Source organism: Phodopus roborovskii, unplaced genomic scaffold (genome assembly GCF_943737965.1).
Source record: "Phodopus roborovskii unplaced genomic scaffold, PHOROB, whole genome shotgun sequence".
Taxonomy (NCBI): Eukaryota; Metazoa; Chordata; class Mammalia; order Rodentia; family Cricetidae; genus Phodopus; species Phodopus roborovskii.
The window spans coordinates 20,927,412-21,057,464 of NW_026126448.1; the positions used below are offsets into that span (position 1 = coordinate 20,927,412).

At 47.7% G+C, this 130,053-nt stretch overlaps 4 protein-coding genes across 12 annotated transcripts; 1 reads left to right on the forward strand and 3 right to left on the reverse strand.

The window, feature by feature from the left end:
* Positions 1-530: 530 nt before the first annotated feature.
* On the forward strand, positions 531-12,442 carry Map3k6 (mitogen-activated protein kinase kinase kinase 6). 5 transcript variants are annotated; one of them, XM_051189023.1, is made up of 29 exons: positions 532-1,286; positions 2,635-2,774; positions 2,863-2,886; positions 3,120-3,310; positions 3,428-3,596; positions 4,731-4,837; positions 5,272-5,442; positions 5,544-5,656; positions 6,056-6,215; positions 6,374-6,536; positions 6,611-6,712; positions 6,828-6,877; positions 6,951-7,046; positions 7,176-7,263; positions 7,344-7,477; positions 7,789-7,916; positions 8,159-8,295; positions 8,592-8,697; positions 9,159-9,316; positions 9,417-9,609; positions 9,687-9,825; positions 10,158-10,314; positions 10,437-10,613; positions 10,871-10,976; positions 11,193-11,355; positions 11,458-11,570; positions 11,651-11,724; positions 12,007-12,083; positions 12,292-12,442. In XM_051189023.1, the coding sequence occupies exons 1-29, from the start codon at positions 944-946 to the stop codon at positions 12,380-12,382; spliced, it is 3,870 nt and encodes a 1,289-aa protein (XP_051044980.1). In that variant the 5' UTR covers positions 532-943; the 3' UTR covers positions 12,383-12,442. The 5 variants fall into 5 exon arrangements, with proteins under 5 accessions (XP_051044981.1, XP_051044980.1, XP_051044983.1 ...); XM_051189025.1 differs by lacking the exon at positions 532-1,286 and adding an exon at positions 1,428-1,504; XM_051189024.1 differs by lacking the exon at positions 2,863-2,886 and having other exon boundaries at positions 531-1,286.
* A 280-nt stretch (positions 12,443-12,722) lies between these two features.
* On the reverse strand, positions 12,723-22,933 carry Sytl1 (synaptotagmin like 1). 2 transcript variants are annotated; one of them, XM_051189033.1, is made up of 15 exons: positions 22,794-22,933; positions 20,671-20,899; positions 19,367-19,515; positions 19,064-19,136; positions 18,945-18,990; positions 17,584-17,656; positions 17,259-17,401; positions 16,983-17,096; positions 16,719-16,885; positions 16,365-16,461; positions 15,901-16,059; positions 15,569-15,647; positions 15,372-15,471; positions 13,333-13,538; positions 12,723-12,935 (listed from the first exon to the last, which is right to left on the reverse strand). In XM_051189033.1, exons 2-15 carry the CDS (start codon positions 20,859-20,861, stop codon positions 12,796-12,798), a joined length of 1,737 nt encoding a protein of 578 aa, XP_051044990.1. In that variant the 5' UTR covers positions 20,862-20,899; positions 22,794-22,933; the 3' UTR covers positions 12,723-12,795. The 2 variants fall into 2 exon arrangements, with proteins under 2 accessions (XP_051044990.1, XP_051044991.1); XM_051189034.1 differs by lacking the exon at positions 15,372-15,471.
* Positions 22,934-25,505: 2,572 nt separating this feature from the next.
* Tmem222 (transmembrane protein 222) lies at positions 25,506-38,903 on the reverse strand. Its single transcript, XM_051189044.1, has 6 exons — positions 38,555-38,903; positions 30,911-30,995; positions 29,637-29,668; positions 27,522-27,618; positions 27,314-27,444; positions 25,506-26,363 (listed from the first exon to the last, which is right to left on the reverse strand). Exons 1-6 carry the CDS (start codon positions 38,755-38,757, stop codon positions 26,276-26,278), a joined length of 636 nt encoding a protein of 211 aa, XP_051045001.1. The 5' UTR covers positions 38,758-38,903; the 3' UTR covers positions 25,506-26,275.
* A 13,048-nt stretch (positions 38,904-51,951) lies between these two features.
* Wdtc1 (WD and tetratricopeptide repeats 1) lies at positions 51,952-113,596 on the reverse strand. Of its 4 annotated transcripts, none has more exons than XM_051189032.1 (16): positions 113,549-113,596; positions 80,988-81,134; positions 79,196-79,279; positions 73,824-73,870; positions 73,319-73,430; positions 68,852-69,039; positions 66,198-66,380; positions 64,762-64,856; positions 64,210-64,325; positions 61,942-62,014; positions 61,268-61,376; positions 60,146-60,319; positions 56,970-57,205; positions 56,028-56,199; positions 54,719-54,911; positions 51,952-53,776 (listed from the first exon to the last, which is right to left on the reverse strand). In XM_051189032.1, the coding sequence occupies exons 2-16, from the start codon at positions 81,033-81,035 to the stop codon at positions 53,579-53,581; spliced, it is 2,028 nt and encodes a 675-aa protein (XP_051044989.1). In that variant the 5' UTR covers positions 81,036-81,134; positions 113,549-113,596; the 3' UTR covers positions 51,952-53,578. The 4 variants fall into 4 exon arrangements, with proteins under 4 accessions (XP_051044989.1, XP_051044987.1, XP_051044986.1 ...); XM_051189030.1 differs by lacking the exon at positions 113,549-113,596 and adding an exon at positions 99,102-99,211; XM_051189029.1 differs by lacking the exon at positions 113,549-113,596 and adding an exon at positions 98,611-98,993.
* Between the last annotated feature and the right edge of the window lie 16,457 nt (positions 113,597-130,053).

Consider the following 130,053-nt stretch of genomic DNA (forward strand, 5'->3'; position numbering starts at 1 on the left):
TTAGTCCTAAATTTAGATCCAACCTCAGATTCCCAAAGTCCCCAGTTCCCAAGTTCAGGGTCCAGTAAGTAAGGTTTATACCAATTCATTCCTTAGTCACTAATTCATATTAGAAAGTTAAAGGTTTTCGGTGAATTTGAAGCTGGGATGCTCTTGTAACCCCCAAAGATGGAGCTTCTGGAGTTTCCTACAAAGAGTAGCTAGGACGTTTACAGTTTGGGTTAGAAGTCTAAAGTCAGCATGGCTTCTCAGCAAGTGAGGCTATGGGGAAAGCAGCCTGTCAAAGTTCAAGACGTCAACCCCTTACCTACCAGCATGGACATTACATGGGACACCTATTAGTTGCAGTGTCCGTGCCCCCCCCCCCGCCCCGCCCCGTGTGCTGAGATCCATTCCTTCACCAGATCGCTGCAGGCCAGGGGACCTCTTGTTCCCTCTCGCTGGCCGGGTCATACATCTTATGAGAGCCTGCAGGGAGCACTCCACAGTGTTGGCCCGAATAGGGGCACAGGCTGTTCCGGAAGTGGACAGTGTCAGAGGTTCTAGCGGGAGAGGAGGGAGGGAGAGTCGCTGGGGAGCCGCATTGCCCCAGGGCCGAGGGTGGAGCTTTCCCAGTCGGGAAAGGGCTGGGCCCAGCCTACATGTGAGGGCAGAACAGTGACTGCCAGAACTCCCTTGAGAAGTCGGGGTGTCGCACACTGCCGGTTGAATTTCCAGGATCCTTCTGTGACCTGTGAGACGAGGATTATTGGGTACCCGAGATTCCCAGAACCCAGTCCTGTATTGCAGATCTGAAAGAGCCGTGAAAGTTTGAGCGAAGATTTCTCTCTGAACTTCAGATTTCCGGAACAAGACGTCCAGCTCATCGCTGGATCCACATCCCCAGCCTCGTGCCCTGTCCCGGGTCCCTCGCGCCCGGCGCCTGGCGCCCGAGCGCCCCCGCATGGCGGGGCCGTGTCCCGGGACCGGGGTTCTAGAACGCGCGGGCAGCTGCTGGCAGGACCCTTTGGCGGAGGCGCTCAGCCGGGGCCGCTCGTCCCCCGCGGTCGCGGGTCGGGGCTGCGCGCGGAGCCGACCGCTCAGTGTGGTCTACGTGCTGACCCGGGAGCCCGGGCCCGGGGTGGAGCCCGGCGCGGGAACCGAGGCAGAGCCGCTGCCGCTGCGATGCCTGCGCGAGGCCTGCGCTCAGCTCCAGGGCACGCGGCCACCCCCGCAGCTGCGCAGCCTGCCTTTCGCGACGCTGGCTCTAGGTGACACCGCGGCGCTCGACTCCTTCTACAACGCCGGTGAGCCCTGGGGGCGGGGCTTCGCTTGGGCGGGACAAGAGGCGGGGCCCAGCGGCTCCTGATTGGGTGGGCGTTGGTATCAGATCTATGGCGTCTAGGGTAAGCTAAAGCAGGATTTGAGACAGGGCTGTGACAACAAGCGAATTTGATGGATTATGGATGTGGCGGGGCTCGAGAGTCCAGGCCAGGCTCCTGGGCGGGAGTTTAAGTATTCTAAGGTGAACGTGGTGCCTAGCAGGTGGGGCGGTGCAGGCGAGCTCTAGGGGCGGGGCTGAGGGAGGGGCAGAGCTGTGGTTCTCTGCGTAGGCCGGAGAACGCGTTTTCAGGATGATCTCACTTGGTACTCCTAAGTGAATCTGGGGAGGGTGCTTGGTCTTTGACAAAGGGCCATCTCTACAAGGTTGAGGTTGAGCAGTCCTAGCACTACTCTACCCAAGAATCGGGCTAAAGAGGAGGGAAAGGAAGCTCTTAGACAACCCATCCGGACTGGATTCTAGGAGAGTGATTGTCTTTGGAGACTTGGGAGTCAAGGAGAAAGGGTGGGACAGCGGTGGTTGTGGGGGAAGGACAGGGCAGCTAGAGGTGAGGTCAAAAGAAGGCTATCCCTCTTTCCCACCTACCCGATGCTTCATCCCATCCCTATTTGTTCATCCCAGATTCAGGGAACCGTGTTTCCTGGACATCTGTGAGATTGCAGGTTTAAAATGAAGCGTGACCTGAGCAGACCACAGATACAGTCATGGGCTCATCCGTGTTGACTCATACAGTCCCTCCCTTGCAAACATTGTCACTTAAAGATGGCTGGATTCAGAAAGCTACACAAACACACGTAAAAGCACAGTATTGTCTTCACACACCCTGGCTTCCAGACTGGAGAGATGGCTCTGCAATTAAGAGTGCATGCTTTTCCAGAGGACATGGGGTCCCTAGTGGGCAGGTGGGGTAGCTCACAACCACCTGTAACTTCATCTCTAGGGGATCCAATGCCCTCTTCTATCATACACTCACACTGACTCACATGTAAATGAAATAAACCAGAGACAGACAGACAGAGAGAAAGACTAGTTGAGGAGCCAGAATATGGGACTTGTGCTTGCAAAATTCCTGTCTCCTACATTATCTGGAACTGCCCACCTGAAGCACCCTCAGATGTCCCCCGGGGCTTCCAGGCTCTCAGTGGGATCAGAGTCTTTGGGCATCTTCTGAAACACCAGTATTGTGAAAGCATTGGGAAGCTTCCTACAGCAGAACCGAACCCGGCAGGAGGTGCAGGCAAGGCAGTTGAAGCAGCATACATCTCTGGGCTGCTTCCCCATCAATACTCAGATCTGCACCTCTGTGTCCACAGATGTGGTGGTGTTGGAGGTGAGCAACTCCCTGGCACAACCCTCTTTGTTCTACCACCTTGGAGTGCGGGAGAGCTTCAGCATGACCAACAATGTGCTCCTCTGTTCCCAAGCAGAGCTCCCTGATCTGCAAGCCTTGCGTGTAAGTGGCCAGATGAGTGGTCGAGACAGGTGTGGGTTGGGGTACAGCCTTCCTAGAATGCCAGTATCTGATTGTCTGCCTCCTGCAGGAGGATGTTTTCCAGAAGAACTCGGTGAGCAGAATTTACCATTCCTGCTTTGTTGTGACCTCTGACCTCCACTAACCTTCCCGCCTCTTCATTTATCTCTGACACCAGTGTGACCCTGTATTCCATGTCACCTCCTCTTGTAAAGTATGGCCCTTTTCTGCTATTCCTATCTTCACTGGTACTAATCTCTGGTCATTCTCTAACCCTCTGCTGACCTGTGTGTGATCTCCACTGATTGCTTGCCTTCTTCCCACCAGGATTGCGTTGGCAGCTACACACTGATCCCTTATGTGGTGACAGCCTCTGGCCGGGTGTTATGTGGTGATGCAGGCCTCCTGAGGGGCATAGCTGATGGGCTAGTACAGGCTGGGGCGGGCACTGAGGCCCTGCTTACTCCCCTGGTGGGCCGGCTTGCCCGCCTGCTGGAGGCCACACCCACAGACTCTTGGTAATGGGGCTCACAAGGAGGGGGCACCAGGAAGAGGCTGATAAGGGTAAAGTGGGCTAGGGCTGAGGGACAGGCTTATCATTCTCTCACCCTTCCTTCCCTGGCCTTGGGCATCAGCGGCTATTTCCGGGAGACCATTCGGCAGGATATCCGCCAGGCTCGAGAGCGGTTCAGTGGGCAGCAGCTGAGTCAGGAGCTGGCTCGCCTGCAGAGGAGGCTGGACAGTGTAGAGCTGTTGACCCCTGATATCATCATGAATCTGTTGCTGTCATACCGAGATGTACAGGTGTGTGGCAACCTGAAAGACCATGGCATAGGATATAACCCCAGCACTCAAATGGTAGAGTCAGGAAGAGTAGTAGTTCGTGGTCATCCTATTTACAAGAAAATTTGAGGCCACCCTGAGCTACAAGGGATCCTGTGCCAAAACCTGAATAAGAAAGAGAGAGATCATGTATAACAGGCATTTATTGCCTGACAAATCCAAGTTCAGCTTCTGGCTGAGCCTTGATGATGACTTTAAGTAAATTGCCAAAGTTCCCTGAATCTCCATTTCCTTATTTGTTTTAGTTAATACTATTCATTTTTTAAACATAGTATCACTGTGTATCCCTGGCTGGCATGGAACTTGATATGTAGATCAGGCTGGCCTACATATCCACCTTCTTTTACCTCCTGGGTCCTAGAATAAATGTATGTACTACCATAGCTGGCTTTATTAATTTGTTAAAGATGTGTTTTATTTTTTATTTTTTTGAGGCAGGGTTTCTCTGTGTAGCTTTAGAGCCTATCCTGGAACTCGCTCTGTAGATCAGGCTGGCCTTGAACTCACGGTGATCCGATTGTCTCTGCCTCTGAGTGCTGAGACTAAAGGCGTGCGTCACCATCACCAGAGCCATCAGGCTGTATTTTATTTTTTAATGGTGTGTATGTGTGAACCGAATCCTGGTCCTCTGGAAGAGCAGCAGGCACTCTTAACTGCTGCTGAGCCATCTCTCCAGCAAACATTTCCTTATTTTTGAGGGATGGTGATGTCACTGCCTTACAGGGCATTGGTGAGGTTAGAAATGCCCGACACAGGGTTCTGCATGGGAAGTATGGTCTGTGAGTTTTCCTGGCCTGAGAGAGGTCTGCACATTCTTCAGGGTATGGGAGGAGAGTATCAGGAATGGGACAGGCTCAGACTCAAGATTTTCCTCTGCCAGGAGTAGTTAGTTACACACACTATTAGTCCCAGCACTTGGGGAAGCAGAAGCAGACAGATCTCTGTGAGTTCAAGGCCAGCCTGGTCTATGGAGCAAGTTCCAGGACAGCCAGGGGCTACACAGAGAAACCCTGTCTTGAGAAACAAAACTAACAACAAAAAAGATTCTCCTCGTTGTCAAGGACTCATCATGGTGATGCCTGTCCCCTCCCACAGGATTACTCTGCCATCATTGAGCTGGTGGAGACCCTGCAGGCCTTACCCACCTATGATGTGACTGAGCAGCACAATGTCTGCTTCCATTACACATTTGCCCTCAACAGGTGAGAGGAGGGGCATGGTTCAAGGTGGAGTCACTGGTGTGTGTGTGTGTGTGTGTGTGTGTGTGTGTGTGGCCTGTTTTCTGCAAGAGTAGTAGTATCTGGAATCACTGTTCCTCAGGGATTTGATGACCTGGGCACTAACGTCAAGAGACTCCTGTTGGTCTAGGGGAATGCTGCATGGTGGGGACAGAAAAGGTGGCATCCCCTTGATAGGGCCATAGCTGCTCAAGGTCCTACTCCTTACAGTTGTTTGCAACTAGAAATCACTTCCACCGGGAGTCACTAACTCTGGAGATCAGTGCTGGCCAGTACCATTTGAGGCTTATGAATACCAAGCCCCCAGAAGGGTCCCTTCTGTTAATGGTCTTACGAAGTCCCAGAACTGGGTGGGCCAGAGTCATCAGACATCCTCAGCCCGTTTTCCTCTGCCTTAGGAGGAACAGGCCTGGGGACCGGGAGAAAGCGCTGGCTGTGCTGTTACCATTGGTGCAGCATGAAGGTCCTGTGGCACCGGATCTGTACTGCATGTGCGGTCGTGTCTACAAGGACATGTTCTTCAGCTCTGGCTTCCAAAATGCTAGGCACCTGGAGCAGGCCTATTACTGGTAATACACACGGAGAGTGGGTAAGGGCCTAGCTAGGGGGTTGAGGGATGTGGCCGTGGGCATCCAGCCAGCTCTGCATCCCCTGCCCAACCTGACTCCAGGTACCGCAAGGCTTTTGACGTGGAACCCAGCCTGCATTCTGGCATCAATGCAGCAGTACTCCTCATTGCAGCTGGGCAGCATTTTGAAGACTCCGAGGAGCTCCAGTTGATCGGTAAACCCTGCTGCTAGCCCACCATATCCAGAACAGCCCACATATCCAGAGTGGCTTATGGAGAAGGCAAGGAAAGGACCGTGGGCAGCAAGAAGCACTGACTCACAGGCTTTGTGGTTGTTTTGTGCTCAGAACCACACTGGGGCCTCAGGAGCCTTTGAATCCCACATTCTCCCCAAACCCACCCTTGTGTTTGTCATACTGAATCCCACGTCTCCTTGTGCCCAAGCCCTCACCTGTGCTGGAACCTTCCTACCCAAGATCTTGCCACACCTACCTTGTGGTCCATGTCTACGTTTATGTCCACACTCGGTGATTGTAGGCTACAGTGTGGCCCTCACCTGAGCCTTACCCACTCCTGCACTTACACTCACTGGAGCCCATGCCCCCCTTCCCCAGGCATGAAGCTGGGCTGCCTGCTAGCCCGCAAAGGCTGTGTGGAGAAGATGCAGTATTACTGGGATGTGGGATTCTACCTGGGAGCCCAGATCCTTGCCAATGACCCCATCCAGGTGGTACTGGCTGCGGAGCAGCTGTACAAGCTCAATGCTCCCATATGGTATGTGGCCTTCTTCATTGCTCACCTTTGTCCAGTCAGGACCCCAATGTGTCGATACCACTGCCCATGGTACCCTCTGCTCACGCTCTGACCACATGCAGAGGGGAGGCACCAGCCGGTGCCTGGGCTGAGTTGAGGCCGAGGCTGTGTGCTTTCAGGTACTTGGTGTCAGTGATGGAGACCTTCCTGCTGTATCAGCACTTCAGACCCACAGCGGAGCCCTCGGGAGGACCCCTGCTGCGAGCTCACTTCTGGCTTCACTTCCTGTTACAGTCCTGTCAGCCTTTCAAGACAGCCTCGCCTCAGGCGGACCAGTGCCTGGTGAGGCCAGTGGAAGCCAGGGACCCAGGGAAGGACCATGGGAGTTCTGACAAGCCCTTCCCGATTACCTAAAGGTGCTGGTGCTGGAGATAAACAAAGTGCTGCTGCCCGCCAGGCTCGCCATTCAGGGGACAGACCCAGTGAGCGCAGTGACCCTAAGCTTGCTGGAGCCTCAGGTGAGCTCCCTTTGATCCCCCTCACTCAAGGCTATGCATTCCTTTCTCCTACCCTCTCTAGAGCCTGCACCTCCACAACAGCCCCCCCCCCAACACACACCTTTTCTTCTTACAGGAGGATTCTTCCAGCTGGACCCTCCCGGTCCCCTCCATCTGTGGGATCAGGTGAGAAGCAGAACCTTCCCACAAGCCCCTGCATTGCCAAGCCTGGCTTTCACTGGCCTCTCTCCTTCCCTAGTTCCTCCAAGTTGGACCAGCGCTGCTGCTTCCTGTATGCACTTCCTCCGGCCCAGGATGTCCAGTTGTGCTTCCCCAGTGTAGAGCGATGCCAGTGGTGCGCTCAGCCTTTTGGAGTTAGGGCTGGGATGCCCAGGGGACTGAGGGAAAGGAAGGGAGGAGGTCAGCCTGGGGCTCTGGGGGGGATGGTTCCAGATTGCCCCTTCCACCTGTTTGCCTTCTTCAGGTTCTGTGGCCTAATTCAGGTCTTGGTGATGAATCCAGATTCCTCAGCACCCACGGAGGAGACAGAGGGCGCAAGGGAGGTGCTGGAGGTGAGGCTGTGGAACTGGGGGCTGGAGGACAGTGAAGAGCAACGGCACCAGCTGACCCGGGTACTTACTCTATTCCTCAGTTTGATTATGAATACTTGGAAACCGGTGAGCGGCTCGTGCTAGGCAAAGGCACGTATGGAGTGGTGTACGCCGGCCGTGATAGGCACACGAGGGTGCGAATAGCCATCAAGGAGATTCCAGAGCGGGATAGCAGGTGGGGTGCATCGTTCACTCAGGTCCCAGGGCTCCGGAGGATGGGCATGAGCAAGTCAGGCGTGTGGAGGGGATGGGGTGGAGTGGGGGGGATGAACATGAGAACTGAGTGGCTGTAGGCATGGAAAGATGACTGGTTAGTGTTTGGACTGGGGATGGTGGCTTTTACATTAGGGCAGATGAAAGAGGCCTGTGGGCGGGGTGATAGTAAGGGTACAAAGTTGATTCTGGGAGCATGGTCTCATGGTACAGGACTGTGGGGGGTTATTTCTGCTCACATCCTGCTCATTGCTCTCTCCTCTACACTCCCAGGTTTTCTCAGCCCCTGCATGAAGAGATCGCTCTTCATAAACGACTACGCCACAAGAATATAGTGCGCTATCTGGGCTCTGCTAGCCAGGGTGGCTACCTCAAGATCTTCATGGAGGAAGTGCCTGGAGGTACCAGCCCTGCGTGGGAGGGAGTGAAACCTAAGGTGTGGGGCATGGGGATGGAGCCAGACAGGGGTGGCAAACCCTAAGGGGAAATGAATTCTAGCGTGGGTGTGTGTCAGCTAGAATTAGCAGACAGTGGGTTTGGTGATGGGAGCCTGGGTCATGGGAATGGGTGTGCCTGACCCTTCAGCAGAGCTATGTGAGCAGAGTAAGTAGGTATCAATTTAACTTGGATTGTCTCTGCCCAGGCAGTCTGTCCTCCTTGCTTAGGTCAGTGTGGGGACCCCTAAAGGACAACGAAAGTACTATTAGTTACTACACACGTCAGATCCTACAGGGACTCAGCTATCTCCATGAGAATCGCATTGTGCACCGAGACATCAAGGTTAGCCCTGTGGCTGGTCCACTTGGCCTGCTGGGTGTGGGGAGATACTGTGCCGGATTGCAGCTGGCAATGTGGAGTGGAAGAACACACTTCTTCAAAGGGTGGGGATCTAACAGAGAGGTCCCTTAAAGGAGGGAAAGTCATGTCTGAAGCCAGAGCAGACACCAGCTCCAAGAAGGGGGGGGGGGGACACAATAGAGCATGACTCAGGATGTAATGCCCAGGAAATTTGGGTCTCAGGATGATGGGGAGCCTAGTTCATCTCAGAGGCCAATCCCAGTGCCCATTTCAATCAGGGGGACAATGTATTGATCAACACCTTCAGTGGGTTGCTTAAGATTTCTGACTTTGGCACCTCCAAGCGGCTGGCAGGCATCACACCTTGCACAGAGACTTTCACAGGTAACAGGGTGGGAGTGTGGGGATGTGGGTGGGTGTCGAACTCTTGGAGACTTCTGGGGAATGGAGTTTCTCCTGGGCATGGAGTTACAGACCTAATAGTGAATGGAATCTGGGGACAGGTGACTAGATCCAGGGAGAGGTGATAAAATCTAGACTTTGAGGTTGGAAATTGATAAAAATGCATTTGGCATTTGGCATGGATGTAAGGCAGTGTGTGTTGGGGGAGTGCAATATCATGTGCAACCCAGAACTGTCCTGTGGCTGATGGAGTCTTTGGATGCCATACAGCCTAGCTTAAAGAATGGAGGATAAAGGCAGGTGATGAAGCCTAGGTGGATGATGAAACTCAAGACAGGATCTGACGCCCACTACCTGAGATGATGGGTTCACCATGGGTGTGGGTGGCCAAAGGATGGTGGAGACATTGAGACCTGGGTTGCCTTTCCCTATTCATGCTCTAGGGACTCTGCAGTATATGGCTCCTGAAATCATTGACCAGGGCCCACGAGGCTATGGGAAAGCTGCTGACATCTGGTCTCTGGGCTGCACTGTGATTGAGATGGCCACAGGCCGACCACCCTTCCATGAACTAGGGAGCCCGCAGGCTGCTATGTTTCAGGTGAGTCCTTCTGGGGTGTGGCCTGCGGAGGGAAGGTGGAGCCAGATAGGGCCTTGAACATGTCTAATCTTGGGTTTACCCTGCTGCCCCACCTCCATAGGTGGGCATGTACAAGGTGCATCCACCAGTACCCAGTTCCCTGTCAGCTGAGGCCCAAGCCTTCCTCCTCCGGACTTTTGAACCAGATCCCCACCTCCGAGCCAGTGCCCAAGAGCTGCTGGGCGACCCCTTCCTGCAGCCAGGGAAGAGGAGCCGGAGCCCCAGCTCTCCTCGACATACACCCCAGCCCCCAGGTGCCATGCAGGTGGAGGGGGAGAACACGGTGGAGGGCTGAGGTGCTGAGGAGGCTGATAGCTGCTCTCTCCCTCAGGCACCTCTTCCACTGGTCCCAGTCCTTCAGCTGACTCAGCCACCCAGTCTCAGACATTCCCAAGACCCCAGGCACCCTCTCAGCACCAACCCAACTCCCCAAAGCGCTGCCTTAGTTATGGGGACACCAGCCAGCTCCGGTGAGCGCCTAGAGTCCTGGAGTAGGTTCCCTTCATCTGGTTTTGCCTTCCTATTATTCATTTCCTCCAGAAAAGGCCTCCCAGGGTCCCGAACACTGACCACTTACAAGGACAACATCTATTGCCTCCTACCCTCTCCCAGATGCATGTTGCATTTACTCTGCCCAACTCCAGCCGGAGTTAATTTCTATTATCCCCATGAAGTAGGCATAAAAGTAAAAAAGAAAAAGAAAGAAGGAAAGAAAAAAAAAAAGGCCAGGATTGAAACCCTGCAGCAGGGGTGGCTGCATGGTGTTGCCCACCCTCCATTTGATGCTCTCCATTTTGCGCAGTGTGCCTGAGGAGCCCGCAGCCGAGGAACCCGCATCCCCTGAAGAGAGTTCGGGGTTGAGTCTGCTGCATCAGGAGAGCAAGCGCCGGGCCATGCTGGCCTCGGTGCTGGAACAGGAATTGCCCACACTGGCAGAGAATCTACTGGAGCAGGAACAGGTGGGCGGCCCGCCCCAGCGCCCCCTGGTGGTCAGGCTGCGGGATAAGGACTGATGGCCCACCAGCGAACATCTAGGTTGACTGCGGATAGAAACACCCACGGACGCTCCCTCTCTCCCTAGGATTCTCGGCTCAACAGGAATCATGTGGAACAGCTGCTTCACTGTCTCGGGACACAAATCCACACTCCTAACCGCAGGCAGCTGGCCCAAGAGCTGAGAGTCCTGCAAGCTCAGCTGCGGGCCCAGGGCCTGGGGCCTGCACTTTTGAATGGGCCGCTCTTCGCATTTCCAGAAGCGGTGAGGAAGCTTCCTAGCAGTTTGGGCTGTGCAATAACAGGACGTGAGTTTCCTGCCAAGACTTGATGTTCCAGGATTCTATGGCTTCCGGGAAAAAGCACGTCTGTCCAGTCCTGGTTCCCAGTCCAGCCCTTGATCCCAAGTCCCCCCCCCCCCCACACACCTTTCTGCAGTAGACTTTCTAAGGCTTTGCAACTCAAGCCCCACCTCTGTTTGAGGTTCAAACTGTCTCAGCCGCGCCCTTCCTCCCTCCCCAGGTGAAGCGGATCCTCCGCAGACGCCAGATCCGCCCACACTGGATGTTCGTGTTGGACTCGCTGCTCAGCCGCGCAGTACGGGCGGCGTTGGCTGTGCTGGATGCGGGTAGGCGGGGTTGAAACCCCCAAGCCGACCTGGGGGTGTGGCCATGGTGGGTGTGGCCCTCGGGGCGTGGCGGACATAAAATTGGGTGGTTGGAGGCGAGTTCTGTGAGTCTGGAAGGACTCTGATTTGCATTGTTTGGTCACTACCCCCCCCCCTTCCAATTCCCGGGGCCGTCTGGGGTCCTAAACCTTGAACTCAACCCACTCGAATTGGCAGAGATGGAAAAGAAAGCGGTCTCAACGAAGTCAGAGGAGTGGAGTAAAGCGGAGTCCCAGCAGAAACCGCTGGAGAGCCAGCAGCTACAGAGCCAGCTCCCACCAGAACAGGGGCCTCCACCACTGACCGTGCAGCTGGGTCTCTTGCGAGCCGAAACTGATAGGTTAACCCTCTTAGAATCACCCGAACAAGCTGTACAGGCTTCAACCCTCAGATCATTCCATTCTTGCCCCCCCCACACACACACCTCTTTGCCTCCCCACAGGCTTCGAGATATCCTGGCTGAGAAGGAACGGGAGTGCCAGACCCTGATGCACCAGGCCCTACATCGGCTGCATGCAGAGACCAAGTCGTATGCCCGGGCTTCAGAGACCCCAGGTGAGCTGACCTGACTGGGTTAGTGTAAGGCCACTTCTAGCAGGGAACACCTTTGGACTCATGACCTGACTTTTTGACAGCCACTCTCTCAAAGGACCAGAATCTGGTACAATGGCTACAGGAACTGAGTGTAGACCCAGCCACTATCCAAACGGTGAGCAAGTGTGTGCTGGCCGTCCCTGACCCCCACCAACCAAAGGTGGCACCTCAGTTTGTCTTCCAGCTCTTCGAAGATTTTTCCCCCCCTGCTGCAAAGGCATTCAATTCTGGAAGGGCTCTTAGTATGCTCCTCTCATTATACAGATGGGAAAATTGAGGCCATCGAGGGGAAATAACCTGCCTGAGAATTTTCGTAGGAAGAAGCAGGAACCTGAGTTTCTGGCTCTATCTTTTTGTAACTTTATCTTTGTTTCTGTGGTTCTTGGTTTACAACCAGCTCCTGAGCCATAGCTTCACCCTTCAGACCTTGCTCACCTGTGCCACCCAAGATGACCTCATCTACACCAAAATCAGGTACATCTTGGCCCTTCTAGGGATGAACCATGTACACCTGGTAGCAATATCTTGACTTGCGCTCCCACACCCACACACAGCTGTGAGCCTGCCTTGATTGCTCCCTGCAGACCACAGGGGAACCAAGGTCCCCTGTGCATAGTGGTTCCTAAAGAGAGAGCACAGGCCTTCTTCAGGATGAATTACATTGACCCCCTGATGTCCCCAGGGGAGGGATGGTATGCCGAATTTGGAGAGCCATCTTGGCACAGCGAGCAGGAGCCACACCAGTTACCTCTGGCCCCCGAGAGGCTGAATGATGCCATCAAAGGACACAGCCATGGATGGATGAACAGAGAAGACACAAACAGCTTCTGACACACTTGTCCCAGCACCTACGAGCAACTGCAGGACCCGGGCCCAACCGAAGTGGGTGGAGCTAATGAGGGCGACATCCAGGGACGCTGCATACAATTACAGACTATTAAACAGAATGCTCACTACCATGTTTGTCTTAGCAACTTCAGAAGTGGGGAGGGGCGTGTCCAAGGAGCAGCCCCTCGAGGTCTGCGTGTCTGAGTGACTTCCTCTCACTCCCTGGGCTCTTTCATGATTGTGCCTTGCTGCTCAGACCTCATCCCCTGCTGAATGGGCAGTAGCTCTGTAAACAGACTTTATTTACTCCAGCCATAGCTGTGCTTTGTGTGGGGGTACACAGAGGGGTTTGACAGGGCTATGCCCTGGGGACCAGGTTGGTTCTGAGAGGCAGAAGGCCATCCACCCACTCACATGGCCGCTCCAGGAGTGTCTGCCACAGCTGCTTCTCCTCAGGTGTGGAATCCATCCAGGGCACTTGGAGGCCATAGCTGCTGCCTACATGTGAGTGAGCCGAACTGTCACCTTGGATATCAGGTCCCTAAAAAAGACACTCTGGCCCCAGATTATGCACTGTACCCAGTCACCCCCGGCTCTTTGAAGGCAGTTTAAGGGAAACGAAGCCAGGCGTGGTGGTGCACGCCTTTAATCTCAGTATTTGAGAGTCAGAGGCAGGCAGATCTGAGTCTGAAGCCAACCTGGCCTACAAACTTTCAGGACAGCCAGGCCTGGTGAGCTTGAGCGTGTGCACGCTCTCTCCCTCCCTCCCTCCCTCTCTCCCTCCCTCTCTCCCTGTCTCTCTCTCACATACACACAGAGGAAATGAAGTGCTCAAGGCCACTCATGGAGCCCATACCTCCAAGCTTGGCTTCCCTCTGGGTCCTGCTCTGCTCACCTGTACCAAGGCTGAGGCGTGTGCCCCCCAGCTGGCGACTGGCCAGGGTCCCATGGTCCCACAGGGAGAGCTCAGCACAGGCTTGGCGTAGGTCGGCAGGCCCAAAGCCATCATAAACCATGGTATGGTTGAACACAGGGCTGAGGCTTCTTCGAACCACTCTTGTACGTTGGCGGCTGGCTCGACTGTCGTCAGGTAGCACTGAGCTGTGACAGGTAAGAAATGAGGGCTTGTATTAAGTGACCCACCCCTTGACACTCACCAGCCAAGCCAACCAGTCACCATGCCCCACCCTTTTACACCAATTTTTCTTAGTCATCTCTCTTGAAACTGGTAACTGTTTATGGGATCCCAGAGAAGTGGCTGAAATGCAATTCTGCTGCATCCTGGTCCGATGACCTTCAGTATTCCCTGCCCAGCTTTCCATGGTTTCCAAAGCCACTGAACCATTCTGCAGATGTTAACTCTGATGTACAGTAACAGAAAGACAGAACGGGAACCCCAAATCAGAGTGGCCTACCTCCGTCCTCCTCGGGGTGAGGGAACACCCAGAAATGCTTAGTTTCTCCAAAGCTTACTTTGAAAACCATAGGACAGAGGGTGCAGCTCGGTGGTAGAGCACTTGCTCAGTGTACCTCTGGAGTTCAGTCCCCAGCATGTTGAAAGACTATAATCACCAGCTACTGAATCACAAGTTCAGGGCCAAGCTACACAGCTTGTCCTTCCAAGATTTCCGAGAAGGGGCCTTGTGGCTTTTCCATCGTAGTAAGTGCTATGGGGTACAGTCTCCACAGAATGAAGGCTGTACTGGCTGACTTTAAGTCAGCTTGACACAGACTAGAACATGGTTCTCAACCTTCCTAATGCTGTGACCTAATACAGTTCTTCATGTTGTGGTGACCCCAACCACAAAATTATTTTACTGCTACTTCATAGCTGTAATTCTGCTAATGTTATGAATCGTAATGTAAATAGCTGATATTTTGACCCCCCAAGGGGTTGTGACCCACAGGTTGAGAACCACTGGGCTGGAGTCATCAGAGTAGGGAAATTCCAATTAAGAAAGTGCTTCCATGCCAGGTGGTGCTGAGCACACATCTTAATCCCAGCACTTGGGAGGCAGAGGCAGGTAGATCTCTGTGTTCGAGGCCAGACTGGTCTACAAATTGAGTTCCAGGACAGCCAGAGCTGTTATACAGAGAAACCCTGTTTCAAAAAAACAAAACAAAACGGAAAAGGAAGAGGAAAGGAAGAAAATGTCTCTGTAAGATCAGGCTATGGGCAAGCCTGCAGGGTACTTCCTTAAATACTGATTGATGAGAAAGGGCCCATTCTATTGTGGGCGGAGCCACCCGCATACAGGTGGTCCTGGGTTCTATGAGAAAGCAGAGGGAGTAAGCACCCTCCATGGCCTCTGTGTCAGCTCCTGCCTCCAGGTTCCTGCTGTTTGAGTTCCTGTTCTAGCTTTCTTCAGTGATGGACTACAACGTGGAAGTGTAAGCCAAACAAACCTTTTCTTCCCCAACTTGCTTTTTGCTCACGGTGTTATGTCACAGCAGTAGAAACCCTAAGACACAGCTCCTCAGTTCCCCTGACCTCCAACATTTTTGTAAGACAGGGTCTTATTCTGTGGTCTTTGCTGACAGGGAATTGGCTCTGTAGACCAGGCTGGCCTGGAACTCACAGAGATCCGCCTGTGTCTGGTTCCCAAGTGCTGGGATTAAAAAACCCATGTCGCTATGCTTAGCCTAAACTTTTATTTTAAGACAAGCTCTTATATATCCTGTGTAGTCATGGATGACCTTGAACTGATTCGTGTGTACTTCTAGCTATGCGGTTTGTGGGGTTCCACCCCAGGACCCCATGCATGCATGCTAAGCAAGCACCCCTCCAACTGTGCACACCCCCATTCCCTAACTCCAACGCTTTGCCCAAATGATCACTTTCCACCCCTGCTCAGGGTGACCGATCTTGGGTGGAGGGACAGGTTGGTCAGAGGTTGGGAGCAGAAGGAAGAGTGACATCTCACTGCCTCTCACCATTGTACGTAAGTGTCCAGCGATCCTGGCCGCAGTGGCACAAGGCCCTGAGCCTCCTTTACCCAGAAGTGAAGCTCCCCACTCAGAGGCTGTCCTCCTCCTGTGGGGACACCCCAGTTTAGACCACCACCTCATGGGACAGGTCTCCCACCTCCCAGGGGCCTATCCAGGTTGGCTCTCACAGGGCAGTCACTTACCCTCTGAGCTGGCAGGGATGTACTTGAGGGACAGAGAGAGGAGTCCACGGCTGGGAAGCTCATCTGGAGATGGGGGAACCTGAAAAAGCGAGAGTGGACCTGTCGGCGATGTAACAGGCCACAGGGTAGCATCTGCAGAGGCAGTTGGGATAAGGTGGTTGAGGGAAAGGTGTTGGGGACAGGGCCTCCATTGAGGAGCCCGATGGGCAATGTTCCCCAAGAACGGGCTCCCTGGCTGGCAAGCCTTGCCTAATGGTAACAGCCAGTATGAGGCTGAGTGAGGTTCTGTGGAATGGTCTGCAGGTGCTTGGCGGCCTGTAGACAGTCCTTACCCGGGGCTGCAGGGGGAGCCAGGCAGCCTCAGAGTCCCAGTTCCACGTGTCTAGGGGCACTTCGACTTCTCCCAGAAAGATGTTGCGACCCAGACTTTCCCGGTGCCACACGGACAGGTTCAGCACCCGGCCTGGGAGATCAGCCTGCTGGACAGAGTGCTGGGCACAGGAGGTGAGTTTCAGTGGCGGGCCCTGCCTGCTGACTAGCGCTGGTCTCGCCAAGTTCCTTTCCAGGGTGGAATCCTGATTCTGGGTTAACTGGGGTCTTACTATCACTGCCCAAACAGATTGCCAGGATTTGGACTGCACTAACCAGCGCGGCCCTGTCATTCCACTCAGAACAAGGCCCAGAGCCACCAGCAAGATTAATGGGGCAGACCCTGCCACTCACTCCGCTGCAAAGGGCACCCTGCTCTTTTGCCGGGGGTGGGGGTGAAGGGGGGGGGACACCCTTGCTGCCTCACCCGCAGAGTCTCGTTGAAGATCGGGTTCAGATTCCGCTTCTTCACGGATGTCTTGCGCTTGTTCTGCTTGTCAGGGAGGAGGTAGGTTTTCACGTAGCTGGGCGAGAGAGGTGAAGGCTGGAGTAAGATGGGGGCCCTTCCAGAGCCTTCGTCCAGCTTTGGACTTCACACCCGGAGTGGTGGCCTGATGCTAATCAATTAACCGGCATCCAATTTAGCATGCCTCCCACTAACACCATTCCCGTTTTTTTAAGAGGAGGAAACTGAGTCCAGGTCAAGGCAAGGACCCCATCCCACCCCCACCCCCTGCATCCCCCCCCCCCCCCGCAGCCCACCTGTAGGGTAGGCACTCACGGGTCAGAGCGGCGACGCCTGGCGGCAGCCAGCCCCTGACACTGGATCACCTGTACTCTCAGCTCTGCAGCGCCGGGCTCATAACGCAGCGCGAAGTGCACGGAGCCTCGCACCTGTACCGTGCCAGCCTCAGTTTCCCCAGACAGGCTCATCAGGCTGCCACTCAGCTGCGGGCGGGGTGGGGTGGGAGGTCAGGGTCCCAGGCAGGCTTCCCACTGCGGGACTTGCCTGGGCACCCTGCCCAGCCCCTCCCTAGTCCTTCACCGTGGAGGAATTGAGGCTGGACACGGAGGAGCTGCTGCTGAGCATGCGGTCTAGGGAAGGGCCGAGCCCCGGGGCCTCTTCCCCATTCTCCTGGATCTCGGAGGTCGCCTGGATCTGGAGAGGGAGAAGTGACAGGGGCACCCTCTGCTTCTCTGGACCTCCCTGGACCGTGCAGGTGTCACCCACGGTTCCCATCCCTGGGGCAGTCACGTTCTCGATCTGGAATCCGCTCCTGGTGTTGAGAACAGCCACTGGCTACTCCCGCCTACCGCCTACCTGTGCAGCCGAGGGCCAGGTCTCCTGCTCCGCCCTCTGCTCAGGATCCACCGCTGGATCGGTCTCTGCTACCTGCGTACCCCCTTTGCCAGGGTCTGGAGTAGGGACAGGCTGCTGAGAGAGCCCCTCACCTGTGTGTGTCCCTAAGCAAATATGGAGGGACGCGTTCACACCTCTAGTCACAGGTTAGCTTCAGACCCCAGTGGTGACCTGGGGTGGCCCATTGCGGTGGGGGTAGGGCGGGAGGAAGGTAAACGTGGGGGGGTCTCCTGCCTCTGATCATTGCCTCAACATCTGTTGCTCCTCAGCACACCCTCCTACTCACCTTCCCCGGCCTGGGGCTCATCCTCGTGACCTGAAGCGGTTGAGGCTACATATGGTGAGGGGAAATCGGGTCCCTGAAGAAAGCAAAGGGTAGAGGTCATGATGGGGTTAATGAGGAAGGGGTCAAGGGTTATGCCAGGGTCAGAGGTCAGAGACTCCAGGCTGCTTACCTCACTGTTGGAGTTGGGCTGCCCTCAGGGCAGGGCTGGCTACCAGCTGCAGGACCAGTCAGGCCTGTACTTCACACCCTGGCATCCCAAGGCCTGTCTCTCCTGATGTGGCAGCCTGACTCGTAGGTTCATGTAGTAGGGGCCATAACATCTGAGTCCCTGGCCTCAGCCTCACCCTCCTCAGCCCAACCCCTATCTTTTTGTAGTAGACTGGCTTCATGTCTCATGTGTAGTTGAGGAGGGCCTTGAACTCCTGTTTCTACCTCCTGAGTGCCAGGGTCACAGGTGTTCGCCAGCATGCCTGGATTATGTGGTATGGTGTGTGTGTGTATGTGTGTGTGTGTGTGTGTGTGTGTGTGTGTGTGTGTGTGTGTGTGCACGCATGAAACCCAGGTCTTCAAGCATGCTAGGCAAGCACTCTACCAGCTGAGCTACAGCCTTATTCTTCTTTTCTGGGGAGGCAGGGGGTGGGGAGAGGGATTCGAGACAAGTTTCTCTGTAGCTTTGCAGCCTATCCTGGAATTCTATAGACTAGGCTGGCCTTGAACTCACAGAGATCCACCTGTCTCTACCTGGAATTATAGGTAATTACAGGTATGTGCCACCCCCCACCTAGTCCCCAGCTTCAGCCTTTTTTTTTAATTATTATTTTTATGTATACGAGTGCTCTATCTGCATGTGTGACTTTATATGACAGAAGAGGGCATCAGATCTGGTTGTGTACCATGTGGTTGCTGGGAACTGAACTCAGGACCTCTGGAAGAGCAAGAGCAAGCAGTGTTCTTAACCACTGAGCCATCTCTCCAGCCCCAAGCCTTATTCTTTTTTATTTTTATTTATTTATTTATTTTATTTTGGTCTTTCAAAACAGGGTTTCTCTGTGTAATTCTGTAGACCAAGCTGGCCTCTGGCTTCAAACTCAAGAGATCTACCTGCCTCTGTCTCCCGAGTGCTGTGATTAAAGGTGTGTGACACTCCCGCCTGACCCAGCCTTTTTCTTAATAGCTGGATTCACAACTGCCTTAAAAGTTGGTTAAAGCCACAGTTGATCAAGGTGGTGAAGCCCTGAGAACAGAAGGGACTTGTCTAAGTCCCCTGATTCCCGGTAATGGAGGTTCCTTCCCTAGCACACTGACCCCAATTTGGAACCACGGTGCGCTTGCCATGAGCTCGCCCAGTCACTGGTACTCACTTGGGTCCCACTGTGCCTCTCTGGAACAGCCACCTCTATGGAGACCCTAGAAGGAGGGAGTCGGAATTTTTAGGGCTGAGCAACCGGCAGCTCCCTCTCCTCTCACGCTGCCTTCTCACCTGGGCTCCGGCTCTTCAGTGGTCTCTTTCCCAGCAGCCTCTGCCTCGCCATCACTTCCCAGAGCCTGGTCCCCTGGGCTCAGGTGAGAAATTCTGTGAGCCTCCATCCTCCAAAAGCCCCATATTGGCATAGCCCATGGGAGATGCCCATCCACTTCTATGGCCCGCAGAGGGGCAGGGCTACTCAGACACTCAGTATGGGGGCAGCTGGGACTAGAACCCAAAGCCTAGTCCTGACTATTTACAGCCTCTATTCCCGGCTTTCCCAAAGCTTCCCCTCCCTGCCTTGGGGTCTCCCCTCACCCCTGGAGCTCTTCTTCCTTCGGATAGAGGCTCTGACAAGGTCTGACCCAAAGTGGGCGTGGTGATGCCGCTGGGAGCGTGCTTCCTGGAACCAATCCCCTGTCAGGGTCTTCAGCAGCCCGGGGTCTGCCAGTGAGGCTCGGAGCTTGCTAGAGGATAGTGGAGGACACGGCTGTCACTACTCAACACCCACTCTGGACCAGGGACTCAACAGCAAATCACACTTGCCCCTTGCCCTGGAGTCACTCAGGCTACTAAGAAGACAGAATCAGAATAGATCAGTATAGTGATAGAGGTAAGAAGGCCTTCTGTGGGAATCATTTCTTAAAGAACAAATTGGAACTTTCCAGGTTGAAAAGCATAATAATCACTATTCAGGAAGTGGTTATTGTGGGCCATGCTTGATCCTTTATTTATTGCACATGTATGTGTGGTGTGAGTGCATGTGTGTGTTCCCATGTTTGTGGTCACACGCATATATGTGCATGTGGAGATCAGAAACTGAAGTTGGCCCATCCTTGTCTAGCTGAGAAAGTCTCTCACTTGAATCCAGAGCTCACTGATTTGGTGAGCCTAGCTTGCTCCAGAAGTTTCCTATCACTATTGCCCAAGTACTGGGTCTATGGGTGGCCACCATACCACCCTGGCATTTCTGTGGGTGCTGGAGAACTGAATTCTTCCTCAAGCCCATGCAGACAGTGCTTTACCTGCAGAGCTGTCTCCCAGCCCCTTAGCTGAGTTTTAGTTTTAGCTGAGGAAGGTAAGGTTCAAGATAAGGCAGCTGCTGAAGTTTATACAGCTGTCCACAGACAGTGCTTGTCACTCTTGAGGGCCTCTGCCTCTGCTGCTCTTCCTGGGAGAAGGAGCATCTTAGGCTTGGAAGGGAAGAGCATTCAGGGACTGGGGAACATCACATGGCTATAGTAGCTTTATGTTATGTGGGTGGGGCTTATAGGGAAGTGGATGAGATGGGGAGACAGGGACCAATCAGGGTGACCTGTGAACACACCCGAAGGCTCCGACATGCTGTTCTGAGGTCTGGGGAGGGTCCAGCAGAGTATAAAGACAGGTGGTACCTGTCCACCAAAGTATCCTGTCCCAAGGTGGTAACCAGAGTGGGAAACCCCACAGACAGCGAGGCTTGAAGAGGACCTGGTACAGGTATGGGAGAAGTGATGGATGACACAGAGCTGGCCAAAGTCAGTGGAGACCAAAGGGTAGAGTCAAGAACCACCCAGACCCAACCAGGCAGCCTCCAAGGACCCTGGCTCCCTTCCTTCTGGCTGGTGGTTGTCCTGTCTCACCTGACACGCCCCTCCTCCAGTTGGCGCAGGTGAGCATCTCGTTTGAGGACATCAGTGATGGCCTCCTGTTCCTCCTCTGTCAGGAAGCTGAGGTCCAGCAATCCCTCAACTTCAGGTTCTGGCCCATGTGCCATGGGGAGGGAGGGCAGGGCCCAAAACCTCTCTTGAGATGTGTGGCTTCTTTGGGGCATCAGCTGGGGTTGTGCCCCAGCTGGGCATATGTAGCTTCCTGGGGATAGAGCAAGGGTCAGTGTCTTCTCAGATACACAGCACATCTGGAGCCAACTGCCAGTTTTCTCCCAAGCTCATACTGGAGTAATAGGAGCAATCAAAGGAAGGCCAGGTCAAAGTAAGGTAAGAAGGCTACAGAACTCGTATGTACACCCTTAAGGACACACTGATATGTATACTCACTGTCCTAAGAGCAGTCACATGGGTACAAGGATACCTGGTCAAATACAGGTAACGTACACACATTCCTCATGACGGAACTGTGCACATATACACAAGAGACTCGTGCCCAAGAAGTGTGCACAATGTTTTAAACCTGCTCACAGTATGACCACACAAAGGAGACAAGTATCCACCTCCATCCAAGAAGTCCCTGCATAGTCACAGATCTCTCTGGCTTTTACACACACACACACACACACACACACACACACACACACACACACACACAGAGCCCATTTAACCTGGCTGTGAACTCCTTGAAGCCAAGGACAGCTCCTTCCCACAAAGTCAGTACTCTGCACATAGTATAACCTGATTCTTAACAAAATGCAAAAATATACCTGCACAAACATGCAAATGCACACCCAGCCTTCTCCACAAGTCATGCTTATGGCCCTACCCAGGGAGCCTCCCAACCCAGCCTGCCTCTGCCTTTGCCTCCCTCCACCCTGCCCTGGCCCATTTGGCCTTCCTGTCTGAGGCAACCTCCTCCCCAACCCTCACCCCCAACTTCCTCCCCCACAAGGTAACCGCAGAGCTCAATTCCATTGAGGCCACCCGCCCTGAGATTCCCCGACAACAGCCCTACCCTTTTACTTAAAGGAGATTCTGAGCCCCTCTGATTACAGGGGCTCCCCAACCCCCAAACTTGGCTGGAGGCTTCAGCTGGCAAAACAACTCATGCCCAGGCACCTCAGCCACTCCGGAAGGAAAACATTGCCAGCTGAGAGGGGCATGTGGACGTGGCAAGGGCCCAGCACTCAGTAGTGGCCCTGGCCTGGGCTCACAAGCTGGCCTCTCCTCTCCTCCCCACCCCTTCCGTGCCAGGCCTCCAGATGGGGCTGAAGCAGGACTAGGGCAACTCAGGGGCGGGTTCTGGCTTGTGCCTGTCTCCTTTTGCCCCTGTCCCTTCCCAGATGAATCAGGGTCCAAGCACAGCAAGCAAGCCTTCTCTCCTACCCTGCTTTCCCTCTGGGGGTTTCTGCACATCTGTATTGCAGAGCCCTGGGCAGATGCCTGTGTGCTGTGCTGACAGCGACTATTTCCCTAAATGGCTGTTTGGGGTTCCAGCAAGAAGCCAGTTTGGGACTCTTCTGTTGCATGATATGTGAGCATTGCTGCGTTGTACTGAACTACTGCATTAACAGGAAGACATGCCTGCAGGCCGGGGGATAGTATAGCATCTGAGCCTAAGCACTCACTGTGTTGTGTGACACTACATGTCTTGCAGGAGCGTAGATGGTATATGCAGCGACTCTCTGGGAGATAGAGCCATGTGGGTGTGTGCGTTTCTTCCTGTGTGGTTGGCTGGCCCAGGCTATGTTGTGGTGTGTACTCTAGTGCCCTGGGGACCACCAGATGTATGTGTGTGAAGGTGGAGAGACATTTGGCAGAACTGGGCCTGGCCTTGTCTTACAGGTTTGCTTGGTCTGGGCTGTGGGCCTCGAAGAAGCCTCTTTCACAGGCAGATCAAGCGCCTGGTACCCCCCACCCTGTAGTAACATCACAGGACCCTTTGATGACAAAAAGTATGTCAATCTGCCTGGCAGGCCAGAGTCATAAACTTGCTTGCACTTCCCCCACCCCAAGCTCCCGAGGTGCCACAGTATGCTCAGGACACCAGGTGGCAGTGCCTGTCCCTTAGGCCACTGACAGGGGAGGTGTGTTACCTGTAGGGGTCCAGCAGGGAGGACAACTTCGAAGGCAACTCCAGCTCTTCAGGAAGAAGTTTCAGAGCCCAGAAGAGCAGCGGGGGACTAAGGCTGACTGGCCCAGCAGCAACTGCCCCAGCCCTGAGGAGGTGGAGGAGGAGGAGACGCCTCAGCAGGGCCTGGTGCAAAACCGGGCCTGGACTGCAGCTCCTCAGGTGCACCGGTGAGCCCACAGCAGCAGCTGTCAGAGAACCCAGGGCCAGTTTTGCAAGGCCCTGTGGCTGGGCCCAGCTGCACTGTAGATTTACCCTGTAACTAAAGCATGCCTCACCTGCAGGGCTGGCTCAGGGCCTTGGCTGGTTCATCTGTGGAATGGATAACAGACCTACTCTGTCACAGACGGTCAATTGAAGATTGCTTTGAAAGCACAGTTAGAAACTTTTCTAAAAACCGTAGTAATGGGAGGGTTACAGAGTTGCCACTAGGCAAACCCTGGGCAGAATCCTGGCTTCAGCACCATATGGCCTTGAGCAGATTTAACCCCTCTGAGCAATAATTTCTTTCTATGCAAACTGGAGTGGAACCCAAAGAGAAGCACAGGTGCCCGGCACACAGGTGCCCGGCACAGCTGGCACACAGGTGCCCGGCACAGCTGGCACACAGGTGCCTGGCACAGCTGGCACACAGGTGCCTGGCACAGCTGGCACACAGGTGCCCGGCACATCTGGCATGTAGTAGATGCCAGGTGTCCTTTCTCCAACAGACCAATGTCCATGGCCATTTGAGCACCTCTGACCACCTATGTTCACAAAACAACCATTTGTCTCCTCACCCCAAGGACCCTTCTGTTTAAAGAGCTCTGGACTCCAGTGCCAGCCAAGGCGCCCCACTCTCACCAAGTACCACATCCTGTTTTGGGCCTTAGAATACATGGCTTTTGGGATAATGATCTTCTGGACTATTCACATTCTGGTCTTAGGCACTAGAGCCACCACTATCCTTTTATTTATGTGTATAAATGCTTTGACTACACAAGGGAGCCAGAAGAGAGGGTCAGACTCTGGAACTGGAGTTACAGATGGTTGTGAGCCATCATGTGGGTGTTTGGGATCCCATGTCCTCTGCAAGAGCAACAGGTGCTTTTAAGTGCTGAGTCTCCCAGGTGCTGGGGTTAAAGGTGTGCACCACTACCTGGCCTTTAGCCCCCTCAAATATATATTTTTTTAATACATTCTGTGTGCGTACCATGGTGTGCATCTGGAGATCTGAGGACCTTGCAGTAGTTCATTCTCTCCTTCCAACTCCATGGAGCTTGAACTCTTGGCTATGCGTGCTTCCTCTCTGAGCCATGCTGCTGGCTGGCCCTCAAGCTTGCTTGCTTCTAAATGTTTTTGTGTATAGATGTTCTGCCTGTATGTATGTTTGTGCATTTGATGTGTGCCTGGTGCCTGTGGAGACCAGAAGAGGGCAGTCAACCCCTTGGACTGGAGTTACAGATGTGAGGTACCATGTAGGAGCTGGGATCTGGTCCTCTGGAGGAGCAACCAACTTTTACTCTTAACCACAAGGTCATTTTTCCAGCCTCACTTTCTTTTTTGAATTATTATGTCGATGGTCATGAGCTACCATCCTCTGGAAAAACTGTCAGGACTTTTAACCTCTCAGCTACCACTCAGCCTCTGACTTGCTTTTGTCAGTTATTTTCAGTTTCCTTTTCCTTAAGTCAGTTAATAATCACTTAGGTTTTCAGCACTATTGCGTGAACCCTAGATTCTCAGATAATACATGTATAAGGATGGAGGTAGCTCAGTTAAAACATGAATTTACACGTGTGCTTTCCACTAGTGTCCCCGTGGAAGTGGCCAACTACACTGTCAAGTTCCTCCCACCGAAGACCGTGGCAAACAGCACCCTCCTCCAAGGATGCTTCCCTGGCCCTCCTCCCACCTCTCAGCACCCCTGGAAGACATCCAATCCTCCTGGTTTTCAAGCCCAAGTGTCCTTTTTAGGTGGGGCTCCAGTGGCTTTTGGGCTCCCTCTGAATTTGGACAAGTTATGTGGGTGTTCATTTCTTCATCTGCCACATGGACTGTCAGTGCCTGCCTTACAGGGCTGTTGGGAGGTTACATAATCACACTCTAACAAGGGCCAGTACAGACAAGCATTTGAGTGCTGCAGAAGAAACCCAAGGCCGTGCTAGACAAGGGCTGTTGGTTACATGCTATCCTGGAAATAGCCTTTAAGCTGGGCTTTGGCTCAGAAGGGTGTACATAACTGGTATACTGTGAAGAACAAGAACCCTGGCAGCCATACAAACACCAAGGAGCAAGCTAGCCAGTGACATGGCTGTGGGGTAGGCGAGGGGAGTTCACCAATGGCCACCATACACAATGTGGCCAAGGGTTGCCACTGTTCTTGGCTTACTCCAACTGTGCACTCCCAGCCGAGGAAGCAGGTCACTCCCAACTCCAGTCCTACTGCTGAAGTTTTTCCCAATAGGGAAGATGTAAGATTCCTTTCTAGGACACTTGGAACATGGACCGGGAAGAGCTGGGACTTCCACAGCCTGTGCAGTGGCAGAATTTACAAGGAATATTGATTTGCCCCAAAACTCCAGTTGGAAAGACTGGGACGTGTTGTTAGTAACTAGATATCTTTGCCCCAGAACCCCAGGGATATGAGCTTAGAAACTGGGGGTAGGGGTGGAGGAAGAAAATAACAGACACCACCTGAACTTGAAACTTTATTTCCTGCCAGGGAGCCCCTTATAAAGGAGCAGGGGGTGAGGCAGGCTACACAGGGTTCATTGTAGCAACCAGAAGTAGACCCAGCTGACCCATGGTCCCACCAGCTGCTTTGATGGGTTCTCACACTTTATACATAAGGGGTTCTATCACCAGCATGAGGAGTCAATGAGCTGGAAATAAGTGGGGTTTACCTTATCTGATTTACTGGGGACCCAGTCTGCATATAAGGCCATTCACCTTGCTTGCCAGGGCTCAGATGAGGGGCAATGGGGTATACACTATGCTAGCACAACTCTAGCAGACACAGAAGAACTTAGCCAGACCTTCCAGTCCATTCTACGCTAGCACTTGGTTCATAGCATTTCTTGGAACACCACAACCCATTTCAGGACACAACTACCACTCAGAAAGCAGCTTCAAATCCAGCTCTGAACACTGCTTTGCCCAGTGTGTCCATGTCCTCACTGTGTCCTGGGCAAGGCAGAAACAGCCCAGTGGTAGTGGCAGGAAGTGCTCCAAAGGCCTTCCCAGGACAGCAATGGGGATGCCACAAAGGGACGTCACAAGCCCAGGGAGAGAAGACAAGGAGGCTCTAAGTGGCCCCATCTCACACTTGACTTTACATCCATCCTGAGCCCTGACCCTACTTCCAACCCAGGAAGCCAACTGCCTGAGGGGGTAGGGGGCAGGGGTAAAAGAACCAGGACCAGAGTGGGTGGTGGGGCCTCCTTGGGGGCTGGTGAGCTTGGACCATCACCGCAGGTTGAAGATGAGACTGACGGTCAGGATGATACCCAGCAGAAGGACAAAGGGCAGCCAGGTCTTCACAAAGGCTCCAACACTGGCAAGGGAGAGAGCACAGGGACAGTCAAGCGAGCAGATGGACTGATGGCCCAGAATCCCCTCTTTTCCCCACGCCGGCGGGCTTAAGTTCCTAGAAGGCTCCTGGAACTTATTCCTCAGTTTGGTTAGCCAAGGGACAGGGCTAGCCTGATGCCTACTGTAGAAGCCATGGAAGGAAGGAAATGTATGAGTCTCACTGGCACCTACAATCGCTCATGACCAGAAGCTCCCATCTGAGGGTGGGACCCACAGAGAGATGGGAGACGGGTAATGGACTGCTAGGAGTCAGGGCCTGATCCTATGCCCAGTCATGTTCTTTATGGGGGAGTCTCTCAAGCCTTCTAGGGACAAAGAAGTCCCCTGAGAATTTCCCTTTCAGAAGCTCTTAATGATAAGCACAATTAAAAACAGAGCTGGGGAGGTGAATCAGTTCGATTGTGATGGTTCCTACCTCTGGGCTCTGCTGTGGAATCCAGGGAACTCACCCACCCTGAATTCTGTGTGAGCTAAGATGAATGTCAAGTGTCATAGGTCATGAGGTTGTGGCTTAAAAGATCAGCCTGATGGAGCTCAACTGTCCACAACGTCCGCCCCTGACAAAGGACACAGGGTGGGGGGAGGGGATGGGGGGAGAGGGAGACACTCTCCAAGAGATCTGTGTGTTCATCTGACTTCTGTAGACTCATAGCTTCTCTAGAAGCCAGAGCCACTACAGCCTTTTTACCAGGGACGGCTGTAGCCCAGAATCAGCTACCCAGGACCTCGAAGCGAATGAGTGACAGGTCAGCTGGAAACCCATGTGGAGTAAGTAGAATGTAGGTACAGCCACCTTGCTCTCCACCAGGAGATTAGAAACTCCCTGGTGACTGAAGGACTCCAGTGACAGCTTTTCCAGGATCCTTAGTGGCCTGGTTGGGGGGGGGGCTTGCAGATGGGGAAACAGCTCACCTGACGTACTTCCCGTAAGTCAGGCAAAAGAAGCAGAGTGTCACCATGTTCCAGTTTGTGCTATTGTTATATCGCATCAGGTTCAGGGCCAATGCAACGTGTGAGTGGCAGTTGTCACAGCAGAGATTATGCTGGAGATAAGAGCAGCTGGGTCAGATTGGGCTGGGGGAGAGGGAGGGAGTTTCCCCCCCCCCCAGTTCCCACCTACCATCCGGTGCTTGTATTCTTCAGAGGCATCGTGCACAGCTGTGTCCCATGCGTTGGGCCCACTAGCATATACCTGTGCGGGGTCCAATTTCCAGAACCTGAAGGGAAAAGGGAAGTTCTGGGCACCGGCTCAGTCCCTTTGTGGCCTTTCAGCTTCACGTTCTGAGTGGGGTAACCGGGCAGGCCCAGGTCTAGTGTGCTGTGGCTATTCCCTCCCAATTGGAACATTCTCTTCCACAATGGGGAAGGGGAGCCTGAGGCTTGGGAAAGAGAACTCACAGGGCTCAGGAAACTCCTGCAACAGCAGCTTCAAGCCACAGCAACTGGTATGGAGAAGAGTATCCCAGGTGCTAGCTTGACATGCAGGGACATACTGCACGGGCTGTGCCCACAATGTGAACTTTCCCTGAAGTCAACTGCCTTTGGGACACTCACTCCTGTAAGTGACCCCAGTAAATTCAGGCTCATGAAGCTCCATTAGTGTTCAATGTGGGGTGAACACAAGTCTGTTCACATCTGCCCAGGAAGTGAGTCGATTGTGACCAGGCAAGACCACCAATGCCACAGTGGCTCCTGGGAAGACTCAGACTAATCCAGACTGCTGTGTAATCTCAGGGTTTGTCCCCTACTTTTTTTCAATGTTTGTCCCCTACTTTCTTTCTGTTTTGGTTTTTCAAGATAGGGGTTCACTGTGTCGTCCTGGCTGTCCTGGAACTTGCACTGTAAACCGGGTTGGCCTTGAACTCACAGAGATCTGCCTGCCTCTGCTGGGATCTAAAGGCACATGCTACCACTACCACTAATGTGGACTGTTCCCTATTATGTTGAAATCCTAACCCCCCAGGAACCCACTTATGGGTGGGGTCAGTGACCTTAAAAGATAGGCCCAAGAGACCCCTCCACTCCTTTCATCAGATGTGGGGACAAGAAGGCACTGTGGCCCCATAAGGTACTGAGTGTACCAGCATCCTGTCCTTGGCCTTCCTCCTCTCCAATGCTGAGACATTTTTGTTGTTGATGAGCCACCCACTCAATGGCATTTTGTCATGGCAACCTGAATGGATGAAGACAGAGGAACACCTGAGTCTAGGCTGACAGAGGAGGGTTAGGTCAGCACCGGGGGCTGTGGGAACAGTTTGAACAAGGTGGGAAGCATAAACTGTTCAGTGCGTCCCAGAAATAAGTGACCGAGCAATCCTGGAGGTGTCAGGGAATGAAGTGACAGCTGAGACAGGAGATGCAACACCCTGCCCAACTCAGCTGCCAGAGTGGGAAAGAAGCTGGCAGAGCCGAAGCCCCTAACACCAGGCAGGTCGGTCAGATGGCTCCTGGGAGCAGCAGAGGGCCCCCGTGGTAGGGATAGGGATGGGGGATGACGACGACAGAGGGGAGACAGTGACAGATCAGCAGCGGACATGGCAATGAGAAACCACTGTGGCCTGGACTGTGGGGCTTGGAGCAGTCTGTCCTTCAAAATGCCTGAAAAAAAATAGTTCAAAGAACCCTCCAGACCACATCTCCACCTGCCTGAGGAAGCCAGGGCAGGGAGCTCTGCTCCAACCCACCTTATCCAGCAGCTTCCTGTGTGGCTTTGGGCCACAGGATACCTGCTGTAGTTCTGAGGCACTGTCACCAAGCCAAGAGTCACGGGAACCACCCAGCGCTGAAGAATAAAGACAGGCCTGCAGTGAAACCTGCTTTGCTCTCAGAGCCTGAGTGGCTTTCATGCCCTCCAAACAAAGCTGCAGGGGAGCCCCAAGCAGCCTTCTATTCCTTAATGGCCTGCTTGTTCCCCGGGGTGGAAGGACTCCAGGCTACACAGGAAGACAGAGTTGGCTGTGAGAGCCACATTTGATGCTCCATAACTGTAACCTTGCCCGAGTCCCATCCCTTTCTGTACTCCTGTGCCATGGAGTTGAACATGCAATCTCCCAGGTCTGAAGCAAGACCTGGACAGTCTACAAGATGAGGCCTAGACAGGGACTGATACACTAGGTACAGGGCACTGTGTCCTTGTGGGCTCTAACTGTCCTCAGGGTGCTGGCTCCTGCTGCCTCGCACAGGGCCTGGCTGTTGCTCTGAGCAGAAAGAACCTGGCACAAGGCTATTCACTTACTTGGCAGGCTTTCCAAAGGCCATGTTGTCTTCCTGTTGAGAGACAAGAGCAGAAGTCAGTGCAGAATCTACATCCAGTCTAACAGCAACCCTGGGTCAGTGGTTCAAGTGCAGTGACTTAGAAGGGGACAGCAGTGCTGGGGTAGGGCATGGCATCTGTAGTGGCAGAGCCACTGCTCTGTAGAAAGGAGGCGGTGCAAGACCCAGGGCCTTCTCTGGCCCTCCCGATGTCCTCAGGGCAGCCTCTGATCTTTCATCATGGGCCAGAGCTTCCCTTCATACTGGAACATCAGCCCCTTGACCTCTCAATGCAACAGTGATAGCTCACATGGGACCTGGAGTGGGATACCTTCAGAGCAGGAGGGAGGCTGCTGGACCCACAGAACTGTCTCATGAGGGAGAGACTGTGGGGAGTCCTAGACTCTGTATGTAGACACACACACCCCAGAAATATAATTCTATATATCGAGACAAGGTCTCTCAATGTAACCCTCTATGGAGACCACGCTGGCCTTGAACTCACTACCTCTGCCTCCTGAGTACTAGAATATGATACTATGCCTAGCTTTGTTGTTGTTGTTTTTGAAGCAGAGCCCAACTCCATACTCAAAACTAACCTGGAACTTACTATGTAGCCCAGGCTGACCACTGACCTTAAACTCTGGGCAATTCTCCTGCCTCAGTTTTCCCAATGCTGGGATTAGAGAAACATGATGCACTATGCCTAGCTAGTAGAAGTATGAAGTTCACAACAAGAGGCCTTGTCCTGTTAGGATGGTTGTAACAACCATAATTACAAACAGGCTATGCCATCATACCCCTTTGTTCCAGCTTTAGCTACTGGAAAATAGGCAAATGCTATGTGCTCATCTGCAAAGAGCCCACTGGACTAATGCTGGTCCATCCCCAGGAAGCAAATTTGAGAACACAGCTGGTTCAGTCTAAAAGCCCCACCCTGGGAACCATGTCAGCCTCCCCTGACCCCCAACCATGGCTCCCACCTTCTGAAGGTCCAGAGATGTGGTTCCTGGATGGTCTGACTCCACTCTTGCCTCTAACCCCTACCCATGTCTTGGTACCCAGGGATTGGGGAAGAGGGCTGAGCCAGTTATTTAAGATTCCTCTGGCCACACTGCCCTCCTGGCCTGTCCTGGAGGCAAGAGAAGGAAAGGGGTCAAACACTGGTGAGGGGGCAGGAGGCTAGGGCCAGACCTGAGAGTTATCTGTGACTTCCTGGGCCCAGGCCAGCCTTTCTATGTGAGCCTGGAGACTCACCGAAACAAAATAGGGTCCAGCGAAGTCCCGAATGACTCCAGTAGATGTGCAGATGCCCATGTGGCCAATGATGGGGAAAAACCACCTGTGAGAAAACAGACAGGGAAAAGGACAGCTGGGTTAGGGAGGACCAGAGGCTCGGGGAAAGCACCAACGAAGGGCAACGATGACTCGGAGGCACACTGGGATACCCCACATCCCAGCCAGAAGGGCTATCACTGATAGAGGACGCAGAACAGAAAGACTGTGGACTCTGCAGGGGAGATAAAAATGCCTCTCTCTGGGAAACTGTCAGGCCCTGGAAGCTATGCCTCATCAGTCCTGAGGACGTCACAGAAGAAAACAAGCCTTGTGCCCACAAAAACTGTGTATAAAGGCATACATAGTAAGTACCCTGAACCCCAGAACTGTAAAAAACAAAAACCCTCAATGAACTGTGCTCATAAAAGTGTACCTTTTATTGGGGCTGAAAAAATGGCTCAGTAAAGAGCACTGGCTGCTCTTCTAGAGGATCTGAGTTCAATTTCCAAACCCCACTCACAACCATCTGGTCTTTGTGGATACCAGGCACAGATGTGCTGCACAGACATGTATGTAAGCAAAACATTCATGCACATACAATAAAACAGTAAAGTATATCTTTTGTCAAATGTAAATTATCTCAAAGTTAAAATTTTTTTTAAAAAGGTAACAAACCCCAACTAAGCTGGACATGGCTGGTATATGCCTATAATCCTAGCACTTGGGAGGCAGAGGCAGGAGGATCTCTATGAGTTCAAGGCCATCTTGATCTACAGAGGGAGGTCCAGGATAGGCTCCAAAGCATTACAGAGAAACCCTGTCTTGAAAAACAAACAAAAAAAGCTCTTCAAAAATAAAACAAATCACAAACACACAGAAAAATGAATATCTGGCAGAAGAATAAGTAAAACCAGCATAGCCTTGCAATAGTTGTATGTAACAGTGAAAAACACATTTCTGCTACATACAACATAGACTCTCAAGAGTGTAGGCCTGAAAGAAAGCCTGACTCAAGCATATAAAATATAGTACTGTTTAGTGTTCCAGAGAGGACAAAACAAATCTACAGCTATTACCCTGGGATTGGCAATGTGGCTCAGCTGTAAGGGTGCCTGCCACCAAGCCTGATGACTGGAGTTTGACTCCTGGGACTCACATGGTAGAAGGGGAAAACCACTCCATACAGCTGTCCTCTGACCTCTATGTGTGTACTGTGACACACACACTCCTGTACCCACACATTAATAATGAAAAACTTTCAAATGTCATTTTAAATTATGTGCATCTGTCTGCATGTAGGTATAAATGGGTACCCACAAGTATTGTATTCCACTGAAGCTGGCCTTAGAGGGGTTATCAGTCACCTGACACAGAAGCTAGGAGGTACTCTTGGGGGTCTCTGTAACAGTACATGTGCTGAACTCTCTCTCCAGCCCACAAATTGAAGAGGAAGGGAAGAAATGGGAGGGGAAGGGAGGTAGGAAACCTTAAACAACTTAACTGAATTTTATGCTTAAGCTTTGTACACCTTATAATGTGTAGATAACACTTCAATGAAGAAGTTTAAAATGGGGAGTGGTCATGTAGGGCTGGTAAATGGCTCAGTGGGTAAGGAATGAGAGCTGAGAAGGCAGGAGGGAGGCCAGTGTAGAGGCTACTGCTGAAGTTCCAAACCCTAGATGACAGTCTTAACTAGATATTCATAGGTGATGGATTCAAACTGTAAAAGGAAGAGGGCTTTCTTTTTCTCCGAGATTAATTTTTAATTATGTATGTGTGTGGTGCTAAGGGACGTGAGTGCAGGCAGGTGCCCCTGGAGACCAGAAGAGGGCACCTGATCCCCTGGAGCTGGAGTTATCAGAGACACAGGATGTGGCACTGGAAACTGAATTCAGGTTCTCTGCAAGAACAGTACCTAGGTTCAATTCTCAGCACCCACATGGCAGCTCACAACTGTCTGTAACTTTAGTTCTAGGGGACCTGGCACTTTCATACCAATGTACATAAAATAAATTTAAATAAATTATTTTAAAAGACTTTTAAGATCTGGATGTTGGGCTAGAGAGATAGCTCTAGCTTAAAGGCACTGACTGCTCTTCTGGAGATCCTGAGTTCAATTCCCAGCAACCACATGGTGGCTCACAATCATCTATAATGGGATCTGGTACCCTCTTCTGTCATGTAAACATTCACGAAAATAGAACACTCGTATACATAAAACACATAAACCTTAAAAAAAAGATCTGGATGTATCCTCTTCATCCACCTTCACACACAAACAGCCCCAGAGCCCCAGACCTACCATCTGCTTTATTTCCTTCCTCATATCCATGCACTAGAAATGATTTTGGTATTTACTCATCAGCTGCCTGTTTCTCCTCACTAAATACTTGCGCTCCACGAGAACAAAGATTTTGTCTCATCTACCGTTGCAGCTTCCAATGCGTGCCAGGCATGGCACACAGCTCCTAACTCCCCATGTATCTGTCAGTGGAATGCTGACCAAACGATTTATATTTGAGAGTAGCTGGATAGGAGGAATAATTTCAATGTCTACAGCACAGCAAGGTAACTATAATTGACAACTAATTGTAGATTTCAAGAGAGTAGGGGAGAGCATTCTGAACCTTCCCAACACAAAGAAACAAGAGCTGAGGTAATGGATACACCATTTACCCTGATTTGCTTATCATATTCTGTGTGTATGATGTACACGCATGTGCCCTAGCATATGTGTGTATATGGTGTGTGATATATATATAACATATATATATGGTGATATATGTATATTACATATACATATATATGGTGTGTGTGTAGTGTATATATATATGGTGTATGTGTGCGCATAGTGTGCGTGTGTATGGTGTGTGTGCATATGGTATATGTGTGTATGGTGTGTGTGTATAATATATGTGTATGTGTGTGTATGATGTATGTATGTGTGTGGTGTGTGCCCTGGTGTATGTGTGGAGGTCAAAGGACAACCTTGGGTGCTGCTTTACCTTCTGCTCTGTGACAGGATCTCAAAGCTGTGTACTCCAGGCTAGTTGCCCATGAATGTTTAGGGATTCCCCTTCTCTGCCATCTTACTTTAGGAGCTTTGGGATTACGGGTTCCTTCTATGCCTGCCTTTGCATGGGTTCTGGGGATTTGAACTCAGGTCTCATGTTTAAGGTAAGCACTTTGCCCACCCATTTTAAAAATACATATTGGAGCCAGGCAGTGGTGGCTCTAATATATCCTAGCACTCAGGAGGCAGAGGCAGAAGAATCTCTGTTCAAGACCAGCCAGGGCTACAAAGGGAAACCCTGTCTTGAAAAACAAACAAAAATACATATCAGAATGTCACACTGTATCCTATATGTATATAAAATTATTCTAAGTGACAATTAGAAAAAAGGATGAAGTCAGCACTTGGGAGGAAGAGGCAGGTAGATCTCTGTGAGTTCAAGGCCAACCTGGTCTACATAGCAAGTTCCAGGGCAGGCAGGACTATAGAGATCCTGATTCAAAAGCAAAAAAAGGAGTGAAGTTAGGTTCTGATGTGAGGTTTGAGCAGGCTATCCATTCCCTTCATTCCCAGCTTCCTGCAGAGTGACAGCACTTTGCTGAGGGTCCACTGCTTGCAGTCTTAGGTAAAATGCTGCTCACTTGGGGCTCACAGCGTCACTCTGAGGCAGTCAGTAAACACCTGCTGCCTGACTGCAAGAGTATAAGCAACTGAAGACCCATAGAGAACACAGGGTGGAAACCAAGAATGGTGGGAGACAGCTCCTGGTTTCCCAGAACCAATCCCAGGCTCTTCCCTGGACCACATCCCTTTCAAGTGGCAGGGACCTGGCTTTGAGGAGTACTCCATGTCACGACTGTGCCGATGGCAGAGAGAACTGGGAACGAAGGCCAAAGAGACAACACTAGAGCTCTGTGCCCAGCAAAATCCCAGGGAAGTAACTCTCAAAACAGCTAGTCAGTTCCCCAAACACAAGTTCCACAGCTCAGTTCCTGTGGTCTCCTCCGGACTGAGGACAAAAGTGGTCTCAGTAAAGTTTAGTGAATGAGTTAGTTGCTCATCCTGGAGTTTCATGCCTTTCCCCTCATCTACATATGAATGCAACAGTATTTGCTTTCACAGTTGATGTCAGGGCTGGATGACGGGAAACATGAAATTGAAGCAGCAGCTACAGTCAACATCAGGAGAGGTGGACAGGTCTTCCTCTGATCTCCCTCTCACAGATGTGAGAGTCATCACGCCACATATAACCCTGCATTCAGCAATCTCACATAGCTACGTCATGACCTGTCCCTTCGGCTGCACCTGTCCCTTCGGGGGAAGGGCAAGTCCTCTAATGGGAGCCCAGAGTCTTAGGAACACCTGCATGCATTCTGAAGAGACCTGAGATGTAAGCTGCTTCCAGCCCAGACAGAGGGGACTGCATGTCTCCACCTCAAGTTGTCACCATTTCTCTGTAGAGGACCATGCTGCAAATAGTTTTAAAAATAAGGAGCTTATAGGACAGTGGTTAACACATGCCTTTCATCTCAGCAGATCTCAGTGAGTTCAAGGCCAGCCTGGTCTACAGAGGGAGTTCCAGGACAGATGGGGCTGTTACATAGAGAAATCCTGTCTTAAAAAAATCAAACAAAAGAGGAACTGACCTGACCACATGGTTCAGTGTATAAAGGTACCTGTGCCAAATCCTATGACCCGTGTTTTGACTCCTAGGACTCACATGGCAGGAGGAACTAACTCCTGTAAGCTGTCCTCTGACCTCCACAGGTACTCATACACATTATGTATGTATGTATATATGTATGTATGTATGTATGTATGTGTATGTATGTATGTATGTATCTATATTTTGGGGGGGGTGATTTTGAGACAGAGTGTCTGTGTAGCTTTGGAGCCTGACCTGGAACTCACAGAGATCCACCTGCCTCTGCCTCCCCAATGCTGTGATTAAAGGCTCCTGCCACCACCACCTGGCAGAAATAATTTTTTTTAAAAGAAGAAATGAGGAAAAGGCCAACATGGCTAGCATGACGAGTTTTCACACAAACATCTCATCACCTGCATACCCACCCACTTTCACACTGACAGTCTTTTCTGTACAGCCCTACTCCACATCTGGAGTTTTCCCTATGATTACTTGTTTACTCTCTACTCCTGCACCAACTCAAGAGCAAGCAGCACACCTGCTTTCTGTGCCAGTGTATGGCGATAGATACACCATGCATCTAGGCCTTACTACCTACGACTGCAGAGGCACAAGGAGTTGTCATTTAGCAAATGTGTTAGAGTAACACTTAATGAAGTAACAAGCATATATTGTAAGTTGTAAATTGTTTGTTTTTCTTTTTAGTTTTTTTTTTGATCCAGGGGCTCACTCTGGAATCCTAGGTTGGCCTGGACCTTGCTCTGTAACCTAGGATGGCTTCTACCCTAATCACTCAGGACAGAAGGGTAAATCACAGTGCCTGGATTCAGACTTTGATTTTTTTTCTTTTTGGTTTTTTTTTTGGGGGGGGGTTGTTTGTTTGTTTGTTTGTTTGAGACAGGGTTTCTCTGTGTAGCTTTATAGTCCAGACTGGCCTCGAACTCAACCTGCCTCTGCCTCTTGAGTGCTGGGATTAAAGACATGTACCACCACTGACTGGTTGCTTGCTTGATTTTTTTTTTTCTTTTATGGTTTAGTTTTGTTTATATAAACATTCTGCCTGCACGTGTGTATGTGCACCATTGTTTGCCTGGTGTCCATTAGATCCCCTGGCTGAGTACCACCATGTAGGTGCTGGGAACTGAACTCTGATTTGCAAGAGCAATAACCACTGAGCCATTGATTTAGCCCCACACCTGGTTTTGGCTCTGCTTCTGAGTGCTGGGATTATAGGCGTGTGTCACTATGGCCAGTCCCCACCTTATTTTTTGAGACAGCCTCTCACTGGCTTGACAAGACTAGCTGGCCAGCATGCCTCAGAGAGCTTCTTATCTCCACGTCCTCAGCTCTGGAACTACCGGCTGATTATTACACTGTTGCATCTAGTTTTCACATGGGTGACAGGGATCCAAAGTCAGGTTCTTTTGCACAGCAAAGACTTTACTGAGTTCTCTCCCCTTACCCCAGTAGTTTAACATAACACAAAAATTAGGTCATTAGCTGGATGGGAGGGCATATGCTTGTAGTCCCAGAACTTAGACGCCTGACGCAAGGGGATCAGTGCTGTGAGCCTTTATCATGTAATACAGAGGTAGCAATTAATATTCTAGGCATCAACTCCAGAATATTTGTTACTTCAAATGTGGCTGTATATAGAATATATACTGGGTGCTTTGTATTCTCAAATAGGAATTCCTTCTCACTAGGGCATCAGCAATAAGAGCTGCACCCTCTGGATCTCACACTACAGAGCCTTAGCTTTTACTTTTGATATAGCGCTTCAATTAGCACTTGTTTCAAGTTTGAAAGTCACATCCAGGGGAGAGACATTAGGCACCTGCTTTTCTCAAGATCCTACCCACCTTCCTGGCTCTGAGAGAAATGCATGCCCTATTGTCAGAGAGTTGTTAAATGTACCTGTGGATAAAAGAACTAGAAGCCTTGTGGGATAGGAGAGATATCAGGAGAACTTTTAGAAGAAGGAATTTTGGAGACATTTTAGAAAGAACTTTAGAGAATTTATTTATTTATTTTTAATTTTTTTTGTTTGTTTTTTGTTTTGTTTTTTGAGACAGGGTTTCTCTGTGGCTTTGGAGGCTGTTCTGGAACTAGTTCTTTTGGACCAGGCTGGTCTCGAACTCACAGAGATCAGCCTGCCTCTGCCTCCCAAGTGCTGGGATTAAAGGTCTGCGCCGCCACCACCACCTGGCAGAGGCTGGTTTTGATAGAGGAAAAATATGCACCCCCTCAGGTGCGGGGTGCTATGACACAGCTGAATGACAAGCTAGCTACACAGGCAGTAAACTTGACTTCTGAATGTTTTCTTGCTGGGACAGTAAATAGACCAGACTACCTACAAGAAACTCAGCTTCACCACGGAGAATTCCTACTTTAGAAATTCAAAACAAAACAAAAAGGGGGAATGGAAAGAGCTTGCAAACTGTCCAGGCTGTTAAAACTAAAGTAGGAGGGCAGCAAGCTGCTTCTCTCCCACTGGGGGACAGACACCTAGGTACTTGATTCTGTTCTGCAGCTCAGAAGATGTAATGGGGAGGCAAAATGTTGGCATGGACCTCCCAGTGCTGACATTCCATGAACAAATGTGATCTCAACTTGCTTCTAAACTCATTTTTGCTAAAGCAGATGAGCAGTAAGCATTCATTTGCTCAATGAGTGAAAAAAATAAGTAACGGTGAATGAATGGACATACGTCCTCAGACAATGGTTAAAGGACTTTACACCTGCGCGGCTTAAGGGCCTTCTAGTTACCTGGCCTACAATCGCCCACCTCCCCATGACCGGAAGCACGCATCAAGTGGGAACGCGCACCGCACAGGTGGCGGGGTTCTAGGGACTTGGCCTGGCCCAGGGTAAGGGTTGCCCCGTCTGAGAAAAAAGCTAGAACGTCACACCGGAGGCCTCTCGGGCCTTCCCCGTTTTCGCGGTGACACCGGAAGAGACTCACGTGAGCACCGGGATGGGAGTCCACACCACGCAGTAGGGGAAGCGGCTCCGCTCCACGTCCATGGCGACGCCACCGGACCCGTGGTACTGCTTCATGTCCGTCTCGGCCGCCGTCGGCGTTTCTACTTCCGCCATCCGAGGAGGGGGCGGCGGCGGCGGCTGCGACAGGAGCGGAGAACTCCCTTCCGCTTCCGCTTCCGCCATGCTGCGCGCGGTCCGCTCGGACAGGCCCCGCTCGGGAAGGCCTGACTGCGGCGCCGCTCGCCCCTGTATCGTCACTTCCGGGAGGTTAGAGGTCCGCTTGCTTGGTCTTCCCTCCGGGAATTAAAGTCTCGTCCTTTTGTGTCCGCACAGCCTGCAGGCTACTTCCGCGCTCCCCAAGCTGAGCGTCTGCACCGTCCTCAGGCGGCTCTTAGTCTAGCCCTGCAGAGACCCACAGCCAATCGCGGTTCGGTTCGCCCGCACGTGGTGCAGGCGATATTTACTGAGCGCTTCTTAGGTGCCAAGCACTTGACATCTATTGTTACTACTTTCCACAAACTAATTAGACATACAAATTTAGTTGCTTCCCTCCAGTTACAAATCAGAGACTGAGGCTTAACAAGGTGAGGGGCTGCGATTCAAACACTAGTCTTTCGATTTCCTTTGTCCTTTTCTGTGGCGTGAGTTGCGTAAAGGAAGGTCAGACTAAAATCTTGGTGTGTGTATGTGATGGAGACACACTCAGTGCAGTGGACAAGGGAGCAAGGCGATACTGCTGTTTACCTCAGGCCTGGGGAGGGCAGGGATGCAGAGATGCAAAGACAGGATAACTGGAAGGGACACTATGTGCGGGAGAGGGCATCCAGGAGGTCACAGGACTTAGGTAGATAGAACCTCCATTGTTGTTTTGGGAACGATGTTTGTTTTTGTTTCGAAACTGGGTCTTGCTAAGTAGTTCTAGCTGTCTTGGAATTCACCATGTAGACCAGGCTGCCCTCAAACACAGATCTGCCTGCCTCTATGTCTTGTGTGTTGGGATTAAAGGGGTGTGCGACTATGCCAGGTCTAGGACCAGAGCGAGTGACTTGCTTTCCATACCCAGGCATATTGTTTCTGCAAGTGGAGCAGACCGTACAGGCTAGGGCTAAGCAATTCTTCCTGGCTAAGGGACAAGGCACAGTACAGCCAGACTCAATTCCTCATGACCTGAGGCTATTAGTCAACAGAAGCTATGGACAAAAGCACCAAGGAGGAAGGAAGCTATGCCTTTGAGATGACGTTCTTCCATTAAATTATTCTTCTGTAATGGAGACCTATGGAAGGCCTGCTGCTCTGATTCTTAAATGTATTTTTAAAACTTTATCTGTGCTGTGGAAAATCCAAATGTCTTTGACTACACTAGCTTGCACAGTTCCTACTGCAGAGTAGATGTTCCAAGAACTGTGCACATCCCTATTGAAAGCACACTAAATGTTCCTCGATTTAGATATCATTTAAAGATCTCACTGGGCTAGGTGGTTTAATCTTTTAATCCCAGCACTCCGGAAACAGAGGCAGGCAGATCTCTTCTAGTTTGAGGCCAGCCTGGTTTACAAAGCGAGTTCGGCCAAGGCTACACAAAGAAATCCTGTCTTAAAGAACCAAAAACAAACAAACAAACAAAAAAACCCTCACTGGTATCTAATTCTAATCCACTCAAAATCCTTTGAGCACACTTGTACATCTTTCATGAATGACCCTGTGCAGTGTGAACGATGTGTACTGTGAACCCTGTGCAGTGTGAACCCTGTAGGGAAGCAACCCCTCTAGAACGGTTTAGAATAGATTAAGTGTGAAGTGCCCAGGAAATAGCTGTCAGATGAGTTGTCACATTACTTCTTGACTCAGTAACAGTACTTGTCTAACTTCTTCTGTGCCCCAGCTTTGCTAGGAAAGTGTATGTCTTTGATATTCCTTTATCAGCATTGTTAACTGATATGCCTTTTAACCATTGATTTGTGTGTATGGATGAGGAAACAACTCAAGTAAGTCTCAGGGTTCTGCCATAAAGTTGGCAGAACTAACAAAATACCACATTTAATCTGGCTTCCCATTGTGCTTAGTGTAAGATACAAATATCTACCATGGGTCTTTTGTTTGTTTTGAGTCAGGGTTTCTCTGTGTAGCTTTGGAGCCTGTCCTGGAGATTCACTCTATAGACCAGGCTAGCCTCAGAATTCTCACAGAAATCCACCTGCCTCTGCCTGCACCACCAACGGCCTGCTATCTCTTCCATGTTTTAATTTCCAAGGCCTCTGTACCTTCCAGATCATGTCTTATCTCTTACTTCTTCACTATTGATACCCTAACCTTTGATCATTTCCTGCTATTAACCCTTCGTACTGAGGGACGTATCACACCTCCCACCCCTGCCTTTAATGTAACCCTCTACTCACTTAAACTAACTTCCGTTCATCCTTCCAGACTTAGATGCAATGTCATTTTCTCAGCCAGCCAATTTTTGGCTTCCAGTCTGACTTAGTCCCTGTCACTCTCCTCGGGAATACCCATAGTGCACGTATAACCTCATATTGTTTGTCTCCTCCTCTAGGGAGGAGTGGTTGTCTTCACTTCTGTAAACCCAGTGCCTAGTCTAGTGTTTAGTGGTTTTAACCAATATTCACTAAGCCAGATCTGTGACAAATGCTTATAGGCTTGGCATAATGTTTTGGTAACAGCCTGTCTGAGCAAAAGGACCTAGCTTATCGTCTGCTACTTCCCTGTGCTCTGAGCCCTTTTAAGATGGGTTCCTGGAGGCTGGTGAGCACAGAGCTATAGTACTATGCTTTGAGAGAGCCCTAGCTTTCTACTTATAGCCTACATTATCCTCCCTTTGCCCTGGGTAGCTACAGAAGTCAGGACGCAAAGGTCATGTGGCTGTATATAGGAGCCAGCTCTGACTCCTGTGGGAGGGGGGTCCTCTTCTGGGATTGGCTTCCACTGCAAGCTATCACAGGGCCCCTTCTCTCACATGGCATCACCTTGGTTCTCACCCAGAGCACTCAGCTCCCTAGCCTGTGTGTGCCCTTGCCTCCTCTGCCTTCCCCCTCACCCCACCTCAGCCAGATGGATAATCTCCATCAAAGACTATCCCTGCCTTCCAGGCTCAGAGGATCACAGCAGGGCCTGGAAGAGGCTCCTCTTACACAGAGTTTGTTTGAGGATTGATGGGGTTCAGAGCCACCCCTCCCCCAACACATACACTACCCAAAATAGGAATGACCATCTGGATCCATTTATGGGGCTGGCTGGGGGAGGGGAGGATGGCAGAGTGGAAACTGTCAAGCTGGTAAACCTGTGGGTTGGAGGCTGCTCATTAGAGGGGTGAATTTAGGGTGCCCCTCTTTCAGTGGGAGTCAGGACACCTCCTCAACCCACTCTATGTAGGATGCCCCAAAGCTTGAAACCTCCTCTCTCGGGGCACCTCACTCATTCTGGCATGCAAGGCTCTCCCTAGGCTGACCCCAGATTTCCTTTCCAGACTCTTCTCTGTGTCCTTGCTGTTTTGTGCCGCTGTCCTCACTGTACCGAATGCCTCCTGTCTTTGCCTCCCCTGTTCCTTAATCAGGGATGCCCTTTCCCTCCTCTTCTGCACCACGTTCAAGGTTTCAGGCTATTGCTCTCCTATGCTTCCAGAGCTTGAAGGCCGTTCCCACCTATTGAATATTCATGTGTGCTTGCATTAGCATTAGCTGTTTACATATCTGTCTCCCCCCCCCCCCCCAGACTGTAAACTCCTTGGGAAAGGGACTGACTGGATCTAATGGTCCCTATAGTCAGCTGACAAGAGAGGGATTGCTCAGGGAGTGCCCTAGGAGCTATTTGTTGACCATATATGGTCCCTTTCTGGGGAAGCATTATCTCAGTCAGTGAACCTGCAAAGGTGGAACAGCATTGAGCCTGGGCTCCCGCTGCTGCCGCTTCCCCGATGCTGCTTGGAGGAACCCTTAGGCTGGATGCTGGGTGTGGCACACCAGGGGTCAGTGTCTTTGGTTTTGTAGTCTTTCTACTCAGCTCCATCATTACACTCTGCCTACCAGAGGCTGGATAAGTTTCTCTCCCTCTTCCCCCTCTCCTTCTTCCCCTCTCTCTTCCTCCATTTTTCATCTTGCCATCCCCATTAGGGCTGTGAAAATTTCCACACCTAAGAATGGCCAATCATTTAATGCAAGAAACCGTTGACAGTTAAATCTGACTCTCTAAATATCACGGTTCAGCTTCTTACTTCCCCCCTTTTATGGGTGAATTTACCCAAGCAAGGTTACAAACTGTACAGTTAGGGCCAGAACCTAAGTCTCTGACTTCTGGGAAGACAGTAAAGCATGCGGTAAAACATGTGGACTCGAGAAATGGCCAGCATGTTTAAGATCTTAAGCCTGGCTGTCAGGACCTGAAACAGTTGGATGAACAGTTCATTTCTTATAGTGCTTTTGTAGCATATTCAAGGTCATGGGGTCAATCTCCATAAAACTGGACATGAAGCTGGGTGTGGTGGTGCACACCTTAATCCCAACACTCTGGAGACAGATGCAGGAGGATCTTTGTGAGTTTGAGGCCAGCCTGGTCTACAGAGCGAGTTCCAGATAACTAGGACTACATAGAGCACTGGTTCTCAACCTGTGACCCTTCAATACAGTTCATGTTGTGGTGACCCCCAACTATATATTTACTTGCTACTTCATAATTGTAATGTTGCTACTGTCATGAATAGTCAATATCTGACGTGCAGCCCCCCCAAAGGGGTCGAGACCCATAGGTTGAGAACTGCTGACATGAGTGACCTGTCTCAAAAATAAACAACAAAGAACACCAGGCATAGTGGCACATAACTGTAATCTCAGCTCTGGGAAGAAGACCTTGATTCTAGGGGGGAAAAATCTATAATCTATAAAAACAAAACGAAACAAAAAACACTTGGCTGGGCAGTGGTGGCACATGGCTTTAATCCCAGCTCTCGGGAGGCAGAGGCAGGCAGATCTATGTAAGTTTGAGGTAGCCTGGTCTACAGAGTGAGTTTCAGGACAGGCTCCAAAGCTACACAGAGAAACCCTGTCTCAAAAAACAAAACAAACAAACAAATAAAAAACAAAACAAAGAAGAAAGAACCCCTAACAGGCTCCAAAGCTTCAGAGAAACCCTGCCTCAAAACAACAACAAAACACTTGAATCATTTATTTATTTATTTAGGTATTTTCCAGACAGGTTTTCTCTGTGTAACAGCCCTGACTATCTGGAACTCACTTTTGTAGACCCCAGCTCTCTTGGGATTGTAATGCCTGGACAAAATAAGGACTCACTGTTAGTAGCAATTAAAATCATACATCACTATTGGAAAACCCATACTCACTCTGACCATCCTTTGGAGCCTCCTTACAACAAAGAAAGATAATCAGAGCAGGTAATCGTATCCATTTGCTGCAAGAATACATACAAATAGGTTGTTGGGGTGGGGGTAGGGGAGATGGGGGTGTTCAGGAGGGATTTGTCTGAGGTGTAGGCACATACTGGAATCCAACCTACATGTGTCTGTCTCTGCTGGAAAGGGAGAATAATAAGAATAGTGTCAGCCAAACTATGGCTTATTAGGACCAGAACCTATCTTAGTTAAAGAAATAAGTGGCAGTAGAGGATAGAATTGTGGCACATTCCTACCATACTGCAGGAGGCCTTCCATCTACCTGCTTTCCATGCTGGCATTGTTAGGCCTGAGTCTGGCACCTGGTGAGACACTCCCTGCTGGACAGTACTGGAGAGGATTCTGTTTCCCATTGAAGGCCAATGTTCAGGGCCACACACAATCCCCCTAACTTGCTATTCTATAATTTCCAGATAAACTGGAAGCTCCAGGCTGGCAGGAACCAGCAGGAACCAGGTCTAGGTCTCTGTGTGAATTCCCATTAAGCCAATGGCCAGCCCACTGCCAGACATACACTAAGAAGCTGAAACCTGTATTGGGAATATCAACATAAGAAAATGTCTGTTGTGTTTTGGTAAAGATAAAAACCAGGGCCTTGGGCATGCTAAGAAAATGACTTAAGATTTTTTTTTTTTTTTTTTACTTATTTTTAAAGATTTATTTTTACGAGTGTTTTGCCTGTATGTGTATCTGAGCACCATGTGTGTGCCTGGTGTCCTTAGAGGCCAGAAGAGGATGTTGGATCCCCTGGAACTGGAGTGACAGATGGTTCTGAGCACCATGTAGGTGCTGGGAACTCCCTGCAAGAGTAAACCACTGAGCCATCCCTCCAGTCCCAAGGAAATGGCTCTAAGAACTGGTCTAGGAACCAGAGATCAGGATAGTCCTGGAATTGCTTCATTCACAGTGGGGCCTGGACAAACCATCATCTTCCTCTTTCTCTCTGGAATTCATTGTTCATGCTCATTTAATTTAGACATGGCCAGATTAGTGGTTCTCACCTCTGGCTTCACTGTAGAATGAACCTGGAATGTTTCTAAGTAGTGCATGGATGTCTGGGCTCTACTTTAGACAGATCCATACAGAAGCTCTGGGTAGGAAATCATTTAAAAGATCCTAGGTGGTCCTGATTATGGCCAGATGGCCAGACCTGAGATTCACTGAACTAGCCAACTTGTCTCTTAGGTTCTGCAACCACATTTGGGCGTGCCCTATAAAGAGGGAGGCCATGGCAGGTCTCTGGGGCTATACCTGCCCATCATGAATACAGACACCTCTATCTGTAATGTCTGCTTTGCTGTGCCTTCTCACCGTGTGTGCTTATCTGAGCTCCAGGCTCTCTGGGGGCAAGGCCAGCAGGAGCTTTGGATGAGTCACAGGCACAGAACCCTTTGAAAGTGGGACACCGCTGGTCTTTTTCCTGTCTTTATACTTTTGCCTTTTCCATAGGCATGTAGCTGGAATCATAATACGTTTTGCCTTTACTAACTGATTTCAGTATGCATAATGAGCAGTATGCCCCATAAGCTCATTAGGAGGTGTGGCTTTGTTGGAGTGGGTATGCCCTTGCTGGAGAAAGTGTCACTGTTGGGGAAGGCTTTGAGGTTTCCTATGTTCAGGATATGCCCAGTGAGTCAGTCCACTTCCTGTTGCCCGCCTATCAAGATGTAGGGTGGAGATGGAGGTACCTGTCCTGCCAGGTCCCGCTGCAGAACGACATCCATTAGTAGCACTCTCAGCTCCAGCACCACGGAAGTCTGCCTGCTCACTGCCACACCCTCTATCATGATGATAAGGGGCTGAACCTCTGAAACTGTAAGCTACCACCTCATTTAAATGTTTTCTTTGTAAGAGTTGCCATGGTCATGGTGTCTCTTCACAGCAATAAAAACCCTAACTAAGACAATCTGTATGGATGTTTTGTCTGCTTGGGTCTGTGTACCACATGTGAGCCGTGAAATTCCTGAGGGCAGAAGAGAGCATTCCCGCATTCCCCCCCTCCCCCCCCACCCCCCACTGGAGTTATAGACTGTTGTGAGCTACCCTGTAGGTGCTGGGAGTTGAACCTGTTCAGTGGTCTGGAAGAGCAGCCAGTGTTCTTAACTCATGAGCCATCTCTTCAGACCATTTTGTCTTCTTTTCTTCTTCTCCTTCTTTTTTTTTTTTTTGGTTTTTGGAGAGGTTTCTCTGTAGCTTTGGAGGCTGTCTTGGAACTTGCTCAGTAGACCAGGCTGGCCTCCAACTCAGAGATCTGCCTGCCTGTGCCTCCTGAGTGCTGGGATTAAAGGTGTCCACCACCACTGCTCATAGTGCCTGCCGCCTCTTTTTCCTAATATTTATTTGCATTCATATGAAAGACTCTCCAAGACTCTCCCCACCCACTGAACATTCCATTGTATGGTTGCAGCTAGTTTATCTTCTAACCTTTTGAAGCACATGTTGGTTGATTCCAGTTTGGACAATCATGAACAAAACACTTATAAATATTTATGCTTATGCAAGCATGTGTTTTTAGCATAGATAGATTTTTGTCTCATTTCAATAAATACCAAGGAGTATGTCTGGATTGTGTAGTAGACTATGTTTAGTTTTGTAAGAACTGCAAATTGGCAGGGTGATGTAGCTTATGCCTTAAATCCCAGCACTCCAGAGGTAAAGGCAGGTGGATCTCTGTGAGTTTGAGGCCAGCCTGGTCTATAGAGTGAGTTGCAGGACAGCCAGAGCTGGCTGTTACACAAGAGAAACCATGTCTCAAAAAATCAAGGAAAAAAAAAAAAAAAGAAAAAGAAAAACAAAGGAACTGTAAACTGTCCTCAAAAGCTGATATATTAGCTAGGTGTTGTGATAGTTACTGTTTGTAATCCCAGCATGGGGGAGGCTTAAATAGAAGGCTCATAAACCTGGGCCACATGAAGTCCAAGCCAGCCTAGGCTATGCAGAAAGGCCCTGTTTCTGATTATATATCAGGATGTAATTTTGTACTTTTACTAGCAACAACTAAAGTTCCAATTGCTCCACATTCTTGTCAGCATTTAATACTGTCATTTGTTTATAAACTATTCTGACAGATATGTAGAGTTTTGTTATTTTGTTACTCTGAAATGACATTTTAAAGACAGGGTCTCACTATGTAGCACTGGCTGGCCTGGAACTCCAGGGTTGGTTTTTCATTAACAGTGTCCTTTGCTGAGCCAAAGCTTTTAATTTGGATGAAATCTTACCTAACGTTTTTCCCCCATTGATCTTATTTTTTAATGTTGTACCTAAAAACTCATTACAGAACTCAAGGTCACTTAGATTTTCTCGCTTTTTCCTATAAAGTTTTACTCTATTTTTGGTAAGGTCTGTGTAGCTCAGGCAGATCACAAACTTCAGATCCTTTTGCCTAAATCTTTCATGTCTGGCATTATAGGCATAAACCACCATGCCCAGATTTTATGTATATTTTGAAGTTTGTTTTGTTTCGTTGTTTTGAAACACTGTTTCTCTGTGTAGCAGCCTTGGCTGTCCTGGAACTTGCTTTGTAGAGTAGGCTGGCCTAGAACTCACAGAAACCGCTCTGTCTCTGCCTTTGGAGTGCTGGGATTAAAGGTGGACTGAAGAAACAGGTCAGAGGTTAAGAGTACTCACTGCTCTTGCAGAGGTCCCAGCACTCACATGGCAATTTACAACCTCCATTAACTCCTGTTCAAAGAAATCCAGTGCCCTCACGTGGCCTCTGGGGTCACCTGCACGATGTGGATCATATAACCGTATGCAGGTGTACACACACACACACACAAAATACAATAAACCTTTAATTTTTGACACATGGATTTCCAGTTGTTCTTATGCAGGTGAATTATAGAAAGATTATACTTTCCCCACTGAACCAACTGTTCCTTCACCAAAGACCAGTTGTCTACATTATGTCTGTTAATTCCTTTGGTCTATTAACCCATTTCTTGCCAGTACTGTGCTGTCTTTATTACTGTAGTTTTTAGGGCGCCTTGCAGTTGGGTAGTGTTGCTCTTCCAACTGGTTTCTCAGTATTGTCTTGGCTATTGCAGATCTCTTACCTCTCCATACACACCTTGTGAGCATCCTGCTGATGTTCATAAAATAACTTGCTGGAACTTTTGGAAATTATTTGAAGTTATACACCTAGTCAGAAGTAGCTGACACATTAATGTCCATAAGAAAGAACTACCCATTTAATTTTATATTACCAGTTTTGAATTTTATAATATAAACCTCATACAGCTGGGCATGGTGGCCCATGCCTGTAGTCCTAGCACTTGGGAGGCAGAAGCTGTGGATCATAGTGAGTTCCAGGTCAGTTAAAACAGCATAGTGAGGCCCTGTCTCCAAACAAAAATAATGTGTTTGTATATGTATGTGTGTAGTCACTTTGTACATTTTGCTAGATTTCTAAGAATGTTTATTTATTAATGTGTATCTTTGTGTGTGTATACCACATAAGCAGTTGCCTGTGAAAACCACAAGAGGGCATCAGATTTCCTGGAACTGGAGTCAGAGACCTCAATGAGGGTGCTGGGAAACATTCTGTCCATAGAGAAGAGCAAACATATGTACTCTCAATTCAATTGCCGAATCATCTCTACAGCCCCACTCCCTAATTGTTGGTTTTTTTTTTTTTTTTTTTTTTTTTTTTTAGTAGTCAGGCAGTGGTGGCACACACCTTTAATCCCAGCACTGGCAGGCAGAGTTCTCTGAGTTCCAAGGCCAGCCTGGTCTACAAAGGGAGTTCCAGAACAGCCAGGGCTACACAGAGGAACCCAGTCTTTCTGGGGATGTAAAGAGACGAGCAGTGTACTCTGGGAGTAGTAAATTTACTCTGTCACGGTGGCAGTGTATATATGAAGTATATTTCAGTTCTGTATCAATTGATACTGGTTTATTCATGGTACAGATGTATCACAGTGCTATGGCTTAGTTAAGAAATGACCAGCTAGGTGGCACTGCTGATAGGTGGCCAGGTCTTTGTGGTGCTAACTTCATCAGTCCGCCCACTGTGGGCTAGTAAGAGATGATGCCTGATTGGAAAAGGTCACTGGGTGTTTTCCCTTTTCTCTCTCTGCATCCTGGGTACTATGAGGTGGGCCCCTTATCTCACCACGTTTTGCCACAGGCTGAAAGGCAACGGGACCTGCTGTCTGTCACCCACAGCCTATGAAACCATGAACCAAAACAAACTTTTCCTGCTTTAAGTTTGTTTTCTTAGGTATTTTGTCACAGCAACAAAAAACACAGACTAGTGCGAGGATCAATAGGTAGCAGGGAACTGTCCAGGGAGAGATGCATGGAATTCACTCTATATGGGGAGATTTTTGCCCCTAGACCCTTGCTGGCCTAAACTGGACTAACCCGGCTGTCTGAGCAGGCAGTAACTTCCCCAAATTGAGTCAACCTAGGTCTGCCAAGGGAACTGCCAGCAACAGCTGCTGTGCCATAGAATAAGATGTCCTGAACCAGTCTCCAGCCACCAAGAAAATATCCTGATGCCAGAGCTGCAACTTTCCCTTCCTTCCCCTGGGTGGGTGGCTTTACCCTTTCTAAAATAAACTGAGCAGTCTCCCAGAGTCTGCGCAATTGACTCTGCACCTACTTAACCCCTCCAAGGGAAGTCAGTGGGACAAAACAGCAGATCAAAGCAGCAACTGTACTGTTTTCTTTTTTGTATGTGGTACAGACACACACGTGTGCAGAGCAGAGCTTGCTGTTTGTGTGGCTGTCTCCCTCTATTGCTTTCCTATTTTTTGACAGTCTTTGGACCGAAGCTCACTAACTCAACCGGACTATCTAATTGGCCAGCAAACTCTCCAGCTCTTCTGTCTCTGCCACCCCAGAACTAGGACTACGGCTGCATGTTCCGTTCAGGTCGTATGCTTGTGTGGCACCGGCTTCACCAACTACCCAGCCCCTCAACCTTCTGTAAGCCTAAAACTACTCTAGAGGGGAAAAGAGCACCAATGACAAATAAAAGGGAGGTCCTGATAAAATTATTAAACTCTTTTCCTCACTGAACCTTTAATCCAGTACCAGGGAGGCAGGACCAGGTGGATCTGTGTGTTCAAGGCCAGCCTGGACTATCATCTTGTGAGTTCCAAGAGAGCCAGGACTACACAGTGCAACCCTGTTTCACAAACAAAAAACACAAAGTGCCTCGCTTACTTATTTCTATTTCGTGTGTACAGATGTTTGCCTGCACAAATGTTTGTGCACAACATCTATTCAGGGCCCAAGAGGCCAGAAGAGAATGTTGGGTCCCCTGGAACTGGAGTTTCAAGTGGTCGATATGTATGCTGGGTATAGAGCTCAGGTCCTCTGCAGGATCAAGTGCTTAAAACCACTGAGCATCTCTTGCACCCTCTTGGTAAATTACAATGGTTTTCCCTTGTCTGCAGGACCTGCGATCTCTCTCTGAGGACATGGGATCCTCCAGTTAGCCCCTCCTGCCCACCATCTACAAGTTGGGTCCACAGAAGAACAACAGTGCATTACTTCCTTACCCCGGGACACCGTACCTCTTGAGGCTTCTGGAGACTTAATTTGGGAACACAGGGTCTTTGTCTAATCTGTGCCCTGACCTGATGAGGTCCAGCCAGCCCAGCTTGGATCTTCTCATGGCTACAAAGAGAAGATTCTCAAGCTTCAAGTGGAAATGTTCTCATGAACTATGAGCCCTAAATTGTATGGAGGGACCTTATGGTTTCCTGGCAAGGTGTGGATGGCAAACAGGAGTACTTTAAATTTGAGAGCTCCCAGTATCTATCTACTGGTCACCGGGAGAGTGGCCAGCTTGAGGTAGTCTGCAATTTCATTAGGAGACTGCATTGCACTGCTTTTGACTACATCAATTCCTAAAGTTGGGTTTTAGCAGGATGTCATAACACATACCTTTAACCCTGGCACTAGGGAGGCACGTGGTTCTGTCTACCAGGACAGCCAGGGCTACATGATAGAGTGACCGTCTCAAACAAAGACACAAAGTTGGGTTTTGAGCAGTCACCGTGTTGTGTGGAATTGAAACTATGAGTGGTGGTATTTGCTGTGAATAAAAGTCTGAGAGGTTGTGAAGCACCCAAGTACATGGAAGAAAAACATAGGGCTGGGGGTGTAGCTCAGTGGAGAGTGCTTGCCCAGCATGCCTGATGCTCCAGGTCCCATCCCTAGCATGCAAAAAGCTGGGTGTGGTGGTGGTGTCCATCTGTGATCTCAACATTCAGTGGATGGAGGTCATCCTAGCTACCTAGTGAATTCAAGGCCAGCCTGGGCTAGAGATCCTGTCTCAAAAGCTTCTACTAATTTATGTGTGCTTTTTTTTTTTTTTTTTTTTTAAATATAACTAATTTGCTAGGACATAAAAACTCCTAAGTGATTTGACTTATACAATACATTGGACTCAGCCATTCTTTGCTCAGGGGTGGGGACGCTCTATGAAAATGGTGTAAGGTGAGAAATTCTGGAATCTTCTCGTTTAGGAAATCACCAAATCTAGGACGCCGGGTTGGGGGGACCTATGGGTTCTGAAATTCATTTAGTAGGCTACAACTAGAATTTTTTTCTGTAGTAAAACAGAAAGGGACACAGAACACACTGCATGTAGCAAGGTTAACACTACTGTGTAAAACATTCACTCCTCATAACATGTATACAAGAAACATGTGCCTTTAGGATCCCAGGGTGGAATGTGTATTTCTGATTCAGGTTCTAGTTTGAAGAATCTGAAAAACCGACCAAGATTTGAAATCCCTCATTTCACAGGGAGAAAGCCAGAGAGGAAAAGCTGATTACTGGTCTTTGTGCTGGGCCTGCTGCACTGAGTAGCCGCTGTTCATGATGACCCTCCCAAGGCAGGTGTCACCCTGCAGAGGTGCGGCTGCTCCCGGCCAGAGAGCTACCGAGAGGAGAGGGACTCAAGACCCGTTTGTATCCCAACAAATGCCGCCAGTCACAACTAGAACAAAATGGTTTTAATCAATTGCATCACCCTCACTCTCCTGGGAGCAGAGCAACAAAAAGGCTCGGCTCCTGCCCCCAGAGGACAGTAAGGCTTATGTGTCTCTCCACACTGCAGGGCCCAGGCTAGGCAGTTGGGTGGGAGACAGGAGGCATGGAGGGAGGGAATGGTAGGTGGTTGGACATAGGAAAGCAAAGGGACTCTGGCAGTTCTTGTGCCCAAGGTCTAGCCCAACACTCCCTCTCCCCCTCCCTGGCTTGAGAAAGGCCAGGAGGAAGAGACAGGAGCAAGTTGCAGCAGCAGCAGCTGTTTCCTTCACCAATAAATACACTTCATTACCAAGCTACGAGAGAGGGGTGGGAAGAGGGCCTGGGGTGGGCAGGAAGGGGGCGAAGCTGCCACCTGTGTCGCTGAGATTAAAGCAATGAGATGGTGCCAGACCCCCCACCACTAGCCTCCCCCCCCAGTCTTCTTAAAACTGTGAAAAAGCTTTTAACATGGCCCTCCTGTCTCCAGGGCTGCTCAGAAGCTTGACTGAGAGGAGGCACCTGGCAGAGACAGGGGGGGGAGAGGGAGGGAGGGAGGGAGGGAAGAGAGGCTGGAGCTGGAGGGCTGCAGCCCAGAAGAAGCACACAGGGCCGGGGGAGGCTGGCTTGAACGACTCCCACCTCTAGAGCAAGGGGGCAGAGGGAGAGGGAGGCGTGGTGGTGGGGTGCTGCTGTGTCCAGTGTAAAGCCTGGGGGACTGCGGGGGGGGGGGGCTGAGCTAGGGACTTTCCCACCCCTCCCCCCCAGAGCAGCAGGGGACAGAGAAACGCCATCACTTCTTTGGTCTTTGTGGCTGGCGGCTCAGCACATGGGTGGGAAGGAGGGCAGAGGGCGAGAAGGGTCCTTAGGAAGCGCCACCTCAGCAGAGTAGGCCTGGCTGGGAGCTCTGGCAGAAAGGTCACAGTGAGGCCGAGGAGCACCCCAGGAGAGTGGCCATGGCGCAGAAGTACTTGCATGGGCAGGTGGGTGGGGTGAGGTGCCCTGCCTCCTGTCACATCATAGGAAAGGCAAAGTCCCCAGAGACAGCCTAGGAGGGGATGAGGAAGCTCCACTGCCACCAGGGCAGGTGGCCCGACCTTGCCACTCCAGGGCTCCCTCTTTCCTATGCGTCCACCCTAACACCGGTGGCTGCGAAGGGGCCTTCCAGAAAGACCACAGGGGAGCAAGCCCTGTAGGCGGGGATGGAGTGGCACCAGGCCGAGGCAAGGCTTCGCCAGGGTGCCCACTCCCTCTCTGCTGCCAGCTGAAGGGCAGGGCAGTCCTTGAAGACAACTTCGGCTCTTGCCTCCCCACCGGAGGCAGAAGGGGTTTTGAGAAGGGCCAGAGCCTTCCAGAGACACAGAAGCAGGAGGTGAGGGCAGACGGAGGGGCTTCCCCTCCGGCTTTTCTGCTCAGGGCTGGGGACAGTCAAGGGACAATTAGCCCAAGAGTCTGAAAGCCAGCAAGTTGCAGCAATTCCCACCCACAATGCCAAACTAACAAACAAAACAGGGAAAATGAAAAATAGGGGTGGGAAGACAAACCAAAACAGAACCCAGCTCTCTGATCTGCACAGGGCTGGGGATAGGCTAGGAGCATCTAGCTGGGCCGGCACTGCACCTGGCCCTCTGAGCTGTCCTCATCATCAGAGGCTCCAGCGCCCCCACTGCTCAGGCCTGTAATCCGGTAGCCCATGTCCAGCAGCATCGCCTCCAAGGGGTTGGCATTCATGCGCCGCTGGTTGGCCTGAGAGACACCCTCCATATCTTCCACAACTCGGCCTGTGAGATCTTCACTCTGTCAAGAAAAGACAGTTCCAGGGCAATCAGGCCGGGGTGGGGGGTGGGGTGGGGGGTGGGGGTGGAGGATACGGACACGGACGATGACAGCAGGGTAGAAGAGGGCACCTGTACTGTGGCACATGCATAGGGATGGGGCTGGGGAGGGAAACACACACTGGGATGTGTAAGGGGAATTACCCACTTCATAATATGCTAGAGAGCACACTAGTGTGTATCTAGGGGGCACACAAGGGGACATGTACACAGGAACACATGGGGAACATGCATGGGGAGAGCACATGTCAGGTTGGGGGTCGGATCTTTTCTCTCTCAGTTCTGGATTCAGATCTACCATGTGACTTCAGCCTGCCAGCCACCTCTGGAAGGCTTACCTGCCCACTGGCACTGAGAGAGAGGAGGCCACACTGGCCTAAGTGTTCTATGGACAAGACTGCATAGGAATCACTCCTGAGACCTCACAGAATCCTTTGGAGTAGTATCACCCCATGGTTAAGTCTCACAGGCAGTGAGCGAAAGGGACAGACCTCAAACTTAAGGTTTCAGACTCCAAAGTCCGGACCTCGCTGGGACCGGAGTCAGTTCTCAGAACAGCTTCTGGGCAGACATCACAGTAACACAGGAAGGGAAGGGCCTCTGGGGAGCTTGAGACACTCCCTTGAGAGGCTGATCTGGCTGTGTCTTCCCTCTTGCACACCTGCTCTTGGTGGATGGGCATTTCACCCCCATAGCTAGCTCAAGGATATGCTCCAAGAATGCAAAAGCCAATCTCAGCCCAGGAATGCCCACTGACTGCTCCCTGGGCCTGGGGCTTCCACCTTCCCAGCAGCTTCTAGCCTATCTGGCTCATTCCATTCCACAGCACTGAAGGTCAGCCCAAGCTCTAAACAGGTCCCATGCTCCTTTTGTCTGGCTTTGGCCACCTTGCCTGTGTCCTCACCTCTGGCCGTGGGTTCCACAGTCTCACAACAGGGTCAATGCCACTGGTGGCCAGGAAGCAGTAGCTGGGATGCGGCTGCAAGCAGTTGACAATGGACTCATCCCCCTGAAGCACTCGGACTAGGTTGGTGGTCTCCTTTTCCCAGACGAAGAAGGATCCATCATCAGAGCCACTGACGATGTACTGAGCATTGCTGGCAAGGGACAAATGGCAGGGAGGTCAGGTGGGAGACTGCCTGAAAGCCTCAAGTAAAGGCTTGAGGGAAAGGGTGAAGCCTGGGACCACTCAGTCCCCCATACTCAAGGAGCTATCCTTGACTTAGAATTCTCCTATGCAAATGGTCTTCCTCCTTCCATACTACAGGGACTAGTCATTACTCTACCAACATCAGCCAGGGGGTGGTGGCGCACACCTTTAATCCCAGCACTCGGAAGGCAGATACAGGTGGACCTCTGTGAGTTCAAGGCCTGCCAGGTCTACAAAGAGTTCCAGGACAGGCAGAGCTACACAGAGAAACTCTGTCCAGAAAAAACAAAACAAAGCAAAACAAACAAACAAAAACCCCAACAAAACAATAACAACAACAACAAAAAAAAAAAAAACAGCCAACATCAGTGATTCTCTGGGTCCCTCCAAGATGGTACTGAAGTGTTCCCAGGGTACATTGTTACTTCCTTGGTGTTGGACCAGTGCTTGTATCCATCTCTTAGGGCTCCAAGAACACCCTCATCGAGTTAGTGCTTCCTTCAGCAATCTAAGACTTCTTGGGTCCAGCTACCAATCCCTACAGTGCATCCACCACACAGGCCTTCATACACTGTTGGCATTTAGAGGGATCTTGGTGGAGGAGACTTGCTTGATTTATGTTCCCGTGCCTTACCTACCCAAAGGGCATAAACCAAGGAAGGACGGGACTTGGGGTGGGAGTGTCTAAGAACACAGGCTCTGTCCCTTAGCACCCAGGTCACGGTTCTGCCTCTCCTTTCAGCAGCAGCAGTAGCAGAGAAAAGCTCCAACTGTCCAGATAAAGCAAGCAAGCTCTGGGATAGTAGACGGAGTGGGAGGGGCAGGAGACTGCTGCAGCACAGCCCTGGACGCTGCACTCAGGCCAATCTATTATGACTCCTGAGCAGTATATGGCTGGCTCCACTGAACAGACAAAGAAACAGCCTAGCAGAGATACCCAAGGGCACAAAAGCAAGCCAGCAACGAGTGGTGGCAAAGTGTGCCTCCCCTGTGGCCCAGGTCCACAGCCTCCTGCTGCCAACTGTGCTACGTGCGTGCCCTCCTCCTGCCCAGGGCCTCAGACCTGCCAAAGAAATTTGCCTCCTTGATGTCTGTCGTGGTGTTACAGTGGCCACAGTAGCGGAACTGATAGTCGTAGCTCCGTTCCCGTAGCACCATTTCATCTTCTGAGATGGAGTCCTTGCGACTTGTGCTGCGAAGGCGAACTGGACCACCGCCAGCTGCCTTCTTCTCCTCTGGGGGCAGAGATCAAGGAGAGGTGAGAGGCTTACCTCCACTTGCTCATTGTCTCCTCTAGCTCTGTGCTGTTTGCAGCCTGGTGCTGGCAATATAAGGCTGTCCACCTCCACCCTCACTCTGGAAACCGAGAGAAGGCTGTACGGAGAAGCACCACTGCTTTCAGCCTGAACAGTATTCACCGGAACAACAAATCCGTGCTAGTCATCTCCCTCCGGTGAGCCCATTTTCCATGTTTGTAGCCCACATTACCTACAACTCTAGCAAGAGGAACTGGGCAGGCTTTGTATGCCTTTAGGTGACACTGGTCTGGAGGCTATGCTGTGTCCATGGCCACACAGTTCTATCTGGTAGAGCTGAGTTGGGAACTAAGGTGTTTCCACGGCGTCTGCCACACTTGCATAGATTGAAACAAAGGCAGCAAATGACACTCGCCTCTCTCAGCCCAGCGAGCTGCCAGGGCCCAGTCTGAAAACAGGTGGGAAGGCCCAGCTGGAGCCCACATAGCCTGACTGGCTCAGATGACTTCTGTACCTGGCATCTTGAATGCTCGCACTACCATCAACAGCAGTTTTCAATGGGAGGTGCTGGCTGCCGCCCCTTCAGGTATGGAAACTGAGTTTCAGGGGTCAGCAGACTGTTTTAGGTCATGGGGTTTCTGAATCTGCACCTGAATCCAGGGCTTCCCGATCAAATCACAGAACCACGCCCTTTCCATATCCTATAGCCCTAAGGAGGCAATCCACAGCAACCTCTGCTTGGCACTCACCACCATCATTTTTGGAGAAAAGGGCAGCTGTGATGTCCCGGCCCAATGCATCACAAGCACTGCTGTGGGCCTGCTCTGGGAACTTCCCTTTGAAGTCATCCAGGCACTCCAGAGCCTCAGCCACATACTTCAGTTCAAAGAGGCATCGGGCCAGACGGAAGTGTGCCTTCAGGTGGCAAGGGTTCAAGGAGATGGCCTTGAGGCAGTCCCGGAGGGCATCATAGTGGTCACCATCCCTGGGAAGGTAGAGGAATAACAGCTTAGGGGTAGCAAACACAAGGCTCCCACTCAGTCTCCATTTTCTGTGGCTACTTCTAGCTCACCTCTAACAGACTTCAGAGTGAGGACACATGGAAATGAAGCCTTGGCTTAGCCCAGTGTTCCCTCCCTGGGAGATGGAACAAGCTAAGGAGCAAGCCAGGAACCCTGAGGTTTAAGATAGTAAAAAGCAGTGTTGGGCTGCCCTCTGCCGGGCACAGACGGCAACTGTACATGGTTCACCTCAGGCACCCGCAGCTCTGCAGCAGAAGGCCTGGCATCCTGCCCACCTCAGTCTCCCCAAACCCTCCTTCTCTTTTCCTTCATCCACCTCCTCAAATCCCCCTGCTGGCCTTCAAAGCTATGTCCAAGGCAGGGGGCCCTCAAGGACAGTTCTGTGGTCTGGAGAAGCCAGAAGTGCTAGGCCAGGGGGCTCAGGGTCTGACCAGCAGGCAGCGAGCCCTCAGCTAGACCCCCCTCTGTCCTGGCTGACTGATCTGCAGCAGCTGTGGCCTCCACCTCCTGGGGCTGGAGGATGGGGCCTGGCTGTCTGGCAAAGTCAGCTCTCTGGAAGCTGATGGTGAGGGGGCTGTGCACGCCAGGAGCTCCAAATCCTCTCTACTCATTTCTCCAATGGAAAAGTATGGATAAAGGGAAGTGGAAAAGCTTTCTATTGGAAAGAGGAAAGGGGAAAAGCCCTCAGGTTCCTATGCTGAGCCAGGCCAGGAGGCATGCCTCCCCTGTTGCCAGAAACATATCTCTTTGCCTCTCATCTATAGAGCCAAGCAGTAATGAGGGCCATTTCCCCTTTAGGAACAAGCATTTGTTTGTTTGTTTGTTTTCAGGGTTGGGGACTGAAGCCCCCACCCACTTCCAACTAACTGGGCTGGGGTGGGCCTATTATATAAGCTAATGAGCCGTCTGCCATACAGTACCCCTGTATGGCCAAAGTCAGACTATTACAGAAGATGCCTCCGACCTTCCTCTTGCCAGGTAGTCAGAAGGAACACCCAGCCCTTGGAGCAGCCACTGGGTCTAGGAACCAACAGCTAAGCAATGTGGGGCAGACGGGAAACAGAGCTGCTTTGATGGTGTGCTCTGCGTCAGAATGAGTGCCTATGACGAAGGAGCAGGCGGTTTGGAAACCCAATTACTGCCTGCAAGGTGCCCCTTCTGAGCTCCTAGCAAGAGCCAGACCAGAGACCAGCCAGGAGCCAGAGGGTGGTCTGTTTCCAGGAGCAGATGGTAGCCCTGGGGAGACTGGCCTAGGACAGAATGTGACATTCTTGGGGTCACTGGCGGGCATGTGGGGATGGGGAGAGAGGAGCAGGCTGGTCCCAGGGCTCACCCATCCTAGATGCACTGGCAGACCAGTCTCCCTGAAAAGACAGCCCTCTGCACATCCCTGCCCATCACACACTGAATCAAGGCCAAATGCCACCCTCTGCATTCCAAGCCCTTTCCAGGCAAGCCCCAGGCTACCTCACAGACTCATCCCCTGCCAGTCCTTTCCAGAACCCTCTTGCTCCAGCCAAATGGATTTGCTGTTCTGAAGCAGGCTCTTCAGTCAGAGCCCTGCCCCCACGCCTTTGTTCACACCATTTCATCTCCCTGCAATGTCCTTCCCCACAGTCCTCTCCTCCCCCTCGTCTCCTTCTGTAAGCTGCCCACACTTGGAGCCCATTCAGACACCACATCTATCTGAGGCTTCCCTGATCCTGAGCTGAGGTAATTCAACTCGTCTCGGTGTCCACAGCACTTTACCTGACCATTAACCAGACTTGCTGCTTCCTGCATCTCTCATATCTTTCGTGCTGAACTATGTCAGAGACTTTATCCTTGTCCAGCAGCTGGGCACTCCAGGGCACAGGGACTCAGAGTGACAGAACTCTGTTTCCCCAGTACCGAGCACATAGTAGGAGCTCAGACAACAAGCTGTGAATTAGGAAATTAACTTTTCTCAGCAAATACAGACATGAAGCAGAGCTCCCAGTCAAGTCGAGTTGAGATGAGGTCTGCCACACCTTGCCCATCCATTGGAACAGAGGGGTGACACACCTCAGATGACCCCCAAATAGTCCTCTTCTGAATCGGGTGCTACTTGATCCCTGGGGAAACTCCTGATGTTGAAGCTGACTCCTTCGTGTGTGGTACCCTCCCCACCCCCATCCTGCTTACTCGGGTGGGTTTCTTAAGCTTCCCCAGGCCTGCCTAGTTTCAGCCAGACGATGGCACACCAGCTGGCCTGTCTGTCTGGGCAGAGCCGACGGATGCCAGACGGAGCAGAAATGGCTGTGGGCCCAGCTCTATCCATCTCTAGTCTTGGCCCTGGCTGGGGGATGGGGGTCCGCCTGCCTGCTTGTCTGATGGTACTGCAGGCAGGACTGAATCCTTGATGGTCTCTGAGGGGCTTCTTAGGATATAGACCTACACCTTTAACTAGTCAGTGTACCTCAGCATAATCTATACTTGATTTCAGATCTCTGAGGTCTACTTTGGTCCAGCGAGTGGGTATTAAGAACCCAGAAAACAGATGCACGGCCATTTAGCTGCAGCCTCATTTTATGAAGATACAAACTGAGTTCATCAAGCTCCTCAGTTGCATCTACCAAGACTCTATTGTTCTTCCAAGGTGCAATCCTCTAATAATTAAGTTTCTTAAATCCTACTTTAGTCACCCTTTATAACAAGCACTGTGAATTTCTTGGGAATATGCACCACTAAATGTCTTGGTGCTTGAAACATGGACCCGACTACCTTCAGCCTTCGAGGGGGAAAGGAGTGGCCTACATTCAGTAAGCCCCAAAAGGTAGCAGGCTGCTGATGCCACCTTCTCTGGATGGCTCAGCAATTTGGTCCCACGGTCCGCTTGCTTCAGTCCCTGTTCTGACCCCGGTCCCTCTGCGGTGCCCACTCACCACTTGCGCTTCATGTAGGCAGCAGCTCGGTTTCCATAGAGCATAGCATTGTGAGGAGCCTTTTGCACAGCCTTGCTATAAAGCTGGATGGCCTGGGTCCACTGCTGGCAGGCAAAGGCTTCGTTGGCTTGCTGCTTCACACGTTCCAGGTATGGGGGTAGCTCCACCTGGGGGCTATGAGGGAAGAAGAGCCAAGTCAAACCAGTTAAAGGTTGGTGGTGCTACCCGAGGGTCCTGCATAGTCTTGTGGACCCCAGGGTTTCACTGCTATCCAGAGGGATCACTCTCACCTTGAGCTTGGGTCATTTTCTATTACCACAAGAGAGAATGTGTATAATTCCAAATCCTGTGAGCCAGTAAATGGGAGTAAGGTCATCGGGACAGGTATATAGCAATTACTTGTCAAATGCTGGGGCTTAGGTGCCAGCCATTGATGGTTCCTGCCTTAGATCATCCTACTCCTTCCTATGATTCTCTATGAGAGTCCAGTTCTTCTCAGGGACTAGAAAATGTCAATATCTATGTATCTAAGCCCAAAAGAGGGCTGGGAAAGGGCAAGGAAGGAATGTGCTATGGGATGGGAAATAATGTAACAGGGACAACCATCTGGGTGGGAGAGAAGACTCAATGCTAAGAGGCAGCTAGTCTCCAGACCCTTAGCCTAGCGACTGGCACTGAAGGACAAGCTTCAGTCTAGGGACAACTGGTAGCCTCCCAGGTAGAGGCTGCATTAGGAACATTAGCCACACTCTAAGAAGCCTCTCTGGCCCAATCTCCATCTGGGTTCAGGTCAGAAGGAAGGTAGAGGTGTGTGGGGTGGGGAATGTTTTGCATTTTTGTTGAGATTTATTTTTGTGTTATGGGTGTTTAGCCTATGTCAATGTCTGTGCACCATGTATGTGCAATGCCTGAGGAGGCCACAAGAGGGCATTGGATCCCGTGAAAATGGAGCTACAACATTTGTGAACTGTTACACAATTCCGGGAATGTAATCTGGGTCCTCTGGAAGAGCGGTGAATGCTTCTGACTGCTGAGCCATCTCTCTAGCCCCCAGAAGAGATGTTTACAGGATATGTTCTTTTTCCCATCCATAAGCTGTAACTAAGAAATGGAAGACCTCACCTGATACACCCCTTGCTTTCTGGTAGCCGGAAGCCATTGCTATGAAGGTGTAGGCCATTAGACACTCCATTGGATACACCATTAGTAGACATCTTGCCGTTCTGGACTTCTGGCAGGATGAAAAGAAAAAGTAACAGTGACAACTCAGGAGGAGGGCTTCATTTCTCTGTGTCCCTCTGGCTTCCATCATAGGTTCCAATGGCTCCATTGTGAGACTATTCTCCCAGGTCAAACCCAGCCCCGTAAACAAATCAGGACAGGCAAGCAATGGTATAAAGAAAAGCCCATGCGCCCTCTGCTGGCTAAAGAGGACATAGCGTCTATCTGACATTTCCCGAAGCTGAAGTTGGAGAGGGAGTAAGGGTGTGTGTGTGTGGGGGGGGGGGGGGTATCAGCTGTAACCTACAGAAAGAAATTTATGGACCAGGATGGAAAGGGGAAAGACTTCAATTTCGTAAGAGTCAAGCCATTATAAGAACCCATCTTCCTGAGGGGCGGGATGCAAAGCCTTGGGCAGATCTCTCTGACCCCTTGTGATCCTTCTGACAAGGTCACTGTGGAAAGCTGCTCCTCTCAGAGCACATGGACACAAGTCAGAGTAACGAGTAGGCTTCTTTCTCCACAGAGGTGACAATAGTCAAGACCCCAACCTCCTCAGCACAGGGAGAACTTACCTACTGGGTGACATTTTCTAGGCAAGAGGAAGGTGTACGGCCGTTGCTTGTAAGTTAGGTCAAACAAATACACCTGGGAGTAGAGAAGAGATGGAGGCCATGAGGCAAAGGTGTGGCCGAAGCACTAGCAAGATCTTGGCAGTTTTCAAGACCAGGGTCCTTAACTCACAGAGAGAACTGAGCATGGCTAGCCGGTGTTTCCCCGCCCTGAGCCAGACGCAGGAAACTCCTTCTAGCTTTGATTCTTAGGCAGACCAGGTGCTGTGCTCGAAGCCCTAGCTATTGTACAGTCATTACCTTGGAGCACATATTTAAATTAGAAAGGTCCTCAAAGGCCACAGATGGGAAAACCAAGGCCTCAGAGAAAAGCTACTAAAAGTGACTCTGTCCATTACTTCTCTCTGCAAGTAAACATTGTTATTAATACTCAACTGAATGTTATTCAATGCTGATTTTGTTCCAGAGTTCTGCTAAATGTTCTATATGGACTTGCTCCAGGAAGTTAACATGAAGATGTTAACGATATTAATAATATCATCAGCCTTTCTGCAGATGAAGAAATGCAGGAGGCAGCACAGCAGGCTCAGATCAGGTCTGCCTGCTCCTAGCTCCTCTGCTGGGTCAGCCACTGGTCCTCACACACCTCAGGCCAGGCCGCCGGTGCCCCAGCCCCTCTACTTTCTGTGTATTTACACTTTGCTTTGTAATGGGTCACTGCCTCGTTTCCAGGTGTGCTGTCAGCCTCAGGGTGCTTTGTACTTGCATTTGTCCCCATCATGTGTACGATGATGCTAGAGCCCAGCAAGAACTATCTTGGGACTGGAGGTGAGTTTCCACAAGGCTGAGAACACATAAGCAGGGGGTTCTGCACACTGGCATTATCAAGTGACACTTGGCAACGCTGGCCCCAAATCACAGCCTGGCTGAGCTCTGAGCCTCAAAGATTTCCTTGCAGAAAACAGCAGGAGAGGAAACCGAGGCTCAGGAAAACACAGACAATTGCCCGAAGTCACTGTAAACAGCTAGTAAAGTAGCAGGTTAGCATTTGAGAACACATCTATCAATTTCATTCCCTTTTGGAGGCAGGTCTTACTATCAAACTGAAGCTGGCCTTGAATTCTCCATCTCCTGCACAGCCACTGCACCTAGCCCCCCATGCACACACATACACTGGTCAGGCAGGGTTTCATGTATTCTAGGCTCGCAGAGAACATGTTATGTATGACCAAGGATGACCTTTAACTACTGACCCTTCTCTTTTATGCCTGGGATTTGCATATTTCATCATACTTGGTTTATCCAGTTTATGTGGTACTGGGGATCGAACTCAGGGTTTTGAACATGCTAGGCAAGCACTCTACCAAGTGGCTAACATCCCTAGCTCTTCTTCTTTTTTCGTTTTTGTTTTTTGAGGCAGGGTTTCTCTGTATTGCTTTGGAGCCTGTCCTGGAACTTGCTCTGTAGACCAGGCTGGCCTTGAATTCACAGAGATCCACCTGCCTCTGCCTCCCAAGTGCTGGGGTTAAAGGGGTGTGCCACCAATGCCCGGCTCTAGCTCTTCTTTTTTATTAAGAAGTGAGTGTATTGTGTACATGTGAATGCAGGCACACACATGTCACACACAGTGCATGCCCTGTTTTCCACAGTTCTGGTTAGCCTGGATGTAGATCAGGCTCATCTTAAACTCACAGAGATCTGCCTGCTTATCTCCCAACTGCTGGGATTAAAGGTGTGTGCACCACCATCTCCTGCCCCAGAAGACAACCTGAGAGTTGGTTCTCTCCTTCTACCTTGAGGTCTGGGTTATCAGGCTTCAACGGCAAGCACTTTTTAAATTTTTTTATTTTATGTACATTGGTAGGAAAGCTTCAGATCCCCTGGAACTGGGATTACAGACAGCTGTGAGCTGCTATGTGAGTACTGGGAATTGAACCCAGGTCATCTGGAAGAGCAGTCAGTGCTCTTAACCACTGAGCCATCTCTCCAGCCCCAAACAATAAGCACTTTTACCTAAGGATCCATCTTCCTCATGACAGGCCAAATGAAGCAAACCATAGCCTACATTCTTAACCAAAATGTCATATCTGTGTCATTCATTTTTTTAAAAAAAAGGAAAATAAGAAGACTGGATTAGGGTAACTCTGTGGTAATCTCATGTCACAATGTCATTTACAATGTCATTTATTGCTTTTATCTGCTAAGACAGATTGACTGAATGCTGGCTGCCAGATGCTGGCTGCCAGGGTCTCACCAGGCAGTTGAACCTACCTGCTCTCCTCCCATGTTGACTAGCAGCTCTGTGCCATTGGGGCTGAAAGTCACGTAAGTGGCAACCAGCACCCTCAAACGGCTGTTATAGTCAGGCAGCTTCACTGGCAGGTGACCTGCCAAGAAGAATACAATAACCCTAGGATGAGTGAGACTTCCAACCCCGCTCAAAGAGGCAGGGGATAGGGTAAAGGCAGCAAAATTGAAAATGCTAGCAATCAGCTTCACCATGCAGGCAGAGACAAGTGTTGGGCTTTTGGTATAGGCAATGGGCCAGCAGCTAATGTGTGTTCCCTCATTTAGTCATTCTGTGTGAGACAGGGTCTCACTCCGTAGTCCAGACTGGCTTCACACTATTCCAGATCAGTATTGTGATTCTGAACCTTCTGCCTTAGCCTCAAGAGTTCTGGGAATATAATCCCATTTTACAGGGTCACATGATTGGTTGACAGGAGTAAAGTCCAGCTCTGTCTAACTCTAAACCCCTGTTTTTGATTATTGCTCCCTTTGCCTCCCTGGACAGCCCCCAGAAAGAGCCAGGATGGGCCCTACCTGCCACATAATACTGCGCTGCCCCATCTGGAAGGGGCTTCTGCCGGTCACAGAAGGTGTGCACACCTGCACAAGGGCTCTGCTTCATGCTCTTTCTGAGGGGAAGCAGAATCAGACAGGTTAAAATGCTAGCTTTGTCCCTGGCTAGCTGAATCACACTCCACAGAGGACACCAGGGTTATGTCCCCAGAGCTAAAGAAGGTATCTCTCTTCTTGCTCTTGAGATGGCTGTGGGCATAATCACCAGTAGAGCAGGCTGGACCTGTCCTAGAACCAGGAAAAGCCAAGGCTGTGGAGATTTCTGTCTTTCCTGAGGCAGGGCCCCATCAGCTGAGGCTGGCCTCAGACTTTACTCTGTAGAAAAGGACGTGACCTTGAACTTCTGATCCTTCCCCTCTCTACCTCCCACATGCTAGGATTATAGTAGTGTGCCATCCTTCTTGACTTTACTCTTTCTTTTCTGTTTTGAAAATATTCTATTGGGGGGGTGGGGGTGGAGAGATGGCTCAGGGGTTAAGAGCACTGGCTGCTCTTCCAGAGGACCTGAATTCAATTCCCAGCAACTACATGGTGGTTCACAACCATCTATAATGAGATCTGGTGACCTCTTCTGGTGGGCAGGCTGACATGCAGACAGAATAATGTACACATAATAAATAAATAAATCTTTAAAAAATTATGTGACTATGTCTGTGTAAAGTTATGAGCAGGTGAGTGCAGGTGCCCAAAAGGCCAGAAGAGAATGTCAGATCCCGGGTGGCTAGAGTTGTGAGCTACCATGTAGGTTTTGGAAGCCAAATCGTGGTCCTTGGTAAGAGTAGCTCTTAACTACTGAGCCATCTCTCCAGCCCTACTCTTTCATTTTATTTTATTTTTTTTTCTTTAAATATAGACAAGTATGTAGTTCAGTGGTAGAGCACTTACCTAGCATGTGCAAGATCCCATGTTAATCCCGGTACTGAAATAGTGGCATGTGCCTTTAATCCTAGCACATGGGAGTACAGGCATATCTTTAGGAGTTCAAGGTCAGTCTGGTCTACACAGTGAGTTCTAGGCCAGCCAAGGCTACTTAACAAGACCTTATTTCAAAGAACAAAAAACAAAACCCAAAGACTAACACTGGGGTTCCTGAAATGGCTCCTCTTGCCAAGTCTGATGACCTTGGCAACCCAGGACCCACATGGTGGAATCAGAGGATTAATCCCCTTAAAGGTCCTCTGACATCAACACGTATGTGCACCATGGCACTTGTGAGCTTATTCCCCCCCCCCCCAGTAATAAATGTAATAAAAAAGACAACTACTCTGTACACAAACTAACAATGGAATAACTACAGGACACATACAGTGATTCACTGGAAGGGATGACAGGTAAATTCTTGTAAGAGAAAGGGCAGAGTGTTCCCAGTGTTTTGCCCCTAAGGCTGTGGGTCATACCTGTGGTTATGGATCATTCGGATGTCATAGAGTCTCACAAAGGGCCCACTGGCCCCTACTGCCAGGCAGTTGTTATCCTGGGGATTGACTGTGAGGCACTTAGCCTCCACCATTGGGCCACAGTACTCCGTCAGGTCAATCAGCACCTCTGAGTGTTTGCTATTCTCCCGAAGATCATACTGGCTGTGAGAGAGGATGGAATTAGTGGCTAGGGTTTACAGGCAGAAAGTAGGGGAGAAGCCAAGCCCTTGTAATGCACAGGGAGATGGTGTCTACTGCCAGCCAGGTGTCTACAATAGGTTTCTTCTTATTCTTTGGTTTTCTGAGACAGGGTTTCACTGTTTAGTTCTGGCTGTCCTGGAACTCAGAAATTCGCCTGCCTCTGTCTCTGGAGTGCTGAGACTAAGGGCGTGCAACACTACACCTGGCTTTTCTTTTTTTTTTAATGTGGAAAGTTTATGGGGGAAGGTAAGGGAGTAAGAGAAAGAAGGGAGAAGAGAAGAGAAGAGAAGAAAAGGGGGGGGGGGGGAGAGCTGCCTCCTCAGAGAAATGGCACAGAAGATCTACCTGGCTTTATAGTAGGCTTCTTAACACATTTTGATTTCTCCTAGATTAAACCCTTAGGATATATACTACAGTTCAGATCTTATAAACGTCAGCATCTACTGTGATTCTATTACTGATTGTTAAAAACACTGAGGGAAATTGTGCTATTCATACAATACTGTCCCTGAGTGTTTCATGTGCACTATTAAAACACCACCAGCCCTGTACTAGAACACTGAGGTTCCAAGAAATAAAATAAACTATCTGGGGCAGCACAACTATCAAATAGAGCAGGAACAACCTGCTAGGACTATTCCATTAGTTCGATGTCATAGCACATGCTTGTAATCCTAGCATTCAGGAGGCTGAAAGAAGGAGGATCATGAATTCAAGGCCTGGGCTACATAGTGAGTTTGAAGAAAGCCTGGGGTGCATAGGAAGATCTTGTCTTAAAATCAATCAACTATCCAGATAGTGGTGGCATATGCCTTTAATCCCAGCACTCAGGAGGCACAGGCAGGCAGATCTCTGTGAGTTCGAAGCCAGTCTGGTCTATAGAGTAAGTTCTAGGACAGCCAGGGCTACACAGAGGAACCCTGTCTCGAAAAACAAAACAAAACAAAAAATCAACTAAAGAAAACCTCCAAGCCCCCCAAACCACCTTTGTTATGCTTTTCCGTGCTCTTCCAGGAAACAAGGGCTACATGACAGTAACAGAAGAGAACTGAGCTTGCCCAAGAGCGGATGATGGACAGGAGGCAGGGCCAGCTCCACGGCCCCAGCTGCACGGCCCCAGCTGCAGGGCAAAGGAAAGCCCAAAACAACAGTAGCAGCTCACTCCTGATGCACCACTACACTGGGACCTCCAGAGTGGGCCTAGCCATCTCTAACAGCCTCACACGGTTAACTTGTCCTTTTAGGCCATCCTAACTGGAATGCTCTTCCTAAAATAGTCTGACATCATTCCTCAGCCACTTGATACCTGCAGCCTGAGTGTTACGTTTAAGAAACTCCAGTCTGATTTTTAAGACCCAATTTCACATACCTTGTATTCTTCAGCTTTCTATGTGGGCCAATGATAACTACAGCCTTTCTCTCCACTCTTCCTGTGCTAGGGCTTCAAGTACATTAAATGAGCTCTCTACTACTGAGTTGTGTCCCCTGCCTACAATAATACAGCATTTTTTTAATCTTTTATACTACCCTGTCCCTGCCTATCACAAACCTACTGGTGTGTGAACCTACTCTGCCTCTTCTTGCCCATCCAAATCTTGGGTGTTCTTGGAGGCCCAGCCTATGATCATGTACTGCTAGGATGCCTCCCTCCACTGCCTATGACAATGCCCAGGTCCTCAGGATTCTACCTGATGTTCAGGTTGCTTCGTTTTCTCCCGGATGGCCCTGATAACAGGTCAGCAAGTGCTTCCTGAACATGCCATTGAAGGTTGTCTTTCAAGTGCTGTGTGTTTTACATGTATGTTTTTTTTGTTTTGTTTTTTTGTTTGTTTTTCAAAACAGGGTTTCTCTGTAGCTTTGGAGCCTGTCCTGGAACTCACTCTGTAGACCAGGCTGGCTTTGAACTCACAGAGATCTGCCTGCCCCTGCCTCCTGAGTGCTGGGATTAAAGGCATGCGCCACCATCGCCCCGGCTACATGTATGTTTTTAACTTTCATACTCAGATCAGCAAAGGGGATATTATGACTATTCTTATTTTAGAGATGAAGAAACTAAAGTTCAGGGGTACAGTGGACTTTTTGGACTCAACACTGAGAGAACTAGGATTTGACCTGTTCTGTCTGGCTTCTGAGGGATGCTTGTGACTACACTGTTTTAAGTTTACACACTACTTAGAAGGTTATCTACAACAGCAAAGAGAAGATAAGGGGGTGGAAAGGATGGTCAGTTAAAGCAGGTTGGAGAAGCGAGGGAAAGCTGTGAGGCTGCATTTGGAGGTAAATATGCAACCACACAGGATACCAGTACAGGGGAGACCCACTTCCTCTCTGCTGCAGGGAGAGGCCAGGTCTGTGGAAGGAGGCACTGTGACAGAAGATACCAGCCACTGCCACGGAGGCAGAGGACACAGCCATTTCATGCAGACTCTTACCGGATAAGCCCATCCTCAGCAGCACTCCAGAATGTGTTAGGCCACATGGGTGCTGTGGCAATGCGCTTCACCCGGTTTGTATGGTCTCCAAACATGTGGATGGTCTCTTTTACCGTCAGGTCATGGACATGCACCTTGGAATCGGCTGCCCCCGTGATCAAGATTCGATCTCCAGCATGAGGCAGGAACTGCTCAGAAGAAATCGCATGATTGTCAGAAGACAGGGTGGAGCTGGCTATTGAAGGAGACTGGCCTTTATGTTAGCATGCCCTGTTCCTCCCATGTTATTCAAGAAAATGAAGTTATCCATGAAAGCTTACCAAAATAACTTTGGACGAATGCAATAGCCTATCAGCCTTCAAGGTTAAAATGAAGATATTTTATTTTTATATATACCTCATGCAGTCTGGGTGGTCGTGACTTAACACTGAGCTGCATTACCTAAGGAGCCCCTTTCCTCTGTCTGTTTCATGATATATGTATATATGTATATCTGCATATCCATCCATTCACACACACCCATTCATTCTTCCACTCACACGTCTGTCCATCCAAGTGTCTATCCACCCAAGTTTGGTCCTGAGACTAAACCCAGGGCATGCTAAGATGATGAGATACACTATCCACCCTGAACTCCATGACTACTGCCCCAGCCCATGATGACTATCAAGCAAGGCAGGGATTAATAAAATTAAGTCAGGCGATGTTGGCTCAGGCCTTTAATCCCAGCACTCAGGAGGCAGAAGAAGGTGAATTGGGAAATCAGGTAACAAAGATTAAAAACTATTCCTGTCTTGCTGGGCAGTGGTGGCGCATGCCTTCAATCTCAGCACTAAGGAGGCAGAGGCAGGAGAATCTCTTGAGTTTGAGGCCAGCCTGGTCTATAGAGTAAGTTAAGGAAAGCCAGAGCTGTTGTTACACAGAGAAACCCTGTCTCAAAAAACCAACAAAATTAACAAAAAGACAAAACTACCACAACAAAGTTATTCCTGTCTTTTGACCTAAAACTTCACTTCAAAGAAACAATCCAAAAGAGAAAAGGGGATCTGGGCAAAATGTCCAGCACAGCACTCTTTTTAATAGCAAACAGCAGAAAGAGTTCAGATGCTGGTCAATGGGGAAGGGCTGACCACCGTAAAGCAACCACTATCCCAGTGAGGTAGGGAACAGAACACTCCAGATGACACGTGGCAAGAACAAAACAGTTACAAACTTGGCCTCAGTGGACAAATAGGATACAAGTTTATCATCTAACTCCAAGGAAGAAAGTATTTGGGACTGATGTTAGTTGAGTATGTCCCTCTCCTCTCTCTCTCTCTCTCTCTCTCTGTCTATACATCTGTTTCTGTCTGTCTTCCCTCCCTCCTTCCCTGTATTGGGGACAGACACTTGCATGGAAAATGCTAGGCAAGTGCTCTACCACAGAACTATAACCCAGCTCATTTTTAGTTTTTATTTGGAAGAGAAATAAATTTATACTTGTTCTGTGTTGTTAATGGCTCATTAGGAAAAGGGATATATAAACTTACTTTAGGGGCAAGCAGCAATCTTTAATCCCATCTGGAGATAGCACAGATCCCAGTGTAATATACAATAGTTGCCACTGGGGGGAGCCCATGGGTGAAATACTGTAAATGTGTATGTATTGTGGGTGTTTTGACTACCTCAATCAAAAATGAGTCATTTCTCTGCTTTTCTTAAAAACAAAACAAAACAAAACCCAGGGCTAGCAAGATTGCTCAGTGCAGTGGGTAAAGACATTTAGTAAAGGTAACTTTGGATCAATGCCAGAGACCCACAAAAAGGAGAAACCAGTTCCGAAGGTGCCCTGACTTCCACACTCCTACTGTAGCACCCATACCCCTCCTCTCCTATAGCAATACTTATATAAACAATACTAATATGACATCCAAATAAACAAAACCACCAGAGGAGGAGGAGGATAAAGAAGTTTGTCTTGCACTTAGGGAATAGTAAAACTATTGTTAATGTATAGTATGTGCTGGTCATCGGAACCCACGAACCAAGCTGTTCTGCTTCTAGGAGGAAAAAAAAAAAAAAAACCCACAGGAATTCATCCACAGGAGGTGAGAGTAAACAGGACTGAGGCAAAGTTTAGAGTAAAGGTTAGAACTCTCTGTTCTGGCTATGACTTTGGGTGGCCTGTCACTGGCTCTTGATATTAACCGGGGAAAGGAGATCAGTAGGGCTTTTCTGACGCCAGTCAGACACTTGTATATACCCACAGATAGACATCAAAACAATTTCAGGGCTGAAAGGCCCTCTCCTTTAGGTCATTTTGTATCCTTAAGCCTGGCAGCCCAAGTACAAATGACAGGGAGCACAGCAAATGTCCTTGTGCCCACACATCTCTAGAGAATCAGGAAGGTTAAGCACATGCGATTTGTCTTTCCAGTGGAAAAGATGTAAACCTATTCTTCTATCCAGAAAGCTGAAGTGATTTAACAGCCTGGTGTTATCTGTTGGGCCATACATACCAAGCTCCACAACAATCAAGACCAGAGGTGGATAGTCATCTCAATGACCCCCTACAGCCAGGGCCTCCCAAGCTCCCACAACCAGGACTGGAGGTGACTGACTGACAGCCCAAATGACCTCTACACAATCTGTATGGCCCAGAGACCAGGCCAGATCCTCCCTTAGGCCCATAAGCTGGTACAGGCAGCCTGTCTCTAGAACCCATCTTTTGAGAAAGAAATGCCATGCACTCTGAGTCAAGTTTCGATGCAATTAATACTTCCTTGTGCACCAGGGTTGTATTACACTAGGAAACTCTTTTCCAAATTATACTGTTTTAATTGTTGGGAATAAACCACCTGGTTGGTGTCAGACTCCCCAAAGTCTTGATCCAGGATGACAGAGTCAATCTGAACCAAGCTCTCATTTTCTCCTCTTCGTGGTTCATTTCCCTGTCTGACACCTACAGAGACCCCTCACCCTGATACACAACCAAAGGCTCTTCAACCTTCTTCAAGCCAGGCATGGTGGTGCACACCTCTATCCCAGAATGCAGGAGGTAGAGACCCTGTCTCAAAAAACAAATAAAACTTCCTTCAAGAAGCCCCAAGCAGACAGTCGCTTCCTTTCAAGGCCTCACAGCTACTTCTAGGTTTGTTTTCTAGGATCAAGACATAGCAAGTTCTGTGGACAGGGATGAAGAGTGTAGACTCATGATATAGCTCAGTGGGTAAAGAGCTTGCCTCGCATCTGTGAAGCCTGAGCTTCCATCCCCAGCACCATACAAACATATTTATGATAGAGCACTCAAAAGATGTGGGAGTGGAGGATTGGAAGTTCAAGGTCATCCTCAGCTACATAGCTGCTGAGTTTCAGGCTAGTTGAACTTAAATGAGTCTTGTATCAAAGGGGGAAAAAAAAAAAGACACATTTCATCTAATTTCATGTTACTTTCACATAACAGGGCTTCAAAGGTTTATAGACTCCTGCCCACCTCTTCCCAGCTGAATACCCTTTGACCAAGGGTAAAGATGAATTTCCTATAATAAAGCAGAAGAGTTACAAGATCCATGCTCAAAGTTTTATTTTTATTTTATAATGTATGTTTTGTTTTTTCTTTTTTTCCCACCCGCATATCTGCCCTTGGAGTCGGATCCATTGTGGGAAATGAAACTCCTGTCTTCTACACAGGCTCTGATGCCCTCTTCTGGCACTGGACACAAGTGGTACACAGAAATACATGCAGACAAAATACCCATACACATAAAATAGAAATAAAAATCTCTTTTAAAAAATCTCTCTCTCTCTCTCTCTCTCTCTCTCTCTCTCTCTGTGTGTGTGTGTGTGTGTGTGTGTGTGTGTGTGTGTGTATGTCAGATATGCTAGAGAGTTACAAGTGGCTGTGAACTTCCCCATATAGGTGCTGGAAACTGTATTTCCCAGGTCCTCTGAAAGAGCAGCAAGCACACTCTTAACAGCTAAGTCATCTCTCAGCCCTATCTGCTCATTTGTCTAACGTATTCATTCATTAATTCACGAATTTAGAAGATACTCCTTAGTTGCTTCCTTTCTTCATTAGAGGAAAAAGGCTTAGCAAGGACAAGAGATTTCCCTGTTCATACAACTTCCAGGAGGCATGCTCACATGAATATAAAATGGATTGAGGGACAGCAAGATGGCTCAGTGAGAAAAGGTGCTTGTTACCAAGCCTGATGACCTGAATGAGACCAAAGCCCCACAGGATGAAAGGCAAGAACTGACTCCTACCGGTTTTCTTATGAGCTCCACATGTACCAGGACACACATGCACACCACAACACACATGCGCCCCCACATAAATAAATAAAAATGTAATAAGTGTAAATGGATCTTGAGTTGGCTAGCTGGTTCTAAGAAACACAGGGATATCTGCAAGCCTAGGACCCATGGGACACACTATACCAATACAGCCACACCCACAGCCTAGTTCCGCCCCGTGGCTTGTCTTACCTTTACAGAGAAGATATTTGCCGTGTGCCCTGTGTGCATGGAGAGCAGCTTCTTGTGATGCAGTGGGTCCCACACAATGGTGTGCTGGTCATCGGAACCGGAAGCCAGCAAGCTGTGGGCAGAGTTAGGAGCTCTGACTTCTCAAGTTCCCAGGTTGCCCTCTTCCTGCCCCCATTCCCAGAGGATAAGGAGCTAGGCACACAGAACTCAAAGGACAGTGCATGTTGTACAGTTTATGGTTAGCTTGTAACAGTAGACTCTATTTTACTTTGTTAAGAATTTTTCAATATTCTCCCAATAAACTGGCCTACAAATATAAAGCAGGTCTGGACATTCATCTAAACTTCCATCAATACTGGATTTAATAGTTTGACTGTGTGCAGTCAAGGGCTAAGCTTCAAAAGTCAGAGAGCAATAGTCTATCTCCTTAGATGGACCAAGATGAGGAGCCCTCTTCCCCCAACCTGTTTGACCCCTTCTCTGGCCCCCTCTATCTCATACTTACTCTCCTTTCTCATTCCACTCCAAACAGTTGACACATCCCGAGTGACCCTGGAGGAGGAAATAGAGGGTTAAGGAAAGAGCTGATTGGCCAGTCTCCTGGGAAGCTCAAAGCCAAGTAGGATTCCACAAGCAGAACAGCCTCTCCTTCAGTGTTTGTGGAGGCCAGAATTAAATTCCCTGCATCTCACAGCATGCAAAGTGCTTTCTCACAGTCTCAGTTGACACTGGACACCTGAGCTATAAAGGGCAGGTTTCATCATCCCATTTTGCAGGAAAAGCATACATGAGCAAGTAAAATTAAAACCACAGTTTTCTGCTCCCATCCCTGGAGGGCATAGGTACAGTTCCCTGGAGGGACATGTTCAGGGTTAGATTGTTTGCAGAATCTTTGCAGGCCCATATTTCATTCCTTTATCCCTCCATCCTCACTCCCTACAAAAGAGATTACTACAGAAAGGTAAACTGGGCTAGTTTTTATCTTGAGGGTTTTAGTTAAGAAACAGAAAGTGGGCTGGGGAGATGGATCAGTGGCTAATAGTATTGACTTTTCTTGCAGGGAACCCAGGTTTGAGTCCCAGCATCCACATGGTGGCTCACAACCACCTGTAGCTCCAGTTCCAGGGGATTTGGTGCCTTCTTTTTTAACCTCTGTCGGTACCAGGCACGTGAAGGCAAAACACTCACATGCCTGAAATAAAACAATAAATCTTAAGAAAGAAACAGAAAGTGAGACAGTCAGCAGCAGACAATGAACTTGACAGCGCAGGGAGAAACACAAGGTATGAGGGGCAGACCCCAGAGTTTTACAGCGCAGGGGATGAGATGATGAGGCGGTGTTCCTGCCCTTCACCCTCTTCCCTCCCTAAGAACACCAAGACTGCCGCTGCACGATCACCTTCCTGCCTGAAATCAGATCAAGTGCCACAGTGAAGGGTTCAGGAATTAGGCCTAAACCAAACAGTATGTAGAAAACAGGTAACGTTTATCTGGCCAGTTATTAGCTGAGAGATGAACATGGACCCCAAATCAGATGCCAAGATGGAGACAGGTGTTGGGCACTTCTGGAGAAAGAGCCTTCCCACTCTCAGGGGAGCTGAAATATATCAGTGCCTTTCTGTCTTGCAGGCCAGGGATGTGGAGGTGACTGGCTCCTGAAACGTTTAACACATTTTGCCACCTTGAGGGGAAGTAGCCCGAGGGAGAAATCAACACCCAGAAACGAGCTTATTAGCCCATAGTCTAAAATGGAGCCAAACTGACTGCAGCACCAAACCCTGACACCTAATTCCTCCTGCCCCTCAGTTCATTTTTGTTTAAGACAATTAAAAGTGACCTGTTATATGTGGTCCAAAGCATCCAAACCAGTGATTCCAACCTGTTCTTCGGGTCTCACTGAGCAGGGCCTTCCTTTAAGAGCCTTGCCTATCTTGTGAGCGTGGGAGGGAGGACCACTTTTCCTGGGGGCTCCTACTGCCATCCTACATTATGGCTCCGCAGCTCTGTGACTGTTTTCTTCTATAAAAGCAGGCTTTGTGGATTACACTGCTTCTCCAAGGCCAGCCACAGTACCTAGCAGGTATCTGCTGCTTAACTGACCAAATGAGCTGGTGGGGCTAGTGAGGAAAACTGAGAGGTACAGACACATCTAGTCCCAGCTGTCCTGTCAAAAAGGGCTGCTCTCTGTCTGCCTTCCTTCCCTGCACAGCTTCTTCCCCCTCCGCACGGGAACTCATTCCTTTCAGGCTCTGCACTTGAATACACAACTGGAACACCCTCTGCTCAAGCCTGCCAGGTCACCTGCTGACCTAAGGCCTCTCGCCTTCTCAAACACTCAGTTGCAGCCCCACACTTGTATCTGGGTCAGAATCATTTCTACCCTTGTGCCTGAAGTCACACCTTTAATCCCCAACACTTGGGAGGCAGAGACAGGAGATTTCTGTGAATCTGAGGTCAACCTGGTCTACATAATGAATTCTAGTTCAGTCTTCCTAGACAGATCCTTTCTCAAAAAACGAATGGATGATGGATAGGGCTAAGGGCACTGGCTGCTCTTCCAGGATCCGAAGACAGTTCTGAGCACCCATGTATGATAATGCTAGGTAGAATCACAGACATTTAGTTGTGATCATTATTCCTTTCTACAGGCAAGACTAAATTTCAGAGACATTGTGTTACTATCATCTCATAAACATCACACTACAAAGAAGAGAGAAGAGAAAAAGGAAATATAATGTCAACTAAACAGCATCTATTTATCTAATACTCTTTCTTTCCTTCTTTCTTTCTGTGGTAAAACTTGCTTAGCATATGCAGGACCCCAGGTTCAATCACCACTACTAGGCAGTGCTTGTGCACATCTTACTGCCAGCACTCAGGAGACAGAGGCAAGCACATCTCTGTGAGTTCAAGGCTACAAAGAGAAACCCTATCTCAAAAAACAAAACACAAAAATCAATCGCTACTACCATAAAAAATAATCTCTCTATAGCTGCACACTTTACTTTCTGATGTAACAGACAAGTATAGTAGGGAAGGCAACAGACATAACTCATACCAGGCACTTTTTCCTTATGCTGAGCTTATGTGTAATATATAACCCTGCGGTTTTATTTTTACTGAACACCTAGCATATAATAGGCTATTGTGTAAATAACACAGGGAACTCTAGGGAGAGAAGGGAAACCCTACATCAGTCAGTCAGGGTAGTCAGGTAGTGACTAGTGCTATGAAGACCATGCATCAGGATGCTGAGACTACTGCACATGCACTTCAGTGGTCGGAGGGAACCTCCCCTCTGCAAGGCCTTCTTCACTGCCGTAGTTACACTGCAGGCACACATACTACACTCTATTTGCCTGAATATGTGAGTGAATTAGAGATGCTCTTCTACTTTTCTTCTTAGGTGATTACAACATGAATTTACTTCATTATCTAAAGTAAGTGTCAACAACTTTTTCTGTAAGGGGCCAAACAATAGATTTTAGGTTTGTATACCATATGGTCTCTGTATGAATCATTCAATTCTGCTGTTGAATCACTAAAACAGACAGACAATACATAAATGAATGAGAGTGGCTGTGCTCCAATAAAACTTTATTTATAAGAACAGGTGGCAGTACACTTGAGAATCATATGGAAATGCAAAGGACTCAGAATAGCTAAACAGTCTTGCAAAAAAAACAAAGTTAGAACACTCACATGCCCTAATTTCCCAAGTTGCTACAAAGTGGTACTGGAATAAGGACAGATAGTTTGATCAATGGTATAGGTTAACAGTTAACAAAACAAACTTTACACTTATGGGTACTTAATTTCTGGTAAGAGTGTCAAGACAACTTAACTGTCTTTGCAACAAAAGATACGGGCTGGGATGAAGTTTAATGGTACAGCTATTGCTTAAGGTGTGCAAGTGCTAGGTGTGATCCCTGACACCACCATGAACAACCAAAGAATTTAGTATCAGGCTGGAGAGATGCCTTAGTATCGAAGACTAGGCTCACAATCAAAACCATATGAACAAAGTTGGATTCCCCTTAGGGACCTTATTTTTTCAATCCCTACCTCAATGGATGGATCTCCTTACTGAATTTTGTTTACATATACATATGGATCAAAAAGACCTACACCTACTTTCTAAAAGAACAAAACTCTTAGAAGAAAGCACAAATATATGTTTTCATGACCTTGAATTAGCAATGATGACATAAATACAGCACTGAAAGCAAAAGTGAGAAAAGAGAAAAACAGGGAAGGCAAGAAGGCTCAGTGTGCAAAGGCCCCTCTGCCCAGCCTATGACCTGAGATTGATCCCTGGGACCTGCACGGGCAAAGGAGAGAAACCACTCCCTCAAGCTGCCATCTCACCTCCACAGGTGTATGTATGTACGTATGTACACACGTGTACACACACACACACAGTAAAAAAGAGAAAGTAAACAGCTACCCAGGTGTGGCTGTGGGGCCCATGTCTAATCCCAGCGCTGAGAGGCTGAAACAGGAGGGTCTGAAAGTCAAGGCAGCTTTGGGGTGTACTATGAAATCCTGTCTCAAGAAATTACCAGCTAAGCCAGCTACTCTACTCTTGGTACATACCAAAGAGATCTCTAAAAGTGTGTCTGTACACAAAGACCCGTGCGTGAATATTCACAGCCACTCAGACAGATATAAAATGTTAAGGCTCACTTTGCCACTTCCATGCTATAGCTTATATAAAGGCTATGGTGCTACTTTGACATACCAGCTCACCTCAGTCTAATTTGAATTTATGCTCAAATTACACAAGAAACAAATGGAAATAAAAGGCAACCAACACCAGGCCCGGTGGCCCATACCTGTAATTCCAATACAGGAGCTGAAGCACAAGAGTCAGAAGTTCTAGAACAGTCTTGGGTACATTTTAAGTAAATTCAAGGCTAATCTAGGCTACAAATAAATACTGTCCCCAAGACAGTAACAAGAGAAGTGCAATAAAGGCAAATTGAGAAGGTGAGATATGAGTTGGGTGGTGGTGGCGCTGCCTTTAATCCCAGCACTTGGGAGGCAGAGGCAGAAGGATCTCTGTGAGTTCTAGACCAGCCTGGTCTACAAGAGCTAGTTCCAGGACAGCCTCCAAAGCCACAGAGAAACCTTGTCTCAAACAAACCAAACCAACCAACCAACCAAACAAACAACAACAACAACAAAAACCCCAAAAAACAAGGTTCCTTATGGGGAGACTCAACCAGGCACAGAGGGGAAAACAACAGTCAGGGTTATGTCAGTGCCATCTGTGCAGAACACATAAAGATATTTTCTTCCTCATCATTACCCTGAAATAATATGGTATAATAACTATTTACACAGTATTTACATTGTATTAGGTATTAAAAACAATCTAGGGGTGTTGTAAAGTACCAGGAGTATGTTTGTAGGTTATATGCAAATGACACACCATTTTATACAAAAACCTTGAGTATTTGAAGATATTTGTACCTGTTGGAAGTTCTAGAAAAATCCTCCAAGTATATCAAGGGATGACTGCATAATGTATATAATTTAAGAATAATATTAAGAAAATCAGGGGCTGGAGAGATGAGTTAGCAGTTAAGTACATATTGCTCACAAAGAGGACCCAAGTTCAGTTCCTGCACCCATATAGGATGGTTCACAACTCCAGCTTCAGTGGGATCTGATGCTTCTGGCATCTAGGAGTATCTGGCACACTCATGAACAAACCCACCCACCCACCCACACCTAATAAAAAAAAAAAAATAAACAACCCAGCTAAGTGTGGTGGCACATATCTCTAATCCCAGCCCTGTGCAGGTGGACCTCTGCACAGCAGTGGATGGGAAACAGACCATGTAGGTCTAGGATGCAAACTGGATCTCTTACCTGAAGCTCTGCTTCCAGGCCCAGCCGCCGAATAAATGGATCAGTGACATGATATCGACGTTCAAAGCTCAGGGCACCCCGCTCCTGGGGGACAAAAACAAAGTTGTAGTTTCTTTGATTCAATTCAATGTTATTTAGTATCTTTCTGTTTAAAAATATATTTTATGTAAGTGGGTGTCATGTACATCTCTGCACCATGTGCATGCCTGGTGCCTGCAGACCAGAAGAGGGTGTTGGATCCCCCGGGACTAGAACTGTAGGCAGCTATGATGCCGGGAATCAAACCCAAGCCCTCTGGAAAAACAGCTGGTGCTTTAAACACACCGTGCCATCTCTCCAGTCTCCAATGCACTTTTCTATGACCAACCCTATGCTAGGCACAATAAGAAACAAAAGATAGCAAAGAACTGAGAAAACACAAACAGGGAGGGAATGTTTCCACACTTGAGATGGAAGGGCACCATCTTATACATATACAAAAATACCTGCTGATACCGAACCTCTAAAAAATAGTTCCTTGTCTTTAAGGGCTAGCCAATTCAATAAAATCCCCAAAGACCTCATAAAGACAAACCTAAAAGAGTTCAATGACACAAAGTAAAACAGACAAACACACAGACTAATGTACACCAAGCACTGGTTTCTATCAGGGCACATATCACACTCAGTCCATCCAGTTCATACACATGAAGTTCTATGTACCAAATGCCACACAATTCTATTTTTGAAAACATGTAGCCCTAGTTGGAACTTGTTAAGCAAAGGAGGCTAGCCTTGAACTCCACCTGCCTCTAAGGGCTGAGGTTAAAGGTATGAATCCCACCGACTGCTATGTTTAATTCAATTTATTTTTAGTTTAAAAAAGTTCTAGAATTTAACTTTTCAAAGATGCTATCACTTAACAAAAAAAAAAAAAAAAAATTAGAGTAGTCTTCATGCAGTTACACTACTCAGGCCAATGAGATAGATATGAAGCTCCTGCTTCCAGCTTGGGGTTCTTACCAGAGACACATATGGCTTGCTTGAAACTAGTCTAAGCTTCTGTGGACTCCATACTGGAGTCTCCCTGGAGCTGTCTCACTCACTGAACCCAACTGTCCAGTTACTCACACATCTCACAGGATTCGCTGCTTTTGCATGCAAATTGCAGAGGACAGGCCACAGTGCAGGGGACCCTCAAGGAGAAGAACCACCTCAAGCTGTACTCAGACTGACTCCCTAAGGCTGGAGCAATGAAGAGGCTATTATTTATGTACTCTTGTGTGCACTCCTACATTGATGGCTTCTCCACACTGATGGCTCACCAGCCTACATTAATCTTAGCAATGGAGGGACAGGAACAGGGACAGAGGAGCCTCCATGAATTTCACGTACTTGAAAAATTTCTATGAGACCTCGATTCCATCCTCAGCTTCTTACTAGCAATCTTTGTGACTTTAGGTAAGTCACTAACTCTAGACCTGCCTTTCTGTGTTTGTTCTGTTCTTTTGAATCTATAGGGCAGTGGTCCTCAATCTGTGGGTCACAACCGTTTTCACAGGGGTCGCCTATGACCATGAAAAAACACAGAGACTTACAATATGATTTACAACAGTAGCAAAATTACAGTTAAGAAGTAGCAACAAAATATTTTGTGATTGGGGGGGGTCACCACAACATGAGGAACTAACTCTATTAAAGAGTTCAGCATTAGGAAGGTTGAGAACCATCACTGTAGGGGATAAAAAAAAAAAAAAAAAAAAAAAAAAAAAAAAAGACTTAATGCACTGGTTAAAAGGTCTGGGCTGCTTACCTTGATTTGCCTACGGATGAGGTCTCTAGTTATGTTGACTTTTGCCATCTTCTCTTAATAGTTCAACAGAAGGAAGCTACAGAAGGATCTTCAAGACCCTTGCACATTCCAGCCAAGCCCAGGTCCACAAGACAAGCATTTAATTACCTGCAAGGAAAACAAAAAGCACCATCAAGCCTCAGGAAATGGAATAAGGTCCCTTCAAAAACCTGATCCTAAACAGCCCACTAGCCTACTCAGTAAGTTATGACATGGTGGGCTGGCCTTGCTCTGTGGTGCCGAAGAACCCTGAGCGGGTAAAGATGGAGAGACCGTGACTCATAACCACAGGGAGCACTGAGCAAGCACTTGAGGAGTCATGATGCCTCACCAGAAATGGCTGTAGGATTCTGATGTCAACAGGGCACAAAACAAATGTCAATATCCACGTGTCCCATGAAACCTGTGGCAAACTGAGACACTCAGCTGGCCTCTTGCACAACCAATTCAGTACCACACACAGTTTCACCAAATAAAGACTCAGGAAGGGAGCTTCCAGAGAACTACTGATACATGGAAGCTCCTGGAGTGGGCAAGGAAGCCCCGTGCTCCCTGCCATGCCTTGCCCTTTGCATTTATATTTATATCCTTTATAATAAACCAGTAGATAGTTTCACTACTACTACTAGCAACAGGAACATGGATGTGGAGATAGAGACCTCTCTGGAATTGGTTCTCCATCCACCTTAACATGGGTCTCAGGGATCCAACACAGGTGGCCAGGCTTGTGTGGCAGGAGCTTTGCTTATTGAGCCACATTACCAGCTCTAATTTTTTTTTTTTTTTTTGGTGAGGGGGAGTTCAGGAAAGGGTTTCTCTGAGTAGACCTGGATGTCCTAGAACTCACTCTGTAAAGGCTTCAAACTCACAGAGATCTGCCTGCCTCTGCCTGCTGAGATTAAAGACGTGTGCCACCATCCAGCTCCAATACCTAGTTTTAATTTTAAAATTGTATGTGTAGGAGTACTTTGCCTGTATGTATATCTGTGTACTATGTGCATTCCTGTGGAGACCAGAACATGCCGGATGCCCTGGAACTGGAGTTGCAGTGGGTTGTGAGCTGCCACATGGATGCACAGAACCTAACCTGGGTTCTCTGGAAGAGCTCTCAACCACTGCGCGACCTCACCACGTCTATATAATAATTTTTTAAAATTTATTTTGTTATTTTAAACTCTGTGTGTGTGTGTGTGTGTGTGTGTGTGTGTGTGTTTCTGTTTAGGCAGGTGCCAGCAGAGGCTAAGAGAATCAGATCTCCTTGGGAGCTGGGGTTAGACAGTTGTCATCAATGTGGTGCAGATAACCAAACCAGGGTCCTCTTAACCATGGAGCCATCTCCCCAGACTCCAGTAAATTTTATTTAAAAAAAAAATTGAGATTAATTTTTTAGCCTAAGGATTTTAATTAATTACTTAAAATTTCTGAGACTGATCACAGTTTTTCCTCCCTCCTTCCCTTCTGTCCTGAGAGTCCCTCCCCTAATCCACTCCTTTTTCTTCAGAAAAGTAAAGGCCTCCCATGTATATCAGCCATGGCATACATATCAAGTTGCAGGAAGACTGGGCACCTCCTCTCCTATTAAGGCTGGACGAGGCAACCCAGTAGGAGGAAAGGGTCCCAAAAGCAGGTAACAGAGTCAGACACAGCCCCTGCTCCCTCTGTTAAACCAAGCTACACAGCTGTAACATATGTGCAGAGGGCTTTGGTCAGTCCCATGCATGTTCAGTCTCTGTGGGCCACTATGAGCCTAGGTCAGTTGCTTCTGTGGGTTTTCTGGTGGTGTCCTTGGCCCAGTAAATGCTTTTTGTTTTTAAAGAAGAATATTAAATAAATGTGTAATGAACATGCCAGAGATTCAACTGAATAAAGGAATTCCCTGTCAGTGTATATAGTTTAGTCTCTGTCCCATCACCTCTGAAAGCTAGTCCTACAACATCTAACCCTGTTTAAAAGAGCAAGTAACTCAATTCTTTAACATAGCAAAAGGAGACACAAATGCAAAAAGAAAATCTAAGTATATTCATCACAAATTTTGTAGCAGAAAACACACACACACACACACACACGTTATCAATATCAGTAGTCTGGCTAAACAATGCCATATGACATCACAGGTCATCAACATGGCTCATTATGTAAAGGTTACTTCCCACCAAGACTGACGACCTTAATTAAATCCCTGGGAACATGATAGAAAGAGAAATGGTTCCAGCCAGCATGTATGCAACCACACACATATACACACCCCACACATAAAAATGAATGCAGTATAAAGTTTTTTAAAAAACGATAACCACGAAGGAACATGCCTATGCTATATATGTACCCCTTAAAAAATACTGTATGCCATCTAAGTGTTAAAAATGAAATATGACTATTTTGGAGGTTATGACTTTTTTTCATTCTACTTTTCAAATGTCCTAGAGAAATGGTTCTCAACTTGTAGGATGGGACTCCTTTGGGGGTCAAATATCAGATATCCTGCATATCAAATATTTATATTACTTTCATATCAGTAGCAAAATTACAGATATGAAGCAGCAACAAAGTAATATTATGATTATTGGGGGTAACCACAACATGAGGAACTGTATAAAGGGGTTGCAGCATTAGAAAGGTTGAGAACTGCTTCTCTAGAGGGAAGGGACATGAAGGAAAGAAGAGGAGAAGAAGGGGAGGAGGGCATGCATATGTTAGCCAGAGATTGGTATTGGGTATTTTCCTCTTATTGTTTTACATCTCTTTTTTTGGACACAGCCTCTCTCATTGAACTTAGAGCTCACTGTGTGGGCAGACTACCTGCCCAGAGAGCTCCAGGGACTCTCTTGTCTCCACCCCTCCTCCCCAGTGCTAGACTCACTCCTGGTGGGTACCACCATGCCTGGGTTTCTGGGAACATGAACTTTAAGAGCCTTCTGCTGCTTACACAGTAAGCATTTAACAACCAAGCCATGCCTCTACTTACCAAGCAGTTTTAACTGGGGTGAGGGAGAAAACCCCCAGAAGTTATTTATGGTTTGGAGTGGCTTTTTATTGGGGGGACATGGCTGTTCTGCAACTATCTATATAGGCCTCAAAGTCAAGGAAACCTGCCTGCCTCTGCCTCAAAAGGCCTATGCTGTAACACTCAGCTTTAATACCTTTTCAGTAACCTGCCAGAGTTGGTTTCTGTTGCTTGCAGCTGCCAGTAAATGATTCTGAAGCTGAACAAGGAGGACAAGGAAGAGAGATTACTGAGGTAACAAAGAAAGATTCAAGCAGCTCAGGAGGAGCCAGGTTGATGATGTAAGCCTGTTTGTAATTTCAGCTACCTGGGAGGTTGCTGTGAGACTTTGAGGTTCCAGCACTGGGAAGGCAGGGGGATGCACCACCACCACCACCCAGCCCTTCTTAGAATTGTAAAGAACACTTCTGCTCCATCCTGAGAAGAAATGGTTAACACGTTGGAAAACCACCCTGGAATACAATCTAACCTTTCTCAAAGAAACAAAGACTCAGTGCCTTTCCATAAAGTTTTGTAGGTACATCTAACTAGATAAAAGATTTACAGAGGAAGAAATATCTTTAAATCTATCTATCAAGAGGAACAACTAGTTTCATATTTCCATCTAAAAGTCTCTCAAACATAAAGAATTAGATTAACAAGTCAAAACTTATTTTGCAATGACAAGATGAAGTCATGGGCAACTCTTAAGTGCTACTTCAATGGGCATTCTTGAGACAGTCAACAGGTCAGGTACAGAAGCTTGGGAGTGGGGGATGAGACTGATATGCAGCGGTGACATACATGATCAAACACTAGAGAAGATGACACTAACAACAATTCTATCTCGGATGCAGTATGCAAATTACATAATGGCTGAAATTAATAGTTTCAAGATTTTTAGCACAAGAATTTTAATGAGCTGGACTTGGAAGGATTGACTGAATCTTACTTATAACTAATTTAGTCATAATCTTAGAAGAAAGGACAGAAGACAGAACATTAACCATGGGGAAGAACATGACAGTGGGCGCCACTACAAAGAAGAACATGCACTCTTCACTCTGAGCTGGGAATGACTGGTGAGCATTGATGGGAGATGTCATTCTGCAAATATGTTTCTCTTATTGGTTAATGAATAAAGCACTATTGGCCTATAGGGAAGCAAGATAGGCAGGACTAGGAGACAAGGAGGATTCTAGGAAATGTAGTAGAGAGGAGTCAAGATGTAGGATGTGAGAGAAGTTAAGGTCCGGGACCTTAGATCTGATAAGACTACGTGGAAACACTTAGATTGATAGAAATGAGTTAATATTTAAAACAGAGCTAGCCAATAAGAAGCTCTAGTCATTGGCCAACAGCTTTATAACTAATAGAGCCTCTGTGTGTTATTTTGGGATTGAGGAGACTCTGGGACCAGGCTTGTGGGAAACTGCTCATAACAGAGCACCACACTTGGAGCTGGAAGAACATTGAGAGCTAATTTGTTTCTAGAAAATGAAAGCTCAATACTTTCTCTAGCTACAGGACAAAGGTTTTCAGGGTCTGATCTGTAATTAGGATGCTACAGGTCAGCCCTAACAGACACTCATGAAAGGAGGAAAAAGTGAATCGTCGCACACGGGCCAGCACAGAGGAAAACACATGACAATGTTTAACAGAGACATGAGTGGTGACACTATGTGGATGCCACACCTCTCTGAAGGTATTCTCCCATAGACCTAAAATCACTAGCTTGGTACCTTTAACAAGACCCTGCCTGCAAGTTTTTAGCGTAGGCTACTAGGAAACTTTCTTCTATGAGGCTAACACTAATAAGAAACTAATATTCAGGACCAGCAAGATGGCTCAACAGGTAAAGGCACTTGCCATGAAAATCTGGAACTTAAGTTCAATTCCCAGAACCCACACACAACTTGGAAGGAGAAATCCAACTTCATGAAGTTGTCCTCTGATCTCCATACACACTTTGGCCAGTATATACCCATGTATATAATCATACACATACTAAATACTAAATAAAAGAAAATAACAATTAACAGCTGGCTTTGGAGGGAAAAAAAATCTACTCATAATGTAAAGGGTACCAACAATATAAGCCATAGAAATTACCCATTTGGAACCAAGGACCAAGTGTCAATACGCAAACAAAGAACAACCCAATTTCACGTTGTCTGCCTACATAATGTAGCAGAAAAAAAATTACACAAAACAATTTTATGTATATGAAAAAATGCTCAGTGGTTAAGATTCCACAGAACCCTGGTTCAATCCCCAGCACCCACTCAGCAGCTCACGAGATTGTCTGTAACTCCAGCTCCAGGAGATCCAACACCCTCACAGAGACATATATTCGGGGAAAACACCAGTTCATATAAGATAAAAAAAAAAAAAATGAATCCTACACCTGGGCATGAACTCCAGGCCCCTCAATGTGCCAAGACAAGATATTTCACACACAGGTCCAGTTTGTACAGCTGTAAAGTGAAACCGGGGTGGGTATACCTACCTCAGTGGGCAGTTGTGAGGAACAAGGAATAAAATAAGTATGAACATACACACAGTTCTCGGAACACAGCAGATGCCAATAAATGAGTCAAATGTGATTAAGTCCTGTGGCACATGTCTGATAGCACAGGTTGCATGTCTATCAAGAAGGAAGCTCACTTTGGGGATCCCATTACAGGACTGGAAGGTGACAGAGCATGGTGTTCTTACTGAGAACTTTAAGTTAGGAGATCTGAAGGAAAATTATAACTTTATTTTTGTTGTTGTTTTTTGTTTTTCAAGACAGGGTTTCTCTGTATTGCTTTGGAGCCTGTCCTGGAACTCACTCTATAGACCAGGCTGGCCTCGAACTCACAGAGATCTGCCTGCCTCTACCTCTCTGGGGCTTAAAGGTGTTCGCCACCAATGCCTGGCCTGTTAACTTTGTTTTAAAAAGGAAACTCCACACAAAACCTTATGCAGAGATGTTTACAGAAGTGTTGGACAGAAAGAAAAACAATTCAATGCCTCAACAGATAAATAAAATGTAGAGACAGTCATTTAACCAAAAAAAAAAGTGATTAAAACTCCAGGCTTGGCCGGGTGGTGGTGGCGCACACCTTTATCCCAGCAGTAGGGAAGCACAGGCAGATGGATCTCTGAGAGTTTGAGGCCAGCCCCCAGGACAGGCTCCAAAGCTACAGAGAAACCCTGTCTCGAAAAACCAGAAAACAAAAACGAAAACAAAAAAACCCCTCCAGGCTTGGAAGTACATGTGTGCAAACTTGAGGGGTTATGCAGGAGGGTCATGAGCTTAAGGTTACCTGGGATATAAAGACTGTCTCAAAAAAAAGGGGAAAGGGGAGCTGGGATGATAACTCAGTAGGTAAAGTGTTTGCAAGTCCCATCCCCAGAGCTCAATAAACAAAGCTAGGTCTGGGGGCATGCTCTTGTAACTCCAGGAGATAGGAGACAGGTAGATTCCTGGAGCTTGCTGGTCAGCTGGCCTAGACTGTACTTCAAAAAGTGGTGGGGGCGGGGCGGGGCAATGATATGACTCAGCAGGCAGAAGTGCTTGCCCTGCAAGCCTGACAACCTGAGTGTATCTAGAGACCCACATTGGAAGGAGAGAACCAACTCTCATGTACATTGTCCTCTGACCCACACACTGGAGGCATGGCTGTGACCACACTCCCACATGTCATACATACATATGACCACACCTGAGGTTGACCTCTTACCCCCATACATAACTCAAAGGACATGTTCACACATACCCACAACACACATGTGCACCCGCCTTGAAAACATCCTAGTGAAAGATGATGTCATATGATATAATCCTTGAAATGTTTAGAGTTTGAAAATAAAGTAAGAGATGGCAGAACAGAGAACAGCAAACGGATGTGGGCTTTTTACATTGAAGTGGAATTCACACAACAAAAGATTAATCATTTCTGAATACACAACTCAACCGTATCCAGTACACACACTGTTGTGCAACCACCACCCCTAGCTTGTTCCAGAACATTTGATTACTCCAGACCCAGCAAGTAATCATTTCCCAATTCCCTCTATCCCCTACGCCTGACAAACACCACTTTCCATTCTATCTTGACAGATCACCTACTCCAGATGTTTCATTAACAATATATGGCCTTTTGTATTTGGCTTCTCACACTTATCATAATTTTATTTGAGATCCAAATCAAATCTTCATCCTCAGGTACATAGCAAGCTCAAGGTTAGATGGGTTGTCAAGAGACTCTGCCTCAAACACAAGTGAATGACAGTCTTTAAGATGAGGATGTAGCTGGATGGTGATGGCACACGCCTTTAATCCCAGCACTCGGGAGGCAGAGGCAGGCAGATCTCTGGGAGTTTGAGGCCAGCCTGGTATACAACAGCTAGTTCCAGAATAAGCTCCAAAGCTACACTGAGAAATCCAGTATCAGAAAATAATAAACAAACGAAAAGATAGAGATGTAGTTCTATGGCAGATCATGATGTGCTTACCATGCTCAAGGCCCTGGTTTGACCCCTAACATCAAAGAAATAAGTAAAACTTTTAAAGGTGTGTCAAGACCTAATGGTGTATCTTTAATTCCAGCACTTGGAAGGCAGAGGAAGGCCAATCTACAGACTGGACTATCTATACAGTTCCAGGGCAGTCTGGGATAGGCAGAAAGAGCTCTCTAAAAAAAAAAAAAAAAAAAAAAAAAAAAAAAAAACATAAAGAATTTCTACCTGTAGCAACTTTCAAAATGTGGAATACTGATTAATGAAAGAGAAAAACCTGTATCAATCAGGTCTAAGTCATATATGGCCATACTAATCTTGGGATGGAGAGCACAAGATGTCAGAGTGGACCAAAAAGCTAAGCTCAGCAGGTCTCTCTGTTCAAGGCCAGCCTGGTCTACAGGAGAGCCAGGGATACACAGAGAAACCCTGTCTTCAAAAACAAACAAACAAACAAAAAACATAAAAAAACTAACAAACAAAAAAATTGTTGAACTATAAATTTTATGTCAATACATTTCTACCATGTGAATAGTGTGTGTGTGTGTGTGTGTGTGTGTGTGTGTGTATTTTAAAAGGCTCTCTAACTCTCTTCCTTTCTATTTCACAATCACAACTCAAAAAGAAGAGCTGGTTCTTAGCCTTTCCCGTCTCCTCCCTTCAACTATGGGTCGGCAGCTTCTGCTCCTTCAGGGCCAGCTCTTCTCCCGATTCATCTTGCAATGTTCCCAAGTCTGACTGAACTTAGCAGATGCCAGTAACTACTGAATAAACAGCGTGGCTACCTGGGTACACAATGCATTATGACTATCAAAGTGTCTTTGTTCATGCTTTTAATTTGCTTCACAACAATCCCACGAGGAAGCCACAAAGCTATTATGGTCCCCACTCTGTGGTGCTGAGGAAGGGCCACTGGGCTGGGGTCAATGCCAGTCTCTCTCTACCTTAACTGATGGGAACCGAGAGACACCACACTCTGCCAGACTCTTCCATCTATAAAATGAGAAACGGAACTTGGAATGGTGGTGCAAAGCTCCAAAAACAGCATTTGGGAGGAAGGCAGAGACCAGGCCAGCCTTAGTAACAGGGTGAGTAGAAATTAACTTGGACTACATGAGACCTACCTTAGTTGTCTATTGCTATGACAGAACATCATGACCATGGCAACTTATAAAAATAAATAAATAAATAAATAAATTTAATTTGGTGATCATGGTTCCACAGGGTTAGAGTCCCATGATTATCACCATGGCAACAGGCAGGCGAGGTGCTAGAGCAGTAGCTAAGCGTTGACATCTTGAAGCCAGGCAGTGGCAACACATACCTTTACCTTTAATCCCAGCACTCAGGAGGCAGAGACAGGCACACACAGACACAAACACAAAATAACTAAGAGGCAGACTCAGAGATGAGCTACAAAACACTTCCAAGAACTGCTAATTCACAGGAGACACCGAAATTCATCTGCAGAAGAAAGATGGAGCCTCAACCACATGTACTCCCAGTCCTCCGGACATCCCTCATCCACAGTGCAAAGGGTGCCTCCAGCCCAAGCGACAACTGACCCTTTTCAACATTCTGAATTGTGCAAAAGATGCATGCAAGTTTCCTTTCTTCTGCTTGCAATGGTATCCTTACTGGAGCCATCCAGAGGGACCGTGTGATATCGCAAGGGCCTAGCTGCGAGGTCAGCATAAGTGGCAAACAGGATGGAAAGCCAAGCTGTGGAATCCAATAGAACCAAGGCTCAAATCCCAACTCTGCTGTCTACTTTCTGTATGGCCATTTCTAAGACTCAGTTTCCTAATCTGGTCATATGTTCCTCTGCAGGGTAACCAGTGATAGGATAATACATGTGTAAAAGGTCTGAAACTGAGCTGCTAAATGATATTTACTCACTGTACCAAACAGTTTACAAGTGTCATCTCAGACCCCTCATAGCAATCCCACTAGAAAGGCATTACTCTTAACCCAGACGCAGGATCTAAGGCATAGGAAAGTTAATTATCACAGCCACTAAGTTATTAAATAGGAATCAACCTAGCCTCACACCAGACCCCAGGCTACGGGCCATAAAACAACTATTTCTATGATCTTTAATCAGACCATGTCCAAACAGGTGTCTAAAATAAATTTCATCTTTTGTCATTCTTTAGGACTAGACAAGGAGGCAAATTACCTCGGCTGGGGTGTGGCTTACTAATAAAGAACTTGCTCAGATCATGTGGCACCCTGGTTCAATCCCCAGTACTAACACTTCTGAGAAAAACAAACAAACAAACAAACAAACATTATCTTGGCTTTACTAGTCTCAAACACAAATTTAGCCAGGCAGTCAGTGGTGGTGCATGCATGCCTTTAATTCCAGCATTTGGGAGGCAGAGGCAGATGGATCTTAGTTCAAGGCCAGCCTGGTCTTAGGAGCTAGTTCCAGCACAGTCAAAGAGAAACTCTGTCTCAAAACAAAAAAACAAAAAACAAAAAAACAAAAGCAAAAAATCCAAAACAAACAAAAACCCCATAAATGTGAAAAGTGCTACTTCAGGCCTGAGGTATCCGCACACATTTGTTCCCCTAGCACTAAGAAGGGCAAAGGCAGGAGGGTCATTAGTTTGAGGTTGTCCTAGGTTACCCAGTGAAAAGGCTGGCACAGAGGTACAGGTCCATAGCCCCAACATTAGGAAGTGGAGGCAGCAAGATTGTGGTTATGTAGAAGGGGATGAGGATCAGAAAGCACGCCACTTTGGGGTCATGGGTAATTAATACAAGGACGGTTTTGTTGAAAGAGGCTTGCAGACTAGTCCGAGCAGCAAAGAGCATCTCTGGACACTGAGTCTCCTGGCTCACAGGATTCCCATGGGAAACTAACAGCAGCCTTTTCTGTACAACTCCATCCAAAGAAATGCTTCACCGTTTGGGAAGCATTTAGCAAGAACTCACTTTGACATCTCGTCTGCCTGAATGGGCTTTATAACACCATCTGAGCTATGTGGACATTTTCCCTGAGTCTTCAGGACTTTGCTTTTCATAGTTAGCTGGTTCACCTTTTTTTGTTGTTGTTTCTCTGTGTGGCTTTTGGGGCCTGTCCTGGAACTGGCTCTGTAGACCAGGCTGGCCTCAAACTCACAGAGCCTGCCTCTGCCTCCCAAGTACTGGGATTAAAGGCGTGTGCCACCAATGGCTCTGGTTCACTTTCTGTTGGGCCCATAGCATACATTTCATAAGGCAGTAGAACAGAGCAGAGGGGAGACGGAAGCATGTTCTGATGATGCTGCCCTCTCTCAAGGTTTGAGCATCCTACGAAGGCTTGGACTGAAGAAGCTTCCTAAACAGCCTGGCTTCCATTCTGTAAGGGATTCCCTAAAAGTTCAAGAACAAGCAGTTCTATTCTGCTTGAAAATAGAAAATAGAACAAGGGGTTGTAAATGAAAGTTTACCTAACACTGCCCAAGAGACACTGGGTAACTCCCTGGTCAAGGTCCGAGTCTGCTCCCCACCCCCACTCCAAGAAAATGGGGCTAATCCCTCCCTTAATGGCTACAGGAGGATTAAGGGTCATTATTCTTGGCACCCAGCTCTGGCACAGCTCTAGCAGTTGTGAGCTTGTTTATCCTAAAAGAAGGTATTTAATATAAGAACATAAACAGTGACCCTTGATCTTAAGAATGTCTGGAAATTTTCTATTCTTCCCCTCCTTTAGCAGCACCAGGGTCTGGTCAGAACCTACTTCAGGTGATCTACCACGGAGCCACATCCCCAGTCCCTCCCTCCCCCTCCCTCCCCCTCCCTCCCCAGCCCTTTCCTTCCTTCCTTACCTCCCTCCCTACTTCTCTCCCTCCCCACCCCCTTCCCTCTCTGTTTTTCAAGACAGGGTTTCTCTGTGTTGCTTTGGAGCCTGCCCTGGCACTCCTGTAGACCAGGCCAGCCTCGAACTCACGAGATCCTCCTGCCTCTGTCTCCTGAGTGCTGGGACTAAAGGCATGCGCCACCACCCCACCCTACCCCCTATCCCTTTTTCAATGTTTTAATTTGAGAACATCAGGATGCCCAGGCTGGCTTTGAACTCACTCTAAAGCCCAAACAGGCCTTAAATTTTTAACCCTCTCAGACCAGTCTCTCAAGCAGCAGGGACAGGAGACTTGTGCCAACAGGTTCTGGAAAGCAGGCCCTCTTACACTCTCATCTGCTGGTTGCACCCTTCCCTGACTGGGTTCAGGGTTAGGGTACTGCTCAAGAAAGCCAGGGAGGGCCAGTGAATAGCACATACTGTCTTTTGGTCCCCAACAACCCTCTCACATAGCAGGGACCTCATCAGCTCTTTTCAGAGGCTAGGACATGCATCTGCAGCTCAGAGAAGACCTGTGTCACATAACTGAGGCAACCGTGAGCTCAGAGCAGCCCCGCCCCTCCTGGCTATGTAGCCTCTAGCATATTCCTGACTTGTGGAGCCTGTTTCTTTAGGGAAGACTCATGATCATTGTCTTGGTTTGTTTTTTTTTTTTTTTTTTTTTTTTTTTTTGGTTGGGGGAGGGGTTCTGGTAGGATTAAGTGAGGTATTTATCTGGAAAAAAAAGTCTCTAGCAAGGGTCCAGTATAAAGCAGAGAATCAATACATATCAGCTGTTTACAGATCAAAAGGAAAACAGTTGGGTAGTTTTAAAATACAAAGAACTGATTAGTCCAACTACTTAGTTTGAACCCTCTATCTTATACTTGAGTGGCAAGCCTGGAGTGGAGCATTCTAAAGGTAGAGGTAGGAGTTTGAGAAGTTCAAGGCCAGCCTGGGATACAGGAGACTCTGTCCAATCAAACCAAAGCCTACCCTCAGATTTGCCCTTTCATCCTAATGCTACCTTCTAAAATGCTGAGAAAGTCCAGTGGCCCCTTGCAGTAGCCATCTGAAGACAAGTATGTTCCCATATTGTCATCCTTACTCTTCAGCTCTTCTTCCTTGACTGTGGTCTAGAAGAACGCCCAATCCCACAGAGCACTCCACGATCTCCTCTTAACTAGCTGTGTGAACTTAAACCAGTCTTTCTTCCTTCCTTCTTTCTCTTTTGGGTTTCTTTCTTTGTTTTGGGTTTCTCATTTGTTTTTTTGAGACAGGGTTTCCCTGTGTAGCCCTAGCTAACCTGGAACTCACTCTGTAGACCAGGCTGGCCTCAAACTCACAGAAAAAAACAAAGTTTAAGTGAGTCTTCTAAGTCTCCAAATCTCTAATGTCATGTGCATAGTAAGGCAAAATAATTCTCACCTCACAAAGACAACCCTGAGGGCTAAAGCAGATAGATAAAAATAGTATTAGTTAGACCAGTAGTGAGCACACTTTTAATCCCAGCACTCAGGAGGCAGAGGCAGGTAGATCTCTGTGAGTTCAAGGCCAGCCTAGTCTAAAAAAGAATTTTAACTAGAACCAAGTCTGATGGGAGATGTCATTCTGTATGTTTCTCTTATTGGTTAATGAATAAAGCACTGTTGGCCAATAGGAAAGCAAGATAGGCGAGACTAGGAGACTAGGAGGAGAGGGGAAGTGGTAGGGAGGAGTTTCATCATGGAGGACAGAGAGAGTAGGATGCCACCCAGTAGGCTGGGTTTCTTAAGACAAGCCAGCTAAGAAAGCATAGTTCATCAGTTCACCAGAGTCTAGCCACCTATACAGCAGACCAAAGATGTAACGGATACTCTGTAAAGGTAAGAATGAAGGAAGAAACAGAGTCAGACATTAAACCACTGGCCCAAAGAAGAGCCAAGTATCACCAAATTACATGTTGTCCAGGGCTGTCTCAGAGATTCAGAACTGTACATGTAGCACACATTTTTATTTTAAAAAAGAGAGAAATAGGAGGCTGGAGAGGACCTGGGTTCAATTCCCAGCACCCACATGGAAGCTCCCAACAGTCTGTAACTCCAGTTCCATGGGATCCGGCACCCTCACACACACATACATGTAGGTAAAGCACATAAAATAAAAACCAATGATTTTAAAAGAGAAAAATAAAAACAACTAAGTAAGTCAATGCTGGGAGTGGTAGTGTGGGCCTGTAGTTCTGGCAGGAACTCTAGGGTACCTAGCCACAGTGAGTCCCAACACAGCATGGGCGACCGTGAGGCTCTTCAGTTGTCATGTCCTTCTAGGTCCTGAAGTCCCAGTGCATGAAAGCACCATACAGAGGATGCTCAATGTATCCATACGGAATTCTTTCCAACTAAACAATTGCCAGTTGCTCTGCTTCTTCCCATTAAGGGCTCACACACTTAAGAGTCTGCCTGGGTCTCAGAAAGTTTTATTTTTGTTATTGTGTGTGTATATGTGAGTGTGAGCACCATGTGGAGGTCAGAGGGCAACTTGTGGAAGATCTCCTTCAACTCAGATCTGGGGATTGAGCTCAGGTTGCCAGGCTTGCTGCAGAGAAGTACCTTCACCAGCTAAGCCACTTCACTGGTACAAATCTGGACTTTTGAACCATGTTGAGATTTGGAGAATTCTTCCAGGTGGACTAGGACTAAATGTATTTTGCATTACAAAAGGTCAAGAATATGTGGCAGTCAGGGGTCAAATGTTATGAATAAGAAATAGCCCCCAAGGCTCATGTGTCCAATGCTTCCTCCCCAGCTGCTGGCACTATTTTGGGAGGTTGATGAAACTTTAGTGGGTGGGTGTAACTGAAGGAAAGAGCATCAAGCTTGAATGCTATCCCTCATCCCGTTTCCCTCCTTTTGCTCTGTTTTCTGTTTCTCATGAGATGGAAAACTCAACACTTACTCATGCCACCATGGAGCCGCCAAGCAGTCATGGACTGAACACCCGGAAACAAAAGCAAAAAAATAAGGCTTTCCTATTTAAAAGGGGAAAAATGCCACTCATGACAACTCTAAGACTGGCCAAATATTGTTAACATTGCAATTGTGATCAGTATGTCATATATTCTCTTTCCCTCAGTGACTACCAGGGAAGGAATCCCAAGCCCAAATAAAGGTTGTTGTTCAATTATTGTGCCAAACTAACCCCTTTATACGTAATACTTCCTTTAAAAGATGTGGCTTGAAAGTAAGGGCCTCCAAAGAGACGGAAAGAGGAAAAGATCCGGACCTACAGGCAGTTTAATCCAAACTATGACAGAAAGGGTTGTCTCCTGTATACTGATGAACTACAACTTGCTGGGCCTGATGAAATAGTCCTATAACTCCAGTGTTGCTTAGAAAGCTGAGGCTAGAACAGCACAGGTTCAAGGCCTACATGGACTAGTAAATTCAGCATGGGCAACTTACAAAGTGCCTATCTAACTTCTAAAGGGCCAGCAATGTGTCTCAGTAAGCAGAAGCGCTTGCTATGCAAGCCTGACAAACTACGTTTAATCCCACAAACCCACAATGAAGTAGAGAGTTGATCATTTGACTTCATACAAGTCACAGAACATGCAAGCAGTGGTGTGTGTATATGAAAGCATGTGCAGCATGCTCACATGTATGCACACACAACACTCAGAGTAATAATACATTTTTTACAAAGTAAAAAGCAAGGGCAGGTAATACAGCTGTGTGGGGCTTGCCTAGCATGCTAAAGGCCCTGGGTTTAACCCCCAGTGCTGTCAAAACCAAACCAAAACATAGAAAAGTGGCAACTTCTCAGAGAAGCCTATATCCATGCTCTGAGACATCTTTCCCAAGCACCTCTTTCCTTCTCTTAGTACTCATGATGAACATCTATATTAAAAACTTTCTTCAATAATAGACTGAAAGAAAAACTCAACCATTTATGCCAGACATGATGGCTCACATTTATAATTCCAGCACTCAGGAGATGGAGGCAGGAGGATCAGCCTTGAATAGGCAAGAGTCCATCTCAAAAGAGAAAAATGAAATACAAATGAAGAAATCAACTGTTCAGCCTCAGATTCATTCTAGCTAGTTACTCTCTGGTTGGTTTTGGAACAGATAGCTCAGTGGTTAAGAGCATTCACTGGCTGCTCTTGCAGAGTAGCTGGGTTCAATTCCCAGCACCCACTTGGCAGCTCACAACCATCTGTAACTACAGTTTCAGGGCATCACACACATGTGGTACACATGCATACATACTTGCAAGCAAAAGAATCATACATATAGAAATAAATCTTTTAAAAAGAAAAGAAAAAAAAAACCTTAGGTATTACACTCACCAAAACATTCATTTTTCCTTTAATGATTTTTTTTCTTCTTTTCTCTCTCTCTCTCTCTCTCTCTCTCTCTTTCTTTTTCTTTGAGGCAGGGTTTCTCTGTATTGCTTTGGAGCCTGTCCTGGAACTCACTCTGCAGACCAGGCTGGCCTAGAACTCACAGAGAGATCCGCCTGCCTCTGCTGGGACTAAAGGCGTGCACCACCAAGGCCTGGCTCCAGCCACCTTTTATGTAAGTTTATTTTATTTTTTAGGTTTCTCAAGACAGGGTTTCTCTGTGTAACAGTTCTGGCTATACTGATACTCACTTTGTAGACCAGGCTGGCCTGGAACTACTGAGAATTACCTGACTCTGCCTGCCTAGTGCTGAGATTAAAGACATACACCACCACTGCCTTGCCTAAAAATTCAATTCTTAAAGATACAAGACTTACAAGAAAAAATAATCTAGAACTCAAACTAGAAATAGTCCAAAGGGTTCATTCATTCAGCGTATGAGCACACACTGACACTCACAACTTAAGTGAAGACCAGTGAGCACAGGTGTATTCTGAACACAGCTAATATACACATCCTTACCTTAGAAGATACCCCAGAAGCATTTTCTTCTCAAAACTGTTTTAGGCTTTGTTTATTGATTGGTTGATTTATTTTGTTTTGTTTGACAATGGGTATCATCATGTATTCCTGGCTGGCCTGAAACTATGTAGAGCAGGTTGGCCTCAAACTCACAGAGATCTGGCAGGCTTTGTTTGAAAAGAAATGCTTGGACCAAGTATAATTATACCACTATAATCCCAATACCTGGGAGGTGGAGGCAGGAGAATAAAGACTATAAAGCTAGTTAGCACGAACTACATGATGATTTCAAGGTCAGCCTGGGCTACATGAGATCTTGTTTTAAAATACCCACACACAAAAGAACACTTACCTGACAATTTATCCCTATCACCCACCCCATCCTTGGAAGGAATGGAAAAGCTACAGCTACTGTACTGGGCATATTGTAAACTCAAACTTGAGAACAAAACTTTCAAGTTGCTCCACCAATACATTGCACCTCAAGAGATTTAAGAAAATCAAAGACCTTTGGGAGAAATACATTCAGCCGCTAAGACGTAAACCCTCAAACCCGATTTCTAGAAGTCATGGTAAGGCAGATGAGAGCAAACCAGAAGTCATCAAGTAACTCCAATCACCCGACTGGGGGAGGGGGAAGGGGATCCACTAAAGCTTTTCAGAAAGGGATCCTGCTGATTTGCAGTTTCTCTATCTCTACACTTCTTATTTACCCTTTGAAGTTGGGTGCTAATAAACAGCCCACTCCCAAACAGAGACCTTTTGTACTGGGCGCTATAGTCGATGATGCAAACACCTTGGCAAAGTTCAGTTTGGTGCCAGGATGAGCCACTGAAGGCATCTGCGGCTGCCAGAAGCCTGAACACACACACACACACACACTCACGCTCACACTCACACGAGGGGGAGAGAGAGGGAAGGAGGAGGGAGAGGAAAGGGGCAAACTGAGAGAGAGAAACAGAGACACGGAAAGAGCAGGTCAGGTCATTGACCTCTTGAAACTTCCACCTGCCCCTTTCTTCCTGAGAGCGATCAGCGCCAGATCAGATGTCAAAAACTCCGCAAAAATAAATAAATAAAAGTCCCGTGATAGGACGACTTCCACCTCTACCCCGGTGGAGCCTCCGAGACCCCTATAGCCTTCTCCCTACCTCCCAGCCAGCCCTCTGCTAGCCTCCCACCCCCGGCCCACTCCGCCCTTCCTCCCCGCCGAGGCCTGTCCCTTCTCGGGACACCCCGAAGTCCCGAGACGGTCGGGCTCAGGCCCCCAGCACGGGAGCCGGCCCAGAGGGGGCGGCCCGGGTGCTGGAGCCCGACCCCGACTCGGCGCCTGCAGCGGGGATGGGGCGGCGGTGACCCGTACCTGTCAGATCTCTTCCCGGGACCAGCAGCGGAGCAACTTCAGGAGCCCATGTCGATCCGGGGGGCCCGGCCCCTCTCCCGGGAGCAGGGGCGCGGATCCCGGGAAGGGGGCTGGGGACCCGGGCAGCTCTAGCCTCTTCCCATGCTCCCCGCCCGGCGCTTGGCCGGGGCCGGACAGCGCCTCCGCCCGCCCCTGCGCACCGCCTCACACCCGCGCTCACACACACTCACACTCCCTCGCGCGCTCTCACACACGCACTCCCCTCCCTCCTCCTCCTCTGTTTATCTCCTCCAGCTGTCTGGGGACCCAGGAGAAGCTCCGCACTGCGCCTGCGCCACGCAGTCTCCGCGTCCGCCCCGCGTCCCGCGGTCGGCGGCTACGCTACGGCGATGGCGCCCGGCAGTTTCCAGAATAGTGAGCGCGGGCCTCAGTCCTCCCTGCCCCCCCATCGCGCGCCCGGTCAACGTCTGCTGCCGGTGGCGCCCACTAACCTGCTAGCGGGGAAGCCCCCGCTCCGCCGGGGCCAATCGGCTTCACCGCTCGCGGGAACGGCAGCCAGGGGGCGGGCGGGAAAGCCGGACTCAGTCCTGGAGTATCATGGGAATCGTAGTTTTCCGCCATCGTGGCGCTCCTGCAGCGTGAGCTTGCCCCGCCCGGTTACCATTAGTTACCTGGACGCATCTCCCATCCCACAGCGGGATTAAGATGCTCTCTTCACACCTTTTCTGGGACCTAATACCATATGCTCACCCGGAATCCAACACAGACAGCCCCTCTAAGGGCTCTTCAAAACTGCCTTTGATCCAGTAAACTAGGGAACACCTTAAGGCTACGACCCAGAGTCCTCCCAGTGCCTCAGCCTACGACCCAGAGTCCTCCCAGTGCCTCAGCCTACTCCTCCCCGTTCTAGGGGGGGGTTGCTGAAGTAGCAAATTCCATGCTGGAATTTTTCGGGAGCGGGAAGGAAGAGAATCGTTCCTATGTTGGGTGGCCTGGAGTAGTCAGCCACACACTCTTGGAACCCAGATTGATGGCAGACAAGGCCCATCTAATACTAGTCATCACTACTGTCAGAACAGTGAAAGTCAGACTTTCAAGCCTTGAGGAGTCTCAAGGTCAGAGCGGAGACACCCTCCTCTCTGAGGAAGTTCCTAAGGTGACACAGTAGGCACTAAGGCTAACTTAAGGCAGATAGACCAGAAGCTTCAACTCTAAAACATTGTCATAACCTTCTAGAAGAAGAAATGTCACCTATACCAATGTCCAATGAATGACACTTATTTTCACTGTATTGAGTATATATCGATAGGTACAACTGTTTATATGTTTTACAAAAGAGGAAAGAAGCATAAAGAAGTCAAAAGCTTCTAGCCCGGGTCACATAGCGGATAAGAGATTGAAGCCAGGCAGAGCTCACTATCAAGGACTAAATACAAACATTTAGCACTCAAGAGTATTGGTTATATGTTTACCATTCTGTGAGTGTCCTTTTTGCCCATTTCTGTTCAAATCACTCATGTGAATTAGTTCAAACTGATTTCTTTCCATCTGGAGAAGAACCTACTCTTGTGAATTGAGCTCAGTCTTCAGTGCCCTTCCCCTAAAAAGGTTGTGGGGCATGCCTCCTGACCTTTCCCACATAGCTGGACTGATGATGGATAGAGGGATAGATAGACAGACAGACAGACAGACACAGATTGATAGATGATAGATAGTCACACAAACACATTTAGTTGGGTATGGTGACACATAGCATTTAAATGCCAGTACCTTCGAGGTAGAGACAATCCAATCTATACTACTTGAAGCTAGTGATTTCCAGCCCAGCTGGGGCTATAAAATGAGACCCTGTCTCACCAAAACCAAACCACAGACATTGAGACTAGAAGAAGGCCTTGACATTATCTACCCACAGCTCTCTAGCTTCAGGCTATGGCCTTGGTTAGGGTGACTGGGTCAGTAAAGCTACAATGTAGCTAATATTTATCCTCCATCCCCCCAAGAGAGGTAAGTGTTTCCAGTGGATTAAACAACACTCCCTCAATCATGTGCTAAGAAGTGGCAGACTTTGACATCAAAACCTAGATAATTCTAATCCACTAATAATCCCCCATTATTTTAATAGGGACTTGTTCTAGGTGACAAGGTGACAGAATTGACAAGGAAGAGGAGTGGATTGTATTTCTGTGACAGGATATATTTGTTGTCAGAACAAATGATGTCAAGGAATGGATGACTGGAAGTAATAACCACAGTAACTACTGCCTATTTTCTGGCTGGTATTCACTGGAGCCCTCATGCTTGGTCACATGCTGTCTCCATATATAGTTCACATATATGTATCTGTATGTGCACACATCTACAGTCACACACACTAATTAACTAGGCTAACCTTTAGAAAGGATACATATTACTCTTAACCTGGACTGGCTAGTATTTCGTCAGCTTCACACAAACCGGTCACTGGGGAAGGGGAGCCTCAATTGAGAAAATGCTCCCACCACACTGGCCTGTGGGCAAGCCTGTGGGACAGTTTTTTTTTTTTTTTTTTGAATAATTGCTGTGAGAGGGCCCAGGAGGACCCAGTCCATGATGAGTAGTGCCACCCACGTGTTATGGAATAATCATTTTGTACACTGTGAAGATGTCTTTGCCAAGGCATCTTCTGATTGGTTTAGTAAAAGGCTGACTGGCCAATAGTTAGGCAGGAAAGCCAAACTGAGAGGATGCTGTAAAGAAGGGCAGAGTCATTAGGGGGCACCAGTGAGATGCAGAGGAAGCAGAAGATGAACATGCTGTGCTGAATGAAAAGATACTGCTGTGTGGTAGAGCATAATTATAAAAACTAATTAGTAACAAGCCTAAGCTATCAGCCGAGCATTCATAACTAATATATAGTCATTGTGTGGTGATTTGGGAGCAGAGCTGGCTGTCGGGACACAGAAAAGTCAGCCTACACCTACAGGCAGGTAGGTGGTCCTGAGTTGCATAGGAATACAAGCTGAGCAAGCCAAATACAAGCTGAGCAAGCCATGAGGAGCAAGCCAGCAAGCAGTGCTCCTCCAGCCTCTGCTTCAGTTCCTGCCTTGAATCCCTGCCCTGACTTCCCTCCATGATGTTCTGTGAAAGAGTCATGTGTGATTTCCTCCCCCAGTTGTTTTTGACCATGGTGTTTTAGCACAGCAATAGAAACTCTAACTAAGCCCGACAATGGTGGTGCATGCCTTTAGTCCCAGAACTGGGAAGCAGAGGCAGGCAGAACTAGAGTGAGTTCCAGCACAGGCTCCAAAACTACAGAGAAACCTTGTTCTAAAAAATAAAATAAAAATAAAGAAACCCTAATTTATTCATTTACGAGAGAGAGAGAGAGAGAGAGAGAGAGAGAGAGAGAGAGAGGTGAACAGCCAGGTAGGATATAGCAAATCACTTGCAAGACCTGAGCTTTGATCCTCAGCACCACAGAAAGATTAACTTCAGAATCAGACATACCTTCTAGCTATAAGTGGATTCAGATTCGCTGAAGAGCCTTCTAAGCCATCAGAGCTGGGTGAGTTTTTGGGAGCCCTTAAGCTTTCCATCACTGGTAGTATTCAAGTCCAGAACACAGTATAGTTATGTCTCCAAGACACTCTAGACCCAATTATTGTATTAGGGAGATACCTAAAGGATAAATTCCTATAATCTTTGTTTGTTTTTGAACAAAGAACATTCAAATCCAATTTAAGGTAATGAATTCATAGCTGCCTTTTCCCCCCAAGTAAAAAGATGCCAAATTGATGGCTGACTCAGCAATGATAGCCATTATGCCATCATTTTCATCTGATTAGATTCCCTGGTTAAAGCAACAGTGGTCAACTGGAACTCGAAGATTCTCATATTTACAACCCAGCAATTCTTTTTTTTTTTCTTTGAGTCTTGTAGCCTTCATTGTTCTGAAACTCCATATGTAGACCCGGTTGGCCTTGGACTTCCCAAGAGCTGGCTGCCTTTGCCACTGAGATTAAAGATGTGCACTACCACATTCAGCAACAACCTAGCAATTCTAACACCACAGAACTGTCCTACATGGGCACAAGGAGACAGACAGGCAAGGATGCTCCTTCCAGCTCCACTACAATAGCAAAACAAAGTCACAAGAACACAATTATCCTGTACAAGAGTCAGCAAATATGGTGGCTTTTCCATAGTGCAATATTCAAAGCATCTCAAAATTGCAGGAATGAGTAAAATTGGAAGTTGAAAGACAATAAAGATGATACCATTTTTGAGTCTCAAATATAAACACAAAAATATGTATACCTGGGCTGGAGAGATGGTGTGGCAGTTGAGAGTTACTAGGTGGTCTTCCCAATGACCCAGGTTAGATTCCCAGCACCCACATGATGTCTCACAGCCACCTCTAACTTCAGTTCTAGGGGAATCCAAGATCTAATGGCCTTTGCAGGCACTGCCTGCCTGTGGCACACAGACATACATGTATGCAAACACTCACATACATAAAATGAAAAACTTCTAAAAAACAAAAGAAACTGCGATTTAACAAATATGTATAGGCAGGCATGGTAACACACACCTTTAATCCCAGCACTGGAGAGCCAGAGGCAGATGGATCTCTGTGAGTTCAAGGCCAGCCTGGTCTATAGAGTGAGTTCTAGGACAGCAGGGAATACAGAGAAACTCTGTCTCAAAAGCAAAACAAAACAAAAGCGGCAAAGAAAAAACCCTTCTGGTTACAAACCCTTTTTAGAGTAAATCTAGTTCACCATTAGTAAAGGTTTGAGACCCTTTCTGCTGGTCCCCTCAGCTGACCCAGAAAACTGTGGCCTAGAATAATTAATATAGTTAAGTGAGTCACTTAAAGGCCTTTGTTGTCCCGGGGCCCAGACTGACTGCAGCCTGCTGGTGTGAGAAGCTCGGCTGCTCTCTGTGCCTGCTCTGACGTTCTTCTCCATTACCTTATTGATCTGTATTCCTTTTCGAAGACCTTAGTAATGTAAAAAGAATCCAATCATGTTCCCCAGACTAGTGTCTTGTTTTTTTAGGGGGTAGGGGTGAGAGTGAGACAGGCCTTTCCATGTAAGTTATGCTGGCTCGGAACTCACTACACAGTGGGAGCTACCCTCAAACTTGTGAGAATCCTCCTACCTCAGCCACCATGCCTAGCTACTTAAGTCTCTGGACAGGGTCTCACGGAACCCAGTCTGGTCTTGATTTCTGGATCCTTCTGTCTGGATCTTCCAAGTGATAGGATTGAAGATGTATCCCACCATTCCCTCTGCAAAAACTAGTTTTCCTTTGTGTGTGTGTGGCTGCACACATGGAGGTCAGGTCAACCCCAGGTGCTATTCTTCATTGCTAACCATCTCAATTTTTAAAATTATGCATCTATTTCATGGGGGGGGGAGCATGTAGAGGTAAGAGAACAACCTTTTGGGGTTCAGTTCTCCCCTTCCGCCTTGTTTTGAGGGAGGGTCAGGAAAGTTGGCCTCCTAGCTGTTGTCTCCATCTCCCATCTCAGAGTAGCAGGGTTGGGATGAGTACCACTACCACTATCTGCCTTTGTATGTGGGTTCTAGGGGTCAAACTTAGGTCACCAAGTATACACACTGGTTTTTGTTTTTTGAACAAATGAGCGGTCTCCAAGGCCTCATATTGGTGGGCTTTATAAAAACCAAAAATCGTGTTGTGGGGGGGCATGGTGCATTTTCAGGAACAATTGGGAACCAGAAAACAACTTTGTGAAGTAGTTTTGTCCTCCTACCTTTATGTAGGTTCTGGGGATCAAACTCAGATTTTACTTTTTTTTTTTTTTTTTTTTTTTTTTTTTTTTTTTTTTTTTTTTTGGTTTTTCAAGACAGTGTTTCTCTGTGGCTTTGGAGGCTGATAGCTCTTGTAGCCCAGGATGGTCTCGAACTCAGAGATCCACCACCTGCCTCTGCCTCCCAAGACCTGGGATTAAAGGTGTGTACTACCACGGCCCGGCCAGGTTTTACTTCTTGAATAGTATCTTACAGAGGAGGAAAGCTATGTTACATCATGCATGGAATGCATGGAATGCATCATGCATGGAATATACATGCAGACAAGTGACTGAATCCATTTCACATGACAGTTGCTGTTCTCACTACTCTCTGTGCATTGTTTGTTTTCTACTTCTGAACCTGATTTCAGGAGCCACTAATGGGTGATAGCCCGCCACTCATGTGCCTGTAAGCTGATGACTGGCACTTTTGAAGGAAGCTACCTACCGCACTGGGCCGTGTTTCATATAAGCCGAGGAGGAGAAAGGAGTAATGATGGTCCTCAAACCTGTAGCTCTCCAACTCTAACATCTGTACAAACCCGGGTGGGGGTGGAGGGGTGGGAGGTGGGCTGGAAGGTGTAGCTCAAGTGGTGGAGTACTGAATGAGTCTGAGCTCTGTGCTCCAGCTGGAGGGTGGGGGTGAAGAAACCGGACTTATCAGGGAGGATCAAGCCACACAGTCACAGGTGAAGACTCTATATGCTGTAAAGGAATTCAAGGGTAGGAAGGTTCACTAGCAGAGGCCGATGTTGGGAATGTGCATATAGAGAAAGGCTGGACAGGCTGGTGCACATCTGTAATCTGGGCCCTTGGGAGGTAAAAGATGAAGGAATGGGAGTTTAGGGTCATTCTTGCCTGCACAGAGTAGTCAAGGTCAGCCTGATACATGATACCCTGTCTTAAGAAGGAATTCAGGTTGAGAGCTGGAAAACCTTATACATTTACTCTTTCAACCTCTAGTGGCACCCAGGACACACAGGATGAGGACAGAAGCACCTTAAATACCATCAGGTTAGTCTGACACCACCTCCTCCATACTGGAAATGTTCTGCTCTTCTGCTGTGCAGTATAATAGTTACCGCCCACAACTGTCTGCCAAGCTATGGAAATATAGCTGAGAACTGGATTTTTTGTTTGTTTATTTGTTTGTTTTTCAAGACGGGAGTGCCTCTGCAGCTCTGGCCGTCCTGGAACTAGCTCTGTAGAACAGGCTGGCCTTGAACTTGGAAATCTGCCTGCCTCTGCCTCTTGAGTACTGAGACTAAAAACCCAATTTCAAATTTCAACTAGTTTTAATTAATTTAAATTAGGATAGCCACTAGTGGCTAGTGTTGACCTTCTTAACAACTCAAATATATATCCCAATCCTTTAGTCTATGAACAAAAGACTGAGGCTCTGAAAGATGACTGTGCAATAATCTTGTACCATGAGTGAATGGGAAAGGATTTGTAGACGTGGTCTAATGAGCACTGATAGGTAGATATACAAACTGAAAACAATCTGGGTCTCTAGGACTGATCCAATCACAAAAGTAGATGATAACTTCTCTAGACCTCACATTTCTTCTATAAAATGAGGAGTTTTAAAGAAGGTGTGATGGCATAATGTTGCCGATCCTATTGCTTAGGAGACTGGGGCAGAAAGATTGCTATGAGTCTGAGGCTGGCCAAGGACGCAGAGCCAGACCGTATTTCAAACTAACAAACCAGGCAGTAGTGGTGTCACCTTTAATCCTAGCAATGGGAGGCAGAGGCAAGGGGATCTCTGTGAGTCTGAGGCCAACCTGATCTACTGAGCGAGTTCAAAGACAGTCTCCAAAGCTACAGAGAAACCCTGTCTTGAAAAACAAAACAAAACAAAAAAAAACAAACAAACAAAAGAACTCAATACCAACAAACCACAACCCCTCCTAAAAAAGCAAAAACAAAAACCACAGTTTGATTCTTGATCTGAAATCTTTTCTAATTCAGGGATTCTAATAGGGTAATCAGTGTGCCTGCCTTTCACAGTGCCACCTCGTGGCTGACTGTGAACACTACATCTCCTTTCGGACAACCTTTGGTCAGGGATGAGATTCACTCCTCTGATCTACTTTCCCCACACATGATGTGGGCAACACCTTACTGCTGACTCTTCTAGAAAATGTTCTAGGGTGTTTCCTGACCGATTACCTCTCACCTTCAGCATCCATAAAACTAGGGCTTTGTGGCCGCACTGGATGGGGCCACTTCAAAAGTCTCCTGTCCTCTGGCCTGCAGCTTGGTGGCTCCTAGTTTGAGTTCTTTTCTTTTTCTGGAGTGTCAGCAGGTAGAATGTCACGAGCCCCCTTAACAGTCTGGGAACAGTTCAGAAAAATCTCCAAAGTCCCTGACTCCAGGGTCCTAAACACTAATTTTATGAGCCTTAGGTTGCAAAATAAAGATAAAATACCCACCTATAAGCCCGGTGGTGGTGCACACCTTTAATCCCAATACTTGGGAGGCAGAGGTGGGTGGATCTCTGTGGGTTGGGGCCAATCTGGTCTACAGAGTAAATTCCAGGACAGCCAGTGCTGTTACAATAGAGAAACTCCGTCTCCTTGGGAGGGGAGAAAAAGCAACTGTGGGGGACAGGGGAGGAAAGGATTTACCTCACACCTCTCAGGTCATACTCCCTCACTAAGGGAAGTCAGGGCAAAAACTCAAGGCAGGGACCTGGAGGCAGGAGCTGATGCAGAGACCATAGAGGGGTGCTGCCTAATGGCTTGATCAACTTGCATTTTTTATAGCAGCCAGGACCACTAGCCCAGGGTTGGCACTACCCACAGTGAGCTGGGCCCTCCCATATCCATCATCAAGAAAGCACTGACATGGGCTTGCCCACAGCATTTTCTCAGTTGAGGTACTCTATTAGATGTGATCCCAGCCAGCTTCAACTCAGGGAGCAGATGGTTGAAGCTGGAGAGGTGGCTCAGTGGTTAGAGTCCAGCTCTTCCAGAGGACCTAGTTTAACTCCAGCACCCACATGACCACTCACAGCTGTCTGGATTTCCAATTGTGGGGGGGGGGGGGTCCAATGTCCTTTTCCAGACTCCATGAGCAATTCACGCATGTGATGCACAGAACCATGCAAAATACCCAAACACATAAAGATTAAAAATAAATTTTTAAAAATTAGTAGACAGAACCAGAGGATTCGCTCAACCTGGAAGGCTCTCAGATGATCACCTGGTCCAATCCCCTCTTCTTCCGTTCTCCCATGGGTGTGTGTCACTGTTCCCATTATTTCCTCTGAAGCCTCGTGCTCTTAATGGCCCATCAGGAACTACCCAGAATGAAGAGTGAGCTTCTGAATCAAGAAGCCTGGAGCTCATGCCTCCTCTGTCACCTCTAGTCACACTACCAGCAGCTTTGTGGCATTCTTCTCCTCAGAGTCTGGGTTTCATCAATTAAACGGGAATGACTGCATCATCAACATCCTCTCCATTGTCATTCTGATGTAAACCAGCAGTGACACGTGACCTAGGCTTACCGGTCCGGTTCTCTTCCCCAGCCTTGCGTTCCTAAGAGCCACACAGGCCACAATTCTGCTTGCTTCAGCCTCTCAAAAGCTGGGATTCCAGCCGGATCTGAGTTCCAGACCAGTCTGGTCTACAGAGCTAATTTCAGGACAGGCTCCAAAGCTCAGAGAAACCCTGTCTGGGAGGGGGAGGAGGGGCGCCTGGGATTCCAAGTGTGAGCCATCTTGTCCTGTTTAGCCAGCTCTTGTTAAGGCTCCTTAAGTCTGGCGGGTGAAGCAGAAGAGCTAACAGCTTCTTGGAGAAAGTGGTATCCAGGCAGAGACCAGAATGATTAGCAGAAGCAAGGTTTTCAGGCAACGAAATACCATGAGCACATTTGGGGAACTAGTTCAGCCAGGCAGGGTAGAGTGTGGTTGAAAATAAGGCTGTGGCCAGACGGGAAGGGCCTTGGAGGGCCTCGGAAAGCCACACTAAGATCGCGCACTTTGTCTCAAGCCATTTGACCACAGACCAGTCACCTGGATTACACAATGGGGAGAGACACTGAACAGCACGGACCAGACTGGAGGCAGGAAAGCTGACAGGGAGACTAATAACCCAGGCAAAATAGGAAGGTCACCTGGTAAGGGGACAGAGGACTGGTGGGTGTGGGCAGATCTGGGAGAATTGGGAGGCAGGCTAGACTGGTGGACTGAACAGAGAGTGGTGGGGATGATGGAACAGAAACAGGAAGGGTGTTTTCCATGTTGCCCCAGAGGCGATCTGTTCTACTAAGATGAATCGGTATCTCTTTCCTGGCTGCTGGAGGCCGGAAATGCATGACTTGGATGACAAGCAAAAATTTCCATATGTTTTTGTAGACTGTATGGCCACAGAAGGTGCTTCTGGGGTTCTAGCTTAAGAATTGAAAGGGCACAGGGGATAAGAGCACTGGGTGTTCTTCCAGAGGTCCTGAGTTTAATAACCATATGGTGGCTCACAACCATCTCTAATAGAATAGAAATAAGATTTAAAAAAAAAAAAAGAATAAAAGGGCTGCCTGGTGGTGGTGGCTCTCAGGAGGCAGAGGCAGGCAGATCTGAGTTCAAGGCCAGCTTGGTCTACAAATGAGTTCCAGGCCAACCAGGGCTACACAGAAAAACCCCGTCTTTAAAAACAAAAGCAAAACAATAAGATACATACATACATACCATATATACATATATACATTTGAAAGGGCTGTGTGTCCAAATCAGTGGTGGTAACCACAAAGTTTCCTCAGGAAGGGGGGTTACTTGGGAGATTAGTGCTGGAGATTGAAGTCACACCTTTATACGTACAAGGCAAGTGTGCAACCACTGAGCTACACCCTCAACTTTCTCTTGCCTATTTTATTTTCACTTTATGGACTGGGGTGTTTTGCCTACATTAATGTCTGTGTACCCTGTATGTGGCTAGTGCTCAAGGAAGCAAGAAGCAGGCCATCAGATTCCCTGGAACTGGAGCTACAGATGCTTGTGAACCACATGGGCACTGGGAATGGAATCCAATTGCTCTGAGGGAGCAGCTGTGTTCTTAAACCATTGAACCATCTATCTGGCCCATTAGTACTTTTAAAAAAGATTTCTTTTGTTTATCTTTTTCTTTAAAAAGGGTTTCTCTGTGTTGCCCTGACTGTCCCGGAACTCACTCTGTAGACCAGTCTGGCCTTGAACTCAGAGATCTGCCTTCCTCTGCCTCCCATAGTGCTAGAATTAAAGATATGCAACACCACCACTGGGCGGTTTATTTTACTTAGATGCATATGTGTTTCTGAGTGAATGCGCACGCAGGTCAGAAGATGGCACCAGATCTCCTGGAGCTGGAGTTAGAAATTGATGTTGTTATGATAATGTGTGACGATTCCATGGCAGGTGAGGGTAACCAAGGTGAGGACCAACATGCCAGGCACACAGCGCTTAGTGAGAAGTTTTATTAGAAAGGGAAGGGGGGGTGGGGAAGGAAAGAGAAGAGAGGTAAAGAGACAGAGACAGAGGACAGAAGAGAAGACGGAGACAGGAAAAGCCCTGTCTGCCCCAAGGGGAACAGCAGGAAAGAGGGAGCTGCAAAGAGAGCATCAGTGGGCAGGGGTCTTTCTTTTAAAGGGGTCCTTTGCACCTGCATCCTGACCAGAGTACTGCCTGAGTGTATTCTGCCAGGTGACAGGGGCAGGCCAGCATAATGCCTGAATCCTTACAGTTGTGAGCTGCCCGATGTAAGTGCTGGTATTTACCTCAGGTCCTTTGGAAAAAGTCATCTCGCCAGCCTCTCTTTTCTATTTTAGTTTGAGACAAGGTCTCACTAAGTTGCCCATTACTGGCTGTGATAGATGGCTTTTGACCCACCCTATGTCTGCTTGCTACCTCATAAGGGACATTCCTGTTCCAGTCCAGGAGAACTAAAAAAAACAAAGAACAAAGTCATTCGAGTTATACTGCAGCTGCCAGTCCTGGCAAGCTCAAAGTGGTTACTGTTGGATGTGGGAAGGTGGGGAGAAATGTGATGTCACATAGATTAAGTGACATCGCTGCGCTTGGTCATCTGGGGCCCCAAAGAACAAGCAGAATCCACACATTTGTCAGATTCACTGAGAAAAACGACATAGAAAATGGGATGTCCAAAAATCCCCTAAAGAACCAGGCATGCTAAATAAATAGTGCATGTCTATAATCCTACACTATGAAAGTGGCGGCAGGAGGATTGCCAGGATTTAGGACAACCTTGGCCAGACACGTTTGCATAGTGAGATCACATCTCAAAAAAAAATGTTTTCTTTTTTTTTAAAAGATGAGGAATTCTGGAAATGTAACTCAGTTGATAGAGTGTTTGCCTCACAGCACCAAAAAAGCCAGGTGTGATGCCAAAGGTCCGCATTCCCAGCAGATGGGAGGATCAGAAGTTTAAGGTCATCTTGGATACTCAGCAAGTCTGATTCCTGCCTGGGCTACATGGGATGCATCTCAAAAAAACAGAGAGAGAGGGGGATGGATTAAAGAGAGCACCATGGTGTTCACCTTTAATCCCAGCACTTTCCTTTTATAGTTGCAGAAAAGGCTTCTAATGAAGTTCCACATCCCAATCATGACAAAATCCTGGAAGAAACTAGGACTAGAAGATACTTCAATGTAGTAACAAAACTGGGGTCAACACGTCACTAAATGGGTTAAGACTGTTAGGAATGACGACACTAAAAGACCACTTTACACCCATGAATCAGCAGTTTGATTGTGGAAATGGCTGCATTGCCTAAAATGGCTTATGATTCTGTGAAACCCTTCACTGGGGGGAAAAAGCCTACAATTTATATGGAAACACAAGAAAACCTTGAATATCAAAAGCAGCCTCAGCAGGACAACACAGGAGGTATTACAGTACCTAACTGCTCTTCCTTTTTTCCAGCTTCTCTCCTCCCCTGCCTCCTTGCCCTTCTTTCAGACAGGCTCTTCTAGCTGTTGACCAGGTGGCCTTGAACTCAGAGATCACTACGTGGGCCTCTGCCTCTTCAGCACTAGGATTAAAGGCATGCACCACCATATGCACACCATTATGCCTTAAACGTTCGATGCTTCTGCCTCAGCCACTCAAGAGCTGGGATTAAAGGCCTGTGCTACCAGGCCTAGCAAACTTTAGGCTTAAGTTATCTCCCCACCAACTCCCCTTCTCTCAAATTGCACCAAGGCCTTCCATAACACATGTAATACAAGTACCCTACCACTGGCCTTTGAACTCCATTGTTTTGATTACGAACTTAAAAATTTTTAAAGCCAGGTATGGTGGATACTTGTTTGTAAATGCAGCCATAATGTAGAGTCAGGGAGATTGTACCAAATTCAAGGCCAGCCTAGTCTACACAGTGAGCTCTAGGCCAGCCAAGGCTACATACCATACTTTGGCCTTTAGGGGGAAAAAAAGCCAGCTAGGTGGTACATGCCTTTAATCCCATCACTCAGGAGGCAGAGAGTGTCGGATCTCTCTGAGTTCCAGGCCAGCCTGAGTTTACAGACATCCTGAGTTCCAGTACATCCTAGGCTACACAGAGGAGCCCTGTCTCAAAACACCAAGAAAAGATGGGTCCTGGTGGTGAACGCCTTTAATCCTTGCTCTGAGAGGAGCAGAGCAGATCTTTAGTTCCAGGTTAGAGACTAGCTTGCTCTACAAAGTAAGTTCTAGGACAACCAGGGCTACAGAGAAACCCTGTCTCAAAAACACAAAAACAAACAAAACTCTGGGTTTTGGCATTAAGACAGTGTTTAGGGGCTGCAAAGATTGCTCAGTGTTCTGCTCTTCCAGAAAGCCTGGGTTTGATTCCCAGAACCCACATGGCAGCTCAACATTCCAGTTCTAGGGGACCCAATGCCCTCTTTTGGCCTCTACCGCCACCAGGCATGCCCATGGTGCAAATATAAATTCAGGTAAAACACTCATACACGTAAAATAAACAAAATGTCTTAACAGAGAGGCAAGGTCTAGATATTAGCCTGACCTGACCTTGAATTTGATTTCTTCCTGACTCATCTCAGGAATGTTGCATATCCAGTTTAAAAATCCAAATACTTAAAAGAGTAATAAGCCATGCCTTTGATCCCAGCACTCAGAAGGCAGGGGAAGGTGTAACCTGTGTGTTTAAGGCCAGCCTGGACTACTTAGTGAAACCAAGTCTCAAACAACAAAACAGGCCAAATGTGCTTTTAATCCCAACAGTCAGGAGGCAGAGGCAGGAGGATCACTATGAGTTCCAGGCCAACCAAAACTAGAGATCACCCTGGCTCAAAGACAACAAAACACACACACACACACACACACACACACACACACACACACACACACACACCAAAAACATAAGCAAACAAACAAAACACACTCATGAGCAAGAGATGGCACAAACCCAGATTTCAGTCTGCAGCATCACACATACACACACACACACACAAAATAGGGACCTAAACACAGATGACAGTAGTTCCAGGATTTGGAAAGATCAAGAGTTCAAGGTTATTTTAGGTCATTCGGAGAGGTGCAGGACACGGGGTCTCAAAACAGGCAGCCAGGTAGTGGTGGTGCTCACCATTAGTCCCAACACTCAGGAGGCAGAGGCAGGTGAATATCTGAATTCAAGACCAGCCTGGTCTACAGGGTGAATATAGGGCAGCCATGATTACAAAGAGAAACTCTGTCTCAAAAAACCAAAACCATAACAAAGCATAACAAAAGCCAACCTAAATAAATGAATAAATAAAACAAGACTACTAAGGCAGAGAGATGCTATGGGGACAAAATAAAGCTATACCTACAGTGTCCAGCGCAGAACGCGCGCGTTGCTCCATAACACTACCATTTGCTTCTCTACAAAGAGATAAAAGATTCAGATACAGAGCCTGGCGTTGGTGGCGCACGCCTTTAATCCCAGCACACGGGAGGCAGAGTAAGGTATGAATCTCTGAGTTCGAGTCCAGCCTGGTCTATAGAGCTAGTTCCAGGACAAACACCGAATACAGTAGACTGCTTTTAGTGGGGAGTGAACTCTGCTACTATTACTACAAGAAAAAGTACACACCAATACCTCTTCTCAAGTCTCCCACCACAATCCCGCTCCATTTTTCTTCCCCGGGCTTCTGACCTGGACATATTTGTGGCTCCGTGAAGGCCCCGTCGAAGAGAAGTCGATAATTCTCTTGACCGTACAAAAGCTTGGCTCAGTCTTGAAGACCCCTCTTCTGCGCCAGAGTCCCTTTTCCCCACCAATAAACAGGATTCTTCCCACTGGAGTGGGAGGGGCTAGTAAGCAAAGGAGGAGAGGTTTTGCAAGGTTTTACAAAAGGCTCTTACTGGCTATTCCCAGCCTAGGAATCTCCATCTTGTTCAGGAAGGGTTGAAGGGTGGCTCCACCCCTCCTTTAGTGGGTGTGGCTACTAGGAGCCTCTAAAGAAGGTTGAAACAGTCTGAGGAAGTGGGAGGTGGGCCTCGGAGGTGACTATCTCAGGTCTACTCTCTTGCTTGTTTGGTTTGGTGGGTTTTTTTTGGGGGGAGGGGTTTTTTGTTTTGCTTTGGTTTTTTGAGCTAGGCTACACTTCTGTAGCCCCGACTGGCCTCAAACTCACTATGTGGCTCAGGCTGGCCTCGAACTTGCGTCGATGCTTCCTGTCTCAGCTTCCTGAGTGCTGGGATCATGAGTCAGGCATTTGCCACCACGCTGGATTGATTTGCTTGATTTGCTTGTTCAAGACAGGGTCTCGGGCTGGGTGTTGGTGATGCACACCTTTAGTCCCAGCACTCGGGAGGCAGGGGCAAGAAGGATCTCTGTGTTCGAGGCCAGCCTGGTCTACAGAGCTCCAGACTCCAAAGCAATAAAGAGAAACCCTGTCTCGAAAAACCAAAAAAAAAAAAAAAAAAAAAGAGAGAGAGAGAGAGAGAGAGTCTCGGTATAGCTCAGCCTGGCCCCCAACTTCCCAAGTTGCCGAGGCTGACCTTCAATCTAAGATCCTCCTCTATGGCCTGCTGGATACAAGGATTTACTGGAGGATTTGACCACGCCCAACCAGTGCTTGTGATGTAATTTATGTCAGAGCTGAAAGGGAGTTTTGTGGGGGGAGGAGCAGGTTGAAGACATCAGGAAGTACTGTGTGAGACTGGCCAAGTCGCTGAGTAATCTGTCCACACCCTTGCTGCATAGACTTCTGTGGCTCCACAAGATAAAGTCCGGAGACCCAACCTGCAGTTTAAGTCAGGCAAATTACTCTAGTCCCCCCCCCCCCCCCCCCCCCCGCACTTCCAGCAGTGTGACCACATTGAAGGAATTACAGAAAAAGTACAAAGCCATGGCTGGGGTATCTCGCAGTTGGAGAGGACAACTCAGTTGTAAAATGAATTGTTTGCATGCTGGAATCCTCGGGTTCAAGTCTCCGGGCAACAACAAGAAAAGAAAATGAAAAAAAAAAAAAAAAAATTAAAAGGAGTCTAAGAAACTGGGAAAAATTCGAACTAGCCAGCAGATTTACCAATCAGGCTACTTTTAACCCAAATAATAGGCTTCCTCCGCCTTTAATCTTCCAGATGGGTAACTTTCCAGCTGTTTTCTCCCAGCTTAACCTGTGACTTCCAGCCTGATGATATACACTGGTCCAAGCAATCCTGTCACTGCCTCCCTGGGGTAGTAGTGGGAAGTGCTCCCTCTTCACATCTTGTTAGGGGCACATGCTGCCCGACACTGTCATGGGTGATGTTAGCCTTGATCACATGGCCATTCCCTCCCCGATCCCCCACTCCATTCTTTCCATAGCACATCCTTCTGGGGGTTTTTGTTTGTTTGTTGTTTGTTTGTTCTCGTTTTTTTTTTCTTGGTAGGGGTTTGTCTGTGTTCCATAGGCTGCACTCCAGCTCTATGTAGCCGAGGATGGCCTTGAACTCAGCTCCCAGGGCTGGGGTCACAGGCATGTGCCCCGTGCTTGGCAACTCCATCCTGTATTCTTCTAAGTTACAAACTCCACCCCACCCGCTAGAGTTAGAGTGGGCTTTTAAGTTCTATCTCCTGCAAGGAATGTGGATATTTATAATTTTTCTCCCTCACTTATTTATTCAATTATTTATATCAGTATGAACTCATGCATAGTTACTCTGTAGTTTAGATTACAATCCATATTCTTATTGATTTTGTAGTTCAAATGGTCCCATCTTCTTTTGGGGATATTTTTGTTGTTGTTGTTTCTTTGTTTTGTTTTTTTGTTGTTTTGTATTTTGGTGGGGTTTGTGGGGGGAAGTTATTTGTTTTTATTTAGTCTTTTTATTTTTTAAGATCTTCTTGGCTCTCTGGCACTACAGGGTACTATGGGTTTGTCTTTCATGTTTCCCTGCTCAAGTATAAGAATCTGTCATTTCTCCAAAGGTTCCTTTTTCCTTTTATTGGAGAATACAGTATTTAGAAGCCACTGCCTGAGTGCTGGCTCATTGCTGGTTGCCACTGGGGGATCTACTTGCACTTTTATTTTTAGTGTTTTTTAGCTTTTGTTGTTGTTATTGTTTTGTTTGTTTGTTTTTGTTTTTATGTTTTTTTTTTGAGACAGGGTTTCTCTGTGTATAGCTTTGGAGTCTGTCCTGGAACTAGCTCTGTAGCCAGGCTGGCCTCCAACTCACAAAGATCCACCTACCTCTGCCTCCCAAGTGCTGGGACTAAAGGCATGTGCCACAACTGCCCAGCTTTAGCTTTATTTTTATTTTCACTATTTTAAAAAAATGTTTTGAGGGCTGGGTGGTAGTGGCACACACCTTTAATCCCAGCACTTGGGAGGCAGAGGTAGGTGGATCTTTGTGAGTTCAAGGTCAGCCTGGTCTACAGAGTGAGTTCCAGGATGGCCAAGACTATGCAAAGAAACCTGTCTTGAAAAACAAACAAAAAATCTGTTGAGGCAGATCTCACTATGTAAACAAAGGCTGACCTTGAATTTATGATCCTGGTGCCTCAACCTCCCAAATGACCTCTGGGATTACTGGTGTGTGCCACCACGCCATCACACCCAGATTTAGACCTGTGTTTTTAAAATTGAGTAATATATCATATATAGACATCAAGCATATAAGTACAGTTTAAAGAATAATTATAAACTACACACCACCAGATCTGTTTTTAGCATTAATTATGTTCAGTCCTTTGTGTCTTCCTACTGAAACCTTAGCCTGACCTGCAAACCAGGACCAAGGAAGGGCCTTCTAAGAGCACCATATACCCATAGCACCTAATACTTATTCTTATCCTGATTATATATTAAGACATGTCTGTGGTCAGCAAGTCAGAAGATGCAGAAACACTTAAAAAAAGAAGCCAAGCCAGCATTATTCTGCTCTCCGAGTAGAACTTCCCAAGGACCAGAGGGGTCTGAGGATGCAGTGCGCTTTCTTAACGTCTGTCATGAGGCACAGGGCTGCTGAGCACATGAAGTAATGGTGTGTGTGGAGATTTAGTACAGGAACAGCATACAGGCAGGGAGGCAGCCCAGTTGGCACAATGCCAGTCTGCCCTGCACTTGCCTTGGGTTTGATCCACAGCACCATGTAAAACCAGTGTGATGACTCATGCCTGTGAGCTCAGCAGTCAGGAAGTGGAAGTAGGAGGCTTACCAGGTTCAAGGCTATCCTCAGCTACACAGCTCAGGCCAACCTGAGCTGTGTGAAACCAAGAAAGACAAGAGAGCATAAGATATCTCATTAACAACTTTTGGGCTTGGTGGTGATTTGAACATGTGATCCTAACTGAGACACAAAGATTGCCCTTAAATTCTAAGCCAGCTAGGGTCACATAGTGACTTCCAAGCTATTTTGGGCTTAGAGTGAGGTACTGTTTTAAAAAATAGAAACTGCCAGGCAGTGGTGGTGGCACATGCCTTTAGTCCCAGCACTGGGGAGGCAGAGGCAGGTGGGTCTCTGTGAGTTTGAGGCCAGCCTGGACTACAGATTTAGTTTTAGGATAGCCAGGGCTACACAGAGAAACCCTGTCCCCCAAAACAAACAAACAAATAAATGCAAAGTCAGGCATGATAACCCACACTTGCAACCACGGCATTGGAAGTAGAGTTGACAAGATAGGGAGTTCAAGGCCACCCTCAACTACACAGTGAGTTCAAGACCAGCCTGGGTTGTATGATAAACTCTTTCAAACAAAACAAAACAAGAAAACAAAAATCGTGGGCTGGGGACTGGAGAGATGTCTCAGTATTAAAAGCACTAGCTGCTCTTCCAGAGGACCTAGGTTCAATTCCTAGCACCCACACACCCACATGGCAGTTTTGTTTTGTTTTTTTTCTTTTTCTTCTTTTTAAATTTATTTATTATGGTTACAACATTCTGCCTGCATGCATCCTCTGCAGGCCAGAAGAGGGCATCAGATCTCATGATGGTTGTGAGCCACCATGTGGTTGCTGGGAATTGAACTCAGGACCTCTGAAAGAACAGTTAGTGTTCTTAACCTCTGAGCCATCTTTCCAGCCCCCAAGCCCCCACATGGAAGTTTAGAACTGTCTGTAACTTCAGTTCTAGGAGACCTAACACCCTCACTCAGACATGCAGGCAGGCAAAATAACAATGCATATACTAAATAAATTATTTTAACACTCAGGCTGGGGAGACAGTTCTGTTGGTAAAGTGCTTGTTGTTCAGTTCCTAGCATCCATGCCAGATATCCAGACTGTTGCACACCTGGAACCCTAGCACAGGGGAGTAAGAGATGAGGGTCTCTGGGGCAAGCTATCTCGCTAGACTAGTTGGAACCAGACCTTCACATACATATACATACATGTGTGAATATTCACACACAAATATACACATAATAAATAAAATGAGGTAGAGTGCAACTGAGAACTACTACCACCATTGATCTCTGTGTGGCCACACACACACACACACACACACACACACACAAACAGATAGATTGAGAATATGAAATAAATTCCTACCCAACATAAAAAAAAAAAAAACCCAGTTCCCCGTATCACCTGACCCAGGACAACATTCCTGACCCCTCCCCCCACAGTGGGAAATGAGGTCTGACTACTCCGCCAGGCCCTCAGTACTTTCAGATTCTCTGACTTTTTTACTTTGTTTTTAAGACAGGCTCACTCTATGTAGCCCTTTATATCCTGAAATCAGGCTAGCCTTAAGCTCACCAAAATCTGTCTCGCCCCTGCCCCAAGTGCTGGGACCAAACGTCCCACCACCACTCCTGCCTGGCTCTGACCTCTGTCCACTGATGAACTGGGAGCACCTTGAAGTGGCTTCTTATGAATTCACAGCTGGCAGAGAAGGAAGGCACAGAGTGGGATCTTGGCATAGTTGTGCTACTTCTCTGGGTGTCCTTGGGCATGTTGTCATTGCTGAACCCTTGCGGCTTTCCGTCTCTGTGGTAGAAATTTAGTTTAAGATGTGTTACATTTGTAGTCTGGCAGTGGTGGTGCACGCCCTTAATGCCAGCACTCGGGAGGCAGGCAGGTCTCTTGTTAGTTCCAGGCCAGCCTGGTCTACAAAGCTACCCAGAGAAACCCTATCTCAAAAAACAACAACAAAACCAAACAAAAAAATGTGTTACATTTGTTTATGCTGTGGAAAATTTGTTTAGTGATGCAAAGATGGGTTATATTCTTTTATGTTGTATTTGCTTAACTCTGTGAAGCTGTTACTGTGCTTGCCTAAAACATCCGATTGGCCTAATAAAGAGCTGAACGGCCAATAGCGAGGCAGGAGAAAGGATAGGCAGGGCTGTCAGGCAGAGAATAAATAGAAGGAAAAATCTGGGAGAAGGAAGAAAATAGAGCAAGAAAACAAGGAGAGGAGGACAGTAGGGGCCAGTCACACAGCCACCCAGCCACCCAGCAGCCACACAAACAGGCAGCCACACAGCCGCCACAGCCACCCAGCAGCCACACAGCCGCCACAGCCACACAGCAGCCACACAGCCAGGCAGCCACACAGCAGTCACACAGCCACACAGCCCCCACGCAGTCACCCAGCCACACAGCTACCACACAGCCATACCACAGTCACACGGCCACACAGTCATCCAGCCATGCAGTCACACAGCAGCCACACAGCCACATAGCAGCCACGCAGCCACCACATACCCACACCACAGCCACACAGCCATACCACAGCCACACAGACACATAGCCGCCACACAGCCACACTGCAGCCACACAGCAGCCACAGAGTAAGAGTGAAAGTAAGATATACAGAGGTAGAGCTGGAAGCACTCGGAGGCAGAGGCAGGCAGATCTCTGTGAGTTTGAGGCCAGCCTGGTCTACAAAGTGAGTTCCAGGACAGACTCCAAAGCAATACAGAGAAACCTTCTCTTGAAAAACAAAAAACAAAACCAAAAGATATACAAAAGAAAGGAAAAATCCCAGAGGCAAAAGGTAGATGGGATGATTTAGAAAGCTGGCTAGAAATAAGTCAAGCTAAGGCAGGGCATTCATAAATAATAATAAGCCTCCGTGTATGCATGTATGATTTATTTGGGAGCTATGTGTCGAAGAGACAAAGAACTAAGACAAAAGAGTAAAAGCCAAAGAGCCAAAAGAGTGAAAAACAAGCAACAACACATCTCTGTAAAGGGGTTGGTGAGAATCATGTCCTGCATGGAGTGTGTCTGCTTTTCTCACAGCACAAGACAGGTACACAGTCCAAGGCAAGACTCAGCGTGCAGCTCAGGAGGGACAGGTATCAGAAAGTGATATACCAGTGGTTCTCAGCCTGGGGGGGGGGGTTGACAGGAAGACAGTGACTCAGGGACCGCACCCTGCTGGGAAAAGGTTGTCTTTGCCGTTCACTCTGTCCTTCAGCCTTTTAATTTTAAATTCTTTTTTGGCAGTTGTGTCCAAGGCTACCACATAGCTGCCTGCTCATCTGAGTCTGGGCTCAAGAAAGCATAACTCTCCTCCTCCTCTTCCATCCTCCTGCCTCTTTCAGATACTGATTAGAGCCCAGGCAAGTTGTCCTTCTTCCTTTTCTCTGAAGCTCCATTCAGCTGCTAACTGAACCTTGCTGGCTTCCTCCAGCTCCTTCACCTGGCAGCTTCTGAGATTTCCAGTTTTCTTTTCAACAAAATAGTCCTCAAGGTAAAACAACAACAGCAACATAAACCCAAAAGATGTGTGTGTGTGTGTGTGTGTGTGTGTGTGTGTGTGTGTGTGTGTGTGTGATTGCTTCTTTGAGATGGATTCTTACCATGTAGCCCAGACTAGCCTCAAACTGGTGAACCTCTTTGCTGTTGTTGTTTTTCAAGATAGTTTCCCTGTACAACTTCCCTGGCTGTTCTAGAATTCACTTTGTAGAACAGGCTGCCTTCGAACTCATAGAAATCCACCTGCCTCTGCCTCTCAAATGCTGGGATTAAAGATGTGTATCACCACCACCTGAATAGCAGTGATCCTCTTAAGTGCTGGCAATACTGACTCATATCATGATTCTATCCTGGGAATACTCACCATTCTTCCCTCCATTCCCTGGGGTCAAGAGCTACCTGTCCTTCAAATGTCATTACTTCATTCACTAGTTCTTTCATTTGTTTGTCAGTTTGTTTGAGACAGGGTTTCTCTGTGAAATTGCCCTGGCTGTCCTAGAACTCATTTTGTAGACCAGGTTGGCCTCGAACTCATCGAGATCCTCCCCCCTTTGCCTCCCAAGCACTGGGATTAAAGGAATGTGCTATCACTTCCCAGTTAAATTAATAGCTTTTAAAAGATTTTTATTATCCCAAGGTTCAAAGAGAGTGGGGCAAGGAGTAGCGAACACTAGCCCAAGACAAACTAATTAGCCTCTGAACCTGCAAAATTCCGCTCCACAGTACTGAAACCCAAGCAGTCCATCTCTGCAGGACACAGACTCCTCCCAGGAGGCTTTTGTTCACGGCCAGACACAGCTTCCTTTAAGAATTTTTTGCTCAGATATGTCAGGCAGCCCCAGTTCTAGGGCATCTGATGTACTCTGGCTTCCATAGGCACCCACACGCAAGTACATAAATAAACACATAATTAAAAATAAATCTTTAAAAAAAAGAATCTAAGCATTTTTTTAAAAAATTATTTATTTTCTTTTTATATATTTAAATGTTTTGTCTGTGCCCCACACATGTGTCTGTTGCCTGAGGAGGCCAGGAGAGGATGCTGGATCCCTTGGAACTGGAGTCGGGGATAGGGTTTCACTTTGTAGCTCTGTTTGTCCTAGAACTCATTTTGTAGACCAGGCTAGTCTCAAACTCACAAAGATCCAGAGATCCGTCTACCTCTGCCTCCCTAAGGTGTGTGCCACCACTGCCAGGCTAGAAAACAGTTTCTGATAACATGTGGGTCTTTGTAACTTCCCTCCTCCATGCCCATACTACAGAAGAAAAACCCTAGAGCCAGAGGTGGAAGATCACATTTGTAATTCCAGAATTTGGAAGACAGAGGCAGGCAGTGGGATTGTTAACTGTTCAAAACCAGCTTGGTCTGTGTAGTGAATTCCCGACCACTCAGAACTATGTAGTTAACATAGTGGGAGTCCGTGGGATTCTGTCTCATAAAGGATGAGCCAGGGTTTCTCTGTAGCTTTAGAGACTGTCCTGGAATTCACTTTGTAGACTAGGATGGCCTTGAACACACAGAGATCTGTCTGAAACCAGGGGGTTTCTGGGTATCCTTGGCTGTCCTAGAACTCATTCTATAGACCAGGCTGGTTTCAAACTCAGAGATCCATCTACCTCTGCCTCCAAAGTGCTGGGATTAAAGGCATGTGCCACCACCATCTGGCAAGATAAACATATTTAATAATCAAAGAAAGAAAAACATGTCATTCTAGTTGTCAACTTAAAAATGTGGCAGAAGGCACTGGAGAGATGGCTCAGTGGATAAAATGTTTGTTTCGATAGCATGAGGACCTGAGTTCAGGTCCCAGCACCCACATAAAAGCCAGGCACGGTTTTATATGTCTGTGACCCCAGTCGTTTGTGTGTGTGTGTGTGTGTGTGTGTGTGTAGGAAGGAGCTCAGTGGCTTGATTTGGTGAGATCTAGATTCAGTGAAGGACCCTGTCCTCCCCCTCCCCAAATTGGAGAGAGATAGCAAGAGTCTCAACCTTGATTGACCTCTGACCTTCACATACACAAATGCAGGTGTACCAGTGTGTGTGCACCGGACCACACATGTACACATAAACCCACATTGTACCAGAAGACAAACATGATAGGTCACCTACCTCTACAATCCTAGCTTGCATTCTGTTTTTTGTTATGTTTAATTTGAGATAGGGTTTCTCTGTGTACTCCTGGCTGTTCTAGAACTCACTCTGTAGACCAGGGTGGTGGCCTCAAACTTACAAAGATCCCCCCTGTCTCTGCCTCCCAAGTGCTGGGACTAAAGGTGTGTGCCACCAATGCCTGGCGGATAGAGAGTCACAAAAGCAAAAGAAAATGTGAAGAACATGGATTCAGGCTATGGCCTCTCCCATCACCTATCTATTCACCCAGTAAACATCCACTACGTCCTGCTCTTGCTCTTCAGTTGTCCTTTAAGGCTGGGCTTCACACTGTAGCCAGGCTGGCCTGGAAATTACTAAATAGATCAGGCTGGCCTCTGATTCCAACAATCCTCTTGCATCAGCCCCTCAAGCTGGGATTACAGGCATGGGTCACCATACCTGCCTTTACATGGGGTCCCTCTTAAGCCGTAACAGTTTAGTAAACAGTGAAACCAAAGGGAACAACAGGGAACAGATGTGCTTTAACAGAGACTTGGACTAGGTGTGCAAACACAATGGACGGAGGAAACAACCCAGTATACCTGAAAACATGGGAGCTTCACAGAGGTTCCCTCCAGTTTACAGCATTGATGATATTTAGACACTTGCCTGGAAACAAAGGAAAGAGGAACACTGGGCATTTGAGGCAAACAGGAAATATGGATAAATGTCATGAGAACTGATAATCATTAGGGGATAAGCAAGTCACGGCTGGGTGTTCAAAAAACCTGGTCTACAAGAGCTAGTTCCAGGACAGCTTCCAAAGTCACAGAGAAACCCTGTCTCGAAAAAACAAACAAACAAACAAACAAAATCCACAAAGAACAAAAGAAACAAATATAATGGAGAAAAAGAATAAAGGAAGTGATGTACAAATGTAACTAATTTTTAAAGTTTTATTGATTTTTATTTTATGTGCATTGGTGTTTTATCTGCATTTTTGTCTGTGTGAGGGTGTTGGATCCCCTGGAACTGTCACAGACAGTTGTAAGCTGTAGCGCCCGTGCTACGATCTGTTTCACGAATCGGGCGAAGGCCTAGAGATTGAAATAAAGGGACAAGACAGACAGCGGGTCATTGGTTCAATGGCAAAATCGGAACGCCGAATGCTGTTTATTGAGGGGAAGAAACAGGCTAAATACTGACTTACAGCACAGTGGAATAAATTGTGATGATAAATGAATAAATTGTGATAATTGTGACTAATATATAAATAGCACCTAGAGTGCAGAAGAAACCAAAGGTAAGCAGATGAGTTGCCACACAGGCGAAGGACTAGAAAATTCCTGTGAGAGACACACCCTACAGCAAATATCACAAAATGGTCATTAGTGATCAGGGAAGTAAAAATGGAAGTGATTAGATGCTGCTTGTATATGAAAAGTGGGAAATTAATAACTTTACATTGGAGAAGTGAAGGATTTCCTTATTAACTTTCCTTACTAACAAGTGACAATGCAATACTGCCTGTGATAAAGCACAGGTATGGTGTGTATGATGTGGCCTGTGACATGATGTGATGAGAAAGGTACCCCATTTCTGTGGCATCCTTCCCATCCTATAACTCAAGTTAGGAAGAAAATGTCAGGTTAAAAAAAAAGGCATTCTACAAAATACCTAATTAGTACTTTAAAAAATGTACAGTGTGTGTGTGTGTGTGTGTGTATGCACAAACCTGCCATAGACACAAGTGGAAGTCAGAGGACAACTTTCACGGAACCACGTAGGTTCCGGGGATCAAACTCAGATCATCAGGCTTGGTGGCAAGAGTGTTTCCCCATCGAGTCATCTTCATCTTGCCAGCCCCTAACTTGTACTCTTGAAGATAGACTTTCAATCATAGAAACAACAAAACTGAAGAATAGTAACAGACAAGAGGTAACGGAGGAGATGTGAGGACTAAATGAAAGACAGTGACTTGTTGGGATCCTGGAACAGACCACAGGAACCAGCAGATCCAAATACCGTCTGGAAGACTCATTAATAATGATAAGCTGCCAGAGCCAGAGTCACTGTGAGCCTGTACTGCTCATAACCACTTGTAACTCCATCTTCCTGTGTCAGACTTTAGAATCCTATGATTTCATGCATGAGCCACTATACTACACTGACGTAAAACAAAACGATTTAAGAAAAATCGTGTGTGTGTGCGCGCGTGCGTGCGTGCGTGTGTGTGTGGGGGGGGGGGTATGTGCAGGTGCCTTTGGAGTCCAGAAGAGAGCATTGACTCTTCCAGAGCTGGAATTACAGACAGCTGTGAGCCTGCCATGGGTGCTGGGAATCAAACTGAGGTCCTATGCAAAAGCAGCACTCTAACTACCAAGCCACTTCTACAGCCCTCCTTGCTCCCCTCCTTTTGTTTTTTGCTACAGTGTCTCACTATGTCAACTAGACTAGCTTCAGACCCATGGAAATCCTGCTGCCTCAGCCTCCTTTCATTCAGTCTTTGCAATCATCCTACACTAATATGACATCCACTTGATACATACATGAATCACCTGGGGACAGAAACAAGTGTGACATATTTGCACACTGTGATGCACATTGGTTGAGTGGACCCTCTGCTAGCATATGGATTACAATATGAGGTGGTGCCACAGTTATAATATGTTGCAGAATCAATAAAAGACCCAGAAATTGATATTGGGGTTCAAACTTCAAGCTGAAGATCAGAAAAGCAAAGTAGTGGGCTACTAGCTCTTACCACTACCTCAGGCTGAACGGGCTGATCCTGCTGTCTCTCCTCAGCGTGGCTAGAGAATCCTGAGACCGAATGTCCTCCCATCCTCAGTGTGGCTGGAGAATGAATGCCTGGTACTGAAAGCTTGCTGCTATCTTATATATCTCCCATGAGTTCCGAGATTAAAAGTGAGCTCTGATTCACTCTCCTTTAACCCAGGCTTGTCTTGGACTCAGAGATCCATCTGCCTTTGTCCTGATGGACAAAGGTGTATACCACCATCTCCTAGCTTGCTGCTGGGATTAAAGGTATGTGCCTAGCTTCTATGGCTCATGTCTGACTTTGCTTTCTGAATCCTCAGGCAGACTTTAATAAATCATAAATAATGTATCACCACAATAATAATTTCATAAAATCCCCAGGACCTTTAGAAAAGGGTTTAAATGTTTGAGTCAGTGTTTTGGGGAGTGGATGTGACCTAAGTGTGGAGAAAGAGCACACAGTGTAGACATTTCTTCTGAGTTAAGAGAAATGATATGCTAACATGTGAGGACATACAAGAAACCAACCAACCAACCAAGAACCTTCCCCCTTTTTTCTTCAAATATTGCAGTTTGCTTTATGCAGTGGTTTGAGTAGGTATGGCTCCCATAGCCTCCTGTATTTGAGTGCTTGGCCCAGAGGGAATGGTACTTTTAGGAGGTGTGGCCTTGTTGGAGGGGTGTGTCACTATGGAGTCAGGCTTTGAGGTTTTCAATGCTCAAGCTACCCTCAGTATGGCACATAGTCTCCTTCTGCTCTCTGGAGATCAAGACGTAGAACTCTCAGCTCCCTTTCCAGCACCAAGTCTGCCTGCATGCTGTCACACTTCTCACCATGACAGCAATGGACTAATGCTCTGAAAATCTAAGCCAGCCCTGACTAAATGTTTTCCTTTATAAGAGTTGCCATGGTCATGATGCCTTTTCACAGTAATAGAAACCCTAACCAAGACACTTTATATTATTGCGGTGCCAGGATTGAACCAAGAGTCCTGCTCAAACTAAGTAAGCACTTCCATTGCTCAGTACCTTCTAATTGATGGTTTTAAATAAGATGATGCTTATTTAGAAGTATTAGATTTGTAGCAGATGATGTGATGGTAGGACCAATCTCATCAGTGTGAGGGTCTTTTTCCTAGCATATCCATTGTCTCTGTGATTGTGCGTGCCAATTCACAGCATTCTTGCATCAAGACTTCCCCTGCAACATGAACATGCAGAAGGTCAAGGTAGGAGGATCTTGATTTTGTTGTTAACTTGGGATACCTTAGAGATGTCCTAGAACAAAAAATTCAAACAGGTTCTAACATGGTGATGCACACATGTGATCCCAGAGTTTGGCAGGGAGATGGTGGGAGGGTCACAAGTTCAAGGTCATCTTCAGCTACACAGGGAGTTTGGAAGCCAGTCTGAGCTATAGCAATTTAGTTTCAAAACAAACCAAACAAGCTTCGGGTAGTCATGCTCACTTTTAATTCCAGCACTGGAGAGGCAGAGGCCAGTGGATCTCTGTGAGTTCAAGGCCAGCCTGACCTACATAGGGAGTTCCAGGACCACCAGGGCTACATAGTGAGACCCTATCTGTCTCAGAAACAAAACAAAACAGAACCCCAAATAGTCATTAAAGTCTAAGTTCAAGACTTCAAGGAGCATGCAAGAAAAGATAACAATGACAAATTTAGGTGATTCCTGCTGGTGCTGCTTGTGGACTTTGCCTAATACTCTGATTACCATGAGGTTAGCACTGTTGCGGCCTGGCATTACGGTGGAAGAAACTTGGAACAGACACTGATTATCCAGGTCTTATAACTAGCCTGTGGTGGTGCTGGGACAGGGTCTAGACAGTAGACATCTATGTTAGGTAACCCGAAAGCCTCCTGGGACTGTTCCCTAGCCACAGGCTGTCCCCAGGATTATTTCCTGATACTGTCAAGTTTTTATAACCTTCTCCACATCCTGGGGGACCTCCGGGTGGTATTTCCTGGTCCTCTTCAGATCTGTGCTCTCATCAGCTGTCAGCCAAAGACTTAGTGAGGGCTGACGAGAGAGAGAGAGAGAGAGAGAGAGAGAGAGAGAGAGAGAGAGAGAGAGAGGAGGGTCAGAGTGCACCACTGACTGGTTGTCTGGACTGGAAAGTACTGGAAAGTTTCTGGCTCTGGCCTCAGGGTATGGGTGGAAAGTGACTGCACTAACTCCACCTTTCCTCCATTTATTAATTTACACTGAGTCTGTGGTGTAGATTAAAGCCTGGCTTTAAATCTTAGCGCCACTTCCTCATAGCTATATGCTCTTAGGCAAACAGCTTCAAGAATTCAAACCATGATTTTTCACCTATAAAGTGAGAATGAGAATAACCATGACTTTGGCTATACAGCAGGCCTTTGATCATTGACACATATGGGCAATTGATTTTCAGTTCTCAATGACTGAACAACTGTGAAACATTACTGATTCTCATCTTCTGGGGTTTTAGAATGGAACCCAGGACATTTTGTATGCTAGACAAGCGCTCCACCACTGAGATATGTCCCCAGCCATCTTTTATATAAGTTTTTTTATTGTTTTTGGGTTTTTGAGACAGGGTTTCTCTGTATAGCCTTGGCTGTCCTGGAACTTGCTCTGTTGACCAGGGCGGCTTCAAACTCATAGTGATCCACCTGCCTCTGCCTCCTGAATGCTGGGACTAAAGGCATGGCCACCACTGCTTATGTCATGTCTGCCTTTCATCTGTTCTCAGGGTTTTCTTAAAATGTCGGGGATGAAGTCAGGGTCTTGCTCATACTAGGACATCCACTCCCATCATACTGTCTGAAGCCTCGCCCCTCATGTGTGTATGTGTATAGTATATGTATACATGTGTGGTTTGTGCTGGTGCAGAGGGCTTGCACATGCAGAGGTCAGACTAGGACATCAGGTTTCCTGTTCTATTGCTTTGTCTTAGTCTACTGAGGTGGAGTTTCTCACTGAACCTGGAGTTAGGCTGGTGGCTAGCAAGTCACAGCAATCTTTTATGTTTCTGTCCTCCACAGTGCTAGGGTTAAAGGTACATGGGGATACTTGGCTTTCTTTCTTTTTATTTTATTAAATGTGAGACTTGGGATTTGAATGAAGTTCAATGGGGATTTGAACCCACTAAGCCATCTCTCTGTCTGTTCTGGATTTTTCTTTTCTTTTTCTCTCTCTCTCTCTCTCTCTCTTTCTCTCTCTCTCTCTCTCTCTCTCTCTCTCTCTCTCTCTCTCTCTCTCTCTCTCTCTCTTTGTAACCTCCCAGTGTCTGAACCTATCCCTGGAAAACATGAGGTTTAGCAAAGTCAGTAGTGTTTTCACACTTAGTGGTCATATCACACTCTTGTTTTTTGTAAGGTCTTTTTCTGGAAGGATTTCATATCCACAAGAAAGTGCACAAATTCAGGAGGTGATGGTGTACATTGCCTTTAATCACAGTGGAGGCAGAGGCAGGCAGATCTCTCTGAGTTCCAGAACAGCCTGGAACTGTTACACAGTTCTGTTACACAGAGAAACCCTGTCTCAAGCAAGCAAGCAAGCAAGCAAATAAGCAAACAAACCCCGCAAAAGGTGCATGAATCCTGAGTGCCTGGTGAGCTCCCACAGCAAACCTGCCTTTGGGGGAACCTTGGTAAAGACGACCCAACAAAGGAACAGGATACTACCAGAACTCGGATGCTCACTTAGAGCTCTTGAGCTGACCCCCCACTCCCACCTCATTTCCCATGCTTGTGTTGCTAGCCTAGCACAAGGCCTTGTCAACAGGTACAGAAAAGCCTTGTCAAGCTAAAATGAACCCCTCTAAGATTACCTTGACTTTCTTGGCCTTAATTAACCCTTCTGCAAAACAGGGCAGCACTTCAATTTAAATTTTAAAAAATTCTCAGTCTGTCAGGTGGTGGTAGCACACACCTTTGACCTCAGAACTTGGGGAGACAGAGGCAGGTGGATCTCTGAGATCAAGGCCAGCCTGGTCTACAGAGCGAGTTCCAGGACAGCCATGGCTACACAGAGAAACCCTGTCTCAAAAAGCCAAAAGAGAAAAATCTCAATCTGGGCTCAGTGGTAGAGCAAGTGCTTAACTTGCATAGGCAGGGTTCTGTGTTCAAATCCTACTACTTAGGATAAAAAGATTTCCATTGAGTTCATCATATATACATAATTTCTTGAGCTTTCCAAATTCCAATCATCACCAATCATTCAAATATCAGCTTCAGCTGTGTGTGGTGGTACCCAGTAACCCCACTTGAGAGGCAGAGGCAGGAGGATTGCCAAAATTAGAAGCCAGGCTGGGCTACACAGCAAGACCATGTCTTACAAAACAGAGAACAGGCCATTTTTGGAAGCTGTGTTCTGTCTGCAGGTAATAGAAATTCTTCTTTACTTTTTAAACCAATCAAACAAATAGACCAAAACAATGGCGAGCTTCTTGCTTTTTTTGTTGTTCACTACCGCTTTGGGGGGTTGAACTGTGCCCTTTCAAAAGAAGCTGAAGTCTTCCCCTTGCTCATCTTAAGTGCCTGTGAATGTGGTCTTATTTAGATGAGGGGCTTTTTTTTTTTTTTTTTTTTTTTTTTTTTTTTGGTCTCTTTGAAACAGGATCTTCCTATGTAGCTCAGCCTGTCCTGGAACTCACTTTGTTAC

Coding starts and splice junctions, on each gene's coding strand:
- Wdtc1 (XM_051189032.1), bottom strand. CDS start 81,035: ATGGCAAAAGTCAACATAACTAGAGACCTCATCCGTAGGCAAATCAAG. Junction 73,871..79,195: donor GCCTGGAAGCAGAGCTTCAG/GTAAGAGATCCA, acceptor TTCCTCCTCCAG/GGTCACTCGGGATGTGTCAA. Junction 64,326..64,761: donor AGCGCAGTATTATGTGGCAG/GTAGGGCCCATC, acceptor TCTTCTTGGCAG/GTCACCTGCCAGTGAAGCTG.
- Tmem222 (XM_051189044.1), bottom strand. CDS start 38,757: ATGGCGGAAGCGGAAGCGGAAGGGAGTTCTCCGCTCCTGTCGCAGCCG. Junction 27,619..29,636: donor GCCTTTGGAAAGCCTGCCAA/GTAAGTGAATAG, acceptor TTTTCCCTTCAG/GTTCTGGAAATTGGACCCCG. Junction 27,445..27,521: donor AAGAATACAAGCACCGGATG/GTAGGTGGGAAC, acceptor TCTTATCTCCAG/CATAATCTCTGCTGTGACAA.
- Map3k6 (XM_051189023.1), top strand. CDS start 944: ATGGCGGGGCCGTGTCCCGGGACCGGGGTTCTAGAACGCGCGGGCAGC. Junction 8,296..8,591: donor TTGTGCACCGAGACATCAAG/GTTAGCCCTGTG, acceptor CATTTCAATCAG/GGGGACAATGTATTGATCAA. Junction 11,356..11,457: donor TTGCGAGCCGAAACTGATAG/GTTAACCCTCTT, acceptor GCCTCCCCACAG/GCTTCGAGATATCCTGGCTG.
- Sytl1 (XM_051189033.1), bottom strand. CDS start 20,861: ATGCCCCAAAGAAGCCACACATCTCAAGAGAGGTTTTGGGCCCTGCCC. Junction 17,402..17,583: donor TGAGCCCCAGGCCGGGGAAG/GTGAGTAGGAGG, acceptor ATATTTGCTTAG/GGACACACACAGGTGAGGGG. Junction 16,462..16,718: donor AGGCGTCGCCGCTCTGACCC/GTGAGTGCCTAC, acceptor TCTCTCGCCCAG/CTACGTGAAAACCTACCTCC.